Source organism: Hyla sarda, chromosome 12 (genome assembly GCF_029499605.1).
Source record: "Hyla sarda isolate aHylSar1 chromosome 12, aHylSar1.hap1, whole genome shotgun sequence".
NCBI lineage: Eukaryota > Metazoa > Chordata > Amphibia > Anura > Hylidae > Hyla > Hyla sarda.
The window spans coordinates 48,967,752-49,089,647 of NC_079200.1; the positions used below are offsets into that span (position 1 = coordinate 48,967,752).

General features: G+C 45.9%; 1 protein-coding gene across 2 annotated transcripts; it reads left to right on the top strand.

Moving 5' to 3' along the window:
- The first annotated feature begins 45,912 nt into the window (after positions 1–45,912).
- Positions 45,913–120,951, top strand: CDC27 (cell division cycle 27). Of its 2 annotated transcripts, XM_056547956.1 has the most exons (19): positions 45,913–46,186; positions 55,100–55,175; positions 57,756–57,903; positions 60,223–60,348; positions 62,720–62,817; positions 65,711–65,868; positions 68,158–68,369; positions 68,493–68,604; positions 68,699–68,814; positions 73,903–74,002; positions 77,505–77,712; positions 78,056–78,228; positions 92,417–92,569; positions 92,949–93,157; positions 93,461–93,578; positions 93,684–93,812; positions 93,908–93,982; positions 101,934–102,114; positions 119,285–120,951. In XM_056547956.1, exons 1-19 carry the CDS (start codon positions 46,160–46,162, stop codon positions 119,365–119,367), a joined length of 2,502 nt encoding a protein of 833 aa, XP_056403931.1. In that variant the 5' UTR covers positions 45,913–46,159; the 3' UTR covers positions 119,368–120,951. The 2 variants fall into 2 exon arrangements, with proteins under 2 accessions (XP_056403931.1, XP_056403932.1); XM_056547957.1 differs by lacking the exons at positions 45,913–46,186; positions 55,100–55,175; positions 57,756–57,903; positions 62,720–62,817; positions 65,711–65,868 and having other exon boundaries at positions 60,224–60,348.
- Positions 120,952–121,896: the final 945 nt, after the last annotated feature.

Below are 121,896 nucleotides of genomic sequence, written 5' to 3' on the forward strand. Positions count from 1 at the left end.
AGGGCAGAGATGCCTAATAAATATATCGGACTAATCTCTTGCTGCAATTAGGGTTACCACTATTCTTGCAAAAAAGTTCCGGCCATGCATTTGCATAATTAATTATAGATGCTTAACATCACAGGATACACACATGCAGGGGAAATTTTGTCATATTCTGACCTCTTAAACTTTTTTTATTTTTCATTATGGGCCTGTATGAGGGCTCATTTTTTGCACCCCGATCTGTAGTTTTTAACAGTACTATTTGTGTTTTGATGTGACCTTTTGATCGCTTTTTTTTTTTTTCTTTAGCAAATGTGGGAGCGGCGGTTAGTTACTAACTACAACTCCAAGCATGCCCTGATACAGCCTGTAGGTCAACAGATGCCCCAAATGAAAACTACAACTCCCAGGAAGTTGGACTATATAGTAGTATATAGTATAGGTCAGTGTTTCCCAACCAGGGGTGTCTACAGCTGTGGTAAAACTACAACTCCCAGCATGCCCTGATACAGCCTGTAGGTCAGCAGCTGCCCCAAATGAAAACTACAACTCCCAGCATGTTGGACTATATAGTAGTATAAAGTATAGGTCAGTGTTTCCCAACCAGGGGTGCCTCTGGCTGTTGCAAAACTACAACTCCCAGCTATGCTGGGAGTTGTAGTTTTGCAACAGCTGGAGGCGTCATGGTTGGGAAACAGTGGTATGGCATATGATGCAACAATCCACAAGTTGGAGTATTGGTTGGATAAATACCGGCAGTGTGGCCAAAATATCGTCTGTGCCAGTAAAATACCGGCCAGGTGGCAACCCTAGCTGTGATGGGCGTGAACTACAGGCTTCAATACGTACGTTATGGTAAACTACTGTATGTATGTGCACAAGCGACAGACCACTGATATTTTCTCCAGTGGGGGCAGCATATTTGAACTAAAAATTTATCTTTAAAAGGGTGCAACCTTTAAAAATATTAGACTGGTGAAAGTCTGACTCCTGGCAACCCCCATAAATCAGTTGCGCACAGGGGCCTCAGCATTCGTGTGAGTGCTGCAGCCTCTTCAGTGTTACATTGGCTTGTAATTACAATTGCAGTTCTACTATTATCATCAGTGCAGGGTACTGTACCATTGTATAATAGCGGGGAACAAGACAATGCTACAGTACAGTACGGTGACTGGTATGAGCATTGGTAAGCGCTGAAGAAGCTGCAGCACTCGCATGATCAGCCAATAGGTGGGGTGCCCCAGAGTGTCCCACAATCTATGGCTATGTTCACACAGTGTTTTTTCAGGCGTATTTTATTTGTAAAAAAAATGTGTCCTTAAGGAGCAAGGACGTACCGGTACGCCCTGAGTCCTCTCCCTTACTATAACGCAGGGGCCACAGCATGGCCGCACATCATAGCGGGTTTAGCCCGGCACCTAGCAACGGCCAGGACCCGTGGCTTATAGCGCACGGCACTGATTGCGGTGCTGCGCACTATTAACCCTTTGGACGCGGCGTTCAAAATTGATCGCTGCATCTAAAGTGAAACTAAACTGCTGACGGTTAGCTCAGGGAGATGTTCGGGATCGCTGCTGCAAAATCGCAACATCCCGAACAGCTGTAGGACACAAGGAGGGTCCCCTTACCTGCCTCCTGGTGTCCGATCGCCGAATGACTGCTCAGTGCCTGAGATCCAGGCACGAGCAGTCAAGCGGCAGAATCATTGATCAATGGTTTCCTATGAGAAACCATTGATCAATGTAAAAGATCAGTGTGTGCAGAATAAACGAAAGTGCAAAAATTGAAAAAACGCTCGGTCCTTAAGGGGATAATATTAAAAGGGTACTCCGCCCCTAGACATCTTATCCCCTATCCAAAGCGGCAGGACCCCTGCGAACTCGGCTGCAGCACCCCAGACATCCGGTGCACAGACATCAACGTCACACCCACTCATGACATCACAGCCACGCCCCCTCAATGCAAGTCTATTTGAGGGGGCGTGACAAGCCACTGGCGCTGCACCCGACTCTCTAAATGAACGTCGGGTGCAGCAGCGAGATCACAGGGGTCCCTAGCAGCAGGAACCCCGCGATCAGACAACTTATCCCCTACCCTTTGGATAGGGGATAAGATGTCTAGGGGCAGAGTACCCCTTTAATGTGCTTTATTTTGGTCAATGGGAAAGTGCTTGTCTGCACACACAAAATGTAAAAATACGGTCGCCTTTTTACAGCTTTACAAAAAAGTGCATGTCACTTATTTATGCGGCTGTAAAAATGCTTATTTTTTACAAATGAAATACGCCTGAAAAAAACACTGTGTGAACATAGCCTAATAACAGCCTACCCTAAGTATAGGCCCTCAATTTTTAAGAGCTTCATTTTCCAAATGAACGATGGTGCTCATGAGAAGCTTGCTACCGATCCTAATAATCGCTTGTAAGCATCAAAAGATTTAACCGGTCTCCCCCTTCTTTTTAACCTGTTACACCTCGATTTACACATCTATGCTTCTCAGGTCTGTTTGCTGTATTATTGCACTGATTAACTTTCAAAGCAAAAACCATTATCCAACATAATATTCCCATTCGGGTGATTAGAAAAACACTATACTTTTCGTAAAATTTTGCCGTGATGTATATTTGGAATAGTGTATGTGTTGGTAGCCATTCGGTTTCCTTGGAAAACTGCTCACACCTAGTGGACATTATAGAGAACTGCAGGCTGTATTTTTCAGGTGAGTGGTAATTGCAAATTGCTGACCTGAAAGGTGAACACTATTTATAACAATTACAGATAGCGGTGCTTGCGCAAGCTCTTACAATGAGGTATTATGAATAGACAGGTGTTTTCTACAAGCAGTAGTGGTTTGCTAGCAAAGAGTGAGTATTCTGCAACTAAACACTTTAAAAGTAGTGTTTCCCAACCAGTGTACCTCCAGCTGTCGCAAAACTACAAAGGCTGGTCTACCATACTGGGAGTTGTAGTTTTGCAACAGCTGGAGGCACCCTGGTTGGAAAACACTGCCTTAAAGGCTATCCCAAGATTACAGGTTATCACCTATAAACAGGATAGGCATTTTGTCCGTAGGAACCACTGGTTCATATAAATGGGTACCCAGAGTACTCAGTTTTTTCCGGTGGTCCCATGGCATGCATGCTGGAATGCCGCTTCGTTCACTCGGGGGACAAGAAACCCCTATTTTCATGATTAATGTGGATCCCAGTGGATTTAACCTCTTTATCAGTAATCACAAAACTTGTGTTTCTTCATCTGTTGCAAAACTACAACTCCCAGCATGACCTGACAACATGCAGCTATCAGGGTATGCTGGGAGTTGTAGTACTGCAACAGATAAAAAACCACAGTCAAGATACACTGTCTTGAAATCTAATCTCCTGATCATTCTGTGATATACAGGTTATAAAATTATGTTTCCATGTTGCAGAATAGATATAGACTTCTAGATATTTTACATATTGTGCCTCCCATGCTATTTGCTCTGCAAGTAATTCAAGGCACGTCTGAATTCTCCATGATGACTGTAAAAACACATACATCACACAACGCAGCATCTTAGGGGAGACCTAATAACTATGTATAAATATATCAGGGGACAGTACAGAGATCTCTCCCATGATCTATTTATACCCAGGACTGTATCTATAACAAGGGGGCATCCACTACGTTTAGGGTATGTTCACACTACGTCATTTCTGCAGAATTCCATAAGCGGAATGCAGCGAACAGAATTACGTGCTGTGAACACAAACATCAGTGTGAATGGGTCTTCCGCGAGACCCGTTCACACTGCGGAATTTCAGCAGCGGACAATTCCGCCGCTGAAATTGTTCCGCGCAAAGAAAGAACATGTTCATTCTTTGCTCGGAAGTCCTCAAACACTGCATAGCCCTCAGTGCGCCAGAATGGAATCTCCGCTCGGGAGAGATTCCGTTCATTATCCGCAGTGTGAACTGCTGTAAGAGCAGCGAGACTGTGGAATTCTCTCCCGGAGGAGGTGGTCATGGTGAACTCTGTAAAAGAGTTCAAAAGGGGTCTGGATGCATTTTTGGAGAGTAATAACATTACAGGTTATGGATTCTAGATTTATAGGGACAGAACGTTGATCCAGGGATTTATTCTGGAGTCGGGAAGGAATTTTTACCTCTAGTAAGAGTTTTTTTTTTTTTCCTTCCTCTGGATCAACTCAGTAGGGACTCATTAGGGTTATAGGTTGAACTTGATGGACTCTGGTCAGTTTTCAACCTTATGAACTATGTTAGACTGGGTTCACATCACGTTTTCTCCCATATGGGAGCGCATACGGCAGGGGGGAGCTAAAACCTTGCGCTCCCGTATGCCTTCGTATGCGCTCTCGTATGTAATTCATTTCAATGAGCCGGCCGGAGTGAAACGTTCAGTCCGGTCAGCTCATTTTTGCGCCGTATGCGCTTTTACAACCGGACCTAAAACTGTGATTGACCACAGTTTTAGGTCCGGTTGTAAAAGCGCATACGGCGCAAAAATGAGCCGACCGGACCGAACGTTTCACTCCGGTGCTCCCGTATGGGAGAAAATGTGATGTGAATCAGCCCTTACTATGTCTTGCTGCACCTCGGCTGCTAAGTGTTAATAAGGCTAGGTTCACCTCATGAAAACAGGATGAGGCATGTGAAGATAATCATTGTCACAACAGACAAATTACTATACATTAATATTATTTGCTTTTGCCAGTAACGCACACACATATATATATATATATATAAACATCCTGCTGTTAAAAATGCTGCATTAGCTGTAGAATTTCTGGAAATATAGTGATTTGCTGCACCCTGGTGGAGAGAGAGAGTATTTTCTATTGAATCTGACTGCAGTAACTTTAGTTTTGTGCTTTTGCCATTGAACATAGAAGACCATTGTTTTTACTGAGCTGCTGGTTATAAAAATATGGGGTATATGGACAGGGGTTGTCATGTGTAGAATACAGGTGTGGGAAGCAATCCTTTATATGTGTTGTGTAAGGGTGTGTTCTCACTTTCAGGTTTTTTTTTAGGCAGGTTTTAAAGCTGAAAATGGATTGTGACAAGGATGAGGAAAGATTGAGACTTATCCTCTTTTTTAAAGGGTTACTTTGCCCCTTGACATTTTATCCCCTATCTCACAGCTGGGGACCCCCACGATCTCTGTGCAGCACCCAGTGTCCGGGTGGCAGGGGTCGTGATGTAACGACCACACCCATCGTGACATCATGTCACTCCCCCTCAATGCAATTCTATGGGAAGGGGCGTGGCAGCCACCACACCCCCTCCCATAGATTTGCATTGAGGGGGTGTGACATGACATCACAAGATGTCATGACCCCCCACCAGCCGCTCCAAGCGTTAACAACAAAATGTTCCGAACGCTGGGGCAGGGGAGTACCCCTTTAGGTGTTCCAGTCACTTACCAAAACTTTTGACATATAATAGAGACATGTCAAAAGTTTTGATTGGTTGGGGTCTGAGGGGGAGATTTATCAATCTGTGAAGATTGGTTTCTATGTTCAGTTGCCCATAGAAACCAATCAGATTGTTTCTTTCATTTTTAAAAAGGCCTCTGGAAAATGAAAGCAGCAATCTGATTGGTTGCTATTGGAAAGTGCACCACTTTTCCTCTACACAGGTTTTGAAAACATTGCTTGCAGAGGTTTAAACATAATCCTTCGATCCCCAGGTCACAGCACAATGTTTCAGGGGCGGACCCCCTTATTCATGTGTGAAAAAGACTCAGCCCCTGAAATGACGTGCCATGACCTGGGGATCGAAGGTCATGAAGATTGATGTCCCTATGGGGAATTTCTCTTTAATTTCAAACAAAGTGTAGGCGTTCAGCCATTGTAACATTGCCCAGCAAATTGTGTGTTACCTGAGATGTATTGTGGAGCCTATGCAGAGATCTGAAAGCGCGATAAGGTGATAAGTGATATATTCCCTTTGGAATTTATGGCCACTGTTTGTTATATTCACTTAAATCAACTGGTGCAAGAAAGTTAAAATTTACTTTTATAAGAAAATCTTAATCCTTCCAGTACTTATCAGCTGCTGTATGCTCCAGGGGAAGTTGTGTAGTTCTTTCCAGTCTGACCACAGTGCTCTCTGTTGCCACCTCTGTTCCTTTTAGGAACTGTCCTGAGCAGGTGCAAATCCCCATAGCAAACCTTTCCTGCTCTGGACAGTTCCTGACAGGGATAGAGGTATCAGCAGAGAGCACTGTGGTCAGACTAAAAAGTACAGCTCAACTTTCTCTTGGGCATACAGCAGCTGATAAGTACTGAAATAATTAATATTTTAAGTAGAAGTAATGTATAAATCTGTATAACTTTCTGGCACCAGTTCATCTCTTTTTCCAACGAAGTCTTCCAGCTCGTTCTAATGATCGGTGGGGGTCTGAACGCTCAGACTCCGACTGATCAAAACTTTTAACATGTCTCTGTGACAGTTTGGCTAAATGAAAGGAACATTTTAAATCCATTCTTGGCCTTATGCAGTTTCAAAGATTGCATAAAAAACCTGCACATAACATTCCCTAACCACAGTTTGCCACTAGAGATGAGCAAACTTACAGTAAATTCGATTCGTCACAAACTTCTCGGCTTGGCAGTTGATGACTTTTCCTGCTTAAATTAGTTCAGCTTTGAGGCGCTCCGGTGGGCTGGAAAAGGTGGATACAGTCCTAGGAGACTCTTTCCTAGGAATGTATCCACCTTTTCCAGCCCACCGGAGCACCTGAAGCCTGAGCTCATTTATGCAGGATAAGCCATCAACTGCCGAGCCGAGAGGTTCGTGACGAATCAAATTTACTGTAAGTTCGCTCATCTCTATTTGCCAATGCTGTTAGATATCTACAATCCCTGACAAACATTCCTGAATCCCCACAGAGGACTTCTTTACGTATACTATTTTGTTTGTTTTAATTTATAAAAATGCTGGCAAAAAAAACCAGGAGGAGATTTATCAACACCTGTGATGAGGAAGAGTGGAGCAGTTGCCCACGGCAACTTATCAGATCGCTTCTTACATTTTTCACAAATCTCTTTAAAAATGAAAGAAGCAATCTGATTGGTTGCCATGGGAAACTGCACCACTCTTTCTCTGTACAGTTTTTGATAAATCTCTCCCACAGTGTTTTGTTTTGCTCTTCTGGATATTTTTCATGCAGTTTTTGTAGCATTTTTCTACAATGGTGTGTTTTAGTGCACGCATTTTTGGTGGCATTTTTTCCTGTTATAAGTCATGTTGGGGGATATTTATCAAAACCTGTGCAGAGTAAAAGTAGCCCAGTTGCCAATATCAACCAATCAGATAGCTTCTTTCATTTTTAAAAGGGCCCGTGAAAAATTAAAGAAGAAATCTGATTGGTTGCTATGGGCAACTGGGCCACACTTCCTCTGCACAGGTTTTGATAAATCTCCTCCATTAGTCCTTGATCATGTGTGGTGAGGGTGTAATGGAGGGAAAATGTTATTACACTAGGGAAAGATGGCATTAACTCCTTGTGTTCGTGATGCCAGGGTGTGGTTTTACGTCTACACCACCCGAAGATATGGCCGCTGGATCCTGGGCTAGGCACGGGGCAAATAATGACTCCAACGCCAAGTTACGGAACAACGGCAGCTTTACTGAGGCAGACAAATGGAATAGTCTTTACAGCTAGGCCCAAGGAAGGGACCAGTCACTTTAGAGACTTTTTGGCCTCGCTGGGACTTGTAGTGGACTTGGATTAATTACTGCAGACCCACGCTGAATTTAGACAGACTGATCTTGACTGACTTGACTAGGACAGACTAGACTTCACCCCTTGTGTAGTTTACCAGGTTTTGACGTTCACCTGTGGGGCACTTGGTTAGTGGAATCGTGGCTGCGTGGTAGGCCTTGGGTCTCCTCAGGACACTAGACACTCTCTCAGGTCTTGACTGTTCCTCAGCATGCTCTAAACTGAAACTAACTAGCTCCTCCCAGGGTTTATATGGGGAGACTTTGGAGAGGTCCCATAGGTCACTCTATAGGTCACATGGTCACAGGTGCCTTCCTTGGTTACAACACTTAGCAACATTACTTAAAAGTATATGACAAGTTATATACATTACAATAGATAACACAGGTGGTAGTTAACTACTTAGGGAACACAGACAAAAGAGGGGCCCTGACAGGGCAGCAATGGTACAGGGGTGCAACTCCTGTACTAGGCCACCACAAACTCCCCCTCTTAACAACAGACATCCTCGGCACCCAGTCCTAGAGGGCGGAAGAACATGAAGTGGCTACTGAGGCCAGGAAGCAACAATAGAGACAGTTCCTGGGGCATTTGAATCAATGTCCTTCACAGGGCTGATCAACTGGGGCTGAGTCTATGTAGCATTGCAATTAACATCCTTAAATGCTCCAATGTGTGAGGCTATTAATAACTAAGATTATGAGATATAAACATGTGAAATCTTTTTGGTCTTGCAACTGCATACTTAGAAGATATTCGGTTCGGATCGGGGTGCCGGAGGTTTTCTACCCTAATGCCTATGCTAATAGGGCCCTTCGGCTATAGCTACTTCTCCCCATAACATTATACAAGTAAATACACATTTTTTTATTTTTTCATTTTGACAGCACATTAGAATGTTAGGAAATGGAAAAATATATGTACGAGCGCTACCTATGGCAGGGGAGATAGATCAATAGCTGCTGATTAAATATGTATATGGTTCCCTGTGTACCATATATGGATAAAATAAATATAAAAAAAATGCAATAATCAGCGTTTGAAAGGTGATAAAATATCAGATGAATTTAAAAGTATTAATATTATAATAAAGTGCAGCAGTCTGCAGTTTACCTTGGTGTTATTATCCCTGGGTATACTTGAAAGGTCAGCAAAAAAGCAATGTGCTGTATATAATGTATACATAAATAATTAAGATATAAAATATTTAAATGAATCTGTGGAGCTCAGGCAGTAACAAATGGTAAGTACCTGTGCCTCTCTAAGGTGCATTAATCCAGTTGTATCAACTTGATGATAGTAAAGTGCAACGTGCTGCAGAATGGAGGATAGATGAATAACAGGGGCAATATCAAAAATAGGAATAAAACGTATATATTATATAGGTACCGATATTGAGTCCATTTACGTATATAGAAGAATTGGCCCTAGGTGCAATGCTCTGCATACATTTGAAAATAACTCTTTTCTTTCGGAGAAATTGTGCAGGTAAATTGATGTGCAGAAGTTGATGTCCACGATGGGGATGGCGATATTCAGGATTTGTTTGTAGTTTGGGGAGAACGGGAGACAGCCCCGGCCGGCGGCATCTCTACCGTTCTGTATGCCACGAGACAGTACATAGGCATTGACGTTTGACTTGCTGCTTCTGTACTTGATGGTGAAGCTGTAATTAACTAATCTTGAAGCCCATCGCTGTTCAAGGACACCCAACTTGGCAGTGTTCAGGTGGGCCAACGGGTTATTATCCGTGTAGACAGTAAATTGCGTGGCAGCCAAATAATCTTTGAATTTTTCTGTTACGCCCCATACCAGGGCTAGAAGTTCCAATTTGAATGAACTGTAATTGGCATTGTTCTTTTCCGCTCCTCGCAGGTTATGACTAGCGTAGGCAATCACTCTCTCTCTCTTGTCCATCTTGAACATGGGACAGGACAGCTCCCAGACCTTCAAAACTGGCATCAGTATATAGCCTGAACAGCTGACTGTAGTCTGGATACGCCAAGATGGGTGGTTCTGTCAGCAGACGTTTAACCCCTTAAGGACTCAGCCCATTTTGGCCTTAAGGACTCAGACAATTTAATTTTTACGTTTTCATTTTTTCCTCCTCGCCTTCTAAAAATCATAACTCTTTTATATTTTCATCAACAGACTAGTATGAGGGCTTGTTTTTTGCGCGACCAGTTGTCCTTTGTAATGACATAACTCATTATATCATAAAATGTATGGCGCAACCAAAAAACACTATTTTTGTGGGGAAATTAAAAAGAAAAACGCAATTTTGCTAATTTTGGAAGGATTCGTTTTCACGCCGTACAATTTACAGTAAAAATTACATGTGTTCTTTATTCTGAGGGTCAATACGATTAAAATGATACCCATTATTACATACTTTTCTATTATTGTTGTGCTTAAAAAAATCACAAACTTTTTAACCAAATTAGTACGTTTATAATCCCTTTATTTTGATGACCTCTAACTTTATTTTTATAAGCGGCGGTATGAGGGCTAATTTTTTGCACCATGATCTGTACTTTTTTTTGATACCACATTTGCATATAAAAAACTTTTAATACATTTTTTATAATTTTTTTAAATAAAATGTATTAAAATAGTAGCAATTTTGGACTTTTTTTTTTTTTTACGTTCACGCCGTTCACCATACGGGATCATGGGATCATTAACATTTTATTTTAATAGTTCGGACATTTACGCACGCGGCGATACCAAATATGTCTATTAAATTTATTTTTTTACGTTTTTTGGGGGTAAAATAGGAAAAAACGGACGTTTAACTTTTTTATTGGGGGAGGGGATTTTTCACATTTTTTTTACTTTTACATTTTTTAACATTTTTTTTTACACTTTAATAGTCCCAATAGGGGACTATTCATAGCAATACCATGATTGCTAATACTGATCTGTTCTATGTATAGGACATAGAACAGATCAGTGTTATCGGTCATCTTCTGCTGTGGTCTGCTCGATCTCAGACCAGAGCAGGAGACGCTGGGAGCTGGAAGGAGGAAGGTGAGGGGACCTCCGTGCAGCGTTCTGAATGATCGGATCCCCGCAGCAGCGCTGCGGGCGATCCGATCATTCATTGAAATTGCGTACTGCCGCAGATGCTGGGATCTGTATTGATCCCGGCACCTGAGGGGTTAATGGCGGACGCCCGCGAGATCGCGGGTGTCGGCCATTGCCGGCGGGTCCCTGGCTGCGATCAGCAGCCGGGATCAGCCGCGCATGACACGGGCATCGCTCCGATGCCCGCGGTTATGCACAGGACGTAAATGTACGTCCTGGTGCGTTAAGTACCACCGCACCAGGACGTACATTTACGTCCTGCGTCCTTAAGGGGTTAAAGGGGTTATCCAGGAAAAAAAATGTTTTTATATATATCAACTTGCTCCAGAAAGTTAAACAGATTTGTAAATTACTTCTATTAAAAAAATCTTAATCCTTTCAGTACTTATGAGCTTCTGAAGTTAATGTTGTTCTTTTCTGTCCAAGTTTTCTCTGATAACACCTGTCTTAGGAAACGCCCAGTTTAGAAGAGGTTTGCTATGGGGACTTGCTTCTAAACTGAGCGGTTCCTGAGACATGTGTCATCAGAGAGCACTTAGACAGAAAAGAACAACCTTAACTTCAGAAGCTCATAAGTACTGAAAGGATTAAGATTTTTTAATAGAAGTAATTTACAAATCTGTTTAACTGTCTGGAGCCAGTTGATATATAAAAAAAAAAGTTTTTTCCTGGATAACCCCTTTAAGAGCTCGGAACGCTGTCTCTTCGGCCCATTTAATAGGTAGTCTCCGATTGTAATTCTCCGTACCCCATAGGAGAGCTGTGAGGGGTTCTGAAATTTGGGCGAAGTGTGGGATGAAGCGATGGTAGTAGCCGGTGAACCCATGCTTGATCAGGACTTGAAAGACGTCTGACAGATGACACTTTGGAAATTTCAGATGGCCCAGGCACCTTTCCATCAGACGCTGGAACGTAGCAGGGGCATTACACAGCCCAAACGGCATACTTTTAAACTTGAACAACCTCATGTCACGAAGGCGGTCTTCTCCCAATCCACCGTGACCATGGGCGCTTGCCAGTACCCTCTGGTTAAATCTAAGGTGGAGAAGTAAGCAGCCAACCCGAGGGCCGTAAGCGACGCCTCAATCCCTGGCAAAGGATAAGCGTCCTTATGTGTGACATTGTTCAGTTTCCTGTAGTCAACACAGAAGCGGATGGTTCCGTCTTTCTTTTTGACCAGGACGAGTGGCACTGCCCAGGGACTCTGACTTTCTTGTATCATGTCCGCCTCTTTCATGTCGGCCAGCATCTTCTTGACAGTCTGATAAATGCCTGGCGCCACCGGACGGTGTCTGTCCTTGATGGGTGGGCTGTCGCTTGTGAGTATTCAGTGCTGGATCATTGAAGTTTTTCCGAAGTCTGTGAGATGTTTGCTGAAAGCCTCATGATACCTTTTGGTGACATTGATGACTCCATTGACCTGGTCCCGTGGCGTCGTGTCATCCCCAACCTGGAGCTGTGCCCACCAGGGCTCTGGGGGACTAACAATGGATCCATCGGTAACTTAAGTCGCATGCTGTCGGGCCACCAGATGCTCTGTCACTATGTCTTTCGACTCAAGGAGGTACAACTGAGCCACTGGAGTGTACTTGGGTAAAACTGAAATAGAATCAGACAGGTTCACTAACCGTACGGGGACTCTTCCATTTGAGACAGTGATGAGACTTCTCGCCGCTCGGACTAAAGGATGATCTTAGTTGCATGGGTTTCAGCAGGGCCTGATAATGGGTTGTAAGGTCACCGACCTGATGTCTTGAACTCGTACTCTGCAGATATCTCCTTGCTTGTTGGCAAACTTCTGTTCCGCTAGTAGGACTTTCAGGTGGTGCTGCACAGCCTGCCGGTCTGAAGGGGACATACGGGGTAGAGACACAAGGCATCCAAAATTTCAGTAAAACAATTCCTCATAATGTTCATCCCCAATATAAATTCAGCTGACACCTTTATCTATCACATTGGTTACAATTACAGATGAGTGAATATCTGAAAAATTTGATTCGGCCAAAAAAAATTTGATTCGGATCGGACCGAATTTATTTATAGTGAATCGCTATAAAAAAAAACTACTATTTCTGGCCTACAGAGAGGCTCAATAGGGGTGTAGAACACTTTGCCTTGTCCTAACACACATAGGGAGTGTGCTGGAGTAGGGAAATAATACTGTTATTCAGTATGACATGCAGATTATAGGCATTGCTATTAGAATCCCTGCCGCAGAGTGTCTGGATGTGGCAGATTTTAAATGTAATATTTTATTTTTATTTAATTAGAATTTTATTTTAATTTTTTGATTACCCATTCTGGTGAGCATCGAGCTGTCGGTCCTCCGCCAGGAGAGATACCATCTGTTCCAGCCGCTGCCTCTCAGCACCCCCCTGACCTGTGAAAGTGCGAATGTTTCATTTAATCAGTTAAGTTTCATTGTTATCACTCCAAGTTGTTTCATTGGATTCTTGTTATATTTCCACAGGTAATATGACATCGGCGTGACCTGTCAAAGTTTGTGTTGTGGTTGTGCAGGAACCACATTCACTCAGTGAGCCGTAAAGGACATGTATTGTCCCTGACCATAGTTACAGCTACAGACGTCGGCGCTGCCGTGCACTTTGGTATACACCGACAGGCTCAAGGACTGGCCCACCTTCTCTTCCACAAAATTGGAGGGAGGGACTGCAGCACCAGCAACTTGGACAGGAACACATTCACCTTCTGCGCCGTTGGATGAGTGGGCGCATTCTGTTGTCTCATGGACATGGCTTCGCCGATGGATTGCTGGCGGAATGACTGACTAAAAGTAGGAGGAGCAGGAGTATCTGGAGCGACAGAAGGAGGGTATGACACACAGCTCCCTTCGGCTGAGGTGGTGGAGTTTTGGTTGGCTGAAAGAGGGAGTGGCGTGCCACTGGGTGATACAGCAGGCTGGACCACCAAATCGGAGCCACCGTTCTCCCAGGCCACTTTATGGTGGCGCAGCATATGTTGATGTAGGGCCGTGGTTACAACATTGGGACCCTGGTCACACTTCACCTTCTGCCAACACATCTTGCATGTGGCTATGTTAACCTTCTCCAGATGCTTGATAAAAAAAAACTGCCACACCGCGGAGTAGCTCATTTTCCCACCAACATTCCGCACTGATTGACTTCTACTGACGCTGTCTCCAGGAACCCCTGTTCCACTACCTCCCGGGAAGGTAGGCTGCCGTGAAGAAGGTGGTCTCCGGGGGCACGTTTGGGTCCAGAATTTCCACTTCTGCCACCATGCTGACTCCAACCATGCTACCACCTTGCTGGCTCAGCTGCTGCCTCACGGGCAACCTGCAACCCTTTTCTCCTGATGACGATGATGATGAAGCTCCTTCTGCACCCGGCTCCCAATTGCGATCGGGGTCTCCATTGTAGGTGGGAAGGACAGGGTTCCCCATGAATACCGGAGCTGTCGCTGGAACACCAGGATTGTTGATGCTTGCAGGAGGCAGAACACTAGCTGCCGGACTCGCCGCTGGAGGTGAAGGGACGCTGATCTGTGGTGCTGGGTTCAGACATCTTGTGGATTTTTGAGTGCGCTGTCGGCTTAAGAGTGAGGTGCGTTACCCTTTAAGAGAACTGATGAGGTGCTGCAGCGACTCCAGTTTGGATGATGGGGGAACTACAACGGACAGTCCCCCTCTATTGTGATAAGCGGCTCAGCAACCAGACTTGCAGTGACTTTGCGGGTGACAGCCAGAGATGAGCGCAGCAGCCGGAACTTCCAAGATGGCTGTGCCCAGGGAACTTCCTGTTTGAGTCCGGTCAGAAAAATCTTCCCCTGTGCAACTTAGAGCGGTCCTTTGGTTCCTTCTCGCTAGATCGAAGAGGCGTCACCGCTGGGGACTGACGTGGATGGAGTTGTGACCGCTCGCACGTAAGGGAAACGATGGACCAGATTAACTCTTTCAGGTATAAACTTTACACAGGCCTGCACAATCCTTTTACGGTTCACAATGGCAGATTGCAGACTTTTCTTCACCTCCCCCTCTATTTAACAAGCGCCTCGCAATAAACAGATTTCACTGACAAAGTCCTGTACACTTTCTGGCGCAATTTTTGTTGCACACTCGTGTGTTTTACTCTGCAATGCTGGACAGAGTTCAGACTGGGAGGGTACTTTTTGCATAAGGCGCACACCTGTATCCTGTTTGTAGGATGCCAAAAGTTGTGGTGAGGATGTGATGGAGGGCAGATGTTGTTACCCTAGGGGCAGATGACATTAACCCCTTGTGTTCATGTTGCCAGGGCATGGTTTTACCTCTACACCACCTGAAGGTAAGGTCTCCTCAGGACACCAGACACTCACTCTCAGGTCTTGGCTGTTCCTCAGCATGCTCTAAACTTAAACTAACTGGCTCCTCCCAGTGTTTATATGGGGGAGACTTTGGAGAGGTCCCAAAGGTCACTCTATAGGTCAGATGGTTACTGGTACCTTCCTTGGTTACAGTACTTGTCATATGTCTTTTTAAGTAATGTTGCTGAGTTATATACATTACAATGGATAACACAGGTGGTAGCTAACTCCTTAGGGAACATAGACAATGGGGGGCCCAGGAGTCACTGAATAGAGTCTGCCTGAGCGGGCAGCAATGGTACAGTGGTGCAAATCCTGTACTGGGCCACCTCACGTGATCCAAGCTTTCCTAACAGAGAACATGAAAAAACACCACTAGAATGCTAAGAACACCATAAGATAGGTGGAAAATGGGTAGGAAAAAATGTTACTGACCCAAAAACGCTACCCCATGTAAGGGATAATGCAAATTTTAGACAGAGCATTTAACGGAGTTCCCTAGTGAAATGCGCTGCTCAAAAAGATAAAGGGAACACTAAGATAACACATCCTAGATCTGAATGAATGAACTAATCGTATGAAATACTTTTATCTTTACATAATTTTTGTGTGATTTTGTTGTCAGCACATTCAACTATCAATGGAAATCAAATTTATCAACCCATGCAGGGGCGTACCTAGAGAATTTGGCACCCGGGGCGGACCCTTTGTTTGGCACCCCCCTTAATTACACCCCCTCCCTCCCCTCCCCCCCAGGGGCGGACTGACAACACTCGGGCCCCCGGGGGTAGCTTCGCATATACCTATGGGGAAGAGGGGGGGGGGGGTGTAGCTCTGCATATACCTATACAGAGCTACACCCCACCCTCTATACATCTATATAATAATAAAATAATAAATGTAAAAAAAGTGGTTCTGTTTCACAGTGATCTCACCAGCAGAATAGCGAGTACAGCTCTGGAATATAATACAATACTCTGGGTCCTAAGGCAGTGTTTGCCAACCCAGGCACCTCCAGCTGTTGCAAAACTACAACTCCCAGCATGCCTAGACAGCCAAAGGCTCTCCGAGCATGCTGGCAGTTGTACTTTTGCAACAGCTGGAGGCTCCCTGGTTGGAAAACACTGGGTTAGGCCTTAAGGCAGTGTTTGCCAACCCAGGCGCCTCCAGCTATTGCAAAACTACAACTCCCAGAATGCCTAGACAGCCAAAGGCTGTCCGGGCATGCTGGCAGTTGTAGTGTTGCAACAGCTGGAGGCTACCTGGTTGGGAAACACTGGGTTAGGCCTTAAGGCAGTGTTTGCCAACCCAGGCACCTCCAGCTGTTGCAAAACTGCAACTCCCAGCATGCCTAGACAGCCAAAGGCTCTCCGGGCATGCTGGCAGTTGTAGTGTTGCAATAGTTGGAGGCTCCCTGGTTGGGAAACACTGAGTTAGGCCTTAAGGCAGTGTTTGCCAACCCGGGCGCCTCCAGCTGTTGCAAAACTACAACTGCCAGCATGCCCGGAGAGCCTTTGGCTGTCCGGGCATGCTGGCAGTTGTAGTTTTGCAACAGCTGGAGGTACCCTGGTTGGGAAACAATGGCTTAGGCCCTAAGGCAGTGTTTGCCAATCTGGGTGCCTCCAGCTGTTGCAAAACTGCAACTCACAGCATGCCCGGACAGCCAAAGGGGTTGAAGGGGGGAGGTAGAAGGGGGGCCGTCAGGTGGGGGGGTTACCTATATGGTGGTGGGTGAAGGGAGGGAGGCCATGCAGGTGGGGAGCTGGTTACCTGTACGGCCACTGTAGCAGGAGGCATGGCGCTGCAACATTCTGCTGGAGGGCGCATGCTCATCTCCAGTGTGCTCTTCTCTGCCGGCACCACGTCTCACGCGTCATCACTAACGTGATGACGCTCCTCCTAGGCGGCAAAGTGTTAAAAAAAAAATATATATTTAATTTTGCGGCGGCGGGTCAGTCCGCCCCTGGCACCCCCCTTGAGAGTGGCACCCGGGGCAGGCCGCCCCCCGCGCCCCCCCCTAGGTACGCCACTGAACCCATGGACGTCTGGATATGGAGTCACACTCAAAATCAAAGTGGAAAAACTACAGGCTGATCCATCTTTGATGTAATGTCCTTAAAACAAGTCAAAATGAGGCTCAGTAGTGTGTGTGGCCTCCATGTGCCCGTATGACCTCCCTACAACTCCTGGGCATGCTCCTGATGAGGTGGTGGATGGTCTCCTGAGGGATGTCCTCCCAGACCTTGACTAAAGCATCCGCCATCTTCTGGACAGTCTGTAGTGCAACGTGGCGTTGGTGGATGGAGCGAGACATGATGTCCCAGATGTGCTCAATTCAGGTCTGGGGAACCGGCGGGCCAGTCCATAGCATCAATGCCTCCTCTTGCAGGAACTGCTAACACACTCCAGCCACATGAGGTCTAGCATTGTCTGGCATTAGGAGAAACCCAGGGCCAACCGCACCAGCATATGGTCTCACAAGGGGTCTGAGGATCTCATCTCGGTACCTAATGGCAGTCAGGCTACCTCTGGCAAGCCCATGGAGGGCTGTGTAGCCCCCCCAAAGAAATGCCATCCCACACCATTACTAACCCACCACCAAACCGGTCATGCTGGAGGATTTTTCAGGCAGCAGAATGTTCTCCAAGGCATCTCCAGGCTCTGTCACATGTGCTCAGTGTGAACCTGCTTTCATCTGTGAAGAGCACAGGGCGCCAGTGGCAAAATTGCCAATCTTGGTGTTCTCTGGCAAATGCCAAAAGTCCTGCACGGTGTTGGGCTGTAAGCACAACCCCCACCTGTGGATGTCGGGCCCTCATACCACCCTCATGGAGCCTGTTTCTGACCGTTTGAGTGGACACATGCACATTTGTGGCCTGCTGGAGGTCATTTTGCAGGGCTCTGGCAATGCTCCTGTGGTAGGGCCTTGGGGGTGTAGTGTAGTTGGGGTGTTGCTTTGGTATATGAGGGGTTAATTTAACCCCTGTCACTCGTGACGCCAGGGTGAGGGTTAATACGCTGAGGTGAGTCTTCGGCCTATCGCCATCCTTCCCAGAAACGATAGGTGCGTGCTTAAATGAATGAAGGTCCACAATAGGGATGAACTGGAACTTGTATAAACTTTACTGAGGTACTTGCGGTACATCCAATTAACAGCAACAGTCTTAGCAATACAGTCTCTATGTAGTACGGCAGTGATTGACAGATGCCGCGGACCATTGACTTATCCACTGACTAGCAGAATTAGAAAAGATGCAGAGATCCGTCCGGATTTAGGGGTCGGTTTAGGTCCCGTGATCTTGCAGACTTAATAGGGATTGAGGTAACACAACCTCTGTCAGCAGCCCACGAGGAAAGAGAGCGATTAATGGCCGCCGCTCCCTTATATGGGCAGGGCCATTTTGGATTGGTCTGAGTCAGCTGTCACTCACCGTTACAATGCATGGTGGGCGATCACCTGACTTCCTCCAAAGGTCCTTGAACCATAAACCATAGAGTTTTGGAACGCATCACGTGACCCGCAGGTCCTGCGACGCTGTAACCAGGTAAGTATACATTATATACATATATACACTTAGAATTTGAATAGTTTTAACTATTAAAGGGGTGACAAGGGGCTAACTATTGATGAGGACCCCACTGGTAACTAGGGACTCTGACTTTTGGGACCTCACCACATGGTAACGGATGCAATCCGGTACCGGGATACCACACTCCTCCTGCTCCTCCTTGCACAAAGGCGGAGGTAGCGGTCCATGTCTCCTGATGTACTGGTCTGTCTCCTGGTAGAACCTCCATGCTCTGGACACCACGCTGACAGACACAGCAAACCTTCTGGCCACAGCTCGCATCGATGTGCCATCCTGGATGAACTGCACTACCTGAGCCACTTGTGTGGGTTGTAGACTCCATCTCATGCTACCACCAGCAAAACATCAGCCAGGAAGCATAGGAACTGAGAAGTGGTCTGTGGTCACCACCTGCAGAACCACTCCTTTATTGGGGGTGTTTCGCTAATTGCCTATACCTTTCACCTGTTGTCTGTTCCATTTGCACAACAGCATGTGAAATTGATTGTCAATCAGTGTTGCTTCCTGAGTGGACAGTGTGATTTCACAGAAGTGTGACTGACTTGGAGTTACATTGTGTTGTTTAAGTGTTCTCTTTATTTTTTTGAGCAGTGTATAACTTATCCCCTACCCAAAAGATAGGGGGGGGGGGTCAAACTGCTGGGACCCCCCGTGATCTCCTGAATGGAGCCCAGGCAGTCTGCTGAAAGGGAGAGTGTCGACCCCCACACGGAGCGGCGGCCAAAGAGCTACCCCATAGAGATACATGGAGGGGGGCGTGTCGGCCCTAGCTTCCTGCAGGGGTTGGAACGGCCGCTTCTGGCAGACTGCTGGGGCCCCGTTCAGGAGATCGCAAGGGGTCCCAGCAGTCAGACCCCCCATGATCCATAACTTACCCCCTATCCTTTTGGATAGGGGATAAATTATATTTCACTGCACTACTCCTTTAACCCCTTAAGGACCATTTCTTGGTGAAAAATTCCAGCATTTCATGAAAAATGTGAAACTTTTGAAGCTCTCTGCTTGTAAGGGAAATAGACGTTCTAAATAAATGTTATATTGATTCACGTATACAATATGTCTACTTTATGTTGGCATCATAAAGTTGACATGTTTTTACTTTTGGAAGATCAAAGGGCTTCAAAGTTCAGAAGCACTTTTCTAATAAATAAAAAAAATTAAAAATCTGAATTTTTCAGGGACCAGTTCAGTTTTGAAGTGGGATTTGAAGGGCCTTCATATTAGAAATACCCCATAAATGACCCCATTATAAAACTGCACCCTTCAAAGTATTCAAAATGACAGTTTGTTAACCCTTTAAATGTTTCACAGGAATAGCAGCAAAGTGAAGGAGAAAATTCAAAATCTTCATTTTTTACACTCGCGTGTTCTTGTAGACCCAGTTTTAGATAGAAAAAGCTCCCCCCCAAATTTTGTAACCCAATTTTTCTCGAGTAAGGAAATGCCTCATGTGTATGTTAAGGGTTCGGCGGGCGCAGTAGAGGGCTCAGAAGGGAAGGAGCGACAATAGGATTTTGGAAAGTGAATTTTGCTGAAATGGTTTTTGGGGGGTATGTCACATTTAGGAAGCCCCCATTGTGCCAGAACAGCGGTGGTGGGGGGGAGCATGGCATACTATTTGGAAACTACACCCCTCATGGCACGTTACAAGGGGTCCAGTGAGCCTTATCACCCCACAGGTGTTTGACAACTTTTCGTTAAATTCCGATGTGTAAATAAAATAAAAAATTCACTAAAGTGCCGTTTCCCCCCCCCCCCCCCCCAAATTCACCATTTTTACAAAGGGTAATGGGAGAAAATGCCCCCCAAAATTTGTAACCCCATCTCTTCTGAGTATGGAAATACCCCATGTTAGGATGTAAATTGCTCTGCTGGCGAACTACAATGCTCAGAAGAGAAGGAGCCTTTTGGAAAGCAAATTTTGCTGAAATGGTTTTTGGGGGGCATGTCGCATTTAGGAAGCCTCTATGGTGACAGAACAGCAAAAAAAAACTACATTTTGGAAACTACACCCCTCAGGGAATGTAACAAGGGCTACAGTGAGCCTTAACACCCCACATGTGTTGGACGACTTTTTGTTTAACCCCTTAAGGAGTCAGGGTTTTTCCGTTTTTGCACTTTCGTTTTTTCCTCCTTACCTTTTAAAAATCATAACCCTTTCAATTTTCCACCCAAAAATCCATATTATGGCTTATTTTTTGCGTCGCCAATTCTACTTTGCAGTGACATTAGTCATTTTACCCAAAAATGCACGGCGAAATGGAAAAAAAATCATTGTGCGACAAAATCGAAAAAAAACGCCATTTTGTAACTTTTGGGGGCTTCCGTTTCTACGCAGTGCATATTTCGGTAAAAATTACACCTTATCATTATTCTGTAGGTCCATATGGTTAAAATGATACCCTACTTATATAGGTTTGATTTTGTCGCACTTCTGGAAAAAATCATAACTACATGCAGGAAAATTTATACGTTTAAAAATGTCATCTTCTGACCCCTATAACTTTTTTATTTTTCCATGTACAGGGCGTTACGAGGTCTCATTTTTTGCGCCGTGATCTGAAGTTTTTATTGGTATGATTTTTGTTTTGATCGGACTTTTTGATCACTTTTTATTCATTTTTTTAATGGTATAAAAAGTGACCAAAATACGCTTTTTTGGACTTTGGAATTTTTTTGCGCGTACGTCATTGACCGCGCGGTTTAATTAATGATATATTTTTATAGTTCGGACATTTACGCACGCAGCGATACCACATATGTTTATTTATTTATTTTTTTACACTGTTTTATTTTTTTTATGGGAAAAGGGGGGTGATTCAAACTTTTATTAGGGAAGGGGTTAAATGACCTTTATTAACACTTTTTGTTTACATTTTTTTTTGCAGTGTTATAGGTCCCATAGGGACCTATAACACTGCATACACTGATCTCCTATGCTGATCACTGGCGTGTATTAACACGCCTGTGATCAGCATTATCGGCGCTTGACTGCTCCTGCCTGGATCTCAGGCACGGAGCAGTCATTCGTCGATCGGACACCGAGGAGGCAGGTAAGGGCCCTCCCGGTGTCCGATCAGCTGTTCGGGACGCCGCGATTTCACCGCGGCGGTCCCGAACAGCCCAACTGAGCAGCCGGGTCACTTTCAGTTTCACTTTAGAAGCGGCGGCCGCTTCTAAAGGGTTAATACCGCACATCGCCGCGATCGGCGATGTGTGGTATTAGCCGCGGGTCCCGGCCGTTGATGAGCGCCGGGACCGACGCGATATGATGCAGGATCGCGGCGCGATCCCGCTTCATATCGCGGGAGCCGGCGCAGGACGTAAATATACGTCCTGCGTCGTTAAGGGGTTAAGGACTCAGCCCATTTTCACCTTAAAGGGGTAGTCCAGTGGTGAAAAACTTATCCCCTATCCTAAGGATAGGGGATAAGTTTGAGATCGCGGGGGGTCCGACTGCTGGGGCCCCCTGCGATCTCTCTGTACGGGGCCCCGGCTCTCCGCCGAGATAGCGGGTGTCGACCCCCGCACGAGGCGGCGGCCGACACGCCCCCTCAATACATCTCAATGGCAGAGCCGGAGATTGCCGAAGGCAGCGCTTCGGCTCTGCCATAGAGTTGTATTGAGGGGGCGTGTCAGCCGCCGCTTCGTGCGGAGGTCGACACGCCCCCTTCCCGCGGGCTGTCGGGGCTCCGTACAGGAGATCGCGGGGGGCCCCAGGGGTCGGACCCCCGCGATCTGCAACTTATCCCCTATCCTTAAGATAGGGGATAAGTTGTAAACCACTGTGTCACCACTGGACTACTCCTTTAAGGACCCTTTTTTGCAATTATGACCACTGTCACTTTATGCATTAATAACTCTGGGATGCTTTTACCGTTTATTCTAATTCTGAGATTGTTTTTCCGTGACATATTATACTTTAGCATAGTGGTAAATTTTTGTCGTTACTTGTATCCTTTCTTGGTGAAAAATCACATTTCATGAAAATTTTGAAAATTTAGCATTTTTCTAACTATGAAACTCTGCTTGTAAGGGAAATGGAAATTCCAAATAAATTATATATTGATTCACAAATACAATATGTCTACTTTATGTTGGCATCAGAAAGTTGACATGTTTTTACTTTTTGAAGACATTAGGGGGGGCTTCAAAGTATAGCAGCAATTTTCCAAATTTTCACAAAAATTTCAAAATCTGAATTTTTCAGGGACCAGTTAAAGGTGTACTGACGTTGTCTTTCCACCCCATGCAAGTCTATGGGAGATGTGTCACACCCCCTCCCATAGACTTGCATTGAGGGGGCGGGGCGTGATGTCACACAGGGCGGAGTCGTGACGTCACGGTCGACCGCCATTGTGGTCGGGCTCCGAAGCCTCCAGCGTTGCCGGTGTGAGGTGGAAGCCGAACAGGTGGGTGCAGAAGCCGAGATCCCGGGGGCCCACAGCAGCGGGACCCCAGCGATCTGACATCTTATCCCCTATCCTTTGGATAGGGGATAAGATGTCTAGGGGTGCGGAGTACCCCTTTAAGTTTGAAGTGGATTTTAGGGGCCTTTCTGTGAGAAATACCCCATAAATGACCCCATTATAGAAACTTCCCCCATCAAAGTATTCAAAATGACATTCAGAAAAGTGTGTTAACCCGTAAGTTGTTTCACAGGAATAGCAGCAAAGTGGAGGAGAAAAATCAAAATCTGCATTTTTTACACTAACATGTAGCTTAACTTGTAGCCCCATTTTTTTCATTTTTAAAAGTGGTCTAAGGAGACAAAAATTGTAGCCCAATTTCTCTTGAGTATTGAAATACCTCATATTTTAACATAAAGGGTTCTCACAACATGGCTCAAGAGAGAAAGAGAAACTGTGGGATTCTGCTGTCATGGTCTTTGGGGGGTATGTTGCATTTAGAAAGTCCACATGGTGCCAGAACAGCAAAATAACCCCTACATGGCATATTATTTTGGAAAATACACTTTAACACCTTAACACCCCACAGGTGTTTGACAACTTTGCGTTGAAGTTGGATGTGAAAATGGAAAATTAGATTTTTAACACTAAAATGATGGTGTTACCCCAAATTTTACTTTTTCGCAAGGGGTAATAGGAGTAAATGGACCCCAAAATTTGAAGAACAATTTCCCCCAATTAAGAAAACGCCCCATAACTGGACGTTAAGTGCTCTGCTGGCAAACTACAGGTCTCAGAACAGAAGGAGCGCCATTGGACTTTTAGAGAGAGAATTTTGCTGAACTCGAAGTCGGGGCCAATGTGCATTTACAAACCTCCCATGATGCGAGAACAGTGGAGCCCCCCCCCACCCCCACATGTGACAACATTTTGGAAACTACACCCCCTCACAGAATTTAATAAGGGGTAAGGGGTGCAGTGAGCATTTACACCCCCCTTGCGTTTGACAGATCTTTGGAACAGTGGTCTGTGCAAATGAAAAATTAAATTTTTCATTTTCACGGACCACTGTTCAAAACATCTGTCAGACACCTGTAGGGCGTAAATGCTCACTGTATCCCTTATTACATTATTGAGGGGGTCCACTGTTCTGGCACCTCGGGGGACTTTGTAAACACACATGGAGTTCAATTCCAGACACATTGTCTCTCCAAAAGCCCAATGGCGCTCCTTCTCTTCTCCACAGAGCATTTTACATCCACATATGGGGCATTTCCATACTCAGAAGAAATGGGGTTACTAATTTTAGGGGGCTTTTTACCTATTACCCCTTGTGAAAATGAAAAATTTATGATAACACCAGCATTTTAGTGAAAAAAAATGCAAATTTTTCATTTTCACGTCCAAATTTAATGAAAATTCTTCAAACAGCTGTGGGGTGTTAAGGCTCACTATACCCCTTGTTACGTTCCGCGAGGGGTGTAGTTTCCAAAATGGGGTCACATGTGTGTGTTTTTATTTTTGCATTTATGTCAGAACCGCTGTAACGATTAGCCACCCCTGTGCAAATCACCTCAAATGTACTTGGCGCTCTCACTCCTGAGTCTTGTTGTGTGCCCGCAGAGCATTTTACGTCCACATATGGGGTACTTCTGTACTCAGAAAAAATTGTGTAACAAATTTTTTTTTTTTTACTTTTACTTTTTGTGAAAAAAGTATGGGGCAACAATAGCATGTCAGTGTAAAACATTTTATTTTTTGACAATAACATGCTGGAATAGACCCCAACTTTACCTTTTCATAAGGGGTATAAGGAAAAAAAAGCCCCCCAAAATTTGTTAGGCAATTTCTCCCAAGTACAGAAATACCCCATATGTGGTACTAAACTGTTGCCTTGAAATACGACAGAGCGCCATGTGCATTTGAAGCCTAAATTAGGGATTTGCATAGGGATGGACCCGGATGTAAGAATTACACTTGCCTCCGATACCAAAATTAGGGCAGTGTTTCCCTTACAGGTTGCCTCCAGCTTTTGCAAAACTCCCAACATGCCTGGACAGTCAATGGCTGTCCGGCACCACTGGGAGTTGCTGTTTTGCAACAGCTGGAGGCTCCATTTCAGAAACCGTGCCATACCAGACGTTTCTCATCATTATTAGGGGGGGGGGAGAATGTGTAGGGGTATATGTAGTGTTTTACTTTTTATTTTGGTAGCGTAGTGTTTTTAGGGTACATTCACACGACAGGAGTTTACAGTGAGTTTCCCGCTGGCAGTTTGAGCGGAAAATTTGCTGCATCTCAAACTTGCAGCGAGAAACTCACTGTAAACCCCGCCCGTGTGAATGTACCCCGTACATTCACTAAGGACGGGGGGGGGGGGCAAACAGCTGGAGGCACACTGGTTGCATAACACTGAGAGTTTGTTACTTAACTCAAAGTTTCGCAATATGCCTCCAGCTGTGGCAAAGGTACAACTCCCACCATGTACGGACAGCCAAAGGGCATGCTGGGAGTTGTAGTTTGCAAGAGCTGGAGGCACTGAGTTGGGTAACAAAACTACAATTCTGAAGGGCCAGATGTTGCTGAACTACAACTCCCAGCATGCCTGGGCAGTCTGGGCATGCTTGGAATTGTAGTTTTGCAACATCTGGAGGGCTACAGTTTGGACACCACTGTATAGTGCTGGGAGTTGTAGTTTGGCAATTCTTAGAAGACAGAAGTGAAGATCACTTATCACTGATCTTCACTGCTGCCTCCACCGCTACTCCGGCACCGCCTCCTTACTGCTGCCGATCCCGCCACCTCCTCCTGCACTCCGGTACTCGCCGCCAACTTTAACTTTTTTTTATCCAAACTTTTATTTATCAGATTTCAATAAAAACAAAACAGCACAATAATTAAAATAAGAACAAGGAACAGCAAGGGTAGGGGAGGCGAGGGGGGGGGCGGAGGAAAGCAAAAGAAAATAATAAGGATATGGGGAAAGACAATAGGACATAAGGACATAAGGTACACCAAAATACACAACAGTGTATTGCACAACAAAGAGTGAGGGATGATAACAGGTATGCACCACAAGTTAAAAAAGGACATTTGGTGAGGCATAGGTAAAAATCGTAAGGAAGGTCTGTGCAGTTAAATCACGCCGCCTTAAGGCATTACTGTACCCTCAGGGTCTCGGGAATTCCTCCAATAGTCCCATCTTATAAGGAATTGTAGCTCACGTCCAGTACGGTTGGCTATAAGGTTTTCCATGGAGCAAGAGTATTCCACCCTTGCCCTCACTTCAGGAACACCCGGAACCTCCCTGGATTTCCAGAGAGCTGCTATGGAAGTCCGTGCAGCAGAAAAAATATGAAAAAGAATGGTTTGGGAGTCCGCAGGTAAATCCTTCAAGTTGAGTGCGAGCAATGCCATGCCTGGATCTTTCACGGGGGGATGGGGTAAGATTGTGGAGAGAAATGCGTATATGGAATCCCAGAAAGAGGCAATCAAAGGACAGGTCCACCACACATGTAAAAACGAGCCTACTTGATCACCACACCTCCAGCATGTAGGGTTAACAGTGTTGTAAATATAGGACAGACGTTCGGGGGTATAATACCACCGGTATAACATTTTACGGGCAGATTCTAGGTGAGTGCTACATTTAGAAAGGTGTAGTGGTATATTATAGATATCATGCCACTGCTCTGCATTAATAGAAATACCCAGATCCCGCTCCCAGGCAGCTTGAAATGAGAATGACTCCGGTGCCAAGGAGGACTGCAACGCTTTATAGGAGATCGATATTCCGCCCTTGGCACCAGAGTGTCGGAGGAAAAAGGCATCATACGGTCTAGGCGTTAACTCAGAAGGCCACTCATGGTATGAAATGAAATGACGTAGTTGCAAAAATTTAAAAAAGTCCCCGGCTGGTATGTCGTACTTGGACCTAATGGACTCAAACGTGCCTAGGGAACCCAGGGGAGAGACATCTCCCAAACATGTAACCCCACTATCGATCCAATTTGAGAAGGAAGTATGCGGGAGGAGAAGAGATAAAACAGAGAACGGAGTAGACTGGAAGGAGACAAGAGATAGCAGCTTAGAGGACAGAATGAAGAGCCACATATGCAGAGAAGCGGAGATTGTGGGACTAAGGGTGTCCACGGTCTTACGTGTAATCGCCACTGACCACAAGAGGCATCGAAGAGAGGGCACACCCACAATGTCTCTCTCCATAGCCACCCAACGAGCATCTGAATCCCCCCTCCACCACTGCTGCAAGTAAACCAAATGAGCCGCTCTATAATAGTTAAGCAGATCTGGGCATCCCAAGCCCCCCATATGTGTAGGTAGAAACAGTAATCTAGCTGAAACTCTCGCCCTAGACCCCTGCCAGATGAACCTCATTAGAAGGGATTGAAGTCTCTTAATAGAGGAGAGGGGGAACCTGACAGGTAAAGTGCGAAATAGATAAAGGATAGAAGGCAAGAGGAACATCTTGGCCACAGCAATGCGGCCGCACCAGGAGAGAGGAAAGCAAGAGTATGCTTTAGTGTCTCGGGCCAGCTGTGTGGAAAGGGAGGAGAGGTTAGAGGAGACCAAGTCAGAAGGAGAGGGAGTGAGAAAGATACCCAGATAGGAAATACCAGTAGAGGCCCAGTTAAAAGAAAACCGTTGGGAGAGGGACAGAATAGAAGTTGCACTTAGCTGAAGGGGGAGAACAGTCGATTTCGACACATTAAGCTTGTACATGCTAGCAGCACTAAAGTCGGCTATGAGGGACAATACATGGGGTAAAGAAGAGGAAGGGTGAGTCAGTGCGATCAGGACGTCATCAGCGAAGAGACTTATTTTGTGGGTATCAGACCCCACCTCAACACCCGGGATTAAAGGATGGCATCGGACATGTTCGGCAAATGGTTCCATCACAAGGGTGAATAAAACAGGAGAGAGGGGACACCCCTGTCGGGTACCGTTAGTGATGGTAAACGGGGAGGACAGGGCGCCCGACGTAAAAACCCTCGCGGATGGCGATGAATAGAGGGCCATGAGTGCCGCAATAGCAGGACAGGGGAAGCCAAATTTGGACAGTACAGCTCTCAAATAACCCCAGTGGACCCGGTCGAACGCCTTCTCTGCGTCCAAAGAAAGGAGCAGAGAGGGCGCCCGACCCCGGTGCGCAGCTGCCAAGATGTTCAGTACCCTCCTAGTGCCATCCGAGGCCTGTCGTCCCTTCACAAAGCCGACCTGGTCAGCATGCACCAGGGACGGAAGGATGTTAGCTATGCGCATCGCCCACAATTTGGAGTATAACTTAAGATCCGTATTAAGGAGCGAGATTGGACGAAAATTAGCAGGTTCAGTGGGAGACTTTCCGGGTTTAGGGAGTGTCACTATTGTGGCGTCTAACATTTCTGACGGGATCGATCCCGTAGAAGCTATAAAATTAAAGACAGTGGTGAGGTGGGGGGCAATAATTGGGCCATGCGTTTTGTAAAGTTCGTTAATCAGTCCATCAGGTCCCGGAGCCTTGGCACCCTTCAACGTCCCGATCGCACCAAGCACCTCCTGAGTAGTGAAGGGGAGAGACAAAGCGGACAGATCAGAATCGGAGAGGGAGGGCAAGGAGATTGAGTCAAGAAAAGAATTGATAGAAGTAGGGGTAGGAAGGCAGTGGGGTTCAGAAGTGGAAAGATTGTACAGCGTGGCGTAGTAAGAAGCAAAGGCATCAGAGATGCCCTGAGGATCAAACACCCTGGTGCCCGTAGGCAACTGTAGATAGGCTATACGGCTTTTCGCCTCTTGTACCTTAACCTGTCTAGCGAGGACCCTTCCTGGTTTGTTGGCACACCAATATGAATTAAGTTTAAGGCGGCGCAGCGCCAAATCATACTTGTATAAATCTAACTTGTGTAGTTTACCAGTCAGGACTGATATACGTGCAGTAAGGTCAGGAGTAGAAGCTAACTTATTTTTCCTATGTAGATCTGCAAGCTCCAATTGTATAGACAATCGCTTCTCCCTTGTCTGACGTCTGTGGTGGGCCGCTTGGCTTAAAAGAACCCCTCTAATTGTGGCCTTGAATGCGCACCACAACGTGGCGGCATTGGACACCGACCCAGTATTAGTAGCAAAAAAAGATGATGCCTCCTCGGCTAGGCGGGGCTTGTATGTGGGATGAGAAATGACATATGGGCTAGCACGCCACAAGGAGGCACGCGGGGAGGAGAACGTCTCCTGTAGAGTAATTGAGATAGGGGCGTGGTCTGACCAGGATATAGCGTGAATATGCGATTTGGAGATCGAGTTGAGAAGCGGTCGACTAATGAGGAAAAAATCTATTCTGGTATAGACCAAATGGGGATGGGAGAAATACGTAAAGTCCCGGCTACTAGGATGCTGTATCCGCCATATATCAAACAAACCTTCACGGGACAGGGTATTAAAAATGGGAGTGGGTTCAGAATGAGGGACAAGGGAAGTGGAGTCCATTGACGGCCAAAGGGCAGCATTAAAGTCGCCCACCACAATCAGACGAGACGCAGGGTTGGAGCTTGCAATTCTGTTCAATACGTGCCGGACAAAAGCATGTTGTTTTCTATTGGGAGCGTACACGACCACAAGGGTGTGCGGCACCAAATTAAGGGAACAACTGACAATAAGATATCTGCCACCGCTATCCGCCGCCACCTCCACGTCAGAAACAGCAATAGTATTTTTAATGGCCAGGGCTACCCCCCTTTTTTTCTGCGCCGCATGGGCGAAATAGATGTGCGGGAAGCGCTTATTATGTAACCTCACGGAATCCAATTCCGACAGGTGTGTCTCCTGGAGGCACAGTATGTCGGCACCCAGCCTATTCGACTCTGCCCAAAGTAATGAACGTTTAAAGGGCGAGTTCAGACCTCTAACATTGAGGGAAACAATTTGAATGACCATTACAGAGGTGGGGAGGCGGACCGCGGCGGCAGCTGAGTAACCGTTAATAGTACAGTGATGCAAACATAGTAACAGTCAGAGAGCTCATACATCATTTGCAGTGCAGGTGGACCTAATGGAAAACACATACAGAAATAAATAACAATATGGTAGAACTGGGGAAAAATAAAAAAAGAACAGGTAATAGTAGATAACCATAGTGACCCCTGAAGAGGGCCAACATCGGGGAGGTATGGAGAGAGAAACAAAACCATACCTAGTGAAACATGTGCCTATCCGGCATTCAATATGACATCCTTATAGAAATTAACATAACTTCACTTGGTTTTACGTTTACCATAATGGACCACCGACCAGTCATCTGAGACCTTCTGTAAAGGGAGATTGGGACCGGGAGAGCCCCCCTCGGTCGGCTCAGTGGGAGAAAGATTCCAGGCACGGCAGCACTCAAGAAGCGCCTCTGGGGTGGATACCACATGCTTAGAACCACCATAGGTAACGATGATCTTCGTGGGGAAACCCCATTTGTAGGGTACACCACGATCCCGGAGAAGGGAAGTGCCTGCCGCGTATTCCCGGCGCTTCGCCAAGGTGGCGGCGGACAGATCCGCAAAAACAGCCAGCCTGGAAAATCTATCCGGCAGGTTGGTAGGAGCACGGGCAGCCAGCATCAGGCGTTCCTTAACGTGGAAAAAATGCACCCTCATGATAACATCCCTGGGGGAGGTTGCAGGAATCGACTTCGGCTTGGGGAGGCGATGAACCCTGTCCAGGAGTAAGTCCTGTGCTGAGGCAGATGGAAGGAGGGCAGCAAAAAAGTCAGTTACAAAGCCAGTAAGATCTTCAGCTTTAACCTCTTCAGGGATCCCCCTTATACGGAGGTTATTCCTGCGGGAACGATCCTCCATGTCAGCTAGCTTGGCTTTTAGGGCCGTCACCTCATCCTCCAGGGCAGTAACGCTGTCCACCACTAAGTTGTGTGCAGAAGTCAGCTCACCCATCTTGTTCTCCACATGAGCAGTTCGGGTCCCGAGGTCTGTGCAGTAATGATAGCGCAGTGCCGCAGCGGCGATCCTGGGGATCCCCAGCAGCGGGGCCCCGGTGATCTGGCATCTTATCCCCCTATCCTTTGGATAGGGGATAAGATGTCTAGGGGCAGAGTGCCTCTTTAAGCTAATAGTCGAGTTTACAAGTTTGTATAGCCTTAGCTGAATGGCAGCAGTTTTTCCAATGGTTTACAGCTTCAGTCTTGAACTATTGACCCTCCATTCCCTTCACTTATACAAGTGTCTCTAGTCCTGCAAACAACATATTTCCTTAATCCCTTATCAGTGAGAGGCTAGGTTACCCATGGGTTCCCTGTAACAGCAGAACACAACACTATGGAAAGTATAAGTATTGCCGCTCCTAATTGTGCGTTGCGTGCCATATAGTAAAGCACATGAAAAGCATGCTTCTTCACGGTCACTTAACGTGTTCCTTTTGCGGTTAGGTGAGGCACTGCATGCATTGATCTTTATTCTTACAGTAGAGAAGTCATTAATTATAACTTTTTGTGAATGGGGACATTTAACGCAAATTTACATACTGCAAGTATGCCCATGCTACACGCACAGTATTTACACTAATTGTACAGCCACCACGTTTAGACTGCTCGTGCGCTCATAACAACCATACCTGCTCATAGGGTTTTATACTGTGTTTAGGGTCTTAGTATTTATACTACTCGTACGGTCTTAGAATTTACACAGCACACTGCTCGTTAACATTTATTATGCACATGCGCATAGCATTTATGTTACAGTCACGTTCATAGCATTATGTAGCAGGTATGTTTTAGTTTTATAAGGCATATGCACCCATAGCAATTATACAGCACACACGCTCACAGCATTTATGCGGTACACATGCCCACAGCAGTAATACAGCACGCACGCCCATAGCATTTATACGGCAACGCACGCCCATAGCATTTATACGGCACGCACGCCCATAGCATTTATACAGCACGCACACTCATAGCATTTATACGGCACGCACGCTCATAGCATTTATACGGCACGCACACTCACAGCATTTATACGGTACACACGCTCACAGCATTTATACGGTACGCACGCCCATAGAATTTATATGGTACGCACGCTCTTAGCATTCATATGGCACGCACACTCACAGCATTCATATAGCACGCAAGTTCATAGCATTCATACTGCGTGCACTCTCATAACGTGCATACTGCATGCACGGATGTAGCAGTATTCTGCACGCACGATCATAGCATTATACTGCACGCTCGCTCACAGCATTTATACGCTCATAGCATTCATACTGCACACACGCTCATAGCATACATACTGCATTTAAGTCCATAGCATTATACCACACACTCATAACATGTATACTGCACTCATGCTCATAACATTTACACAGCACCACATTCATAGCAATTATTCTGCATTTACGCTCATATCATTTATACTGCACACATGATCATAGCTTTTATACTGTACTTACGGTCCTAGCATCCATACTGCACTATATTATTTAGATCACACATTTGCACACAGATTCATACTGTTCTTGTGCTCGCAGCAGTTATACTGCATATATGTAGTGGCTGTTACGACATACAAGCTCATAGTGTTTATATCGCACGGGCCGCATGGTCGCTCATAACTCAGTACTGCATGTACTGCATTTCACACGATCTCAGCTTTATTTTTATATTTAGAATTCATACTGCGTACACACTCATAGTATCTTGCACGTACGCTCATAGATCACATACTGCACATGCCTAGCCTTCAGTCTGCAGACACGTCTCATAGTTGTATATGGCGCATACGCCCACAGCAGGCGCTTGGGCTATAGTGTGGCGAGGTATTAAATGCATAGCTTCATACTGATCGTATAGTACTTATGTTCATAGCAGTCAGTTCATACGTTCATATATATCAGTCATACGCAGTAGCATACGGTTCATACGGTCGTAGCATTTAGACGGTTCATACATTCGTAGGTTTCATACGGTACACATGCTCATAGCATCTATACTGTTCAAATGCTCGTAGCATTTACTACACATATATTTATTAGCAGTCATACATAGCATCCAATCAGATTTCCCATAACGTTCTCGTGGCACTTATGCCCATAGCATTCATACAGCACATACGCTCATAGCATTATACTGCATGTATGCTCATAGCATTGTACTGCACGTACAGTCTCAGTTTCATGCGGCACATACTCTCGTAGCTTTTCTGAACATACGCTCAGAGTTTATACTGTATATATGTTCTTAGCATGTATATTTCAGATTATCCATGCTGTACTCCCGCTTATGGCATTCATAATGCATGTACGCACATGGCTGTTATACGGTACAGATGATTTCGCCTTCATATTGCACATAGGCTCACAGATTGTATATCGCACATACGCCCACAGTATTTGTGCTGTTTTAGGTGTACAGTGCAGTGCGATACATAAGCGCATAGTTTTACACGGGTTATAGGCTCAGAACATTGGTGCTGTGTGGAGTGCATGGTATTTAGGTCGGGTGTACATTCAGAGCTTCCTTATGGTACATATGCTCACAGCTGTCAGTCTATTCATATCCTAATAACATTTTATTGGTCATACGCTAGTAGTATTGGCTACATACGGTCGTACACGGTATACAAGCTTGCAAGATTCATATGCTCATAGCATTTATTCTGTACGTACGCTCATAGTGTTCATATGACACATACGTTTGATAGCTTTTATACTGCACAGGACTTCATAGCTTTCATATATAACTATAAAAAAAACACAACCTTATATAAATTAGTACATACTCAGAGGTTTGTCATAGATGACAGCATACACGTCAGGCCTGCCACAGGCAGGGGGAGGTATGGCGTAATTATTGTTTCTGACAATAATACCACGACTCATAGATTCTAGTATACCCGTTATGCCTGCAATGTCTGCAGGGAGATGCACTGTGTAATTATTATGGACACTTTCAGAGCAACACTACGAACCATAGGTGGTAGTATACCCGTTATGCCTGCCACGCCTGCAGGGGGATGCACTGCAATTGTTGTTACTGACTCATCTTCAGAGCAATAATATCACAACTCATGTGGTAGTTGACCTGTACATCTGCCACGTCTGCAAGGGGAGGCACTGAGTAATTATTGGTGACAGGTATAGCATAACATTAAAAACCATAGGCGGTAGTATACCCATTATGCCTGCCATGCCTGCAGGGGGATGCACTGCAATTGTTTGTTACTGACACCTCTTCAGAGCAATAATACCACGACTCATGCGGTAGTATACCCGTACATCTGCCACGTCTGCAGGGGGTGCACTGCATGATTATTGTTGTTTGACATTCATAGCATAAACATTAAAAACCATAGGCGGTAGTATAGCCATTGTGCCTGCCACGCCTGCAGGGGGATGCACCGCAATTGTTGTTACTGACACTTTTTTCAGAGCAACAATATCACGGCTTACATGCAGTAGTATACCTGTTATATATGCCACGTCTGCAGGGGGTTGCACTGCGCAATTATCTTTACTCACACGTTTTCAGAACAATAATATCATGTGCTGTATAGGGTAGAAGACTGGCTATGCCTGCCATGTCTGTAGGGAGATGCACTGCATTGCTACTAATACATTACCAGAGCGATAAAAAGACTCTTAGGAGGCAGTAGTGCCGATGTGCCTGCCACGTCTGCAGGGGGATACACTGCGTAATTATTGTTACTGACTCCTCTTCAGTGCTATAATATCAAGACTCGTAGGCGGTAGTATACCTGGTTTTGCCTGCCACGTCTGCAGGGTAAAGCATTACGCAATTTCTACTGACACCTCTTCAGAGCAATAGTATCACTGACAGATGGTGGTAGGGAATCAAAGGAGGTTATTAGGGTTTTTTGGCCCTTTTTGTGCGGGGCCCTGCAAGAGGTTATGACTAACTAACCTGTTAATATCAGCATTCATACAGGTGCGGATTCACCATTTACGGCCGATCGATCGGAGGAGAAACCAGCATTGGTACGCCCCGGCATAGGTGGGGGGGGGTCGTCATTTTGTGGTTCCTGGTATTTGATAATCATTTCTCCAAATTCAACTATGGCAGGTGTTCAAAGGAGGTATGTGATCATTTGTTTCTGGATTACTGCCAGGTTTTTTGGCCCTCTATAGGCCGAGCCCACGGTCGCTGTTTTGGGCACACTTCTGACCGCTATAGGTATGTTATTATTTTTGTTCTTTATCGTTGTAATTTGATTACAGATCATAGTTGTTGTGATCATTATTACCTTGATCATTATCTATATTATTTTTGTCATTCTCGATTGTTATTACTATTATCGTCGTTAGCATTATTATGTATGGTTGTTTATTAGTCAGACAGCCTGTCCACGCTTGGAGCCCCGATCACAAATGTTTGTTCATATTTTTTTTTTTACACTTTTAGAGGGTAAAATGGGAAAAAGGGCGATTTACATTTTTATTGGGGGAGGGGATTTTTCAAATTTTTTTTTAAACTTCTTTTCATTTTCTTACACTTTTTATGTCCCCATAGTGAACTATTTATGGCAAACATTTGATTGCTAACATTGTTCATTGCTATGCATAGGCATAGCACTGACCAGTATTATCAGCAATCTTCTTCTCTGGTCTGCTCGATGTCAAACTAGAAAAGAAGACCCTGGGAGAGTGGCGGAGGCAGGTGAAGATACCTCCGCCATTTTGGATGATCAGATCTCCGCGGCCGTGCCGCAGGTGATCTGATCATCCATCAGAATACCCACATTGCCGCAGATGCTGTGATCTGTATTGATAACGGCATCTGAGGGGCTCAATCGCTGATGTCCGCCATCACCGGCAGGTCCTTGGCTACTGATTGTAGCCGGGACCTTCCGTGCACGATGCGAGCACCGGTCTGGTGCTTACGTCATGTACAGGACTTAAATGTACGTCCTGGTGTGTTAAATGGGTACTCCCACGCTAAATATCTTATCCCATATCCTTTTTTAGCGCCAGTGTGGCGGCCGTGACATCACGAGGGGCAGAGCCGTGACATCACGATACTCAATCCCCTGCACTGCCCGTCACCAGTCACAGAGTTATCCTCGATCTGTGCAGCTGAAAAACAGGGGGATAAGATGTTTAGTGCCGGAGTACCCCTTTAATTCTACATATGCTCTACTAAGTTTGTTTTGTAGCAGAGTTCTACAATGGTAGTGGGTAAGGGTTCTACTGGAAAGAGTGGTAGCAATGACTATTAAGAGGTGCCCTTTTGCTATATCCATCTATTTGTACTTATGTCCCACCTGACTTAAAGCGATTATCCAGGAAAAAACTTTTTTATATATATATATATATATATATATATATATATATATATATATATGAACTGGCTCCAGAAAGTTAAACAGATTTGTAAATTACTTCTATAAAAAAATCTTAATCCTTTCAGTACTTATGAGTTGATGAAGTTGAGTTGCTCTTTTCTGTCTAAGTGCTCTCTGATGACACGTGTCTTGGGAACCGCCCAGTTTAGAAGCAAATCCCCATAGCAAACCTCTTCTACTCTGTGCAGTTCCCGAGACAAGCAGAGATGTCATCAGAGAGCACTGTTGCCAGACAGGAAAGAACAACTCAACTTCAGCATCTGATAATTATTGAAAGGATTAAGATTTTTTAATGGAAGTAATTTACAAATCTGTTTAATTTGGAATACCCATTTAACATGTCACATATTACTGGGCAGTCCCTTTCATTCACATTTCTTCATTTCCATGCATAGCTATTGGATATAAAGGTTTCAGCTTTATTGTAGTATATATTTTTAGACTATTTTGTGCAGGAATGGAATCACATGAGGTTGGATGAGTCAAGTCCTCTGAGACTCTAGTGAAAGCATCTACACTAGTTCTTTATTCATTTAATAAACTATATGACACAAGCTGCTTCCACCCACGGTCTTTCTTTATAGGTATAGTTTGTTATGGAGGTGGACAGGTTTTCTACATTACAGCACAGGTGTTTAAACTCTGTGAAGATCGAACACTTTTATATCATTTTACATTAGTACAGAGAATGCTGCATAGTGTCATCTGGACACATAAAGCAATCCATCGGATTGTCACATAAAAGGCTTGTTTTTAACATAACAGGGGCACGTGTATCTACAATGTATAAATGGATCTGTACAAAAGAAAACAGAGATATTTCATTTAGTAAAATGGCTTATGTTAAAGGGGTAGTCCAGTGGTGAAAAACATATCCCCTATCCTAAGGATAGGGGATAAGTTTGAGATTGCGGGGGGTCCTACCGCTGGGGCCCCCTGCCATCTCTCTGTACGGGGGCCTGGCTCTCCGGCCAGATAGCGGGTGTCGACCCCCGCACGAAGCGGCGGCCGACACGCCCCCTCAATACATCTCAATGGCAGAGCCGGAGATTGCCGAAGGCAGCGCTTCGGCTCTGCCATAGAATTGTATTGAGGGGTCGTGTCGGCCGCCGCTTCGTGCGGAGGTCGACACGCCCCCTTCCCGCGGGCTGTCGGGGCTCCGTACAGGAGATCGCGGGGGGCCCCAGCAGTCGGACCCCTGCGATCTGCAACTTATCCCCTATCCTTAGGATAGGGGATAAGTTGTTCACCACTGAGTCACCACTGTACTACTCCTTTAAATTTGGGGAAGCTTACACTATGTCACATGCCACCTTACAGATGTAATATCCAAAATATGGGAGAGAAAATATCCCGAAAAAGTGGTGCAATCAGCGACGCTCTCCTCTTAGTAAGAACAGGATGAGATAAGGCAGCGACCACGGCGGCGGCTCCGGCAGCTACGCTTCGGTGGAGCGTAGCTGCCGGAGCCATCGCCGTGGTCGCTGCCTTATTTCATCCTGTTCTTACTAAGGGCTGGTTCACATTATGTTTTCCCCCATATGGGAACGCATACGGCAGGGGGGAGCTAAAACCTCGCGCTCCCATATGTAATTAATTTCAATGAGCCGACCGCAGTGAAACGTTCGGTCCGGTCGGCTCATTTTTGCGCCATATGCGCTTTTATAACAGGACCAAAAACCATGGTTGACCACAGTTTTAGGTCCGGGGAAAAAGCGCATATGGCGCAAAAATGAGCCGACCGGACCGAACGTTTCACTGCGGTCGGCTCATTGAAATGAATTACATACGGGAAGGCATGGGCTGGGTTCACATCACGTTTTTGCCATACTGTTTTCAATTCATTTCAATCCGTTTTTCTAAATAAAACCGTATGGCAAAAAAAAACGGATGGAACAGTATGGAAAAAAGTAAACCGTATGCGTTTTTAAACTGTATACTGTTTTTAAAAGTGCCTACGGTTCCGTCCGTTTTTATTTTTTTTTTTAAAACATATGTTTTTGATAATTTTGTCCATTTTTAATGGGAGGGGTGTTGGGTGGGGACTTTAGGATGCAAATGCGCATGTGCAAAGTAAAAACCATACACGGTTTCCCGTATGGAACTGTATACATGTGCATTTCCCATTGACGTCCATGTTAAAAAAAAAAAAACGTATGTGGTTGCAGTACGGTTTTTAAACCGGAGACAAAAAGCGTGGTCAACCACGGTTTTGACTCCGGTTTAAAAACCGTACTGCAACCGCATACGTTTTTTTTAACATGGACGTCAATGGGAAACACACATGTATGCAGTTCCATACGGGAAACCATGTATGGTTTTTACTTTGCACATGCGCATTGCATCCTAAAGTCCCCACCCAACACCCCTCCCATTAAAAATGGACAAAATTATCAAAAACTTATGTTTTGTTTTTTTTAGATAAAAACAGACGGAACTGTATGCACTTTTAAAAACAGTATACTGTTTAAAAACGCATACTGTTTACTTTTTCCCATACTGTTCCATCCGTTTTTTTGCCATACGGTTTTCTTTAGAAAAACTGATTGAAAACAGTATGGCAAAAATGTGATGTGAACCCAGCCTAAGAGGAGAGCACTGCTGACTGCACCACTTTTCCGGTAGATTTTCTCTCCCATATTTTGGATTCTACCAGACCGTCTTCCACCAGCTGGATACGGGACTAGTGCAGGCTGTACTCCTGAACACACCACCTAGTGTGGAGACAAGCGATCTGTGGTGTTGCGCTCACAGCACAACATTAAAAGGTGAGCGAGCCTTTACTTTTACTTTTTGCATTCTTTTACCTAAAAGGATAATTGTGCTTAGATGTGCATTGGTCTCTCTGTTTTTGTTTCTTTTATATTACCTTACAGATGTAGGAACCACCATCGAGGCATGGGTACCCTGTATAGTGATTATGAGGATCCCAACCCCCACCTTTCATAAAGGTATAGGATATCACATATGTCATCACTTTATGGTCATGTGTAGTGTTGCTCGCGAATATTCGCAATACGAATTTTATTCGCGAATATCGCATATTCGCGAATTCGCGAATATTCGCAAATACAGCACTATATATTCGTAATTACGAATATTCTTTTTTTTATATATTTTTTTTTTTTTCACAGTAAACATCACAGTGATCATCCCTCTCTGCTTACAGCTTGTGTGGTGTAAAGAAGGCTCTAATACTACTGTGTGAGACTGGTGTGCGAATTTTCGCATATGTGAAAATTTGAATATGTTAATCTTCGCATATGCGATTTTTTTGCGTGGCAGGTTTTCGTATACACAAATTTTCGCATATGATAATTTTCGCATACGCGAATATTTGCATATGCGAAAATAAACCGCGAATTTTCGCGAATATATGACGGATATTCGTCCATATATTCGCGAATTCGAATATGGCCTATGCCGCTCAACACTAGTCATGTGGGTCTGCCTCTGGAACTCAACCAATTCTTATCTTGAACAATTTATGTGATTGTATTGATCTATGGAAATTCTTTTTCCATTATAATTTATTGCAATGTATAATGTATTTTAAACAAGGCAGAGGGGTTACTAGGAACCTTTGCTGACACTAGTTGTTAGGCAGGGTGTCTATAGTAACCTGTCTGTCACACATTTTTTTATATCTTTATGCAGTATTAAAGGAGAAATATCATGGATAAAAACGTATCCCCTATCTGCAGGAGCGTTGGCACTAACACTCCACTCAGTGTTGTATTTACAGCTCATGCTGCCCTGGGCACTTGGACTGAATACCATTAGGGCGATTCCACAAGTTTGGGATTTTTTAATGTAGCTCTGTCACAAATACATAGCAAACATCACAAGATGTGAGGATTTTGTCGCAGATTCCCTGTGGATCTGACCCCTATACTGGTGAAATTCATCACTATTCCTCTTTCATTTTTTAGAGGCCTTAAAATGAAAGAAGTTACTTGATTGGTTGGGCAACTGCACCACTCTTTCTGTACACAGGTTTTGAGAAATCTTCCCAAATGACAATTAAAGGGGTACTCCGCTGCTAGACATGTTATCCCCTATCCGAAGGATAGGGGATAACATGTCTGATCACGGGGGCTGGCCGCCATGGCACCCCAGTCATCTGGTGAATGGAGCGAACTCCGTGCAGTGGAGGATGACTGGCGAACACAGATGCCACATCCGGGAGGCTAGTACACAGGCGTCACGCTCCTGTGTACATAGAGATGAATGGAGGGGGCGTGGCATGATCACGGAAGCCTGGGGCCGCAGCATAACACTGCAGTCCCGGCCCGGATATCGCGGGGGTCTCCGTGGCCAGACCCCCTCGATCAGACTTGTTATCTCCGATCCTTTGACATCACTGTGACCATTATCTCTATACTGTGACTATTATCTCTATACTGTGACCATTATCTCTATACTGTGACATCACTGTGCCATTATCTCTATACTGTGACATCACTGTGACATTATCTCTATGCTGAGACATCACTGTATCATTATTTATATTATTTATATACTGTGACATCCTTGTGACTATCTCTATGCTGTGACATAACTGTGACCATTATCTCTATGCTGTGACATCACTGTGACCATTATCTCTATACTGTGACCATTATCTCTATACTGTGACTATTATCTTTATACTGTGACCATTATCTCTATACTGTGACATCACTGTGCCATTATCTCTATACTGTGACATCACTGTGCCATTATCTCTATGCTGAGACATCACTGTATCATTATTTATATTATTTATATACTGTGACATCCTTGTGACTATCTCTATGCTGTGACATCACTGTGACCACTATCTCTATGTTGTGACATCACTGTGACCATTATCTCTATAATGTGACATCACTGTGACCATTATCTCTATACTGTGACATTACTGTGACCATTATCTCTATGCTGTGACATCACTGTATCATTATTTATATACTGTGACATAATTGTGACCATTATCTCCATGCTGTGACATAATTGTGACCATTATCTCTATGCTGTGACATCACTGTGACCATTATCTCTATGCTGTGACATCACTGTGACCATTATCTCTATGCTGTGACATCACTGTGACCATTATCTCTATACTGTGACATCACTGTGACCATTATCTCTATACTGTGACATCACTGTGACCATTATCTCTATGCTGTGACATCACTGTGACCATTATCTCTATACTGTGACATCACTGTGACCATTATCTCTATACTGTGACATCACTGTGACCATTATCTCTATACTGTGACATCACTGTGACCATTATCTCTATACTGTGACATCACTGTGACCATTATCTCTATACTGTGACATCACTGTGACCATTATCTCTATACTGTGACATCACTGTGACCATTATCTCTATACTGTGACATCACTGTGACATTATCTCTATGCTGAGACATCACTGTATCATTATTTATATACTGTGACATAATTGTGACCATTATCTCTATGCTGTGACATCACTGTGACCATTATCTCCATGCTGTGACATCACTGTGACCATTATCTCTATGCTGTGACATCACTGTGACCATTATCTCTATGCTGTGACATCACTGTGACCATTATCTCTATGCTGTGACATCACTGTGACCATTATCTCTATGCTGTGACATCACTGTGACCATTATCTCTATGCTGTGACATCACTGTGACCATTATCTCTATGCTGTGACATCACTGTGACATTATCGCTATGCCGTGACATCACTCTATCATTAGATACAGTTCATATGGCAAAGAAACATGCTATTCAACAAGTTTGCTTTATCCAAAGTTTTCATCTTTTTCTTCTCATGTATAAGATAAAAACTTTGGATAAAGCAATCCCGTTGAATAGCCTGTTTTGTGCCATATGAACTGTATCTAATGCTTGGACTAAGGAGCTCCTTGATTAAACACGTGAGGGAGCCACCCAGGTGCTATACCAGTGATCCCATTTCTTTACTATTGGATTGTTGGATCACTGTATCATTATTTATATTATTTATATACTGTGACATCACTGAAACATTACCTCTATGCTGTGACATTATTATGCCCAATTTAGAAAGGACACATGGAGACCAAAATGATTATAAGCATTTCATTTTATTAACTCTCCTATTGCTTAAAATGATCATGGTAGAGTAGAATATTTTCAAAGGACTTCACTTTTCAGAGAATGGCAGGACGTCCATACAAGCGCCCACTCTGATGGACTAGTTTGATGAGCATTTATCTTAAAGGAGAACTCCAGAACATAAAAATTGTCCCCCATAGTGCCGGCAGTAAAAAATATAAAGATGTACATACCTTCCTCCGCTCCCCCAGGGCCTCCGGTAACCGTCTCTGGTCTCCGCCGCGATCCTCTTCCTGGTTGCCGGTGGTCGGATGAGTCTTACTGCGCTCAGCCAATCACCGGCCGCAGTGAAGTCCCGACTTGGCCGGCGAAAGGCTGAGCGGCAGTGTCACGTTTTGTGCTGTTCTGGCACCATAGGGGCTTCCTAAATGCGACATGCCCCCCAAAAACCATTTCAGCAATATTTGCTTTCCAAAAGCCAAATGTGACTCCTTCTCTTCTGAGCATTGTAGTTCACCCCCAGAGCATTTTACACCCTAACATGGGGTATTTCCATACTCAGAAGAGATGGGGTTACAAATTTTGGGGGGCATTTTCTCCCATTACCCTTTGTAAAAATTGTAAATTTGGGGGGAAAAATGCACTTTAGTGAAAAAATTTTTTTTTTCCATTTACACATCCGACTTTAACGAAAAGTCGTCAAACACCTGTGGGGTGTTAAGGCTCACTGGACCCCTTGTTACATGCCTTGAGGGGTGTAGTTTCCAAAATAGTATGCCATGTGCTTTTTTTTTTTTTTTGCTGTTCTGGTACCATAGGGGCTTCCTAAATGTGACATGCCCCCAAAAACCATTTCAGAAAAATTCACTCTCCAAAATACCATTGTCGCTCCTTGCCTTCTGAGCCCTCTAGAGCACCCGCCGAACACTTAACATGCACATATGAGGTATTTCCTTACTTGAGAGGAATTGGGTTACGGATTTTGGGGGGCTTTTTCTCCTATTACCCCTTGTCAAAATTCAAAAACTGGGTCTACAAGAACATGCGAGTGTAAAAAATGAAGATTTTGAATTTTCTCCTTCACTTTGCTGCTATTCCTGTGAAACACCTAAAGGGTTAACAAACTTTCTGAATGTCATTATGAATACTTTGAGGGGTGCAGTTTTTATAATGTGGTCATTTATGGGGTATTTCTAATAAGAAGGCCCTTGAAATCCACTTCAAAACTGAACTGGTCCCTGAAAAAAAAAAAATTATGAAAATTTTGTGAAAAATTGGAAAATTGCTGCTGAACTTTGAAGCCCTCTGATGTTTTCCAAAAGTAAAAACACGTCAACTTTATGATGAAAATATAAAGTAGACATATTGTATATGTGAATCAATATATCATTTATTTGGAATATCCATTTTCCTTACAAGCAGAGAGCTTCAAAGTTAGAAAAATGCAAAATCTTCAATTTTTTCATTCAATTTTGGATTTTTTCACCAAGAAACGATGCAAGTATCGACAAAAATTTACCACTAACATAAAGTAGAATATGTCACAAAAAAACTATTTCGGAATCAGAATGAAAAGTAAAAGCATCCCAAAGTTATTAATGCTTAAAGTGACAGTGGTCAGATGTGCAAAAAATGCTCCTATCCTTAGGGTCATAATGGGCTCCGTCCCCAAGGAGTTAAGGACATTACATAAAGTTGGATCAGCCTGTAGTGTGGTTTTCCACTTTGATTTTGAGTGTGACTCCATATCCAGACCTCCATGGGTTGATAAATTTGATTTCCATTGATAATTTTTGTGTGATTTTGTTGTCAGCACATTCAACTATGTAAAGACGAAAGTATTTCATATGATTAGCTCATTCATTCAGATCTAGGATGTGTTATCTTAGTGTTCCCTTTATTATTTTGAGCAGTGAATTTGCATCCATACACATGCACATATATATTTATATATCAGTGTTTCCCAACCAGTGTGCCTTCAGCTGTTGTGAAGCATGCTGGGTATGGTAGTTTTGAAACAGCTGGAGGCACACTGGTTGGGAAACACTGGCATATATACACATGCATACGTGCACATTCACATCCATATATATATATATATATATATATATATATATATATATATATACACACACAAACTTATTCACATCCCTATATACCCTGCTCCAACCATTGCATAAGTACAACTCCCGTCAAGCCCCAACACCCCGTGCCTCTCCATTCCTTGCAAAACAAACTCTGAACATGTCCTTACAGCCTATGACCATCCAGCCGTTGCAAAACTACAACTCCCAGAATTCCCTGCCAGCCTGTAGTGGTACGCTGCGGAGCCGCAAGTAAGGGATCCCTGGACTACAGTACAGTGATCCCTCAACTTACCATGGCCTGAACATACAATAGTTTCAACATACAATGATCTTTTCTGGACCATTGTAACTTGAAACCAGACACAACATACAATGCTATTGGAATCTGCGAAACGTGTCAATGGCTGGAAGAACCAACCAATCAGAATGGACATTTCTCTGGTAAAACCCCTGTATTCCTAAAGTGCATGCACTGACTGATGTCTGGTAGCGCCCCCTACAGTACAGGGATGTATTACATGTTCTGTACTCTTTACCTGTATTACTGAAGTGTATGCACTGACTGGTGTCTGGTAGCGCCCCATACAGTACAGGGAGGTATTACATGTTCTGTACTCTTTACCTGTACCAGTGTTAGCTGCTCCTTTGAACATCAGGTGAGGACGGCTCCATTTTCCTTTTTTTTTTTTAGGACATTGCGTGTTCTGTACAGGACCCTGAAGAAGCTTCTGTCGTCTACATAGACCAGTGTTTCCCAAAGAGGGTGCCTCCAGCTGTTGCAAAACTACAACTCCCAGCATGCCCGGACAGCCGAAGGCTGTCCGGGCATGCTGGGAGTTGTAGTTTTGCAACACCTGGAGGCACCCTGGTTGGGAAACACTGAAATAGACAGTGATTACAGCTCCCAGCAGATCTTTCTTACTTATGTGTAAGGATTTGCTTGATCTCTATTAGTTATCTACTATTAATTCTCACTTTTTCCTATTTTTGGATGACATTTTGGGGCTTCAGAACCAATTACCAGGTTTCCATAGAGTTCTGGTCTCAACATACAATGGTTTCAACATACAATGGTCGTCCTGGAACCAATTAATATTGTAACTTGAGGGACTACAGTATATGAACTCCCATAGGAACTCCATGATTTCTTCCTGCGCTATATATGTTTATACGCTAGAGGGCGCTCTTCCTTCTAGCTGCCTGTGTAAGGTAACTTCCGGGCCGCATACAGATTTCGGTAACTTCCGTATCCATTCGGCGGTTTCCGGCCGCTGCCGCAGATTTTCGTCTGTCTTCGTTAGTTGTCGGCAATTTCCGTAAGGTCTCGGCTTTGGCCGGCTGCTTTCGGTTGTGTTCGCCAAGATTCGGCAATCTCCGGCGGCCTCCCCGGTAACGGTCGCTGTGAGTTTAAATGAGCCGGAGCCGCCCGTGTGACGTCTTGAGAGCAGCCGATAGGGAGAGAGGTCCCGACAGCGGGAGAGAGCGCGGACGCGGGAGGCCGGAGAATGACGGTGCTGCAGGAACCCGTCCAGGTAATGGGCGGCCCGGCTGATCCGGACACTACAGGGCCAGGCTTGAGGCCTAGTGATGAGCCGGGGGAGGCAACTGCTGCCGGGAGTCGTGCCGAGGAGTATAGGGGAGGGTGACAGGGAATTACCATATTACCGGGGGGAGGGGGCTGCTGTACTGACAGGAGGTGCGGTACCGTACTGACAGGGCTGCTCCACTCTCACAGTGTGACCACTGACCTATAGGGAATAGACCATACATCATCTAACAGCAGATTTTCGTAGTAAATTGATAACATTTCTAAGGTTTTTACCACAAAATTCAAAAGCTACAGAATGTACTGCCCCCTCCCCAATATTGGGCTTCTAGATTGGGGGGGGGGGGGGGGGGGGGTTGCTGCTTTTACCACATGATATGCAGAGAAGCGGCTTCTGCGGTTAGCGCCATGTTATGACGGTTTGGTTGGGGTCGGTGAATGACGCCTTGTTTCTGGGGGAGACCATTGTGCGGCTGGTGTCTTGAGGGTGTAAATGGGGTGTCTGTAGGGGACGTGTTGTGGGGGGGCAGTCTGTAGGGGACGTGTTGTGGGGGGCAGTCTGTAGGGGACGTGTTGTGGGGGGCAGTCTGTAGGGGACGTGTTGTGGGGGGGCAGTCTGTAGGGGACGTGTTGTGGGGGGGCAGTCTGTAGGGGACGTGTTGTGGGGGGGCAGTCTGTAGGGGACGTGTTGTGGGGGGCAGTCTGTAGGGGACGTGTTGTGGGGGGCAGTCTGTAGGGGACGTGTTGTGGGGGGCAGTCTGTAGGGGACGTGTTGTGGGGGGGCAGTCTGTAGGGGACGTGTTGTGGGGGGGCAGTCTGTAGGGGACGTGTTGTGGGGGGGCAGTCTGTAGGGGACGTGTTGTGGGGGGGCAGTCTGTAGGGGACGTGTTGTGGGGGGGCAGTCTGTAGGGGACGTGTTGTGGGGGGGCAGTCTGTAGGGGACGTGTTGTGGGGGGCAGTCTGTAGAAGGGGACGTGTTGTGGGGGGCAGTCTGTAGAAGGGGATGTGTTGTGGGGGGCAGTCTGTAGAAAGCGCAGTGTTATTTGGTGGTGTATGCTGCTGATGCCTTGGTACGGGGGTTCTGTATTGTTAGGGTGGGCTTGTTACAGAGATGGTATTTTACTGTAGGTATATTAGTCTGCTTTTTTGTTACAGAAGGGCTTCTGCAGCAGGTGCCCAGTAACGGGGGGAGCTTCTGCAGTAGGCGCCCAGTACGAGGGGAGCTTCTGCAGCAGGTGCCCAGTTACAGGGGGCCCTTGCAGCAGGCACCCGGTAACGGGGGGGGGGGGAGCTTCTGCAGCAGGTGCCCGGTAACAGGGGGAGCTTCTGCAGCAGGCGCCCAGTAACGGGGGGGGAGCTTCTGCAGCAGGCGCCCAGTAACGGGGGGGGAGCTTCTGCAGCAGGCGCCCAGTAACTGGGGGGGAGCTTCTGCAGCATGCGCCCGGTAACTGGGGGGGAGCTTCTGCAGCATGCGCCCGGTAACTGGGGGGGAGCTTCTGCAGCAGGTGCCCGGTAACTGGGGGGAGCTTCTGCACAACACTCACCTGTGGACGTCGGGCCCTCATACCACCCTCATGGAGTCTGTTTATGACCATTTGAGTGGACACATGCACATTTGTGGCCTGCTGGAGGTCATTTTGCAGGGCTCTGGCAGTGCTCCTCCTTGCACTAAGGCGGAGGTAGCAGTCCTGCTGCTGGATTGTTGCCCTCCTACAGACTCCTCCACGTCTCCTGATGTACTGGCCTGTCTCTTGGTAGCGCCTCCATGCTCTGGACAATATGCTGACAGACACAGCAAACCTCCTTGCCATATTCTCGCATTGATGTGTCATCCTGGATGAGCTGCACTACCTGAGCCAGTTATGTGGGTTGTAGACTCTGTCTCATGCTACCACTAGAGTGAAAGCACCGCCAGCATTCAAAAGTGATCAAATCAGCAGCCAGGAAGCAGAGGAACTGAGAAGTGGTCTGTGGTCACCACCTGCAGAACCACTCCTTTATTGGGGTGTCTTGCTAATAGTTTATAACTTTCACCTGTTGTCTGTTCCATTTGCACAACAGAATGTGAAATTGATTGTCAATTAGTGTTCTTCCTGAGTGGACAGTGGGATTTCACAGAAGTGTCATTGACTTGGAGTTACATTGTGTTGCTCCCTTTATTTTTTGAGCAGTGTATTTATAGCCTATCCTGAAGATCTCCTCAATTTATACAGGCTGTTTAACCCCTTGAACAGGAGCATGTCTGAAATCTGACCGTGTGACATTTGAACTGCTAGATAATATTATATACCAGTGGGCGCTCAATGTGCATCGTGTTCAGCTTCTCCGAACTTTGGTTCCTGGTGGAAAGTTGACTACATATGGGCCATTATACGTTTGAGGCTTTGTTCATGTCATCTGGATTGGAGGCTCCGTTTGGGCCTCTTTTGCAGATTTCATATAAATAACTGAGCAAAATAAATGCTACATGAGGTATTTTTTTGTCCTGTTAGAATCCTGCAAAATGATGGATGCCAGATGGAAACTCAACTGACCCCATTAAAGTCAACAGGGTCTCTTGGGTTTTGTTGGTGTGTTGGTCATCAAGGAGAATGTCCAGCTCTTAGGCTAGGTTCACACTATGGAATTTCCACCTGCAATTGCGCTTTGAAATTTCAGGCAGAAATTCCGCTTGCTAAAATGTATAGTGTAGTGAATGGGTTTCCATTCACAAATTCACACTTCAGAATTTGTGAAGCGGAATTTGTAAACGGAAAATCCGCTTGGAAATTTCCGCCTGAAGAAAGGCGTTGCTCGTTCTTCAGGCGAAAATACTCGCTGATCACATTGCAATGTATTGGAGACTGCAGTGTCCGCACGGTCCTAGCGCCGACTGATTCAGTTGGTCCTGGCCGCACTCGGAATCTCTGGGCCGAAATTTTCTGCCGGAGATTCCATAGTGTGAACAAATAGCCCGCTCCGTACTCTGCAGCCCCCGGCTGTTCTCAGTAGCCAGGGGCCGCCGCTAATAGCCAGCATGCAGCGATCACCGTGGCTGGCTATTAACCCTTTAGATCATCGCTGACAGCGGCGTCTAAAGAGACATGTGAATGCTCCCTGGTGGGCTAGTGGGGTTAATCGCCACGCCGCAGTGCGATCGCGTGTGGACGATCCACTATAGAGGTCTTACCTCTGCTTCCCTGGTGTTCGTGGCTCTGTCATTGATCATGGATGGACTAGGCTCAATCAATGGATCGCAGAGCACACAGATCAATTGAGTTCAATAGAACTCTATTGATCTGTATGAGGAATCTAATGATTCCTCTTAAAAGTCTAATAAAGTGTTAAAAAAAAGGTTTTAATAAAAGTTTAAAAGACACACATTAACCCCTTCCAAGTTATAAGTTTAAATCACCTCCTTTTCCTATATAAAAACATGTAAACATAATAATAACCATATTTAGTATTGCTGCGTGCGTAATTGTACGAACTATTAAAATATAGCATTATGTATCCCATACGGTAAATGACGTAAATGTAAAAAAAAACACAGAATTGCAATTTTTATAATATTCCAGAAAAAAAAGTAAAAAAGAGATAGTCAGATCAATACCAAAATGGCACTGATACAAAAAAACTGATTAGGGCACAAAAAATGAGCCCTCATACAGCCTGGTATGCGAAAAAAAAAAAAGTAAAATAACAAAAAGAAGCTACAGGGGTCAAAAAATGGCAATTAAATTTTGAAAAGTTCAGAATTTTTTTTAAATTAGTAAAACATGATGAAAACTATACAAATCTGGTATTGCTGTAATCAGGCGGCCTAAAGTATCAAAATAACATCTTACCTCAACCACAAGGTAAATGACGTAGAAAAGAAAACCACCAAATCTGCTAAATTATCTTTTACTATTTCAATTTCACTTCACCAATTATATATATATATATATATATATATATATATATATATATATATATATATATTTTTTAGGGATCGACCGATATCGTTTTTTTAGGGCCGATACCGATAATCGGTGGAGGTTAGGGCCGATAACTTATACCGGAATATCGGTATAAGTTATCTGCTATTTATCCCCCCTCGACACTGCTGCAGAGCATTGATTTAAAGCGAGCGCTTTAAATCAATGCACTGCGGTGGCTTTTGCGGTGCCATAGGCCACCACCACCCGCTTCTCTCCCCCTACCTGTCAGGGTGGTCCGGGCCATCCATCCTCCCTTCCTGTAGTGTCCGGCGGCATTCCGGGTGGAGGGTGAACCGGTCCGGGCTGTCCTTCTTCTCCGGGGGTCCTCTTCTCCACTCCGGGCAGGCTCCGGCCTAGTACATTGCATAGAGGCCGCTGCGCAGTGACGCCCGTGCGCAGCGACGCACCTGATGTCACGGTGTAGCGGCGTCTATGCAGCGTACTAGGCCGGAGCCTGCCCGGAGTGGAGAAGAGGAGGAGAAGGACAGCCCGGACCGGTTCACCCTCCACCCGGAATGCCGCCGGACACTACAGGAAGGATGGATGGCCCGGACCACCCCCATTACGGGTAAGTTTAATTTTTTTTTTTATTGACTCGGAGGGTGGGGGAGGGGCCCGACCGGTATAGCGGTATGGGCAAAAATCCATACCGGTATACCGCCCAGCATTACAGGGGGGCGGTCGTGGTGCGGTGGGGGGGAGCATTATCGGCTTATCGGCAAGGTAATTGCCGATACCGATAATGCCCAAAATCGTGATTATTGGCCGATAATATCGGCCATACCGATAATCGGTCGATCCCTAATATAAATAAATATATATATTTATTTTTTATTTTTTTTGCTTCCGAGAATGTTATTGAAAAATTAAAAGGTATCATTATAGTAGGTGGTTATGGCTATTATAGGGCGAGGAGGAAAAAACGAGAGTGTAAAAGCGAAAGTAGGCCCCGACAAGTGGATCGTCATGAGGGACAAGTAGCTTTTGCTCCGTTTTAGTCCCGTTGACAAGTAGTTTTTTAATTAAATTTCCACACCCCTGTGTACAGTTTGCTGTTACCATAGGCTAGAAAGATGTCATCAACTTTTAACACCCATTCCTGATATAGATTGGGTTATATCAGCCAGACCTTTGCACCCCCCTTATGGCATAATTACTGCGGCACTATATTACACATACATACAGACCTCTGAGACTGATAGGAGTCTTTAGTGCAGTTGCAGACACTTTCCATACAGCAGTGACAGTGGTCGGATACGGATCATAACTGCGTGACTTATCACAATTCACATAGCCCCTCCATATAATGTTTTCCTTTAAATCTTTTCTTTTAAATTTAGGTTCCTTGAAGTGACTCTTAAGCCACAACATAATGATGGGAGCATATAATAGGCTTTGTATAGCTCTTATAAAATGCTGAACAAATCATGGCCCCGCGAGCTCATTCTTCAGGAGTGTCTTGCCTCTATTCGCACAACGCGAGTGAGTTTCATTTACTACTGGAACCTTCTCTCATACTGCTGGATCCCTCACAAGGGAGCGCTCCCTGTTGTTTGTTTGTTTGTTTGTTTGTTTGTTTTTTTGGTTAAACGTCAGGCCATGAGATCTGAGGGAATTCCTGCCTGGCATCTCATTGCACAGTAGTCAGAGCTGAAGGAAAAGGATGTTGGATCAGCCTGTCCAAGCCGGTGGTATGCAGCCCAAGGAGTACAAAGCATGGCAATCTCCTGCAGCTCCCATTGATCATGAATAGAGCCGCAGTGTGTATATATTCCCTGCTTCATTCCAACAAGCGACTTGGGAATCTGATTCGCCAGATCATAGGGGGATCCCAGCAATCAGACACTTTCGCAATAACACAATTCAACACAGGTATGGGATAAGTGTCTCTGTCATTCAGAACAACTCTTGACATGTTGCACAGATTGGTCAAAAGTCAACATTGCATTGGGTCTCTATCATGTATTCGTGAGCTATAAGCCTGTAAAGTACGAAGCAGCATTCTTAACTCCCCGACTGGATGGCAAATACACCCTTTTCACTCAATAGAAATGGTCCGGTTTAATGGACAACTGCAGAGGAAAACACTTATCCCCCATCCACAGAATAGGAGATAAGTGTTTGATCGCAGGGGTCTGTCCGCTGGGCCCCCTTACGATCTCCTGAACATCCTGAGAGGTTGACGGTTACGCCCCCGTCCCGTCCCCATACAGTTCTATGGGAAAGGCGGGGAGGCAAGAACGCTGCCGCCCCGCCTCTCCCAAAGAGTTACATGGCAGAGCTGTGGCCCCGTGCAGGAGATTGCGGAGGTCCCAGCGGTCGGACCCCCCGCGATCAGACACTTATCCCCTACCCTGTGGATAGGGGATAAGTGTTTTCCGCTGAAGATGTCCTTTAAGTGACAGCTGGCGGGAGAGGAGCACATTGCCACGCACTTCACCCGGCTGTAACTCGCAATCACAATCAGTTGTGAGACCAGGTGGAATATCGACTTTTGACATGTCTAAGCAACTTGTCAAAAATTGTCCTAAAGTTCCCAATGGTGCAATATTAAAGGGGTATTAACATCAGAGATACAGGATATGTATTAAATGTTTGCTGAACCCACCTCTCCTAGGTGCACCAATATGAATATGCCCTATTAGGACACAAAGACATCGTAGAGGTAAAGGTGCATTTATCTGAATGGATGCTAATGATAAGACAACCAGCAGTCACACAATCCACATAATGAATGGAGGAGTGGACACTGGGTGGGAATTTATCCATTCATTTCTATGGAATTACAGACTCTGTATGCTTTTGGGGTATGTTCACATGCTGGATGGGTTGTTGCAGATCTTTCCAACTAAATTGAATAGAGAAGTGAAAGCACCATCACGTTTTCCAACTTTTTCACAGCTTATAAAATAAATAAATATACATATTTTTATTCCAATAATTGTACTTTTACAACCTGTACTTTCTGTTCATCCCTAGGATACAACAACTAGCCAATCATTGGGGGGAGCAGACTACTGGAACCCCCACTGACCTGGAGAATAAAGATCAATTTTCATTTGAGGGAATTAAGTGGCAGCGCATGTTTTCATGCATTGCTTCATTTACTGTCTGAAACTTCCCAACATAGCAGAGCTCGGAGATATGCAATGTTTGGAAGTGCCATAGAGAGTGAATGGAGTGGTGGCAAAGCACGTGCACTACCTTTCCATTTAATGGGGGGACACTTGACTTCCCTTCTTGTCATTAGTTGGGGGGGGGACCAGTGGTTGGACCCCCACAAATTATCTAGTGATGTTTAATCTTGGGATAACCCCTTCATCTTTCCTGATGATACGATTTGCTTTCAGATATAGGCTGCTGAGTTTTATTTGTGTCTCAAATAAAATTCTGCCCCCTCCCAGATCTCACAAGGAGGAATGCCACATTATTAAAAGAATGCGAGCAACAATGTAAACATAATGACGAGTTAACAAATAGTGGATCAGGATAATTAACATGCACAGGGCCAGCGATGCACCATATGTGATATACAATTCATGAAGATAGCCTATAAATAATTACAAAGTTAGTTTATACAGTATCACAATAGTAAATAGCAATGCAAACTGACCAAGGTGCCAGATAAAGGGCCTGCATGTGCACCTCTACTTCTGATGCATTTTGCTCTGCTTTCTCTGGAAGCAGATATATACAATGAGGACTCTTGGCATATGTCTCTGGAAGACTTATTCCACTATGTAGGTGTACATTGTGAAATACCTTGCCTGTGTGTGTAGTTTGGCAACAACTGGAGGCACACTGGTTGGGAAACACTGATGTATGTTATGGTTACGCCTAGTTTGCAATACGGACGTTCCACTTAGAAAATGAAGGCAGAGACTTTGTGGGCAACAGGCACCCGCAGAACAAGGTGGCGCTAGAACCACTTGGAAAGGCGCCATGTCCATAGAAGGTAATGGATTTCCATGTGGATTCTGTCAAAAGAATAAACATGTTCATTCTTTTAGCAGAATCTGGGTTTTTGGAATTTCTACAGCGAAAAGTCTAAACATTTCGTAATGTGAATGGTGCAGCAGAATCCCATTGAAAACATTGGGAGGCTGCTGCAGGGAATTTTTCAAGGCAGCATTCCTCTCTGAAAATACGTAGTGTGAATGGGGCCTAACTGTCCATGACAGATACATCACTGGGGCTTTCTCAGATAAGCTGGGTAGTTTGATTCTGTAGTGAGCCATGCTGTCTTCATCATGAGCTCCCTGCAGAACTAATTTTAATGCATAATATATGTCGGACGGCTGCCTGCAGTAACACTGCTCTGGAATCTGGAAGTAGTTTGGGAAGAAGAGAGGAAGGTGTTCCTGCATCTGAGCTTTGGGAAGCTCCTGCGATAGTGTTCATAAACGCATAGTGATCTCATTGGAGCTTCCTGAAGTGGACATTAAATGGATATCTGAGATAGATTTAATAATTTGGAATCAGTCACCCATAGGTTAATCATGGGTTTACTATTCCATTCCATGCCAAGTAAGCAGAAACCAAAATGATGCTCTTTTGGCCATTGTCTGGCTTTGGATCCTTACGTTGATGTGGGGGTGTACACGCTAAATGTATTGGTAAAATATGATCTGAACCTAGCCTAAAGCTCGGGGCAAACACTGTTTGTCTTCTATTGGAAGTATGAATTGTATTTCCTAATCTGTACCTCTGAAGGAGGTATAGAAGATACCAAGAGCATATCTGTTTGTCGTGTTGGGAGTAGATACTGGATCTGCAATGTTTAGCTTGGGTTGTGTTCAGGTCTCACAGACTCTTGTGTTTTCTCCAGTTACGAGGCAGCAGACCATTGACAAGCAGGGATATTTTCTATACAATGTATACTTTGTATTTATATAATATACAGACATCTTATGTTCTGTTCTTTCCTTTTCATCCAGGCTGCTATATGGCAAGCACTGAATCACTACGCATACAGAGATGCCGTGTTCTTGGCAGAAAGACTTTATGCAGAAGGTATGTAATGTCATGTCGTCCTCATACACTGTAAACGAGTGTTTATTCCTCATCCCACAGCTGAATTTTTGTAGAAGTTTATCTGACACCTGTATCCTTAAGAACATTTCTCTGTTTGACAACCGCACTATAGAAATCCACTGCTAGAACCCAGGCAAGGTTGGCTCTGGTCATATCACACTAATAGTATATGTTGGCGTTATTCTCCTGATGTATGCCACACATGCCAACCCAATGGAGTAGAAAATGACACTATTTTTGCCTTCCTTGATTGATTTGGGGGCCTATGGATATATTCAGCATACCCTTCAGAAGCTTTCCCAGCACATGCGCCAAATGTGTTCATGTAGCATGATGTGAACATAGCACAAAAGATATTATTCACTTTGGATAACCGTCAGAAGCAGCAGTGACTTGTTACGAGTGCTATCTGCACTTTTAGGCATACAATGAGTAAAGGTGAAAAACAGATTTATATACAGTGATGTGGAAATCCTATCGCCCAACATCTGGAACATGCAGTGCCGGGCGCCGAGCAGGTGAATTTTTTAGGCATTTAGCCCTGTTCGGGCAAGTAAAGCCAGGGCCGGGACACTGATTAAGATTGCTGCCTAGTTGGACGCACGGGCTGGAGCTCCTGAAATCCTGCCGTTATCCTTATCATCTCACCCTTGTCAGTCAGTGCCCAGATAGCTCAGACTGTGATGTCAACCCTGCTTCCCCTTTGGATTCTCTCCGCTGTGACTGTCTGCTACCTGCTGTCTTCCCGGAGTCCAGAGGCACGTGTGGCTGCTGCGCAGGGGACAGGGGAGAGCCGTGGTATTGCAGAAGCTCCTATGTGCTTCTGCTGCCCCTTGGGAGTGTCCCCCTGTGTTCTGGAGTCTGCAGTCAATGAGAGAACTATACCAGCAGAGTCTCCGGGCGGTGGTGGTAATGTCTGGCGCATTACTTCTGGGTGCGTTTGCGGTAATGCCCCATGCTGGTCTGTGGCCTCGGTCTGCCATCAACCCTCTCTGTGCTGTCTTATCCTTGCTGGGCATCAGTCAGGCTGCAGCCTCTACTGTGGCAGGTCTTCAGTCTTTCCTTATGCCCTGTGGTTCCCTGGACTTGCAACATCCTAAGGAGCGGACTTCTGGAGTGTGGTCTGCACACTTTTTTTTGTTTGTTTTTCTCACACCCCTGCAGATTTATATAGGGATCATGTGAGTGAGAAACCTCACATTACAATCCAAAAAGCACAGACTGACAGTAATGATACAAAAGTTCTAATGCAAATACAGTGGTCCCTCAACATATGATGGTAATTCGTTCCAAACGAGCCATCGTTTGTCGAATCCATCGTATGTTGAGGAATTCGTGCAATGTAAAGTATAGGAAACTGTACTCACCTGTCCCCGCCGCTCACGATGGTGACTCTGGGCCTCTGCTGGGCCCTCCTGGTCTTCTCCGGTCCTCCGCTGTCTTCTCCGGTCCTCTGCTGTCTTCCGCAAGGCCTTACTGGGCCTGCGTAGCAACGTCATTACGCCGCTGCGTACGCCATTCCTATTGGATGACGTGCGCAGCAGCGTATTGACGTCATCGGAGAGGGCCGAGAAGACACCGTAAGACCAGCGCTGGACCCGGAGGGCACCCCGGAGCATCGTGGAGGAGTAAGTAATACAGTAACCCCCCGACCTACGATGGCCCCGACATATGATAAAATCGACATACGATGCTTTTATATGTTGGGGCCATCGCATTAACTGCTATCCGGCAGCGCCAAATGCTTAAGCTGCAGTCGGATAGCAGTTTAAGCATCCCTGGCAGGTTCGCTTACCTATTCCCGCTGCTCCGGGTCCACTTTGCGATCCTCCGGTGTCTTGCGCATCTTCTCCAGGGTCCGGGCCTCGCTTTCCGTCGTCGTTATTACGTCACTACGCACGCCGCGCCGGCTCAGCAGCGTAATAACGTCACCAGAAAAGCGAGGCCTGGACCCTCCAGAAGATGCGGAAGAAGCCGGAGGATCGCGAAGAAGACACCGGAGCAGCGGGACAGCATCGGGAGCCCCTGGGACAGCATCGGGAGCGGTGAGGACCTGGTCCGGAGCGACGGGGACAGGTGAGTACAGCTTCCTATACTTTACATTGCACGAATCCCTCAACATACGATGGATTCGACAAACGATGGGTCGTTTGGAACGAATTACCATCGTATGTTGAGGAACCACTGTACTTACCGCACCACACGGGGAACATTAAGCTGCTATCCGGCAGCAGCTTAAGCATTTTGCGCTGCCGGATAGCACTTAATGCGATGGCCCCGACATAAAAAAGCATCGTATGTCGATTTGATCCTGTCGGGGCCATCGTAGGTCGGGGGGGTCACTGTACACATGTAATAACAATCATAGATATATTATAGTATTCCTTGTAGATACACAGGTATAAAATGTGCTAGAGATAATGAGTTAAAAAATGACATGTTGGGACGATGGCTTGTGGTGCTAAAGTGAAATGCAGTGCCCCAGTTAAATAGGCATGTTGTACTGTGGTAAACAGGTTTATATGTATATAGTGTGTGAATGTGTCTTCTTTCCTACAGTGCATTCAGAAGAAGCATTATTTCTCCTAGCCACATGTTATTACCGCTCAGGAAAAGCTTATAAGGCTTACCGGCTCCTGAAAACCCACAGCTGTGCCACTCCACAATGTAAATATCTTCTCGCAAAATGCTGCGTGGACCTTAGCAAGTGAGTCTTTTCATGTCTTTGTGTTACTCTCTGCTTTACTTTGTAATAAGTCTGATTCTCCATACTAGAGGGGATAACAATGTTTGTGTATATGTGTATATATTGGGGACGATGGCCCTGACATACGATCATTTCAACATACAATGGCCTCTCAGAGGCCATCGCATGTTGAAGGCAGCATCAACATACGATGCTTTTGTATGTCGGGGCCATCGCATAAACGGCTATCCGGCAGCGCAGACTGCTTCAGCTGCCACCGGATAGCCGTTTACGGTGCCCCGTGTGGTCCGCTGATGATCACTTACCTGTCCTCGGGGCTCAGGAGCGTCCTCTTCGGGATCCCCTGCATCGTCTGCGCTCTCCATCGTCGTCATCACGTCGCTGCGCACGCTGTCCCGTCATCCAATAGGAGCGGCGTGCATAACGACGTGATGTCTGCGACGGAGAGCGAGGATGCCGGGGAAGCAGAGGCCTTGCCGGAGTGTTGTGGACACCCCGGGGACGCGGCGACAGCGATGGAAGGCGACATCCAGGGCAGCGGTGACGGTCCGGAGTGGCAGGGACACGGTAGTACAACCTCCAATACCAGTGGTCTTCAACCCTCGGACCTCCAGATGTTGCAAAACTACAACTCCCAGCATGCCAGGACAGCCGTTGGCTGTCCGAGCATGCTGGGTGTTGAAGTTTTGCAACATCTGGAGGTCTGCAGGTAGTAGACCACTGTCCTATACTTTACATTGCACGGATCCCTCAACATACGATGGTTTCAACAAACGATGGTTTGGAACGGATTACCATCGTATGTTGAGGGAACACTGTATTTATCAAAACCTGTGCAAAGGAAAAGTTGAGAAGTTGCCAATAGCAACCATTTACATTGCTTCTTTTTAAAGGGCAAGCACTAGATTTTACTATATATAACGCTTGGCAACGCGCTATATAAGGCAAAATCCTTATCCTCACTGTTCCCGCGGGACGTTTTGGCGCCCAGGGATGGTGAGGATATGAAGTTATAAAGTCTCCCCCACCGCCCTGTAGGTAGTCCCCTGGGCGGGAACTATACTTACCAGGTCCCGTCACACCGGCCGTAGTGACATCCCCTCAGTATGATTGTTCTTACCTGTTATCTTATTTGTCTCATTGGTGGTATATGTGAGGTCACTTCACAACCTTAAACCCTATTTTGTATGTATTATTACTGGGCCTTGTCTGGGTAGAGGCCCCACCAGTTAACCTCGGTTATGAGGTTTACTGAGTGCTCTACACACACAAAAAAAGGCACTGTCAGATCCAAAAACATTTTATATGTTGTTACTGATTAAAATTGAAGACCTTTTGTAATATGGTTGTTTAAACATATTTTGAATATTTTAATAAAGAAAACAGCCCCTGAAAATATCACCACTAGGGGTCCCCATACCTACTGGGACACTAAGCAGTCCAGCAGCAGCATCAGGCTTGCACCAATCACCTCCCACCACCACAAGGAAGGAACCCTTCCCCTGAGAGTGTTTCTAACACTGTGAGCTAATGAAAATAGGTATTTTTATAATAAATCTAGGTGAGAGGCATAAATATTGGGATCTGACAGGTTCGCTTTAAGGGTAAGGGCACATGTAGAGTATTTTGCTACATGTTAGCTGCTGCATATTTTCCTATCCATTGATGTCAATGAGTAGCAAAATTAGCTGCATATTTTACTACTCATTGACTTCAATGGGTAGGAAAATAAGCAGCAGCAATATGACATGTGTGACTCTACCCTAAATCTGCCCAGGTGTCTCGTGATATTGCATAGTTTTTAGTGAGGTCATTCCTATCATTTCAAAAACTTTTGATATGTTAGAGACATGTCAAAAGTTTTGATCTGTCTGTGGTCTTAGTGCTGAGACTCCCACCAATTTTAGAGAACAAGCAGGGAGAAGCATGCTTCACTCCCAGCTGTCCTGCAGCTCTTAGAACGGGGCTGCAAGACATAAATCTTTGCGAACCAGAAGCGTGCTACTGTGTGTTCATTAACCTGATCGGTGGGGGTAAAGAGGCTACAGAGATATACTAGAACTGCACACCCTTCATTCTCATGATCATTGGGTGGCCCAGAAGCTGAACCTGACCTAATAATCTCCAGAGTTACATGACATAAGGATTCCTTCTTTGCCTTACCATAAATCTTTGAGTCATACAAGCCCCCCCCCCCCCCCCCCCCCCACACACACACACACCTGAATAGTCATATTGTCATATCTTTCTAAACCTTTATAGACCTTTTCTTTATTCTGTGCAGTGTTCACAGTCTGATTCCCAAACTGTTTTTTGCAGACTGGCTGAGGGTGAGCAGATCCTGTCCGGTGGGGTACTGAATAAACAGAAAAGCCAGGAGGAGATAGTTACAGAGTTTGGAGACTCTGCCTGCTTTACACTGTCGCTGCTCGGCCATGTATATTGGTAAGGCTGTTTTATGTCATGCATAACATTTATTGCAGGAAAACTATAATAAAGGTTGCACGTTTTACATCTTGTCATCATACAGCCCTAAGAATTTTCTATAATAAGTCAGAAAATAGGGCACACTTTTTTTCTTTTTGCACACACTTCACACTTTTTTGTGCCTCTTTTATAGACCTTTGCTTTTAGTTTTTCAGTTTGCCACACATTAGAATTTGATGTTTAACCCCTTAAGGACACGGCGTTTTTCAGTTTTTGCATTTTCGTTTTTTCCTCCTTACTTTTATAAAATCATAACCCTTTCAATTTTCCACCTAAAAATCTGTATGAGGGCTTATTTTTTTTGTGCCACCAATTCTCCTTTGTAATAACATCAGTCATTTTACTCAAAAATCTACGGCGAAACAAAAAAAAATATATGCAATAAAATTGAAGAAAAAACACAATTTTAGGGGCTTCCGTTTCTACGCAGTACATTTTTCGGTAAAAATGACACCTTCTCTTTACTCCGTAGGTCCATAGGATTAAAATGATACCCTACTTATATAGCTTTGATTTTGTCTTCTGGGAAAAATCATAATTACATACATACTTCTGACCCCTATAACTTTTTTATTTTTCCGCAGACGGGGCGGTATAAGGGTTCATTTTTTGTGCCCTGATCTGAAGTTTTTATCGGTACCATTTTTGTTTTGATCTGACTTTTTGATTGCTTTTTATTAATTTATTTATGGTATAAAAAGTGACCAAAAATACGCTATTTTGGACTATTTTTATAGTTCGGACATTTACACACGTGGCGATACAAAATATGTTTATAGTTATTTTTATTTACATTTTTTTTTTTTTTTATGGGAAAAGGGGGGTGATTCAAACTTTTATTAGGGAAGGGGTTAAATCATGTTTATTAACTTTTTTTTTTTTTTGCAATGTTATAGCCCCATAGGGGGCTATAACATGCAATACATTGATTGCCATCACCGATCATTGCTATGCCATAGCATTGCATTGATCTGTGTTTTCGGCGGTTGATTGCTCAAGGCTGGATCTCTGGCTTGGAGCAATCAATCGCCGATCAGACGTGTAGGAGGCAGGTAAGGGACCCTCCTGGTGCATCCTAGCTGATCGGGAAACCGCTGTGGTCCCGATCAGCCTGACTGAGCAGACAGGAATGCTATCGGTGAGGTCTGCTTTTAACCACGGGTCCCGGCTACGTTAGCCGCCGGGACCGACCCAATATGATGCAGGGTCTCCGTAACCAGGCGTTATATCGAGGGAACGGGCTCAGGACGTATAGGTACTCCCTGCGTCCTAAAGGAGTTAAGCAGTATACCCAACTCAGACTTTTATGACATATCTATATGTGGACTTGCCTCCCGCACTCCACTGGTGCCTCCAGTATTGCTGTCCCATCCACCACTGCAATCCTCTTCCTGCTTCTGCCTGACATGCAACAATGCAGTTGAGCTTATCATTGGCCACAGCGGTGTTCTGCCTTGGCTAGTGATTGGCTGAGCAGCAGGAAGAAGGCTGGGGCTCAAAACATCACGTTGCCACTCAGCCAGTCTATTAACTCAGCTTTTATAGGACATTTATTTTTGTTAAAGGGGTATTCCAGGATTTTTTTTTTTTGACTATGCTACAGGGGCTGTAAAGTTAGTGTAGTTCATAATATAGTGTCTGTACCTGTGTGTGACTGTTTTCTCATAATTCTTCTGTGATTTTCACTCCAATATTTATTTTTAACAGCATACAAAATTACTGTTGCCTCAGATTTTTCCCAGGTTGCAATGCGGCCGAGACCTGACTCACTAGTCAGCTGATGACAGGGAGCCTGTCTGCTTCAAAGGGTGGAGGGATAAATCTGCAACTAATGCAACAGCTGGAGGCTTCCTGATTGAAAGCCACAGGTCTTTTGAATGGATGCAGCTCATTTATGTTTCAATGGGTGGGTGGCTGATGTGTGGGAGGGAGAAAAATGGAATTGTGGGATTTGTAGTCAAAAAAAGAAAAGTCAAACAGGAAATATCAGTTCACAAAAAGCTAGCCACAATGTTATGGTAATCTCACAGCATAGCCATTTAGCCCCAAGACAAGTGCAGATCCTTCCTAAGCATGTCCATTACTGTCTGCCAGGTACGTACTAAAATCACCTTATGGTGGAGAACCCCTTTAATAGGGTTTTTAAGTCAGACTACTCCTTTATACAGACTAGTTGTGAATAGTTTCTGGTTTTTGTTTTCCTGGCATCTGAAATGGTTGGTGTCAAAACCAGCATCTGATTAATGACTTGGTTCAGATGTAAGTATTTGCAGCACTTAACTATATTGTATTTCTCCTCTTTTTTTTTTTTTTTTTTTTTTTTTTTCAGCAAAACTGACAGATTGGCCAAAGGATCTGAATGTTACCAAAAGAGCCTTAGTCTAAATCCTTTTCTCTGGTCCCCCTTTGAAGCGTTATGTGAAATAGGTATGATCTAAAGAGATTTCCTCTCCTAGCTTGTTTTAGCAATTTTGTTGAACAGTGTTACCCTGTGGCTTTTTCAGCTGTTGAAGGACTACAGTCATGCCTTAACAGCCGAAGGCTTGTAGGGTATGATGGGAGTTGTAGTTGTACAACAATTGGAGAATTACAAGTTGGGAAAATACTGCTCCTAGAACATTGTGTTGTATAGGTATTCGCAGGTCACCATGGCCTTGACAAAACTTTTGCATTTATCTTTTTTTTTTTTTTTCTTTAATTTCTGCAAATGTCACTACAGCTTTAAAAAAAAATCCCTTTTTCCTGTGTAATAGATTGGGGGACACAGCACCATGAGTGTTGGCCCATGTCACTAGGAGACAACACTAGCATTTGCTCCACTTAGGCAGGCTGTACCTCTTGTACACTCACTAGGCTAACCAGATTTGGCCTAGTGTCCATAGGAGGCAGATTTGACCTCAGCATGTCTGCTGCATTTTTTTTTCTTTTCCCCCCTCTCATACGTGGTTGCAGCTTTCCTTTTGCTACCTCTCCTTGCTCGATAGCTCCTGTCAGCTGCTATACCTGCCTTCAGCCTTTTTTGGGTTCAGCTGGTGCCCTTCTCTGGCTAAGGCCTGGCCCTCTCTGCTGGTGCTGTTCTGCCACATCTACTTCCCCTATTCTGGCCTATTGTACTCTAGACCCTGGCTTCTCTTTCTTTTCTTTGGCCGGGCCACTCCCCTATGCTTAACTTCCTTGTTTTCCTGGTGGCATTACTCCAGTCCCTGGCCAAAACCTTAACCCGTCTCCTGGTGATGTCAGGGCCAGCAGGACTCCTGCTCTGTGTGTGGGACAGGCTGACTTTACACTCTCACCTTTTGGCCAGATTGTTCCCCCACCTATTCCGGATGGCATTACTCCAGTCCCTAGCTAGGCTCAAGCCTAGTATCACATTGCCTCACTAGATGACCTTATGAATCTTTCTTCCAAACTTCTTCATGCCTCGAGGGTTCCTCTGTTATGCTTCACTTCTTCTGCCACTTGTCCCATGACCAACTTTGTGGCCACTTGGCACTCCATTTGGATCAAGCTGTGGGTGGGAGTCAGAACGCCTGAACAAGATCATACCAGCAGCGGTGCAGACGCCGGACAGGATCATCTTTCAGCTCTCACATTGGACACCAATGGAGTTTGGGAAATGTTAAGTGGACCTGAGGAAGGAATCAGCAGATGCCGAAACGCGTTGTCCCAATACTTTAAATAAACATAGTTATCCTGCACCGCCTGAGTTTCCCTGTAATTTCACCACTTGAGCAGCGCCTCCACTGTACCGGCTTTTTTCCACAATTTCTCCCTATATCTTTGAACTCAGAGTCCTTCCTACCAGGAAGCTCCTCTCCATTGTACAGTATCTTCCTCCTGCTGGATACAGACCACTCTTTAAACATTTCTGCATGCAGCATTTGGGAAGGACAGTCTCTGCATCCACGAATGTCCCCTTTGCCCATCTTAACAGCTGGGAAAAGTTGAACCAAGATAAACTCTAGTGTGGCACTCTGGACGTGTACCTCTTGGGAGTCCAGTCTCAACACAAGCTTCCAACATATGTGGTCAGGGCTCGCAATTCTTGGACTCATGTCTTGGATACTCTTATCGTTCTCTGGGACATATCCTCTTTGTTGTACCCCTGCTTGTCAAGGCCATGGGGGTTCCAGCCATTCTTGTCCCCCTTTATGCATTCCACAAGAAAATTGGATTTTCTTACTTAAAGGGGTACTTTTAAATCAACTGGTGCCAGAAAGTTGAACAGATTTGTAAATTGCTTTCTATTTAAAAATCTTAGTCCTTCCAGTACTTATCAGCTGCTGCATGTTCCAAAGGAAGTTCTTTTCTTTTAGAATTTCCTTTCCTGTCTGACCACAGCTCCCTGCTGACACCTCTGTCCATTTTATGAACTGTCCATTGTGAGAGTAAATTCCCATAGCAAACCTATCCTGCTCTGGACAGTTCCTAAAATGGACGGAGCATATAGGAGCTAAGTACTGGAAGGATGAAGATTTTTAAATAGAGGTAATTTACAAATCTATTTAACTTTCTGGCACCAGTTGATTTAAACAAAATGTTTTCCAGTAGAGTACCCTTTTAAAGAGTACCTCTCATGATCTTGTTAAAATTTTTATAATCCTCCCAGTTCACTGTCCCCATCATGATAAACCACCCCCTGCCTTTATTTTTATTATTTGTTAGTTTTCTACCTTGATATTGCTCTGTATTTTTTGCTCAGTCTCAGTCAGATTCACAGACTGGGAAGGGGTGTTACCCAGCAGGCATCACATCATCTGAAGCCATACAGGGGAGAACTTCCTTCCTCACTCTGCTATACCCAGCCCAGAGCAGTTCAGTGTGTGAGATGAGCTATGATTGGATAAGGCTGCACACCCCCAATGCCCCCCGCCCCTCAGCACTCCAGACTGCATTTCCTGTGTTGGGACTTCTGCCAGGCCAGCAGGAGTCCAAAGAGATGGGAGAAATGTGCTCTGGACAAGTAGTGAAACACCTAGTGGCAGCTTTTTAAACACAAAACATAGAAAACTAAAAAAAAATTTAAAGAAAGTACATTAGAAAGATTTTTTATTTCCCATAAGGAGTGCAGGATCAAAAAAATGTTCAATGAGCGTGCCCATTTAATGTTAACTCCTTTATCTCATTGGGAGACACAGCTCCCACCCTTTTTTGTTTGCCCTCCTACTGCTTTTTGCACAAACTGGTTAGCCTATTGTGGGTAGGAGGGGTTTAGCCTGCCTGGGATTACATTTTATTGTTAGTTTCACCTCCTAGATGCAAGGGCCTATACTTACAATTTTTTCTCTCATACTTATTTCCTTGCTGTTGTGTTTTCAAGGTGAAAAGCCAGACCCTGAGCAGACCTTTAAACTGACCTCCCTCCAGAACTTTAGTAGCTGCCTGCCGAACACTTGCACATTAATGGTAAACAACCACAACGTTATATCCCACAGGCAAGCTGACACAGTATTAACAGAGACTCCTCAAGACACTATAGTAAGTGTGTGTATTCCTTTTTTTTTTTTCCTTTTTATTTAAAAGTTGTCAACCCAATGTGCTCTCCTTTTAATATTTCAATATGCTTGGAGTTTAAAAACTTAAAGGGATATTCTCTTGATCAAAAAATATCCTCTCACCACAGGATAGGGGTTAACTAGCAAATTAACTAAGAATAGTGGACAAATGTCCTCTGAATGGAGCAAACATGCACAGCCAACTCTTTTATTTGGGGCTTTTGAATGTTGCCAAATGTATACACTTGGGAATAGACCGACCATAGCCACTAGTAGACTACATTCCATCCATTGAAGTTGATGGATACCATCCTGTTAATGCATACCATCGTGTCAGTATTCTGTAAACATAGGCTAGATATCTGATAGCTTCGAGCAGTTTTCCAGCTTTTCATAAGACTTAGGCCAGGTTCACACCTGGCATGCTGCAGACAGAAAAATTCCATCCCGAGATTAGTGTGCCCACTGAATCAGTCGGTGTTAGGACAATGCAGACGTTGCTGTCCCCATAGACGGCAATGTATGCGGCACAACTTCCGCCTAAAGAATGAGCAAGCTCGTTCTTTTGGCTACGCGTATTCTGTAGTTTGCCACCATTGCCAGCAATGGGATTCTGCTGCACTGACATGTGCATTCTTAAGAGGAATTTCGGACCTAGCCTTAAATGGGCAATGCCATTAAATATGATTTTTCATATTTGATTCCTTATTCCAAATAAATAACTTTTGTAATTGGCTTCCATTAAAAAATGAAACCTTTTTATATTAGTTTTTCGACTGTATACTTCTGGCCACCAAGGGTCTCCCTTCTTGGCCAGAACACATTCCGGTTTGGTAATGGCAGGAGACCAAACTCAAGAAGTGTTTCTCTGCACTGAGCTTGATTGATAGCTGTAAAGAGCCTCACTGAAAGATGCACAAACTAAAAGCTGAACAGAGCCTCAATGAAAGATACACAGACTGAAAGCTGCTGCACGGACCTTGAGGTCTTCTATTTATCACAGCACTGCAATCATGTGAGGGTGGAAGTGGTCCCCCAGCATGCTTCAGTGATGTCATGCCTGCTGGGAAACACCCACTTTCTCCTGCTGGGAGATTGCACTATTTGAGCAAGAATAAAGGTAAGATACACAGCTTTTTAACTCCTTAACGACGCAGGACGTATATTTACGTCCTCCGCCGACTCCCGCGGGGTCACGCGGTGTCCCAGCGTCATATCGTGTCGGTCCCGGCGGCTATCAACGGCCAGGACCCGCGGCTAATACAGGGCATCACCGATCGCGGTGATGCCCTGTATTAACCCTTCAGACGCGGCGATCAAAGCTGACCGCCGCGTCTAAAGTGAAAGTATCCCGGCTGCTCAGTCGGGCTGTTCGGGACCGCCGCGGTGAAATCGCGGCGTCCCGAACAGCTTACAGGATACCGGGAGGGCCCTTACCTGCCTCCTCGGTGTCCGATCGACGAATGACTGCTCCGTGCCTGAGATCCAGGCAGGAGCAGTCAAGCACCGATAACACTGATCACAGGCGTGTTAATACACGCCAGTGATCAGCATGAGAGATCAGTGTGTGCAGTGTTATAGGTCCCTATGGGAGCTATAACACTGCAGAAAAAAAGTGTTAATAAAGATCATTTAACCCCTTCCCTAATAAAAGTTTGAATCACCCCCCCTTTTCCCATAAAAAAAAATAAAACTGTAAATAAAAAAAAAATAAACATATGTGGTATCGCCGTGTGCGTAAATGTCCTAACCATAAAAATATATAATTAATTAAACCGCACGGTCAATGTCGTACGCGCAAAAAAATTCCAAAGTCCAAAAAAGCATATTTTTGGTCACTTTTTATACCATTCAAAAATGAATTAAGTGATCAAAAAGTCAGATCAAAACAAAAATCATACCGATAAAAACTTCAGATCACGGCGCAAAAAATTAGCCCTCATACCGCCCTGTACGTGGAAAAATAAAAAAGTTATAGGGATCAGAAGATGACATTTTTAAAAGTATACATTTTCCTGCATGTAGTTATGATTTTTTCCAGAAGTACAACAATATCAAACCTATATAAGTAGGGTAACATTTTAACCGTATGGACCTACAGAATAAGGTCATTTTTACCGAAATATGCACTGCGTAGAAACGGCAGCCCCCAAAAGGGTGGGAGGAGTGTTAGGAGTAGTTGGGCAACATAGTCTGAGGTAGTTTAGAAAAGTTTTTGGTACTCTTTAATAATCCTACTAAAATGTGTCCCATTTTTTATTTTCTCTTGAAGGAACTAAATAGATTAAATCTGGAATCCTCCAATGTAAAATACTCCCTGAACTCTGACTCCTCAATGTCCTACATAGACCCAGCTGTTATCTCCCCTGACACGTTACCTTTGGGGACAGGTTCCTCTATCTTGATGAAACAGGCCCAGAACAAACCAAAGAGTGGGCGCAGCCTGTTAGGAGGGCCAGCAGCACTCAGCCCGCTCACACCCAGGTAAGCTTTATAATGTGGGAAACTTGACCTTGTTACTAAATGCCACTGTTTCAGCCAAAACTTACATTTTTCCCAGCGTGTGTGTTTTTTTTCTTACTGACCTTCCAATTCTACTCTTACCAGTTTTGGAATTTTGCCACTAGAAACCCCTAGCCCAGGTGATGGGTCATACTTACAAACCTATAATTCATCCTGCGTCCTTGATGTGCCATCTTCTGGAACCCCTGCTAAGAAGGTCTGAAATGCTTGTTATTATTTAATACTGTGTTTATCGTGCCATAATCTCTGTTTTAATGTTTACTGCGGTCTTGCTTACTTTTTCTCCACAGTCTGTCAACAGAATCAGCCAAGCAGGAACAAAGTCAGTGTTCTCACAAAGCGGCAACAGCCGGGACATGACCCCTGTGCTTCTTGTACAGACTCAGGGTTCTGGACCTCAAACTAGGTATGAGTATTAAAACAACCCTCCAGGCTCCCCCCTTACTCATTTCCTTTAGTATATCTGCTGCCATTACCTAATTACCCTTTTTTTCCCCTCTCTCTTCCTCCCTTACTGGTGGTTTAGTATTATGTGCTTTTATATTAATTTTGAACCAGTGAGACTCAGATTTCTGCAGACTGTAGCTGTAGTCAAAAAACACAGGCTTGCCCTAAATAAGCTAATCTTAAAATGGCCAGATCTGAGAAATAAAGATCAGGGATGGCTCCTCACAACACGCCCCCTCCCTTCATGTCTATGGGAGGGGGCTTTTACGCCCCCTCCCATAGACATGAATGGAGGGGGTATGACATGGCGTCACACAGGGGGGGCGTGACGTTACGTCCCGTCTACAGTCCCGAAAACTTCCGGTTTCCAAGCCTGGAGACGCAGCTCCGCACATAATGCAGGTGGTGCAGGGAGATCGTGGGGCGTCCCAGTGGTGGGCCCTCCATGATAAGCCATCTTATCCCCTATCTTTTTGGATGGGGGATAAAATGTTTTAAAGCTGGAATACCCCTTTTAATGGGATTTGTAGAAGTAAGTTCTATTTCTGTTTGTTTGTTTTGAAGCTATTATGTTGCCTAAGGATACTTTCCATTCATGGATAAAGTCTGATCACCTGTTACCTTGGTGGACCTGGTTGTGGTTTTTGGGTGTGGGAGGCTGGAGTGAGGGGGTGATATTGGGGAGGAGGGAGGGGTTTTGAATGTGTTTGTGGATTTTATTAACAATTGTTCAAAAGCAACAAAAACAATCTGATTTAAAAAACAATAAAAAAAAAATAAAAAAAAACCTTAAGGACAAGCTCAGCAAATGTATGGCGCTGCTAAGAGATACTTGGCGCACAGCGCCGTACATTTACGGAGCTGCGTTCCTTGATCACTGCGTCTCCGGCCCATGAAAATGAAAAATTTTCATTTTTGATACTCACAGCCCACTGTTGCACAAATCTGTCAAATGCCAGTGGGGTGCAAATGTTTACTGCACTCCTTGTTACATTCATTGAGGTGTGTAGTTTCCAAAATGGGGTCACGTGTTGGTGTTTTCCACCCCTGTGCAAATCGCTAATTTAGGCCTCAAATGTACATGGTGCGCTTTCACTCCTGAGCCCTGTTGTGTGGGGCTTTTTCACCTTTAACCTTTTATGAAATTTAAATGTATGGGGCAACACTTTTTGGGCCAACTTTTCTTTTTCATAGGGGATAAAAGGAGCAGAAGCTCCCCAAAATTTGTGAAACAATTTCTCCCGAGTACGGAAATACCCCATATGTGGACGTGAAATGTTCTGCAGGCGCACAACAAGGCTCAGGAGTGATAGAACACCATGTACATTTGAGGGCTACCGTATATACTCGAGTATAAGCCGACCCGAGTATAAGCCGAGACCCCTAATTTCAACCCAAAATCCCAGGAAAAGTTATTGACTCGAGTATAAGCCTAGGGTGGGAAATACATCATCCCCCCCCTGTCATCATCCAGACCCCCGTCATCATCCAGACCCGTCATTAACATCCTCATCATAATCACCGCCTGTCATCATCCAGACCCTCATCATCATCACCTGTCATCATCCCCTTGTCATCATCCCCACCCCCCTTCATCATCCCCTTGTAATCATCCCACACACACCCCTTCATCATCCCCCCCCCCCCCCCCTTTCATCATCCTCTTGTCATCATCCCACACCCCCCCCCCCCCTTCATCATCCTCTTCTCATCATCCGCCCTCAGTGGTCTTCAACCTGCGGACCTCCAGAGGTTTCAAAACTATAACTCCCAGCAAGCCCGGGCAGCCATCGGCTGTCCGGGCTTGCTGGGAGTTGTAGTTTTGAAACCTCCGGAGGTCCGCAGGTTGAAGACCACTGCGGCCTTCGACATCATCCAGCCCCCTCTCACCCCCTTTAGTTCTGTACAGTACTCACCTCCGCTCGGCGCTGGTCCGGTGCTGCAGGACTGTCCGGAGAGGAGGTGGTCCGGTGGGATAGTGGTTCCGGGCTGCTATCTTCACCGGGGGCGCCTCTTCTCCGCGCTTCCGGCCCGGAATAGAGGCGTTGCCTTGACAATGACGCAGAAGTACGTTGGCAATGAACGTACCTCTGCGTCGTTGTCAAGGCAACGTGACTATTCTGGGGCCTGGCCCGCAGCGCTTAGAAGAGGCCTCCCCGGTGAAGATAGCAGCCCGGAACCACTATCCCACCGGACCACCTCCTCTCCGGACAGCCCTGCAGCACCGGACCAGCGCCGAGCGGAGGTGAGTACTGTACAGAACTAAAGGGGGGTGAAAGGGGGTTGGATGATGTCGAAGGCCGCAGTGGTCTTCAACCTGCGGACCTCCGGAGGTTTCAAAACTACAACTCCCAGCAAGCCCGGACAGCCGATGGCTGCCCGGGCTTGCTGGGAGTTGTAGTTTTGAAACCTCTGGAGGTCCGCAGGTTGAAGACCACTGCGGGTGGAGAGTTCACTCGAGTATAAGCCAAGGGGGGTGTTTTCACCCCGAAAAATCGTGCTGAAAAACTCGGCTTATACTCGAGTATATACGGTAAATTGTGGATTTGCACAGAGGTGGCTGACAGTTGCAGCGTTTCTGACATAAACGGAAAAAAAAAATCCACGTGACCCCATTTTGGAAACTACACTCCTCATGGAATGCAATAAGGGGTGCAGTGAGCATTTACAACTCACTGGTGTCTGACAGATTTTTAAAAGTGGTCCGTGAAAATGAAAAAACTTTGAACATTTTACATTTGCACAGTCCACTGTTCCAAAAGTCTGTCAAACGCCAGTGGGGTTTAAATGCTCACTGCACCCATTGTTATAGTTTCTAAAATGGGGTCACATGTTCCCCGCTGTGCTGGCAGCATGGGGGCTTTGTGAACGCACATGGCCCCCGACTTCAATTCCAGCCAAATTCTCTCACCGCGGGGAGCGGTATGTGCTCCGGTGTTCACCTATACAGGGTGCCTTCAGTTGTTTCCCCACTACAACTCCCAGCATGCCCTGACAGCCAATAGATGTCAGGGCAAGCTGGGAGTTGCAGTGGGGAAACAGCTGGAGGCACCCTGTATAGGTGAACTACGGGCGGAAGTTTCGGCCCCAGCAGGCATCAGTGACGTGGTGCCTGCTGGGGAAGTCTGCCTGGTAGTGAGCAGACTACCAGGCAGACAAAAAAGCATTTTTAATATGTAAAAAAAAAAAATAATTAAAGGCGGGGAGGGGGTTGGGGATAGATGGGTAATAGGCAGGGACAGAAAGTGATGGTGGGAGCTACTTTTTATTTCCATACTCAGAAGAAATGGGGTTATAAATTTGGGGGGCTTTTTCCTATTACCCCTTGTAAAAATGAAAAAATTGCGGTAACACCAACATTTTTGTGACAAAAAATCATTTTTCATTTTCATGTCCAACTTTGACAAAAAAATCGTCAAACACCTGTGGGGGGTTTAAAGGGGTTATCCACCATAAGGTGATTTTAGTACATACCTGGCAAACAGTAATGGACATGCTTAGGAAGGATCTGCGCTTGTCTTGGGGCTAAAGGGCTATGTTGTGAGATTACCATAACACTGTGTCTAGCTTTTTGTGAACTGGTAGTTCCTGCTTGAGTTTTCTTTTTTTTAACTACAAATCCCATAATAAAATTTTCCTCCCTACCACACATCAGCCACCCCACCCATTGAAACATAAATGAGCTGCAGCCATTCAAAAGACCTGTGGTTATCAATCAGGGTGCCTACAGCTGTTGCATTAGTTGCAGATTGATCTCTCTCTCCCACCAAGCAATTGACCCATTGAAGCAGACAGGCTCCCTGTCATCAGTTGACTAGTGAGTCAGGTCTCGGCCGCATTGCAACCTGGAAAAAATCTGAGACAACAGTCATTTTGTATGCTGGTAAAAATAAATATTGGGGTGAAAATCACAGAAGAATTGTGAGAAAACCGTCACACACAGGTACAGACACTGTTATGAACTACACTAACTTTACAGCCCCTGTAGCATAGTCAAAAAAAAAATCCTGTAATACCCCTTTAATGCTCATTGTACCCCTTGTTATGTTCCTTGAGTGGTGTCGTTTCCCAAATAGTATGCCATGTGGGGTGTTTTTTGCTGTTCTGGCACCATTGGGGCTACCTAAATATGACATTGCCCCCAAAAACCATTTCATCAAAATTCGCTTTCCAAAGGCCCATTTTCGCTCTTTCTTTCTGATAGGCCAATAGCAGGGCGGGGGGGGGGGTGGTACTTTCGTTTTCCCCCTTCTGCCCACTCACAATAGGCAGGGCAGGACGGGGAAACCGACAGGGACCGGCGCCGAAGGTCACTTACCGATCTGCGGAAGCTGCGGGCGACTCTGATCGGCGGGCGGCGATGTCGAACAGCTGGCTTCTAGGATCCTACGGAAGCCGGTGAGTTGCCTAGCAACATCTGGAGAGCTACAGTTTGAGACCACTATATAGCCATCCAGATGTTGCAAAACTAGAACTACCAGCATGCCCAGACAGCTGGTAGCTGGTGCTGGGAGTTTTGCAACAGTTGGAGGTCTACAGTTTAGAGACCACTGCACGGTGATCTCCAAACTGTGGCCCTCTAGATCTTTCAAAACTACAATTCCTAGCATGCCCACACAGCAGTTTGCTGTCTGTGCATGCTGGGATTTGTAGTTTTGCAACATCTGGAGGGCCACAGTTTGGAGATCACTGTGCACTGGTTTCTAAACTGTAGCCCTCCAGATGTTGCAAATCCCAGCATGCCCAAACAGCTGTCTCGGCATGCTGGGAGTTGTAGTTGCGTACCTACAGCTGTTGCATAACTACATCTCCCAGCATGCCCTTCGGCGCTCAGTACATGCTGGGAGTTGTAGTTTTGCAACAGCTGGACTTGGACTCTTTTACTTTAGTTGAATTGTTTTTTTCTTGAGTAAATATTGTAACATAGTATTGAAATAGAATAGAACTCAAAAAAGTGGCAGATGCTATGTAACATAACAGTAGCTCTGAAGCCTATTGTATGTATATCATATGTAATTTTTTATTTACACTTTTTTTTTTTTTCCAGCACTACACCTCAGGTACTGAGTCCAACTATAGCCGCCCCTCCAAACGCATTACCACGTCGAAGTTCCCGCCTTTTCACTAGCGACAGCTCCACCACCAAGGTAGGACTTTTAGCAGTGCTTCATAAAAATATATTGCCGATATGCATGTAGAAAACTAATCTATTTTTAAAACCAGTTGGAGAGAATACTATTATAGGCAACCTGTCTGCATTAAAAAAAAAAAATTATTTTTTTTATTAAATCAACTGGTGCCAGAAAGGTAAACAGATTTGTAAATTACTTCTATAAAAAAAAATCTTAATTCTTCCAGGACTTATTAGTTGCTGAATACTACAGGGGAAATTCTTTTCTTTTTGGAACACAGAGCTCTCTGCTGACATCATGACCACAGTGCTCTCTGCTGACATCTCTGTCCATTTTAAGAACTGTCGAGCGTAGGAGAAAATCCCCATAGCAAACATATGCTGCTCTGGACAGTTCCTAAAATGGACAGAGATGTCAGCAGAGAGAACTGTGCTCGTAATTCAGCAGAGAGCACTGTGTTCCAAAAAGAAAATAATTTCCTCTGTAGTATTCAGCAGCTAATAAGTACTGGAAGGATTAAGATTTTTTAATAGAGGTCATTTACAAATCTGTTTAACTTTCTGGCCCCAGTTGATTAAAAATGTTTTCCACCGGAGTACCCATTTGACTGCTGTATTCTCAATATAGGTTCAAAAGAAATCTTCCCTAACATACCCTGCATGGCACCAGCAGTATAGGTTACCCCAGACAAAACTGTTTTATTTAATCCCACACTGTATAAAATGAATGGAGAAGATTCTGAGTCTAATACTGCCTGGTTTTCTTTGAGTGATGTGTATTTAACCCCTTAACGACAATGGACGTAAATGTACGTCATGGTGACGTGGTACTTAGCGCACCATTACCTACATTTGTGCGCCGACACATTTGTGCTGATATCAGCTGCCAGGGACCCGCCGATTGCGCGGATGTCTGCCATTAACCCCTCCGATGCCGTGATCAATACAGATTGCGGCAGTTTGAATGGATGATCGGATCGCCCGCGGCGATCCGATCATCCAGCATGGTGGCCGGTGGTCCCCTCACCTGGCTCCGGCCATCTCCCGGCGTATTCTGTTCTGGTCTGAGATCGAGCAGACCAGAGCAGAAGATCACCGATAATACTGAGCAGTGCTGTGTCCTATACATAGCAGTGCACAGTATTAGCAATCAACTGATTGCAATGAATAGTCCCCTATGGGGACATAAAGTGTAATAAAATAAAATTAAAAAAATATAAAAAAAGAAAATTTTAAATAAAGTAAAAAAATTTGAAAATCCCTCCCCCCCAATAAAAAGTAAAACGTCCGTTTTTCCCCATTTTACCCCCCAAAAAGCGTAATAAAAATAATACACATATTTGGTATCGCCTCGTGCGTAAAAGTATGAACTATTAAAATATATTGTTAATTATCCCGTACGGTGAACGGCGTAAACGTAAAAAAATATAAAATTGCTGCTTTTTTGTCACATTTTATTCCATAAAAAATTAATAAAAAGTAAAACCTAAGCAAAAGTGATACTGATAAACACTACAGATCATGGCGCAAAAAAGGAGCCTTCATATCGCCCCATATATGGAAAAATTAGAAAGTTTTATAGGTGGTCAAAATAGGGCAATTTCGAACATACTGATTTTATTAAAATGGTTTGAGATTTTTTTTAAGCGGTACAATTATAGAAAAGCATATAACATGGGTATCATTTTAATCATATTGACCCACAGAATAATGAAAACATGTCATTTTTACCGTAAAGTGTACAGCGTGAAAACAAAACCTTCCAAAATATGCTAAATTGCGGTTTTCTTTTCAGTTTTCCCACATAAATAATATTTCTTTGGTTGCGCCCTACGTTTTATGGTAAAATAAGTGAGGTAATTACAAAGTACAATTGGTGACGCAAAAAACAAGCCTTCATCTGGGTCTGTCGATGGAAATATAAGAGAGTTATAATTTTTAGAAGGCGAGGAGGAAAAAACGAAAATGCTAAAATAAAATTGGTCTTGTCCTTAAGGCCAAAATGGTCTTGGTCCTTAAGGGGTTAAAATGAAAGCAGCCTGGTCTATTTTATGAGTATGCTGGTTTAGATCTTGGTCTTGCTATAGCAGGAGCTGAAGCATTGTGGAACCAAGGAACCAATGCATATACTAGGGATGTCCCGATACTAGTATCGGGGCCGATACTCAGCATTTGCATGGTATCGAGGTCTCGTTTAATGTCTCAGAAACCTGCTGCTTTAGGGCCCTGCTCCGCTGTCCCCTTCTCCCGATCGCATCATAGTGTCCTATGGAGGAGCATGTGACACACACGTCACTCCTCCTCCTCCCCTGCGCCCAGCGTAACGCTATGGAGCAAGCAGAGTGACGTGTATATCACATGCTCTTCCATTGGATGCCATGATGTGATCGGGACAGCAGAGCGGCAACACCCGAGGACAGCCGCAGGTGAGTACTGTCTATAAGAGGGGGGGGGGGGGGGGCCTGCTGTCTACAAAGTGGGGGGGGGGTGATGTCTGTCTACACGGGTGAGTCCCTGTCTACAAGGGGGGGGGGCTGCGGTCTACAGGGGGGGGGGCTGCAGTCTACACGGGGGCTGCTACTAATGTCTGCAACTATCTATACTACCTACAAGGGGATACTACCTACTATTAAAGGGAATCTTACAGCAGAGTCACCTGCATTAACTTGAATTTATATGTAGATAGTGCAGGTGACCCGGTTTCTACTGCTGCTCACCATGTGAACGTCAGTGCAATCGCTCCTGAGACATCGGTCTCGCCGCCAATGCAAATTCCCTGTTCTGCCCAATGGAGAAGAGAGAAATCTTGGCTCCTACTACAACAGCTGCTTCCATTGTACACAACAAGGAACCCACGGTAAGCAGTTCTAAAAACAGTCACCCTGGGGTCAGATACCCTTTAAAATAAAAGTACTCGTACTTGGTATCGGCGAGTACTAGAATTAAAGTATCAGTACTTGTACTCGGTCTTGAAAAAATGGTATCGGGACATTCCTAGCATATACCATGCTGCAACTACTGAGCTTGTGCTAATATTTCCACCTGACACATCAAAGAAAACCAGGAGGGATTAGACCTAAGGTTTCCAGACACTTTGCTGTGTGAGGCACAGATATTTCTGTTCATTTGCATATGGTGTAAAAGTTAAAACTGGGGTAAATTGCTCATTGGGAGCAACACGTGCTTAAGAAAGATCTCTACAGTACCTGAAACTTGATTAAAGTAGTTTAAGAGGACATTAAGCTGCCAAATGTTCCCTTGGGGCCCTTTTGGGGTACACCTAGAAGGTAAGCTTTCTATACCAGCCATTGACTGGTGTTTTTCTACCAATGCTTTGGTTCTATTCAGAAGGCTACTCAACCAGTGCATCTGGGAGCTGATGGCTTTCTTGCTGAATTTTTGAGATTCTGTAACTAAATGGTGTCAGTGTCAGTTATGGGTTATGCCTTATTTGGAGGCAGATAATCTAAAAAACTAGAAAGTAATATTTTAAAAATAAATCTGTATTTATGTTACAGGAAAACAGTAAAAAACTGAAAATGAAATTTCCACCCAAGATCCCAAATCGGAAAACCAAAAGCAAGACTAATAAAAGTGGCGTCACACAGGCCAACATGAATGAGAGTTTGGAAATTAGTAAATTGGATTCCTCGATCATCTCTGAGGGCAAAATCTCCAGTGTAGGTCCTCAAATCCAAGCACTGACCATACAAAAGGCAGCTGCAGGTACACAATGGTCTCATACTATTTATTTAGTTACATGACAATTGCGTTGGATAACGGCAGGAAACTAAAATAAAAAATGCAAGTTTGTGTTTTCCAAAATTATCAATAGAGTTAATGTCAGAATAGACATGCTTGGGAGAAGATCCTGATGAGTAACATTTATATGGAGGAAAAAGTTGGATGCTATTTGGGGAAGTGGCACAGTAGTGTTAATTTAGTGTTGGGGTAGGCCTAGGGCACATATTGCTAAGTTGTGTGTATGCAGGCTATTTCACAGATGACTTAGCATCTGCAGGTCATTTCAAAGAAAATGTTTTCATACCTTGCCCTTTTGTTTTCTTAGAAGGTTTAATGAGTCTCTTGAGGGACATGGGAAAAGGCTATGTAGCCTTGTGCTCCTATAACTGCAAAGAAGCTATCAACATCCTGAGCCACCTACCTTCCCATCACTACAACACAGGTTGGGTTCTGTGTCAGATTGGCAGAGCCTATTTTGAGTTGGCAGAATACTTGCAGGTAAGAGGTGTAATTTCTTCTGTTGCAGAATTGTATAGAATAAAATCAGCACTGTCAGATCCCAAAAACTTTTTATATGTTAATAATGAGAATTAAAGACATTTTGGAATATGGTTGCTTAAATTTTTTTTTTAGATTTGAAAATAAACAGGTCCCCATACCTACTGGGACACTAACCTGTCCTGCAGCAGCATAAGGCTTGTCCATGAGTCATGGACAAGAGATGATTCATGAACGAGGCTGCATGAGCAGACAAACCAATCCCCTCTCACCACCACAAGAGGGACATGCCCCCCTTTCCCTGAGAGGATTTCGAACACTGTGAGCTAATGAAAAGAGGGATTTTTATAATAAATACAGGTGATAGAGGCATTCATTCTTTTTTGTGGGATCTGTCAGGTATGCTTTAAGATAATCTGTTAAGTGGGGGATTATCTTAAAGAAGATTTATTTACCCTACAGAGATTCTGGCATTTTAGTCTTTAAATTCAGGAAAAAGGGGTAATCCAGGGAACTGAACTTTTCTCTATCGGCTCCATTGGGGGACACAGACCTTGGGTATATGCTGTTGTTGCTAGGAGACCTGACACTGTGGAAACCAAAAAGTCTGCTCCTCCCAGCAGGATATACCCGCCTACAGAGCCTGAGGTAATCAGTTTAAGCTTAGTGTCTGCAGGAGATGGACACTAGTCTGGGGTTCTCCCCAGACTTGGTTTAACTTTTTTTTATTTTTTCAGATAGGGACGTTTAGTTTCTTATTTCCTTTTATTTTCCTGTTTCCCCATTTGCGATTGAGGGGGCACAGACATCGTGGATGTACTGTCAACACCCTCTCGCCAACAGCCAGCGCTTGCGGTTGTACCTCACGCGTCCGGGTCCCCCACTTTTCCCTGCTCGTCTCGCTTTTCAAGCCTGGCATGATGCAGGTGACTAAAAGCTGGCTGAAGGCTTCATCAGGAAGACTTCATTAGGTAAGTTCTTCTGACTAAGGTGAGTATATTTCCCCCTTTTTTCTTAGGTACTGGACTCTCAACAACTGGAGACACCCTGTTTTCTCTAAGGGTTTGTTGGACTGGCCAGGAGGGGTTCTTCCCTCCCTTTTTAGTCTATGGGGGAAAGTTTTTATTGGGGTTTGAGCAGTGGCATTTATATATTGTTGGCATGTGTGTGTTTGGTGCACAGTATGTATGAGGCGGCTGTCCTCTGCAGCCGCGGCGTATCTGTTTGGCAGGCGGGCGTTCCTTCAGCCCAGCCGCATAGAAGTTTTTACTTTAGTTTTCAGCAGTGTTCTGCCGACGGCGTTCGCCCGCTCTGTTCCCCCGAGGCGCACATGCGTTCACAAGGTGCACTCGGGGCCTGGGTTGTTATTTCTTCGTTGGCAGGTGCGCGTTAAGCTCCGCCCACCCTGAGCCGCCGAAGCTTTTCAGGATGGCGCGAATCCCCTCCAATCAGCGCCGTGCGTGCGCAGGGGGTTTGCAGAGCCAATCAAAGTGTCCTTGTAATTGACACGCCCCCTCTGGCCATTGGTCCAACATTTTCTCTCTCTCTGCTCACAGCAGCAGTCTGAGGGACCAAGACTAGGGGTGAGACTGTTCCTTCCTCTAAACAGATATCTAGGTCCTTAGTTGCTTATTACACCTGTAATAGCTGTAACACAAAATTGTCTGGTTCTGCTGAACCTACTTGTTCTGCCTGCACCACTGCTCCCCCAGATCCCCGGCTATTACTACCCGGGATGTTCTACAGGTTCGGCCTTCCCTCCAGCCTGGGTTTCTTCCCTCTCACAGTCTATATCCGACTTGGCGCACGTCTCCCGTTCTGTGGTGACTGCCTTGGAGAGGTCCTCTCTCCGTCGGCCCTCCGGGGGGACTCTGTTTCCTCTGAATCATCCCCGGGGTCTTCGGACAGGTACGGGCGTTCCCATCATAGGTCTCGCCCCGCTACCTCAGCTTATCACAAGCGTCCCTCTTCCAGAGGGCGCTCCCGCAGTCACCGCTCTGGCTCTCCAGAGCCGCGTACCGGGTCAGTCTCTTCCCAATCTAGGGCCGCCTCAACGCGTTCCCATTCACCTGGAGAGCTTGTGGATGAGGTTTCCGAATAGACATCCGTCTCAGAGAACCGCTCGGATTCTGCCGACACTGTGAACTCATTGGTTTCGGCCATAAGAGACACCTTTCATCTAGAGGAACTTCGGACATGGCTCCAGAAGTTGCCTTTCATCATGCCCGACCTCTTCCAGGGCTGCCTCACCTCGTTCTCATTCACCTGGAGAACTTGTGGATGAGGTTTCTGATTCGGCCTCCGACTCAGAGGGCTGCACGGATATGCCTGATGTGGTGCTCTCATTGGTTTCGGCCATAAGAGACCCCTTCCAGCTAACTCTAGAAGTCTCCTTTCTTCGTGCCCGTCCGGCACCCAAGACTTTCAGCTCTCTCGCTGAGTTTGACACCCTGCTGGAATCCGCCTGAAAGCACCCTGACTAAAAGTTTCAGAAAACGAAGGAGGTTCAAGCGCAGTATCCTTTCGCAAAGGACCTCATTGTTTGGTGGACCTCCTCCAACTGTGGATCTACCGGTCTCCCGCCTCTCTAAGGCGACTGTCTTGCCGTTGGCTTTTGCAGCTGCCTTCCAGGATCCAGCGGACAAAAAGGTGGAGACCTTGGCAAAATTTGCCTTTTGAGACAGCAGGTTCTTCCTGCTTTTGCTTCTGCCTGGGTGTCAGATGCCCTTTCAGTATGGTCTCCCAACTCCATCAGGGTAGTATTCAGGATCCCTCCAGGGGATTTATCTAGTCCAGCTCTCCGAGGCTCCTATTCCGGAGATTTTCTGGGTTCTGCTTCCATGCGCAGCCGCTGTGCTGCCTTTGCCACAGGCTACCTGGTAGCCCTCCTTTGCTCCATGTGGCTTATAGCCTGGAATGCGGACACAGCCTTCAAGAAGTGAGGCGACAAGCGGAAAGAGTTCCTTATACCTCTGGATAAGGCTCGCAGAACCACTTTCCATCGGAAGTCCTCCTCCTTCCGGTCCTGCGGACCTTTGGTACCAACAAAGGTCCAGCCAGGCGCCTTCACGGGGAGAGGGCTCCCTCCTTCCTGACCCGTCCATCCCGGAGGTCGGCTAACCGTTCCGGCTGTTTGGCTGCCCCAGCAGGCACCCGTAGGCCTACTTCGACCTGAGGGGTCCCCCCCCCCCCCCCCACCCGCCGACTTTTCTCGGGTGGTTGGTCGCCTTACTCTTCTGGGATGCCTGGACACGCACTTTCCGGTTTCCTGGGTCAGGGATGTTGTAGCCAACGGATACAGGGTCGAATTTGCCTCCCTTCCATGGGACTGCTTTTTTTTTTTTTCTTCCCGGACCACCCGGGTCTCCTCTCTAGCGGAGGCATTTCAGGGCACATTCCAGTTCCCTTTCATCCAGGGAGTATTTGTCCCTGTTCCTTCAGGGGAACGTTTTCAAGTTTTTTTTTTATTCCAACCTCTTTGTGGTCCCCAAGACGGGTGTTGCTGTTTGCCCAATTTTAGTTCTCTAGCATCTCTACCAGCATCTTCTGCTTCCCATTCCAAATAGTCTCTCCGTTCGGTGCTTGAGTCCATGGTTCAATAGTTTTTCTTCCCTCGGTGGACATCAAGGATGCCTGCCTCCACATTCCAATATTTCCCGGTCATCGGCGGTACTTCCACTTTGCAGTTCCGGACGGCCATTTTCTATTGTGGCTCTCCCTTTCGGTCTGACCACTACTCCGTGGGTCCTTACCATGGACTTGACGCCTGTGATAGCCCTGTTATGGACAAGAGTTGTTTCAGTGATTCCTTTCTTGGACGACCTCCTCCTGATTAGAGCTCCAACCAGGGCTCAGACTCTGGGGAGTCTTAGTCTCAACCTCCAACCCTTGTTTTCTTTTCGGTTGGATGGTTAATTGTGACAAGTTCAACCTCTCCCCTGGGGCTCCAGTTCGACAAGGCCTCTGCCCGCTTTCGACTCTGCCGTACATTCGGCTGACTCTCTTGTCAGGAGTCGGATAACTTTGGCATCCTGCTCCAGTTTCCATTCGCTTTTGCATACTGTCCTGGGTCGGTTGCTGGCGGCTGTGGAGGCCGTGCCATTCGCCCAGTTTCATCACCGACCTCTTCAACTGGTGATTCTCTTCCGGTAGGACAGGTCCCCTTTGTCTCTCGACTGCAAGATTGTTCTCTCTCGACAGCCTTGTTGGTCCCTTCTATGGTGGCTTCGTTTTCCCCCTGCCTTTCAGGGGCGCTCCTTCCTACCCCTTCCTGCTGGTCTGTTGGACTGAGGAGGTGTTTTTCAAGCCCTTCTCCCCATCAACATGCTGGGACTAGGGCAATTCTATCTTTGCTTGCTTCTTTGGGAAATTCCCTTCTGGGCAGAACTCAAGTTTCCTACCATCTCAGCGATCTTCATTCCGGACATACTCAACTGGTAGGTGGTCTGTCTCAGTTTGCAGTGACTTGCAACCTCTAGGGCGCTCCAGACGAGGACCTCTACTCGTCCCGCCACAAATTCAGCGTTCCTCTCTCCTGGTCGGGCTTTGCCCTACCTTATCTATTTCTTAGGCGGGCGTGGTACGTCGTCTCGGTCAGGCTCCTAACGACTTACCGCTGTGCCTTCCCTCTCGCCCAGACCTCCTATCTTAGGTCCCCTGTGCCACCCCTATTTACCGTCTCGGTTTTTGACGGCGTGGAGGTTGAGACCGCGGTTTCTCTTCCCAAGTGGTTCGCACCATGCTGAGGGCTCGCAAGCCTTCCTCTGCAAAGATTTACCACCATACCTGGCGGTCTTATTTTCATTGGTCTGAATCCCAGCTTTTTTTCTCTGGTCGTGGTTTTCCTTCCCCGACCCCTTTTCTCTTTCCAGCCAGGGTTGGCCCAAGGGTTGGCTCTCAGCTCCCTTTAGGGTCAAAGTTTGGCCCTTTTCATTCCTTTTCAAAGTCCTCTGGTGTTCAATTGTCATGTCCAGACCTGCTTCAGGGAGTAGCACACACTGCCCCTCCTTCTCGGTCCCCTTCTCCCCCTTGGGACTTACTCTTGGTCTTAGGTGCCCTGCAAGGCGCTCCTTTTGAACCTCTCGGGGACATTCCTCTTCGCCTTCTTCCCTCCGTTAAGTGGGTGTCAGAGCTGGCAGTTTTCTCCTGCCGTTCTGCCTTCCTGGTGGTATACTTGGGCAAGTTGCTTTCCGTCCTTTTTACCTGAGATGGTTTCGACTTTTTCATCTCAATGAGGACATCGTCCTGCCGTCTTTTTGTCCGGCCCCTTCTCATCCCAGGGAGTTTGCTCCACAAACTGGTGTTGGAGAGGGCTGTTCGGACTTATCTCTCAGTCGCTTCCTTTCGGCAGTGTGACTCCTTTTTTTGTTTTTCTGGAACGTCGTCTTACAGGACCACCTGCTTCTACGTCCACCATTTTTCGGTGGATCCGGTCTGCTTACCGCTGCAAGGGGAAGATTCCCCCTTCCGGGTTTTGGCTCATTCCGCCCGTTTTTCGGGGCATCCTGGGCCTTTCACTTCGTGGCTTTGGCCTCGCAGTTCTGTACAGCGGCCACGTGGCCGTCTTTGCTCTCTTTCACAAGGTTGTACCAGATTCATACTTTTGCATCAGCTGATGCTATTCTGGGCCATAAGGCGTTGCAGGCGGCGGTCCAGCCGTTCACTTAACTGATTCCTTACCCACCTCAGGCACGGCTTTGGTACGTCCCAAGGTCTGTATCCCCCAATGGAGCCGATAGAGAAAAAGTGATTTTTCTCTTACCGTAAAATCCTTTTCTCGGACGATCCATTGGGGGACACAGCTCCCGCCCTTTCTTTGGTGTTCCTGTGTTTGGTTACCTGTCCGAGGATGGGTTCAGTTATTTTTTTGTTCTGGTTGCCTTGGACTGGTCTTGGTTCTCTTCCTCTCGGTCATCTCCTACTGCTTGGTGACTAAACTGATTACCTCAGGCTCTGTAGGTGGGCATATCCTGCTGGGAGGAGCCGACTTTTTGGTTTCCATAGTGTCAAGTCTCCTAGCAACAACAGCATATACCCAAGGTCTGTGTCCCCCCCAATGGATCCTCTGAGAAAAGGATTTTACAGTAAGACAAAAATCACTTTTTTAGGAATTTATGAGACAAGTGTCTGATCGTGGGGATTCCAAACTCTTGGGACTCCCCGCAATCACTTGTACAGGGCTCGACTACTTACATGTCCTCTGAGCAGAGCATCCCCCACCTTCCTGAATAAATGCAATTGACCAGCCTGCTCAGCCAATCATTGGCCATATCGATGTCTCGCCACAGCCCGTGAATGGCTCAGCGGGCAGTCACATGCATTATATGTCAAAGGTTTTTATAAACGACAGTAACCCTTTAACCCCTTAAGGACTGAGCCCTTTTTCACCTTAAGGACTCGGCCATTTTTTGCAAATCTGACCACTGTCACTTTAAACATTAATAACTCTGGAATGCTTTTAGTTCTCATTCTGATTCAGAGATTGTTTTTTCGTGACATATTCTACTTTAACGTAGTGGTAAAATTTTTTGGTAACTTGCATCCTTTCTTGGTGAAAAATCCCAAAATTTGATGAAAAATGTGAAAATTTTGCATTTTTCTAACTTTGAAGCTCTCTGCTTGTAAGGAAAATGGATATTCCAAATGATTTTTTTTTTTTATTCACATATACAATATGTCTACTTTATATTTGCATCATAAAATTGATGAGTTTTTACTTTTGGAAGACACCAGAGGGCTTCAAAGTTCCGCAGCAATTTTCCAATTTTTCACAAAATTTTGAAACTCTCTTTTTTTCAGGGACCAGTTCAGGTTTGAAGTGGATTTGAAGGGTCTTCATATTAGAAATACCCCATAAATGACCCCATTATAAAAACTACACCCCCGAAAGTATTCAAAATGACATTCAGTAAGTGTTTTAACCCTTTACGGGTTTCACAGGAATAGCAGCAAAGTGAAGGAGAAAATTCACAATCTTCATTTTTTACACTCGCATGTTCTTGTAGACCCAATTTTTGAATTTTTGCAAGGGGTAAAAAGGAGAAAATTTTTACTTGTATTTGAAACCCAATTTCTCTCGAGTAAGCACATACCTCATATGTCTATGTAAAGTGTTCGGCGGGCGCAGTAGAGGGCTCAGAAGGGAAGGAGCGTCAAATGGTTTTTGGGGGGCATGTCACTTTTAGGAAGCCCCTATGGTGCCAGAACAGCAAAAAACCCCACATGGCATACCATTTTGGAAACTAGACCCCTCGGGGAACGTAACAAGGGGTAATGTGAACCTTAATACCCCACAGGTGATTCACGACTTTTGCATATGTAAAAAAAAAAAAAAATTTTTTTACCTAAAATGCTTGGTTTCCCTAAAGTTTTACATTTTTAAAAAGGGTAATAGCAGAAAATACCCGCCAAAATTTGAAGCCCAATTTCTCCCGATTCAGAAAACACCCCATATGGGGGTGAAAAGTGCTCTGTTGGCGCACTACAGGTCTCAGAAGAGAAGGAGTCACATTTGGCTTTTTGAAAGCAAATTTTGCTCTGGGGGCATGCCGCATTTAGGAAGCCCCTATGGTGCCAGGACCGCAAAAAAAAACCACATGGCATACCATTTTGGAAACTAGAGCCCTCGGGGAATGTAACAAGGGTTAAGTGAACCTTAATACCCCACAGGCGTTTCACGACTATTGCATATGTAAAAAAAATAAAAAAAATTTTACCTAAAATGCTTCTTTTCCCAAAAACTTTACATTTTTAAAAAGGGTAAAAGCAGAAAATACCCCCCAAAATTTGAAGCCCAATTTCTCCCGAGTACGGCGATACCCCATATTTGGCCCTTTACTGTTGCCTTGAAATACGACAGGGCTCCAAAGTGAGAGCGCCATGTGCATTTGAGGCCTAAATCAGGGATTGCATAGGGGTGGACATTGGGAATCACTGGCGTAGAATACCCCTAACAGGGTGCCTCCAGCTGTTGCAAAACTCCCAGCATGCCTGGACAGTCAACGGCTGTCCGACAATACTGGGAGTTGTTGTTTTGCTCCATCGCAGGCTGTCCCTCACCGTCGCTCCTGGGGCCCCGATCCCAACATTGACGCCGGGGATCGGGGTCCCCAGCACCGGGGGGTCGTCTTCCCGCACCCGCCCTCCGGAAGAGGGGCGGAGCGGGTGCGGGAGTGACACCCGCAGCAGGCGCCCTGATTGGTCGGCCGGTAATCCGGCCGACGAATCAGGGCGATCGTGAGGTGGCACCAGTGCCACCTCACCCCTGCAGGCTCTGGCTGTTCGGGGCCGTCAGAGACGGCCCCGAACAGCCAGTAATTCCGGGTCACCGGGTCACTGGAGACCCGATTGACCCGGAATCGCCGCAGATCGCTGGACTGAATTGTCCAGCGATCTGCGGCGATCGCCGACATGGGGGGCATAATGACCCCCCTGGGCGATATGCCGGGATGCCTGCTGAACGATTTCAGCAGGCATCCGGCTCCGGTCCCCAACCGGCTAGCGGTGGGGACCGGAATTCCCACGGGCGTATGGATACGCCCTGCGTCCTTAAGGACTCGGGATGCAGGGCGTATCCATACGCCCTGCGTCCTTAAGAGGTTAAGATGACACAATACATGGGCTATAGCCACATCACCTTCATTGTTTACCAGGCACAGTGTAGTGCCAGCTTTGTCTGGTGTTGCAGCTCTGTCCATTCGCTTAAATGTTACATAGTTACATAGTTAGTATGGTTGAAAAAAGACATGTCCATCAAGTCCAACCAGGGAATTGAAGTGAAGGGTGTAAGGGGATAAGGGAAAGGGATGTAGTTTTTTAATTCTGCATAAGCATTAATGTTATTTTGCTCCAGGAATGTATCTAACGCTGTTTTAAAGCTGTTAATTGTTCCTGCTGTGACCAGTTCCTGAGGTAGACCGTTCCATAAATTCAGTCCTCACGGTAAAGAAGGCGTGTCGCCCCTTTAGACTAAACCTTTTCTTCTCCAGACGGAGGGAGTGCCCCCTCGTCCTTTGGGGGGGGTTTAACCTGGAACAGTTTTTCTCCATATTTTTTGTATGGGCCATTTATATACTTATATACATTTATCATATCCCCCCTTAAATGTCTCTTCTCAAGACTAAACAATTAAAACTCCTTTAATCGCTCCTCATAGCTAAGATGTTCCATGCCCCATATTAGTTTAGTCGCGCGTCTCTGCACCCTTTCCAACTCCGCAGTGTCCCTTTTATGAACAGGCGACCAAAACTGAACAGCATATTCCAGGTGATGCCGTACCAATGCTTTATAAAGGGGAGTATTATGTCCCTGTCCCTCGAGTCCATGCCTCTTTTTATACATGACAATATCCTGCCGGCTTTGGAAGCAGCAGCCTGACATTGCATGCTATTCTGTAGTCTGTGATCTACAAGTACACCCAGATCCTTCTCTACCAGTGACTCTGCCAGTTTAATCCCCCCTAAGACATACGACGCATGCAGGTTATTAGTACCCAGATGCATAACTTTACATTTATCCACATTGAACCTCATTTGCCAAGTGGATGCCCAGACACTTAGTCTATCCAAGTCATCTTGTAACTTATGCACATCCTCTATAGACTGTACTGTGCTACAAAGCTTGGTGTCATCTGCAAAGATAGAAACAGAGCTGTTAATACCATCCTCTATATCATTGATAAATAAATTAAACCGCAGCGGGCCCAGTACTGAACCTTGGGGTACACCACTAATTACCGGGGACCAATCAGAGTACGAATCATTGACCACCACTCTCTGGGTACGATCCATGAGCCAGTGTTCAATCCAGTTACAAACTAAAGTTTCCAAGCCCAAGGACCTTAACTTGCCTGTCAGACGTCTGTAAGGGACAGTATCAAACGCTTTGGCAAAATCCAGAAACACTATATCCACAGCCATTCCTCTGTCAAGGCTTCTACTCACCTCTTCATAAAAGCAAATTAGATTGGTTTGACAACTTCTATCCTTAGTAAACCCATGCTGGCTATCACTTATAATACTATTGTCCCCTATGTATTCCTGTATGTAATCCCTTATAAGTCCTTCAAAACAATTTACCCACAATGCACGTTAGACTTACCGGTCTATAATTGCCTGGCGAAGACCTAGAGCCCTTCTTGAAGATTGGTACCACATTAGCCTTGCGCCAGTCCATTGGCACAATACCAGACACCAGAGAATCTCTAAATATCATGAACAAGGGTACAGATATTACTGAACTTACCTCTCTAAGAACTCCTGGGTGTAGTCCATCCGGCCCTGGAGATTTGCTTACATTTACTTTACTTAACTTACCTTGTACCATCTCTACATTAAGCCAGTTCAGTACATTACATGATGTGTTACCAGCACTGACCTGGCCAATGTCAGCTCCTTTTTCCATAGTGTATACAGAACTAAAGAACCCATTCAGTAGCTCCGCCTTCTCTTGATCGCCCGTGACAACCTCCCCATTATCATTATTAAGGGGTCCTACATGCTCTGTCCTTGGTTTTTTTGTATTTATATATCTAAAAAAATATTTAGGATTACTTTTGCTTTCTTTGGCCACCTGTCTCTCATTTTGAATTTTTGCTGTTTTTATTACATTTTTACAGATTTTATTAAGCTCCTTGTACTGTTTAAATGTTATAGCTGACCCATCAGATTTGTATTTTTTGAAGGCAATTTTTTTGTTGTTTATTGCTCTAACATCATTTGTCAGCCATGTAGGATTTAGTTTTAATCGTTTATATTTGTTCCCCTTTGGTATATATTTAGCTGTATAGTTATTTAGAGTTGATTTAAAGATGTCCCATTTACCTTCTGTATCAGTATTTGACAACACCTCCCCCCAGTCTATGTCCTGTAGTGCAGCCCTCAGCCCAGGGAAATTTGCCTTTTTAAAGTTATATGTTTTTGCCTTCCCCGCCTGTCTTTGTTTTCTACATTTTAAGTCAAAAGTAACTATTTTGTGGTCGCTATTACCAAGGTTTTCCCGCACAGTTACATTACCAACCAGCTCTGCTTTGTTGGAAATGATCAGATCCAACAAGGCATCACTTCTTGTTGGGTCCTCCACAAACTGGCCCATAAAATTATCCTGCAATAAATTTAGGAATTGTCGCCCCTTTGTAGTTTTAGCCAACCCCGGACCCCAATCTATATCTGGATAGTTAAAATCTCCCATTATTACCACTGTACCTGCCTGGGCGACCCTCTCTATTTGTTTATACAGCCGACCTTCTATCTCTTAAAGTGATATTAGGGGGTCTGTAGATTACACCAAATATAATTTTTTCAGTATTTCCCTCCTTTTATAATTCTACCCACAGTGATTCCACATCCTCAGAATCATCACACACTATGGCATCGTTCACACTGACTTTCATACCACTTCTTACATACAAACAGACTCCACCACCTTTTCTGTTCATTCTATCTTTGCGAAACAATATAAACCCCTGCAGATTAACAGCCCAGTCATGCGAGGAGTCCAGCCATGTCTCAGTGACCCCAACTATATCAATATGTTCCTCCAGTATCAAGGCCTCAAGCTCCCCCATTTTATTTGCTAGGCTTCTGGCATTTGTGAACATACACTTTACATTTCCATTAAGTTTTACACATATAGTCTCACTAATGGGATTTTCAGAGTTATTGGGGTTAATGTTATTATTTAAGTTATAAGGGCTAATTGTACTATTTAAGTTATTGGGGCTAACGGTATTTTTTGAGTTAATGGGGCTTATTGTAGTTATTGAGTTATTGGGGCTAATGGAATTTTTTGAATTATTGGCATTACAATTTTTCGGCCTACATTTATTTTTACGGCTGGTTTGTAACCCATGGATCTCCTTATCTACTGCTCTTAACCTCCCCCCACAGGACTCCTCTCCACCCACCATTATGTCCTGACCCCTCTCTAACCTATCCATCCCCCTGTCTGCTTTCTTTGCTTTATTATCCTCCCCCCACTCACCTAGTTTAAATACTCAGCCACCCCTTCCAGGATTCTCTCCCCCAGCACAGCGGACCCCCTTCCATTCAGGTGCAAATTATCAGTAGAATAGAGTTTGTACCCCAATGAAAAGTCAGCCCAGTGCTCTAAAAACCCAAACCCTTCCCCCTCACACCACGACTTAAAGGACAAGTCTCACAGTAAACAATTGTTCAGCTTTTAGTGCAGAAGGTAAAGTTATATAGGTTTGTAAATCACTTCCATTACTAATGCTGCTTAGAAACCAGCTTTATCTGCATTCTTCTGTCTGACAGGAAATTCAGCTGTTCCAGGTTTTCATGACTTTCGACCCCCTATTCAGGCTGTTATCAGCAGCATCCAGGGGCCGTGACGTGACAATTACCCAGAAAACCCCTGTGCTGCAGAGAGCTGCCTGAGCTCGGCCTTAGCCCCTCCCATCTGATGAATATTCACACTGTCCTCCCTCTGTTCTGCAGTGATTGGCTGAGCAGCACTGCCTATATGCCGGCTGATTCAGATCATAGTTCTCTCCCCTCTCCTTGCTAATGTTTTTACACTGATAACGGAGGAGAGGGGGGAGGGGAGGGAGCTGCCAGCGTAGACCTGTCACACTGAGAATGGAGGGGAGGGAGAGTAGAATTGTCACACTGAGCACTGGGGAGAGAGGAGTGCAGGGCAGAGAAGGGGGGGGAGGTGATTGTGCCACTGTAAAGCTGTTTCATTGAGAGGAGGAGGGGGAGGGAGTGATTTTACAGTGTAAAACTGCAGCTTCAACTCCAGGGTCCCTCTCTCTGAGCACTGAGATTACATTTTGTTTCCTCGTGGCCACCCTGCTGTATAGGGCTATGATTGGAGCTCAGTGTTATGTGGGAGTGACTAACATAAGTTAGGGGTGGTAACAAGCTCTCTGCTCAGGCAGCTGAGAGCAGGAAATGTGAGCAGTGCATGCAGGGAAATGTAGTCTTTGAGATCACAGGCATAGCCACCATAACCAGGAAGTAACTGCAATTTATGAGCTGAATAGCCGGTGAATGGGGGCCGGAAAAAAAATCACAAACATGTCAGAGAGGTGGTAGGTGAATATACTATGGAATGGCTAGGTATTTTTTTTTTCTTTGCTGCATGGGATATCTTCTTTAAGCCATGCATTTAACTCCCTAAGCTCCCGCTGTCTTTCCTGCGATGCGCATGGCACAGGAAGTATTCCAGAGAACACAACCTTAGAGGTCCTTCCCTTCAGCTTGGCACCTAGTTCCTTGTAATTATTCTTCAAGGACCTCCACCTACCATGTATTCTGTCGTTGGTCCCCACATGGACCACGACAGCTGGGTCATCCCCAGCCCCCCCTAGTAATTTGTCCACCCTTTCCACCACATGCTGAACCCTGGCACCAGGGAGACAGCAAACCATTCGGTTGAGGTGGTCTTGGCGACAAATTATTCTATCCGTCTTCCTGATTATAGAATCCCCTACCACAACTAACTGTCTTGGCCTACCTGCGTTACCATCCCCCACACTACTAGTTGAGCTGTTCCCCCGGCTGTTAGGGAGACCAGTATCCACTAGGGTTGCCATCTCTGATACTGAGGCCCTGACGTCATCGCCCAACTTGGCAATTTTACTTGGGAGATCAGAAGCAGAAGTGACCTTCCTTTTCCTTGCCCCCTTTCCAGTCCCTCTAACTACATTAACCCAGCTCCCTACTTGGGCCTCCTGGCTAGTTTCTTCAACCTCCATTTCTACCCCACTAACTGCTTGCTCTGTAAGATTGTCAATCGCCCTCAATGTTGCATTTTGCTCCTCTAGATCTCTAATACGAGCTTCCAGGTGGGCAACATGCTCACATTTGTCACAGCGGTATTCACCCTGAAGCTGCTGCTCCAGAGATGTATACATGTGGCACAATGTGCACTGAAGAAAACCTCCAATCCTGCTGTCCATATCCTTGGTGACAAACAGCTGTTATTAACTATTAAGAAAAACTACTTTTATCAAGGGAGTGTAATACTTACAGTTACAGTGGGTCCTGCTTACAACTCCTGCTTTTTAAACTTCTGCGTATAAAACTTCTCAGATGTAACACTTAATAATACAACACTTTATTAAGTGTACCAGGCCTAGTAAACAATGAAGATGATTCAGTGTTCAGTATGGGTGCCAGGTTTATTTTATCATATGGTACCTAAGTGCTAGTTTGTGTCTGTGCAGGCAGAGCGTGTGTTCTCTGAGGTCCGCAGGATCGAAAACTATCGTGTTGAGGGCATGGAAATTTACTCCACCACGCTGTGGCATTTACAGAAAGATGTGGCACTGTCGGTACTTTCTAAGGACCTCACAGATATGGACAAGAATTCACCAGAGGTAAGGGTTGTGCATTTGGAGAATTAATTTGTGTGTAGGCTCAGTCAGGCCTAAAAGCAATAGAGAAAACTGATTTTGATCCTGCAGCCCATAATTTTCCATCTGCAGTTAAATGAATATATGGATATTCTGACAAATGCATTCATGGCATATCTATAGTATTACCATAGATATCTGATGGGCTGGGATTGTTTACCCCAGGGACCCATGGCTATATGACAACAACGCAGGGGTTTATGAGACTCCTTTTTTCCCAATTTAGTTGCTGTGGGGAAAAGAGGAGGCAAAGCCAGAAATGCCATTTGTCAGTATTCACTTTTAAACAACAAATACCCAGCCTCTGGATTTCTAGAATATCTAACAATATTTGTCATTTCAGGCTTGGTGTGCTGCTGGAAACTGTTTCAGTCTGCAAAGGGAACATGATATTGCTATTAAGTTCTTCCAGCGGGCTATTCAAGTGGATCCTGGCTATGCATATGCTTTCACGCTATTGGGCCATGAATTTGTACTCACAGAAGAATTGGACAAAGCACTTGCTTGCTTCAGAAATGCCATCCGGGTCAACCCTAGACATTACAATGCATGGTGAGATACAAGGGTATTCAGCTACTTCTGCACTGTCATGTTAAGGTGGGATCACACACCACTGTTTTGGGGAACTGCCACTGAGTGATAGTGGATCTAGCAAAAAGGAGTGGTATCAGTCCTTTCCGTATATTTTTGGCTTTGGTTACAAACTCTGAAAAAGTGCAGTATTTTTACAAATGACACTGTGTGTGACACCAGTTTACGCCTATATTGGAGCAGGCATTCTATTTATCTGTATATGGCCACTGCTTTACAAAGCATTTCCCACTGATATTGTCTTATGTTGCCTCACTGCCCCAGGTATGGTCTTGGAATGATTTACTACAAGCAGGAGAAGTTTAGTTTGGCAGAGATGCATTTCCAGAAAGCACTAGATATCAATCCACAAAGTTCAGTATTGCTGTGCCATATAGGAGTGGTAAGTTTGTTTCTTCCTGTTTTTCATTCTCACCATCATCATGTAAGTTCATGATGTTGATATACCTAGTAACTTCATATGTACTATTTCATGTTTTTGTTACAGGTGCAGCACGCACTCAAGAAATCAGATAAGGCTTTGGATACTCTGAACAAAGCTATTTCCATAGATCCCAAAAACCCACTATGCAAATTCCACCGAGCCTCCATTTTGTTTGCAAATGAGAAATATAAGGTATTTTGATAGCCTCTGATGTGTATACATTAGGAGTTTACATGAGTATAGTTTGTTATTTAAATTTTTTTTTTTTTTTTTCTTGAATCTCTTAGTCTGCACTGCAAGAGCTGGAGGAATTAAAACAGATTGTCCCCAAGGAATCCTTAGTTTACTTTTTAATAGGAAAGGTAAGTAGGTCAGAATAGGAGTGTAAATTGTAATGTATAAATGACTGCATCTACCATGTTTCCTTTAGTTATCTGCATGGTTTCTGTTCTTAGCTTTACCTTATAAAGATCTGAATTAAATTGCCCTCTTCAGACCTGCCTCCATTTCATCACTGCCCTTGTTTTTCTGCATATATAGTCAAGTTAGCAGGTTGTCTGTGTCATTGGGGGGAACACAGATGGGCCTGGGTATAGGCCGCCGCCAATAGGAGGCAACGACACAAAATAAAATTTAACTCCTCCAACCAAACTATATCCCTCTTGCAGACTATGAGCTAACTAGTTTTAGCTTAATGGCCGCAGAACACCAACCTACCTGCTTGGTAGTTCAATCTACTCTTTATTTTTAACCAGAGACAAAAAGGAAAATAGAGTTGACTAGATCACCCTGTAAGCCCACTACAGTGTTTATAGGGTGATCGAACATGACGTAACTTATCTGCCCTACCTCAAGAATAAAAGGAGACATGGCGGCGCTTCTCTTTCGGCCTAAAGCTATGGAATCACCTGTATAACCAATCATCTTACTTTTAGCCCTTTCTTCTGCACTCAGGGAGGGACTCTAGTGCAGACCTAGGATGCAGTAACAAGGCCTGTCTCTACTAAAGTGGATATTCTGAGGTCAGTATAAATAGGAGAGACATAGGGCACTGTGTGGTAGGGCTGGGCGGTATACCGGTTCATACCGAAATTTTTGTGCTGCACGATATGAATTTTAACCCATACCGCAATACGGGTTTGGCCCCTCCCCCTCGGGAATGAATGAATTATCAGCGCTGCGCTGTCCCCATTGGGGAACTAATCAAATGTGACCCGCGATCACTGTTCTTCCCCCCCCCCCCCCCCTAAATTATCAGCCCAGCGCTGCTACTCACATATGTCACCTGCAAGCGGCCGCCGGTGCTGGCACTCTATACCAGTGGTCTTCAACCTCCAGATGTTGCAAAACTACAACTCCCAGCATGCCTGGACAGCATTTTTCTGTCCGGGCATGCTGGGACTTGTAGTTTTACAACATCTGGAGGTCCGCAGATTGCAAACCACTGCTCTATTCTGTGTCCCTACATTGCCCGGGCTGCAAAAGGTAAACCAAATAAACTTTAACTCCCCTTCCCGCGTCGGTCCAGATCAGCTTCCCAGGGAATGGAACGTCGGACAGCCGTCAGCCTATCACCGGTCGCAGCGAATTTCCTCCTCGGCCAGTGATAGGCTGAGCCCACTGTCATGTAAGAAGCCGGCTTCTTACATGACAGTGGGCTCAGCCTATCACCGGCCGAGGCGGAACATCGCTGCGACCGGTGATAGGCTGACGGCTGTCCGACGTTCATGTCCCAAGCGTTAGGCCGACATCGGAACATGCATTAGTTTTTGTTTACCTTTTGCAGCCCAGGTATAGGGATACCACACAGTATAGAGAGTGTCAGCGCCGGCGGCCGCAACAAACAGGAGGACCAGGAGGCAGCGCTTGCGGGTGACGTGAGTAGTACCCTGATGGGGACAGTGGGGCTCTGGGATAATAATAAATTTTAGGGGGGAATACCGTTATATACCGTGGAACCGCCAAAGGTTACAAAAATACCACGATAGACATATTTAGCCATACCGCCCAGCCCTACTGTGTGGTGATAAAATAACACTTATCGGCTGCATATTGCCCTGTTTTTCTCCTTTGGTTAGCCAAAAAACAAGTGTTTTTACTTTTGTTGACTCATTGCTGGCTCTCTTACACAGGCTGTTTGCCTGATAATCGGCCCGTATAAGTCCTCTGGAACTGGCAAGCACCTTGTTTTTCTGGACATCAGGCTGCCCCCACATTTTTGAAATTGCTGGATATGAATTTCTTTTCAACCCCTTACTGTGTTTTTAGCACTTGACCCAGTACTTTTGCACTTGATCCAGCACTTGACCCTGGATCAATATGTCAAGGTCCAACATGTCTGCATAGAATCTATTTGCTCGTTATAGTAATTCCCCATGTTACACGTATGCAATACTCTGTAGACACCAAGAATGTATACCTCCACTTCCTCATCTGGATGTCCTACTTGATATTACTCTGCTATCCAGGATTGCCACTACCAGCTTATGACAATGGCTCCAAGGGTTTTCGCAAATTTACTCTTAATCTTTGATGTCTTTCATTTATTTAAGAAATCAGTCTTTTCATGCTTTCTAGGTCTTTCGACACAGAATTAGCCAGAATTCTTCTCTTAAAAAAACGAAAAACTTTTCTGCAACTGGTGTCCGGTCTTTTCAGTCACTCCCCATTGTCGATCCTCTGTATGTGTAAATTCGGAGCCCAATGGTCTTCTCCATTGAAGATTCCTAGTTTCACGCTCACCACCTTCAACTAACCATCCTTGCTCATTGGGACCTGTTGAGAGAGTCTTTGGATTGTCTGAGCCTCTTACTCCAATCACTTCTGTAGTTTCCTCACTGATGGCTTCATTCCCTGAAGGTATCCCTAGGTTGTAACTTATTTCCTCTCTACTGGCTGATACATAAAACTTATACCAGTCTCCTTAGTTGTTGAGGAGTCTTCAACAACCTTGTCATTCCGGGCTGTTGCTCTGCTGATGATATCCTTATTCTTTCTTACTTCCGGCATTCGACTCTGTCCAGTCATCCTCTCAGAGGTCAAACATACAACTCCATGTCAGTCACCTACCTAAACTACCAAGAAGGGTCTCACAGCACCACCATCATAACAGATTACCAACATCCTGAGGTAGGTAGAAACTCATGTTCCAGAAATTTAAGCTTTACATTCCAGTCGACAACTGGTTTGCATATTTTCTCAGCCAAAACCAGATCAATACAGGGGTCCCAACGTCTTCAAGGAGATCTGTTCAAAAGATGTGGACCTCATAGCATCCTGGCTAAATCGGAAGCTGTCACACTTCATAACTGGAGCTCAAGTTCCTTAAGAGTTTAGTGGTTTTACTGGTAATCACTTCACTCTACTTCTGCCCTGCACGTTTGAAGAAGATCCAGACAATAGGCATGCAATATATCAGACTGGCCTCCCAGCGTCACATTAAACTTCTATTCCTTATGACCAGTAATGCCTCTTCAATAGGATATACTCATTCAATGTCCTTTCTTTCACCCAGACAGGGTTATATTGAATAATATTTTGCAGGTATGAAAGGCTGAAATCTGAATTTCAACCATTCACAGAACTCTACAGGGTTTTTGTCCTCCACTGCCTTTGTGTTGTTGGGTTTAGCAGACATTGTATATTAAGGACCATTTTTAAATGTCTCAAGGTTATTTCTGTCCCCCCAATGAATGTTCTGAGAAATGGATTTTAGATGTAAAAAAAAATTTCCCCACATAAAAACTTGTACCAGATTTGCTCTCTTAATACAGGGTTTCTTGTTTTATGTAATTAAAGTCCAATGTATGCTTAAAAGAAGTTGCAGTTCTTCACTATTTTTCAATATCTCTGCTTGCTGGCAGTGAACAATGTTCAATCAAAAAAGTTTTGCCCAAGGTCTAGTTGTCTTCTAAACAGTAGTAGTGGCATTCAGTAATTATGTTGATGAAGGCAGAAAACTGTTCAGACCCAATATTTGTCAGAGCTAATGTATACAGTCCTAGACTAGGAACACATGAAATCTGTCTTCTGTGTTGTCATGAGAGATTTCTATAAAGTGTCCACTGCAATAGAAGCAAACTGTCAGCTGTGAATATTTGGGCCGTATGTTTGCTTTTCATCCTCTGGGTGTTACCATTCACTGACAGGAAAGAGTATTTAAAAGGCTGTGGAGCTAAAACACAAAGTATGGAATGTTAGGGGGTTGGGGGATGCGGCAAAGCGCTATGCAATCTTTAACTCGGTGAGACATTTTCACCCTGCCATACTCTGCCTCACTGAAACTCATCTAACAGCAGAAACCACCTCGGCCCTTCATAGGACATGGGTCGGTCATTCTTACCATTCTACCTTTTCCTCTCATGCTAGAGGGGTTAGTCTGCTGGTCCACAAATCTATTCCGTTTAAGGCGGTCTCCTCTAGCGTTGACCCTGATGGTAGATTTGTCTGTGTATTGTGTGAGGTGTCTCATCGACTGCTTATCATGGTTGGTGTATATATCCCTCCCCCTTTATAGTGGTGATGTCGTACGCCGTATTCTCACTATAGCGCCTGGATTCCCGGTGGCCCCCGTGCTTATATGTGGTGATTTTAACCAGGTTTTGGATGCTTCCAAAGATAAGTTTTGGGAACTCAGGCCCCTTCCTCTTCTAGGCCTACTGGTCTTGCTAAGCTGTTAATGGAAATAGACTTATTTGATCTGTGGCGCCTCCGTAATCCCTGTGTTAGACAGTTCTCCTGTTACTCGGCCATGCCTGGCAGTTGGGAATGAGACCATGGCTGGACTGGTTAGAGATATTGCATATTTGGCCAGGGGGTTGTCGAATCACTCTCCAATCCGTTTACAAATTGATTTAGGGGGGGATGGCGGTGGGGTGCGCCCTCTATGGAGACTGAACCCGTTCTGGCTACATTTGCTAACTACTGCTGAATTAGTTGGTGCGAAACTCAGGGACTTTATTGCACTTAATGATGGTTCGGCTTCGGTCTCCATGGTCTGGGACTCTCTAAAGGTGTTCATGCGTGGTCTGTTTATTCGGGACATAAGTATCCACAAGTCCTTCACTAGAGACAGGGGTGAAAAGTTGTAATTGTCTGTAACTGAAGCTGAAGCTAGCTATGTCTTGCACCCTACCCCTAGAGCGGAGGAAGTGTGGCTGAGGGCGCAGGATGACTATACTAAATACTTGGAGGAGACGGGCGAACATAAGAGGTTTTTTAGTAAGCAGCGCTACTTTGAGTGTGGTGAGGGAACGGGTAAATTGTTGGCTTCCATTGCTCGGGCCTAGCAGGGGGTTGCATATATTGGCTGTTTGAGGGATGGTCGGGGGAGAGAGGTCAAGGCGGATGAGGACATCTTGGGTGTGATGGTAGACTTTTATGGGGAGGCTTACTCTACCAGGGCCTCTTGTACTGAGGAGGCCTTGGCGGTCTTTTCTCTGGAGCAGAGGGACAAGCTGGACTCTCCCATCTCTCTGGAGGAATTGGTACAAGCTCTGAAAGATGTTGCTAATGAAAAGGCCCGGGGCCGGATGGCCTTCCGAGTGAGGTATATAAAAAATTCTCAGGGATACTCCTCCCCCAGCTGTTGCGAGTGATCGGGTCGGCGGCTTTGGAGGGCGCTTTGTACTCCCGGGTACTCGCTAACAGATTAGTTAAGGTTGTATTCTCTCGTCCATGGGGAGCAGACTGGCTTTATGCCAGGTAAATCTACAGTAGATAATATTAGGAGAGTGTATCTTAATTTGCAGATGACTAAGGAGGGTGCAGGGGCTAGATCGATTTTTTTTTTTCATTGGACGCTGCCAAGGCATTTGATAGCGTCGAATGGAATTATTTATGGTAGGTGCTGGGGGCTATGGGGTTCGGACCCAGGTTTCTTTCCTATGTTAAACTCCTTTATCAATGCCCGACTGCCGTCTTCGGGTTAATGAACGGCTTTCCCCATCATTTGAGTTGAGGAGAGGTTCGCGGCAGGGGTGCCCCCTGTCGCCTCTACTCTTTGCACTAGCTATAGAGCCGCTGATTTACTTGGATTCCGTTATGGATCCATGGAGGAGAGAGTAGCGCTCTACGCAGACGATATGTTACTGTTTTTGGGTGATACTGCTAGGTCCCTGACCCCTGCTATGTCTATTATTACTGAGTTTGGTACCTACTCTGGCCTGCTCATTAATTGGGACAAGTCGGTACTGATGCCCCTGGATCCTTTTGCCTGGTATTCCTCAGATAGCCCTCTCTAATATCTAGGTGGTTAAGATATTTAAATATTTGGGTATTACCATCACACCCCTTTTACATGATTTCATACCCCGGAATCTGACACCCCTACTGGACAGGAGTTCTCAGAAGGTAGCTGTCTGGTATAAATTGCCGATCTCAGTGGTTGGCCGGACTAATCTAATAAAAGCATGAGCATGGTGCTCATGCTGCAGTTATTGTATGTGCTGCAGAACTCACCTGTGGATAGCAATGTTTTACTTTCATAGGATGCAGCGGCTTTTCAAGCAGTTGGTGTGGGGGGGGGGTGCGACTGCTAGGATCAAACTTGAGACATTACAAAGGGGAAAAACTTCGGGTGGACTGGCGTTACCTAATCCCTGGTTGTGTTATCTTGCCTCGCAACTACATCAGGTTAGGGGGTGGGTGAAGAAGTCTCTCCTGGGTCCTACGGGTAGATTATTTATGGCCAAACATGGAGGAAGGGTGCCATTGTATATTCTGGAAATTGGAGCCCTGACCAGACCTCCGGATTCCTCTACCACCCAGCTCCTTTGCAAGCTTTGGGGCCACATACGTAAGCTACTGGGTATTACAAGTTTAATTTTGTAGTGTACACCGCTGTGGCGTAACCCAGGCTTGCCAGTTTTCTGTTCTTTTGTGGATGCTGGTTATTGGGAGAGAAAGGGACTGTGTGAAGTGGGGCAGTTGGCTGTACAGGGGGTAGTCCGATCTTTTCAGGACTTGCAGGAGGAGTTCGCTTTACCGCGCTCCTCATTTTATCGATTCCTGCAACTCCGTCATGTGTACGAAACTCAGAATTGGCTGCGGCTGATGGAGGTGCAAACTAGCAGGGTCCTGGAATCTGTAGTTACGAAGAGGGAATCTGCGGGAGTTATTTTTTGGCTGTACGGTGAGCTCTTGAGTTATTACCATGAACATTTCCCCTTAACAGTCCGAACTAAGTGGAAGAGAGACCTTGGTGGGCTGAGTGACGAGGAATGGTCTACTGCTTTGTCGCTTACCCCGTCATTGTCCCTGTCAGAGTCTAATAGACTGCCGCAGTTGTTTTTTTTGCACAGGGTGTATAAGACCCCACTGTTCTTACATAGTATTGGAGTGCGGTCTGACTCTGCCTGTCCTAGGTGTGGTGAGTTGGAGGCTCACCTGCTTCACATGGTGTGGGTGTGTCCCATCTTAGATACATATTGGGCTGATGTGATACATCTTATCAGGGCTGTTTATGGGGTTACACTGCATAGAGAACCTAAGGTGTGCTTACTTGGCCTTATTGGTTGTGATGAGGAACCCTCCTTGAGAGAAGTGGGGATCTTACTTGTGCTGTATCAAGCCAGGAAACTGATCGCACAGTTCTGGATCAGACAGTCTCCTCCGGGTGTAGCTGATCTTATTAAAAGATTACGGCAGATAGTGCGCTTGGAGAAAGGGATATATATTAAACGTGACGTTGAAAGGAAATTTGATGGTGTTTGGGGACCCTGGGTACACCATTTTGACCCCCCGACGACTGGTTCATAATTGATTGTCCTTGGGCTGTGCTTGCCATGGTATGCTTGGCTTGAATTCTGGGGATTTATGTATGTGGCTTCCCTCCTTTCCCTATCAGGTTTTTTTTATCTTTATCCTTCTCTGGTGGCTTTGTTGGAATGCCTGTAGGTACCGCTTGCTAAGGTTATAGGTGTGAGGAAGCAATCTCATCGGGATATGGGTATATTTGGACCTCTAGTTCACGATTAGTATGTATTATTGATGCTGCAGTGGGGAGAGACGGACGGACGGTTTGTTTGTAAGGTGGGTGGAGGGGGTGTTTACTGTTGGTTTACTGTTTTTGTATTAAAAATGTTTAAAATCTTAATAAAAATATCTGATTTAAAAAAAAAAAACACAAAGTATATTACAAATTTGAATAACTTTGCAATATACAGCAGCTGTTTAATGATATAGAAAGCCATTTATATGACAGTTGTAAGAAGAAGCACTATGAAAACAAACAAACAGTTTAGCATGATTTCTAACTTCATACTTGTTTACTGGATTATGTAGTTTCCATCCCTATTCCGTCCCCCTCCACAGGTGTATAAGAAGCTGGGTCAGACACACTTAGCCCTTATGAACTTTTCATGGGCCATGGACTTGGATCCCAAAGGAGCCAATAATCAGATCAAAGAGGCCATAGACAAGCGATACCTGCCAGATGATGAAGAAGCTGTGACACAAGAGGAACAAATCAGTGAGTGCTACCCATATGAAACGGGTAAGGAAAGCCTTATTTCCATGGATGTATTCACACGTGCCAGGTTTGAATGTTTTTTTTTTGTTTGGTTTTTTTGCTCCAATTTGCATAAAGCTCCTAAATAAAATAAAGCTAAAAACTGCTGCAAAACAGCGAACTATGTGAATAAACCCTAAGAGTATGACCATGTGCAGCATGCATTCATTCAGTTTTTTTAAGCTAAAGGGGTTGTCTAGTTAAAATGATCTGATCTCATAGCCACATGATATAAGGTATAAGGCCCAGCTTTATCAAACTGTGTAAGAGGAAAAAAATTGTGTTTTTCCCACAGCAACCAATCACAGCTCAGCTTTCACTTTACCAGATCTCATTAACTGAGCTGTGATTGGTCGCTGTGGGAAAAATTTTTTTTCTCTCACACTGTTTGATAAATCTGGGCCTAAGTATGTATCCGATGATAGAGGGTCCGACCACCAGGACCCCCTGTGATCTCCAGAATGGGCCCCGAGTCTAAGAGAATAGTGTGTGTACCGTAGACTGCACGCACTCAATTCATTTGTTTTGGGGCGCCAGAGATGCTTGATTGCTGTTCTCGGGTATCTTTGGAGCTCTGATACACAGAAAAACTGAGTTTGTGCCTGTTCTGGAGATTACAGGAGTACTAGCAATGCTGAGATCCCAATCAAAACTTCACATCAAACGTTATTTTTAAATGACAGGGATAATTTAAGACTAATATATATATAATATACACATATACACTTTACAGGACCATTGACACACAAAAAAAATTACGCTTTATTTTTAGGGGAAAACCTTGTCTCAGTAAAATTCACAAACATGTACTTGATTAAAAAAACTAAAGTATGAAAGAATAATAAAGCCAGGTTAACCCAGATATACAGCATGTCACATAAGAGTAAACCCCTGACATTTTTTGAAATATTTTATTATATCTTTGCATTTCTGCACAGTGTCATTTCTTCAGTGTTGTCACATAAAAAGTAGTGAATGCACAGCCTGTATAACAATGTTTAATGTTGTGTCCCCTCAAAATAACTCAACACAGCCATTAGTGTTTACACCTTGGCAACAAAAGTGAGTACACCCCTAAGTGGAAATGTCCATATTGGGTCTAAAGTGTCAATATATTGTGTGGCCACCATTATTTTTCAGCATTGCCTTAAAGGGGTACTCCGCCCCTAGATATCTTGCCACTGGGACCCCCCCCCCCCCCACCTGTGATCTCCCTGCAGCACCAGACGTTTGTTTAGAATGCCGGCTGCGGCACCGGATGCTCGTGACGTCACGGCCACGCCCCCTCGTGCCATCACACCCTGCCACCTCAATGCAAGTCTTTAGGAGGAGATGTGGCGGAGGTCCTCCGACACCCATCTCCCAGAAACTTGCATGGAGAGGGATGGTGTGACGTCACAAACCTCCGGCGCTGCATCGCTAGTCATCTGGCACAGAGTGAAGTTCCCTCCATACACCAGATGAGTAGGGTGCCGCAGCAGAGATTGCGGGGGTTAACATATCTAGAGGTAGAGTACCCCTTTAAGCCTCTTGCGTATGGAGCTCCGTTTCATTGGTTGCCACAGGAGTTCCACTCTTTTACAGCTGGTGGATGTTAGAGATCTTGTGCTTTCCCCCACCTTCCGTTTTAGGATGCCTGACAAAAGTGCTCAATAGAGTTTAGGTCTGGAGACATGCTTGGCCTGTCAATCACCTTTACCCTCAGCTTCTTTAGCAAGGCAGAGCTCCTCTTGGAGGTGTGGTCTCTGCTTCAGTATGTCACAGTACATGTTGGCATTCATGGTTCCCTCAATGAACTGTATCCCCCCAGTGCCAGCAGCACTCATACAGGCCCAGACCAGGACTTTGTACTCCTCATCTGGTTGCTGCCACACACTCTTGGTCACTAGCTGAACCAAATAAGTTTATCTTGTCTCATCTGACCACAGGACATGGTTCCAGAACTCTCTGTTCTTTTGTCTCCAGCAAACTGTTTGTGGGCTTTCTTGTTCTTAGTGGTCAAAATAAGGCGATTTTGTACAAAAAGTTTTAGATTTTTTTTTTAAGCGGTACAAAAATATAAAAGCATTTAGCCATGGGTATCATTTTAATCGTATTGACCCACAGAATAAAGGACACATGTCATTTTTACCGTAAAGTGTACAGTGTGAAAACAAAACCCTCCAAAATGTGCAAAAGTTTTGTTTTCATTAAAATTTTGTCCCTAAAAATTTTTTTGGGGGGTTCGCCGTACAATTTATGGTAAAATGAGAGGTTTCATTACAAAGTACAATTGGTCACGCAAAAAACAAGCCTTTATATGGGTCTGTAGATGGAAATATAAAGGAGTTATGGATTTTAGAAGGCAAGGAGGAGAAAACGAAAACGCAAAAATAAAATTGGCCTGGTCCTTGAGGTGAAAATGGGCTTGGTCACATACAAAGACAGGAGACACTTTTAAAATAGGCACAAAACAAAGTAGAGGGTACAATATACACCTACTACACTTTATGGCTGACATTTATCGCTGCCTCTAGACAGTTTTTTGTGTCTAGAAAAGGTGCAAGCAGGGTTTTTTTTTTTTTTTTTTTTTGCGCCTTTTGGTTTACATATTTCTGCAGATTTTGAGTTGCAATCCACTGATTTTGGCAATACACATGATATGGACGGGTTTTATCAACTGAAAAAAGGCGCAAAGCCACTGAAAAGTCTCTAAAGTTCACCAACCCCGACTTAGCTTAGCTTTTTGGTGTATGTGAAGAGAGAAATTTCAGAAAATGTGACCGGCACAAAATGTTTCAAATGCTCTGTGACCATTTAATAAATTTGGTGCTCCTACACATTACCAGCACACAAAAAAAAGTGTAGAAAAATGCTTCACTTACACCTACAATGATAAATGCCGGCCTATGTCTCCAATGAATATACACATCAGTCTGACAACGGGTCATGTGACCTGAAACGCGTCACTATCTTCCCAGTGTGCCAGTATGTGTAACTATCCTGTTCCTTGTTTTTACCTCGAATAAATCTGAAGACTCATAGCGCTGGCTCCTGCCTTCTTTCTAAGAAAATATATATATATATGTGTGTGTAAATAGATAAACAATCCAAGATAGAGGTGTGAACTAACAATCGAATCAATGACAAACTGGGAGAAGGGACAATGCAAAAAAATTTTGTAAAGCTGTGCTGAAAAGCCATGGTGATGTGAAAGGAGAAAATGACTACCTGGACCCTGTGGGTAGATGGTGTCCCGGCTCCAGTAATAATTTTTTCCAGAATGCTGTATCTCCAGCTCTCCCCTAGAAATATATGGAGGAGGAGTGACGGACGGCCCTTCATGCGGGGTTCAACACTCGCTGTTCGTGGGGACTTCTGGGGTGCCATGCAAGAGATTGCGGGGAGTCGCTGCAGTCAGACCCCCGCAATCAGACACTTAGCCTTTGGAGAGGGGATGAATGTTTCTGCACTGGAGTACTCCTTTATTTGGGGTATATTCACATTCATAAAACAATGGCTGTGTGTTTTGAGGGGGACACAACATTTAAAGAGTACCTGTCATGATCTTGGTAAATTTTAGAATCCTCCTAGTTCACTGCCCCCATCATGATAAACCACCCCCTGCCTTTATTTTTATTATTAGTTAGGTTTAGTTTTATTAGTTAGTTATTTCTTAGTTGCTCTTCATTGGGGGACACCTATACTGATGGGGTATATGCCCTTGCCACTAGGAGACGCTAACACTAGGAAAAGAAGTCGGCTCCTCCCTGGCAGGATATACCCGCCCACTGGAAGTGAGGTAATCAGTTTTAGCTAGTGTCAGTAGGAGGCAAGACACAGGTCTGGGAGCTCTATATAATATAGAATATATTTTTTTTAAGACCGAGTACCGATACTTTAATTCCAGTACTCGCCGATACCAAGTACGAGTAGTTTTATTTTAAAGGGAATCTGACAGCAGGGTGACGCGGTTTCTGGCGCTGCCCACCGTGGTGATATGTGGGTCCTTGTTGTGTACAATGGAGGTGGCAGCTGTAGTAAGAGCCAAGATTTCTCTCTTCTCCATTGGACAGAACAGGGAATTTCCATTGGCGGCGAGAACGATGACCACATGGTGAGCAGTGGCAGAAACCGGGTCACCTGCACTAGCTACCTATAAATTCAAGTTAGTGCAGGTGACTCTGCTGTAAGATTGTCTTTAATAGTAGGTAGTATTCCCTTGCAGACATTAGCAGCAGCCCCCGGCAGTCATTAGTAGCAGCCCTCCCCTTGTAGACAGCAGCCCCCCCCCCGTATAGACTGCAGGCCCGCCTTGTAGTAAGCAGCCCCCCCCTTGTAGACAGCAGCCCCCCCCCCCCCCCGTATAGACTGCAGGCCCGCCTTGTAGTAAGCAGCCCCCCCTTGTAGCCAGCGCGCCCCGTTTAGACAGCAGCAGCAGGCCCCCTCCACCCCGTTTAAGACAGCAGCAGCAGGGCCCCCCCCCCCTTTATACAGCAGCAGCAGGGCCCCCCCCTTTATACAGCAGCAGCAGGGCCCCCCCCTTTATACAGCAGCAGCAGGGCCCCCCTTTAGACAGCAGCAGCAGGGCTCCCCCTTTAAACAGCAGCAGCATCCCCCCCCCTTTAGACAGCAGCAGGGCCCCCCCCTTTAGACAGCAGCAGCAGGGGCCCCCCTCCCTTTAGACAACAGCAGCAGGGCCCCCCCTCCCTTTAGACAGCAGCAGGGCCCCCCCCTGCCTTTAGACAGCAGCAGCAGGGCCCACCCCCCTCCCTTTAGACAGCAGCAGCAGGGCCCCCCCCCCCCTCCTTTTAGACAGCAGCAGCAGGGCCCCCCCCCCCTCCTTTTAGACAGCAGCAGCAGGGCCCCCCCCCCCTCCTTTTAGACAGCAGCAGCAGGGCCCCCCCCCCTCCCTTTAGACAGCAGCAGCAGGGCCCCCCCCCCCTCCCTTTAGACAGCAGCAGCAGGGCCCCCCCCCCTCCCTTTAGACAGCAGCAGCAGGGCCCCCCCCCCTCCCTTTAGACAGCAGCAGCAGGGCCCCCGCCCCTCCCTTTAGACAGCAGCAGCAGGGCCCCCGCCCCTCCCTTTAGACAGCAGCAGCAGGGCCCCGCCCCTCCCTTTAGACAGCAGCAGCAGGGCCCCGCCCCTCCCTTTAGACAGCAGCAGCAGGGCCCCGCCCCTCCCTTTAGACAGCAGCAGCAGGGCCCCGCCCCTCCCTTTAGACAGCAGCAGCAGGGCCCCGCCCCTCCCTTTAGACAGCAGCAGCAGGGCCCCGCCCCTCCCTTTAGACAGCAGCAGCAGGGCCCCGCCCCTCCCTTTAGACAGCAGCAGCAGGGCCCCGCCCCTCCCTTTAGACAGCAGCAGCAGGGCCCCGCCCCTCCCTTTCGACATTAGTAGCAGCACACAGCTCACCTGTGGCTGTCCTCCGTCGTGTGCTACCGCTCTGCTACCCCATTCTTCCGTCCTCCCGGTCCGCATCATGGCGTCCTATGGAGGAGCATGTGACATATACGTCCCTCCGCTTCCTCCATAGCGTTACGCTGAGTGCAGGGGAGGAGGCGGAGTGACGTGTGTGTCACATGCTCCTCCATGGATCACTATGAAGCAGACGGGAGGACCGGAGAACGGGGCAGCAGTGCGGCAGCAGGTATCGGACATGGTATCGGGGACATTAAACGAGTCCCCGATACCATGTAAATGGCTAGTATCTGCCCCGATACCAGTATCGGTATCGGGACATCCCTAATAAATATATATTATCTTTTTTTTTTTCTAGTAAGGGCTGTTTAGTTAGGTTTTTTTTTTTTCTCCCTTTTTTTGTTTCCTTTTTTCAGGTGCGGGTTCAGGAGCATGGCGCTACTTGTTCCCCTATATGCGACAAAGGGGCACAGACATTGAGTATGTACTGTCAATCCCTTTTCACAAACTGCCAGCGCCTGGAGGTTGTACCCGGGGTCTGGGTCCCCCACTGCCCCTCCTCGCCCCGCTATCTTAGCCTGGTATGATGCAGCGTGGCCATAAGCTGGTTGAAGACGTTGTGTCCGTTGGTGAGTATTTCTAACATCCCCCCCTTCTGTATTCCACTAGGGTTTCTCCATCCTGAGGTACCTTTTCCCCAGCGCCGGCTCCTCAGCCACCATTTCACATGGCTGTGCTGGGCTATCCTTGTGGCCTCCTGGTCATGGTACCAACAGCCCCATCTGCAGCAGTTCTCAACTGTACATATATAGACAGCCGGCTCTGCTCCTCTGCCGGATTCCTTTTTCACTGCCCGCACTTTCACTTTCCTTCCATCTGCGCCATTATGCACCCCTCATGCTCCGCCCCTCTCCCTCACCTTGTTCCCGGGGTGACGGGAGGCCAAGCACTTGGACAACGGGGCCTGCCATTCGGCTCGGCATCTCCCCGCAGCGCGCCTGATATCCACTGCTCCCTGCTCAGCTATGACTGGGCACACTGCAGGGGTCGGGGCACTCTGTCGGCAGTTCTTGGCCTTTCTCTCCCGGGGTCCTTGGGCAGCGCCCTGCTTCCTGCGCTCTTTTTAATTACAAAAAAAAAATCTTTCGTTTCTCAGTCCATGTTCTTACCCCCTCTTCTGGCCATTCAGTAGATTGCAGACCCTACTTTCTGGTCTCTTGTTTGGCTTCCCCTTGTGGCAGCAGACAATTATTGCAGTCTTTTGATGTCTGCTTTTTCCCGGTTTAATCTTGCTGGGTTTCCGGTCTGGGGACCATACATGAAATGTTATTTTTGGGGTCTGCTTTAATATTTGCTTCAGCCACCCTGTTTGATCAACTGAAGAGGCAAAGGTCTCTTCGCCATCTCGGGGATATTGTGCGTGGCATTTCTGCCATGACATGTCTGCCGCGCCCACAGCCGCATTCCAGCCCCTTCCCCAGGGCGAGACACCGGTGGGTTGCCCCTGCAGATGCATTCACATCTTTGACCCTAGGTGAGGGCCTTTCCCAGGTGTTTTGTTCTCTTGTGTCTTTAGGCATCAAGTGTACGGTTTGTGGTCTTTATTCCCAGGAGGGTGCTGGGAAACGGCAGTGATATCAATTTTCCTTTATAAAGTCCTTCGGAATCTGTGGCTAGTGTGCTGGAACCCCCCCCCCCCCCCCCCCACTTCTAGTGCAAGGCTTTCAAGCACACGTTCCTGCGTGGACATGGACTGGACCCAATACCACAGACAGTGGTCTGCGTGGTTTTCTCTGCCACTCATCACATGGCTGCCGCATCCAAGGCTGGAGCTACCGCTCCTCACTGCTAACAAGTGGTGTCTGAAGGAGTGACCCGGCGTGTACAATGGATTTTGTGCAGGGCGACATGGATACAATCCACAGCTCCTTAGCCTCCCCTGATCTCCCAGGATGTCGGGGATACTATCCATGGTCCAGGCCTACCCGCTCCTCCATATGAGACAATAAGGAACCAGCTGGTAGGGCGTCACAGACAGTTCAGCGCCCCCCCCCCCCCCCCTTATACCTCACAGGTATCTTCTTGGATTCCTGTGCAGGGTGGCTCAAGCGCCTGCTCGGTTGCCGTACACACGATTTACACTGGCTCCCTTGGTGCGCATCTGGCCCGGCGTTTCACCCCGCTGGGGTGTTCCTCTCAAAGCTATTGGTTGCTGTATGTGTGCTTCTTCCTTGCATTTGTAGTCACGTCTTTGCATCTTTGTCCAGCTCCAGTGTCCAGGATTTTGATCCCTCTGGGGACACAACTTGGCTCCTCGATATGTTCTCGCAGAGTTCCTGGGGGCTTCATCCACCCAGTACTTTCTCCGTTGCAACAGGGTGCCTTGTCCCTGCTCCTACAGTGCCTGGTGCACTTAGACAATCCTCCTTCCACAGGGTAATGGAGATCAGGGGGCTTGGCATGGTCAGTGCCTGAGTTTCATCTCCACCACCACTTTTTTACTGCCCACTATTGCAGCCCGGCTCTCTTCCTGTTTCTTGGTTATCTACTGCTGCTCAGGCAGCCTTGGCACTCCCCTCTGTCGGAGAGGTTTCTTTTATCGTGGGGCTCTGCGACAGCTGGTCTAGCCTCCGTCTGTCGTTTGGGTCCTGCCATTGCTCTCCACCCACCTCGGCACAATCTCCCTGGTACGGTGTGTTCCTCATTCCCTTGACTGTGTCAGTAGCGGCTACACTCACTCCACAGTTTTCTAGAGTTACCTTTCTGTGCCAAGAGCCTGGGAGTCCCAGCCAGGTTCCCTTTTTGTTCCCCTTCCGTTCCCATCCTGACTGGTTGTTGCTTCAGAGTGCTCGGCCCGCTGGGGCCCAGGACCGGTTGGTCTCCTTGTCTTGGCCACTATCCTGGGATGTGCCTTCTTCTCTAGTTCGGCCCTACTGGTTCTTTGGCCCTTACTGATGGTTGAGGTCTCGCGCACGTGTAGCGGTCCTGCCCAGATTTCACTGCGATCTCATTTATGGGGCAGTCTTTCTGTACCACACTTCTTCTGTCTCGGCACAGTTCTTTGTCACCTGGAGCGTTTCGTGGACGTTGGGTTTCCTTACCCTTCGGGTGTAAGTCTTCCAGGAGACTCGGGAACCTCCAATTCCCATGTTGGCCGCTCCGGTGTTCCGGATACTCCTTTTCAGGGTCTTCTGCTCCTTTCTTGGCCATTTATTCTTCCGTGTCAATCTTCCAGGTGACTCAGGAACCTCCATTTCCCATGTCTGTTGCTTTGGTTTTCCGGGATGCCCCTTTTCTGGAGATTCTGTTTCTTGGCCATTATTCCCTTCCATCTTCTCCTTCGGGGTCCATGTTCTCTCGAAATGGAGGGCGTTCCGGTCGTCCGGATTACACCAGTTGAGCTATGTCACCTTCCAGGTGCTCGCGGCGGGCTCCTGGATAGGGGTTTTGGGTCTGCAGATGTTTAGATCTTCGATCTTCCGCACCAGGCCACACTAGAGCTGTTTTATATTTTTTTTATTTTTTTTGATAGAGAGATATATATAATATAAAATATATATAATATAAATATATATATATATATATATATATATATATATATATATATATATATATATATATATATATATATATAAATAATATAAATAATATAAAAAATATATATATATTTTTTTTTTTCTTGTGCCTTTTTTCCATTTTTGTTTCCCAGCCGGGCTAGCCCTCTGCCTGGTTCTGTTCCTTAGAGTTGATTTCCTTCCTCCTTCCGGGATGGTTCTGGCCCCTCTGGCTTCTTAGTCGACTTTATCTGGTCTCTCTCTTAGAGGACCGTAGGTTTAGAGTCCCTGCGAAGGACGGTGCCTTCCTTTGGCAGCCCAGCTCATCTCCATAGCTGGGGGATCTTCCGGGAGCTCTGTTTCTAGGCCTCTGTTTTCTCTGGCCTGGGGTCTCTTCCGCAGGCCTTACCGACAAGTGGGTTCGGTCTCTGGACTGATTCCCTTTTGCTAGTGGTTGTTCTTCCCACCCTATGGGACTGCTTTGGTACGTCCCATCCGTATAGGTGTGCCCCAATGAAGAGCGACCAAGAAAAGGAGTTTTTTTTTTTTCTACCGTAAAATCTTTCTTGTAGCATTCATTGGGGAGACACCGCACCCATTTTTTAATTTTTATATTTTTTTTTACCAGAAATTCTTTTCCAGTATTGTTTTTTAATCCAGAATTATTTTCTAGGATCCTTCGGACATATTTCTTTGTTGGCTTCTCCTACTGCTTTGTGACAAAACTGATTACCTCACTTCCAGTGGGTGGGTATATCCTGCCAGGGAGGAGCAGACTTCTTTTCCTAGTGTCAGCACCTCCTAGTGGCAAGAGCATATACCCCATCAGTATAGGTGTCACCCAATGAAGGCTATGAGAAAGATTTTACGGTGAGTACAAAAAATCTCCTCCTTTCTCTTTCGGCTCCATTGGGGGACACAGACCGTGGGTGTATGCTGCTGTCTCTAGGAGGTGTGACACTATGGTAATAAAAAAAAAACATCGTCTCCTCCCAGCAGGATATACCCGCCTTCAGGCCCTGAGCTAATCAGTTTAAGCTTAGTGTCTGAAGGAGGTGGACATGGTTTGGAATTCTCCAGACCAGGTCTTCTGATTTTTTGTTTTCCTAGTATAGGGACGTGTTAGTTTTTTTTTTTTTCCTTTTTCTTTTCTGTTTTCAGGTGGGGACTCCGGTTCCCTGTTTCCCCATTGCGAGTAATGGGGCACAGAAATTGCTTATATGCGCTGTTCACCCACCCCTCGCCAACGGTCAGCGCCTGGGTTGGTACCTCATGGGTCCGGGTCCCCCTATTTCCCTGCTCGCCTCGCTTGCGCATAGCAGCCAGGCATGATGCAGGTAACTAAAGCTGACTGAAGAGTTCACTGAAGATTACATTAGGTAAGTTCTTCTGACTGAGGTAAGTACTTTCCCCCTTTTTCTCCTTAGGTGCGGACTTGCAACCTCTGGAGACCCCCTGATTTTGGCCCACCTTTTCAGGTTATGGGGCTGGCTTATACAGGGGCTGGACTTTTATTCTGGGGGAGCAGTGGCATCTTAGGGGGCATATACTGTATGTTTTACATTGTGTACTTCACTGTGTGTGTGGTTCCTTGTGACTACGACCGCAGCGCCTTATATGCGGCTGACAGCGCCGCTGGTACGGGCCGGGCGCTCTCTGCGCCGGCTTACTTTCACTTTCTCCGGCATTCTCTGCCGGCTTGTTGGCCGCCCACTCTATCCCCCGAACGCATATGCGGCTGACATGTGCGCTCGGGACAAGGAGCGGGCGACATTACAGCTTCTTCTCGGCCAGCCTATAGCTCCGCCCACAGGGCTATCGGAGCTCTTCAGAGGCACGAAGTAGCCTCCAATCAGCGCCATGGGCGTGATTTTCAGTTAGAAGGGGCCAATTAGTTAGTGCCTCTGCTTCAGGCACACCCCCCTCTACTATTGGCTGGCCTGTTTCTTACACTCTAGCTGCACGGAGCCGAGTTCTCCTCACTGCAGCTGCCAGGGGACACAGACTAGGGTGAGAAATTTCTTGTCTCTTTTCTCATTATGTCCATACCCAGAGCTGTCCCCCCCCCCTCAAAACAGAAACCTGGAACGTCAGTGACTTATTTTTTCTGTAAGCACTGTAATGCCAAGATGCCTGGCTCTACCGAGCCCAACTGCCCCGCCTTCTCCACTGCTCCCCCAGACCCCCTGGTACCCCCTAATGCACTTTCGGTTCCGGTGGTTTCAGCCGCTCCGCCAGCCTGGGTTTCTTCCCTGACCCAGTATATGGCTGACTTGACCCAAGTCTCCCGTTCGGTGGCTGAGGCCTCCCGGGAAGTGGTGTCCGCCTTGAAGGGGTCTTCCCTGCGCAGGGCCTCTGAGAGGGCCCGCTCCTCGTCTCCACAAGTGTACTTAGGGGTGCCTTGTCTGACTCTTCCATTGAGTCTTCAAATAGATGTGGGCGTTCCCCCTGTGGGTCCCGCCTCCCCCTGTCATCTGGGCACAAACGTCGCTCCTCCAGAGGACATTCTCTGAGTCGCTGCTCTGCCACGCCAGAGCTGCGTACACGGTCAGGGTCGCCCCTCTCCAGGACTGCCCCTACTCGTTCATTCTCCTGGTGAACTGGCGGACAAGGCTTCTGAGCCGGCATCTGACTCAGAGGACCGCTCGGACTCAGTTGAAACTGTGAACTCATTGGTGACAGCCATAAGAGACACCTTTCACTTAGAGGACCCAGGATCTTCGGATGTCACTCCAGGAGTATCCCTTCATCGTGCTAAGCCAGCACCTCAAAGGTTCAGCTCTCACACTGACTTTGACGACATTCTGGAATCTGCATGGAAACATCCAGACAAGAGGTTCCCGGGAATTAAGACGATTCAAGAACGTTATCCATTTGACAAGGACTTTGTCACTAAGGTGGTTTCCCCTCACTCAGTGGATCCACCAATCTCCCGGATCTCTAAGGTGACTACACTGCCTCTGGCAGATGCCGCTGCCTTCAAGGATCCCACGGACAAGAAGGTAGAATCCTGTCGGAGTGGTGCCAAAAGCTCCATCAGGGTATCCCCCCCCCCCCCCCCCCAGAGGATCTATCTGCTCTGGCTCTCCAATGCTCTAAAGCTGGGGACTTCCTGTGCGCAGCTTCCTTGCAGTCAGCCCGTTGTTCTGCCTTTGCTGTGGGTCACCTAGTGGCTCTCCGCCGCTCTATGTGGCTTAAAGCTTGGAATGCGGATGCCGCTTCCAAAAGGTCTCTCACTGAGCTTCCTTTTACGGGGGGGGGGGGGGGCGTCTTTTTGGCAAGCACCTTGATGAGATTATCTCTGAGGCGACGGGAGGTAGGAGTTCCTTGTTGCCTCAAAATAAGGCTTGCACTACTTCCCAAAGGAAGTCCTTTTCCTTTCGGACCTTTGGCTCCAGCAAAGGGTCCGGGCAGGCGCCTTCGCGGGACAAGAAGGCTCCCTCGTTCCGGGCGCGCCCGTCTTGGAAGTCTGACTCCAACCGGTCCGGCCGTTTTGCGCCCAAATCAGGCAACCGCAAACCCACTTCTGCATGAAGTGAGGCCCCCAACCGCGGTTTCTTCTCGGGTGGGAGGTCGTCTCTTACTTTTTCGAGACATCTGGACCTCACACATTCAGGACTCTTGGGTCAGGGACGTGGTGTCCAACGGTTACCGAATCGAATTCGCGTCCCTTCCGAGGGATCGCTTTTTTCGATCCCGGGCCCCCCGGTCTCCTTCACTGGCGAAGCAATTTCAAGAGGCTCTCCTGTCTTCTTCTCCAGGGGGGTTATCGTTCCCGTTCCTCCAGGGGAACGGTTTCAGGGTTTCTATTCCAATCTTTTTGTGGTTCCCAAGAAGGACTGTTCTGTGCGACCAATCCTAGACCTCAAGCGTCTCAACAGTCATCTTATCCGCCACTTCCGAATGGAATCTCTCCGTTCGGTGGTGGCGTCCCTGGAACAAGGGGAGTTTCCTTCTTCGATGGACATCAAGGATGCCTACCTCCATGTGCCAATATTTCCAGGCAATCATCGGTACCTCTGCTTTGCGGTTCTGGAGGGGCATTTTCAATTCATAGCCCTCCCCCTTGGTTTGGCCACGGCTCCTCGGGTCTTCACCAAGATCCTTGCGCCAGTGATGGGCCTGTTACGGTCGAGGGGAGTCTCGGTGATACCCTACCTGGACGACCTTCTCATCAAGGCTCCAACCAGAGCCCAGACTCTGGAGAATGTGGACGTCACTCTCCACACTCTCTGAAACGCTTCGGGTGGATGATCAACCGGGACAGGTCAGTCCTCTGTCCTACCCAGTCTCTAACCTTCTTGGGACTTCGCTTCGACGCGGCCTCTGCCCGAATTTGCCTCCCGCCGGACAAACGTCTGGCGCTTCTGTCGGGGGGCCGCTCCCTTCGGACCTAGGTCTCAGTCCCCATCTGCACTTGTATGGAAGTCCTGGGTCGGATGGTAGCAACTATGGAGGCCGTACCCTTTGCCCAGTTTCATTACCACCCCCTTCAACTGGCGATTCTCTCTCGATGGGACAGGTCTCCTCTGTTCTCCCTCGCAGGGTCCGTCAGTCTCTGCTCTGGTGGCACCGCTCCCCCCTTCTCCTCCAAGGGTGGTCATTTCTCCCACTTCACTGGCAGGTAGTTACAACGGATGCCAGCCTGTCAAGCTGGGGCGGCGTGTTCAGGGATTGGACGGTTCAGGGACTCTGGTCTCCCCGAGAGAAACTTCTTCCGATAAACATATTGGAATTACGGGCGATTCTTCTTTGTCTTCTTCATTGGGAGTCCCGTCCTGTCCGTGCCCAGTCGGACAGCGCCACGGCCCCGGCGTACATAAATCGACAAGGCGGCACTTGCAGCTCGGCAGCCATGGCCGAGGTGACCAAGATTCTCTCCTGGGTGGAAAGCAAGGTTCCGTCCATTTCGGCGATTCACATTCCGGGAGTGCTCAACTGGGAAGCGGACTTCCTCAGTTGGTCCCCACCCGACCCCGGCAAGTGGTCTCTACATCCAGAGGTCTTCGTGCAACTCTGCGACCTCTGGCGCATTCTGGACGTGGACCTCTTCGCGTCCCGGCACAATCGGAAGATCCTTCCTTTTGTGTCCAAGTCCCGGGACCCTCAGGCTCTGGCCGTGGATGCCCTAGTGATTCCTTGGGTGGGGTTTTCCCTACCCTATCTGTTCCAACCCCTTCCGCTCCTTCCCAGGTTGCTGAGGAAGCTCAAAACAGAGGACGTCCCCACCATTCTGGTAGCTCCAGATTGGCCCCGAAGGTCGTGGTACACCGAGATAGTCAGGCTCCTGGACGACGCTCCACTGCGCCTTCCACTCCGTCCGGACCTGCTCTCTCAGGGTCCTCTTTGCCACCCCAATTTACAGTAGCTGCATTTGACGGCGTGGCGGTTGAGACCGCAGTTTTGAGGGCCCTCGGGTTCTCTTCCCAAGTCATTCACACCATGCTCAGGGCTCGTAAGCCCTCCCCCGCAAGAATTTACCACCGTACTTGGCGGTCTTATTTTCCTTGGTGTGAAGCTCAGGACTTATCCCCAGTAACCTTTTTCGGTTCCCCGTCTTCTCTCCTTTTTGCAGTTAGGGTTGGAACTGGGGTTGTCTCTCAGTTCCCTTAAAGGTCAGGTTTCGGCCCTTACTATTTTTCCAGTGGCCCCTGGCTTCTAATTCTCATGTCTGGACCTTCCTTCAAGGAGTGGCGCATGCTGTTCCTCCTTATCGGTCACCCTCTCCCCCTTGGGACTTGAATTTGGTTCTAAGTGCCCTCCAGGGTGAACCCTTTGAGCCACTTACAGAGGTGTCTCCCCGCCTCCTTTTTTGGAAAGTGGCGTTTCTTGTTGCTATCACTTCCATCCGGAGGGTGTCTGAATTGGCAGCTCTCTCCTGCCATTCTCCGTTCCTGGTGATCCACCAGGACAAGGTTGTTTTCCGGCCAGATCCTTCCTTTTTGCCTAAGGTGGTTTTGGCCTTTCATCTCAATGAGGACATCGTCCTCCCGTCCTCTTGTCCTGCTCCTTCTCATCCTAAGGAGCGCTTACTACACAAGCTGGATGTAGTTTGGGCTGTTCGGTCTTATCTCTCCATCACTTCTTCATTTCGTCAGTGTGATTCCTTTTTCGTCCTTACGGAAGGTAGTCGTAAGGGACAACCTGCTTCCAAGGCCACCATTTCTCGGTGGATTCGGTCCGCCATTTCGGAAGCCTATCGCTGTTAGAGGAAGATTCCTCCTTTCAGAGTTGTGGCTCATTCTACCCGTTCTGTTGGGGCATCCTGGGCTCTCCAGAATAGGGCCTCGGCCTCACAGATTTGCAAGGCTCTATCGAGTTCTATCGAGGCTCTATCGAGTTCATACCTTCGCATCGGCTGATGCTAGTCTGGGTCGTAAAGTGTTGCAGGCGGCAGTGGAATCGGCCGTCTGCCTGACTGCTTATCTGCCCACCCAAGGGACGGCTTTGGTACGTCCCACGGTCTGTGTCCCCCAGTGGAGCCAATAGAGAAAAGGAGATTTTTGTTTACTTACTGTAAAATCTCTTTCTTGGAGGATCCATTGGGGGACACAGCTCCCGCCCTTTTTGGGGTTTCCTTTGGTTCTCTGTCCGAAGGGGTGTTCGGTTATGTTTTTTTCTTCTAGTTCTCGGACAGTTTGGGTTTTTTCTTGACCTGTTGGTCTCCTCCTATTGCTCTGGAACTAAAACGGATTAGCTCAGGGCCTGAAGGCGGGTATATCCTGCTGGGAGGCGCCGACTTTTTTTTTTTTTTACCATAGTGTCACACCTCCTAGAGACAGCAGCATACACCCACGGTCTGTGTCCCCCAATGGATCCTCTGAGAAAGAGATTTTACGGTGAGTAAACAAAAACCTCCTTTTTTCTGCTCAGTCTGTCAGATTCTCAGACTGGGAAGAGGCATTCCCCAACAGGCGTGACATCATATGAAGCCATACAGGGGAGAATTTCCTCCCTCACTCTGCTACACACAGCCCAGAGCAGTAGAGTGTGAAATGAGCTATGATTGGATAAGGCTTCAGACTGCATTATCTGATTTTGGACTTCTGCCAGGCCAGCAGGAGTCCAAAGTCTGTGCAAGAGATGGGGGAAATGTGCTCGGGACAAGTAGAGAGACATCTAGCGGCAGCTATTTTTAAACACAAATAAAACATAGAAAACTTCTTTCTTAAAAAAACAAAAAAAAAACACATTAGAAAGATGACAATGGCACTCACCTTGTCCTATTCCGTTGTGGGGATCTTCGGTAATCTCCTCATTTAGCTCCACTCCAGGCACGGGCAGAGCTTAGTGATGTCACTAAGCTCTGCCCATGCCCCAAGCCGCTGTTGATCTCTGCAGGGTCTCTCAGCAGCGGTGACGTCGGTAAGCTCCAACTGTGCCCCAAGCCGGCTGCCGGGACTGGAGCTAATGGATGAAATTACCGAAGATCCCCACCACGGAACGGGACGAGTGAGTACAGTTGTCACCAGTGTCACCTGCACTACCTGTTGCTACCGACAGGTTAGTGCAGGTGACACTGGTGACAAATTTCCTTTAAACACGGTTATATAGGCTGTGCACTCATTACTTTACATTGTAGCAGAGGGGCATTTCTTCAGTTTTGCCACATGAAAAGATGGAGGAAAATATTTACAAATATATGAGAGGTGGACCTACTTATGTGAGATACTGTATTACCACCTTTCCTCTAAGGAAAAGATACATGGAGACAAAAATTCAAATCCATTTATAGGCATTTAATGTAGCATTTTCCATCAGTCTTGATTTGAATGAAGCAACAATGTTTGCTTGACGCCTACGCTAATCAGACACTTCAGCTATATAACTGTGATTTAGGACCGACATTCTAGTGGTTGATGGATCCCCCCACAGATCATACATTTTTCATTGAATTGCAGCTTGATGGTTTATCTGATTTATACGGTTGGGAAAACTCAAGCTGTATATGTTTCATGTATTTTTTTTCCCTTTTTGTTATCTGTGACCTGCAGATGGAGCTCTGCCTTTTTAAAACAAAGCTGATCTATTTTAAATGGCAGTTGTATTTTATCTTTATCGCCAGGTTATTTAAAGAGGAACGTTCAAGGCTTTTAATATTTCACCAAAAGCTTAGTCGTCTTGGTTCTGAAATCAGAAGCCGTCAGCTTGAGCTGGTATCGTTCTTGTGAAGTAACAAACCTCTCCTTTTTGTTTCTTTCAAGTGGGAACTGATGAGTCGCAGGAGAGCAGCATGACGGATGCAGATGACACACAATTGCACGCAGCTGAGAGTGATGAGTTTTAGAGCAGCCCTCATTCCCCTCCGGACATGTGGCACTGTGGTGTCTGACTGTTACTTTACTCCACACCACCCCAGCCTCACCCTTGCCTTCTCAGACGCCTTTCATGGGCTGCCATTTTGTATCATCATCATCATCATCATTGCCTCTGTCATCATTATCAGCCATTCCTCCTACCCCCTCCTGATTTTTAAGTCCTGCAGAGAATTAAAGACTGTGCAATATGTGGGTAGCACTCAGTTGGCTTCCTGCTTTTTTTCTTTTTTTCTTCTCCTTTTTTTTCTTCTTCTGCCTTTTGTGGCTCCTGGAGCTGCTAAGTGGTTGTGCGATGCAGAAGTTGAACCCCATGCGTGGTTTATTCATATCCAAGATGACAAGTAATGGTAAGGGAGTACAACATTTGCTTTAAAGGCATGCCTTTCAAGCTTAATCCTTCAAATTGTAAAATTCTACTTTTCTGAACATGGATCGGAGAAGCCTTTCTGCTTGGATAACATTTATTCAACATATTGAGCTAAGGACAAGGCGTGGCATCATGGAACGCCTTATTCAGACATGCCTACAGCGAACCTGCAAACCATTCCAATAAAGACATTGGGGACAACCCTTCTTGTCACTCCTTTCCAATGTTGTAACTTCTAAGAGGCCCCTGCACCTTTACAAGCTGATGGGATGACACCACCTGCAGGGCTCAATTTTGACTGAATACTACTCTACTTATGTAAAACTGTAAATTTTATGATTTTATCCAATGACCTGAATGCATTCATTGCTAGTGCAGGATTCCTATGTAGAGTGAAAGCCATAATCTACCAGACATCCTCCTTGTTGCTCTGCTTGGTCAGAATAATCATGGTTGTATGTATAAGTATTGACGACTCACAGTCTTTCCGTCCATTAGGAAACAAGGGCTGCCACTTTTTGCCATGTTGATGCCCCCATGTTCCTAGTGAACTGAAATTTCATTACGGTGACTGACTATGGCTTCCTCTAGTCCCACGATCCATAATTGAATTTATTTCTTAGAGGGCATGTGTTAAAAACCTACAACATTGGTCTTAGTGTCGCCTTCTTTCTACAAAATGTTTTTTTTTCTTCCTTTACTTTACTATTATTTTCTTGCTTTGTGGAAGGTTCTTTCTGCCACTATCCTGTGGCAACGAACTCAAGCTACCATATTCCATCATACGGTTTAGGTTTTCTGTAGGAAAGTTGGCATCGTCCCCTCTCTGCTCAGGTTTCCAGTCTCAATGCCTTTATCAGCTTGCATTCGGTGACCTCACCTTGGATTCAGAAGGTTAAATTAATCCCCCCAAATTGCTGGCATAATGTCTGATGAATCACATACATGCCCATCACTGCCAGCCTGGCCAGCTTTCCTTCGATGCACAGTCGTTCTTCGGCGCTGGTCTCTGGTGGAGTGGGATTCCTTTTTATTGTGTGGATGTGATTTTTTTTTTTTTGGTCTTTTTATTTCCTCCCCTCTTTTTTTAATTTTGGAAGTGTACAGTGTTCCATTATTTGGGTCAGGAGGTTCCTGTTTAATATATTTTGCAAATCATTTAAGGATGTGAAAAAATAAAGACTTCTTTTAAAGATTACCATTTTGTTATTTTACAGGGCATTAGGGTGTACATGCTGTGTACACACACCTTACAATGTAAAAACACCCACATGCTAGATATTTAGGGCGCTCCAGTAGGTAGACGGAGCCCTTCAGGTAGTTTCCCCCGTTATGTAGGTGCAACGTGTATGTAGTTTCCCTCCTGAGACAATTACCCCCTGTAAGAAGGCCATTTTGTATATATTTCCACTTTATTTGTTCTCTTGTAGGTAGACCCCTGGAGATATGATAAACCTACAAAGTCTAGCAGCTGCACCTTTTGTGTCAGCCAGTTATGCAACTAAACTTACAAAAACTGACATGTGAAAACTCTATATGAAAAATCCCCCAAAAAACTTTATTGAAAATCACCATACAGAGAAGTACAAGCCCTATAAACCAACAACCCCAGAAAATAAGGGGGGGGGGGGGGCACCACCCTACATACAGCACTACTGTATGTAGGTACGTAGGGCGCACCACCCCTGTAGGTAGATAATTACCCCCTGGCCAAAAAACAAAACAAAAAAAAAATACATACATTCCCCTGCTGGCTTTGGAGCAGTCCACAGCACAGCATGGCCTGGACTCTCCTTTTCCTCATCTGCTCTGCAGGCACAAGAGATGGTCCCCCTGCCTCTCCATAAGTTCACCACTGAAATGCCAACTCAACCCTCCACGGTGGTGGAAATGAGGCCAGCTGTGAGCATGGCATTGGTATGATCAGTATTACCACTTTTTTGTTTTATGCAATGTGTATTGTTTTATCTCTGTATTTAGGGTGTGTAGTTTGATCTATCAACCTCAGCAAAGGGTACATGCTATTTCATTGAGGAAAAGAAGCCTAAAATCCTGGTACTAGTGCAAACAAATCTAAGAAATCAAGTTACTAACGTTACTGCTAGCTAATACTGTTTTTATTTAGTGGATT

What these genes read in the sequence shown, in the direction of transcription:
- CDC27 (XM_056547956.1), top strand. Translation starts at nt 46,160, where the DNA reads ATGACGGTGCTGCAGGAACCCGTCCAG. An exon ending in TGAAGCGTTATGTGAAATAG is followed by an intron (nt 62,818 to 65,710) that starts GTATGATCTAAA and finishes TGTGTTTTCAAG; the next exon opens with GTGAAAAGCCAGACCCTGAG. An exon ending in AGTTGGCAGAATACTTGCAG is followed by an intron (nt 78,229 to 92,416) that starts GTAAGAGGTGTA and finishes GTGTCTGTGCAG; the next exon opens with GCAGAGCGTGTGTTCTCTGA.